The sequence below is a fragment of the Rhinichthys klamathensis genome, unplaced genomic scaffold (genome assembly GCF_029890125.1).
Source record: "Rhinichthys klamathensis goyatoka isolate OS25496 unplaced genomic scaffold, OSU_Roscu_1.1 h1tg000035l_1, whole genome shotgun sequence".
Classification (NCBI taxonomy): domain Eukaryota; kingdom Metazoa; phylum Chordata; class Actinopteri; order Cypriniformes; family Leuciscidae; genus Rhinichthys; species Rhinichthys klamathensis.
The window spans coordinates 5,361,146-5,487,674 of NW_026606583.1; the positions used below are offsets into that span (position 1 = coordinate 5,361,146).

A 126,529-nucleotide genomic window follows, 5' to 3' on the forward strand; every position below is an offset into this window, starting at 1 on the left:
GAGAAACAACCTCACCTGAAAATGGTTGCTTCTGCAGAAAGCACCCTAGGCACCACTTCTGTAGACAGTACCATATTGGAAACGTGTACAGCTGCAATGACAGTACAAAAAGTTGGGTTACAAGGCCAGCTACTGCAGAAACAACACATTCAGTTAATTCAACAGAAATTAATTTAGAAACATCAACACCTATCAAGACAACTGCTGGAGAAACAACCTCACCTGAAAATGGTTCCTTCTGCAGAAAGTACCCTAGGCACCACTTCTGTAGACAGTACCATATTGGAAACGTGTACAGCTGCAATGACAGTACAAAAAGTTGGGTTACAAGGCCAGCTACTGCAGAAACAACACATTCAGTTAATTCAACAGAAATTAATTTAGAAACATCAACACCTATCAAGACAACTGCTGGAGAAACAACCTCACCTGAAAATGGTTCCTTCTGCAGAAAGTACCCTAGGCACCACTTCTGTAGACAGTACCATATTGGAAACGTGTACAGCTGCAATGACAGTACAAAAAGTTGGGTTACAAGGCCAGCTACTGCAGAAACAACACATTCAGTTAAGTCAACAGAAATTCCTCTGGAAACATGGACACCTATAAAGACAACTACTGGAGCAACAACCTTACCTAAAACCAGTGATTCTGCAGAAAATGCCTTGGCTACCACTTCTGTAGATTTTACTACTCTGGTCACCACTTTTGCTTAGACACCAATGGTAGATCAACAGGAATTGTTGGAAACATCCACACCAGTAATAAACTAGAAGTAGTTTCAGGTGAAGTTGTTATTCTCCGTTAAATTTTTAAACCACAATGTCTCTAAAAACTTCTACTTCATGAGAAGTTACTTCCTTAGGCACAACAGCAGAAAAAAGACCCACAGTTAGTTCAACAGGAGTTGTATTGGAAACATCCACACCTGTTGTGACAGCTTCTGGAGGATCAAACTCCCTTGAAACTACACCTGGCTTAATATCCGCTGTTGAATCCAATCCACAGTTCAATAGGAATTCTATTTTCAACTACTGCCTTACCATTCATTTCTGCAACTACAATCACTCTGAAAACTACAACTGCCCTATGAACCACTTTTTCTGGAACAATGTCAGTTAGTTCAACAGGAATTTTGGAAACATCTACAGCTGTAATGATCATAAGAAGAGTAGGGTTACAAGGCCCGCTACAGCAGCTAAAACATTTCCACAAAACCATCAACCACAGCTTCAGCTGTATATACAACTGCTTCCACAACTGCAGTTGTAAGTTTTACATTGAATTTTTACAAATGCCCTCTTCCCTGTAATGACTGCAGGAGATAAAACATCTCCCTTGCTAATTTTTAAGCAGAGTTTGTGTAGTTGCAGTACTGTTACTTAGGAAACTAGCACTATTGTTTTTTTTGTTAACGCTTCCTTTTACAGTACAGTACAGTACAATACTTGTGTACTTAGTGTACTTACCTAGAAAGTACTGGCTAATATAAGGTAAGTACATGGGTTAGGGGTAGGTTCAGGGTTAGTACCTAGTTATTACCCTGTAATTGTAATTACTATAATAAGTACATAGTAAGTACATGGGTAACAGGACTGTAAAAGGAAGCGATACTGTTTTTTTTTAGCTTCAACTGAAATACAACGAATTAACTAACTCAGACAATATTTATAGTTAAATCAATAAAACTGGTTCAAGATTTCTCTACAGCAGTCTTTACTTCGACTTGACAATTTTAATGCAAAGTTTTCATCTATTTTATTGCATCTGTCCATTTTTAAATATATAATTTTTGTTCCTTCAGGTGAATAATGTTTGCTGTTTACCTTGTGGCCATCATGGATTGCAGATTTAAAAATGTATGCTGTAATGAACTATGCGATTATTTTCAGGTAAGTCTTTTGGAGAGACAACTGTACAGATTTAATTTGATTTCAGTAGTAGCCAATGTAAACAATTTACTGCTGACTAAAGGCCCCGATAATACTCACAGCGAAGTTCTTTTTCGCTCTTCGCTTAAGGGTAAAATGAAGTTCGGAACGTGACCAACAATATGCTGTTAGTGAACATCCGACACCATCCTTTAGGCGAATATGTAAATATATGCTGCGTGCTTTCCTCTCAATAACAAAATAAACACAACAATACTGAGAAAACAGCAAGCATTTTTTAATAAAGCATAATAAAAAGCATAACAATTGTTTACTAAAGTGCCTAATTGCAGAATTTGTGCAGTCACATGTTTGTTTATATAGATTTAGCACTTTATAAAATAGATTGCTAGAAATCAAGCAGCTTTACTGTTTTAAACATGAAAAACAGTACACCATTTTCTACTGTAAAGCAGCTCTCCAGTGTGTTCATGTTTTCAATTGTGGACGTCTGACCTCGACGGCATGAGCAAGAAGGTGGAGCCTCCGCACACACCTACCTATTACATAATCGACACAGACCAACGAGTACAAAGATGTTTACCAGCTGTAGCAAATTTTTCTGTGAAGTTCGCTTTCGCAAGCTGTTTTGCAAGTTAGTTTTGGCCTGATTTTGTTTTCAAATGAAAACTTTGTTTTTGCAGTTTTTCTATGCGGGTTGCACTTACTAAACGATTTTCCTGCTCTCCTTAAAGGGATGCCTTCCCCAAAAAATTATTTTACCTGCCTCATATGGTTCCAAACCCTTAGGACTTTTGTTAATCTTCAGAATACAAATTAAGATTTTTAATAATCTCATAATTTTTTGTCCATCCTTTAATCAACATTTGCATTCTTCAAAGATTATATTGACTTTTAAAGACATAAGTAATCCATTTGAACCAATCTGCTTAATCCTCTTCAGTATTGTGAAGGGACAATTGCTCTAAGCGGTCTGATTTATTCACATATCAATGTAAATGTGATGCACCGAGCACATCAAATATGGCAAACTGAAACGCACGTAAGTTTGATTGGGTAGGCTTTCAGTGCATGGAAAAATTAAATTTGTTCATTTTCTTTTCTTAAGACAAATTTGCTCACTCATGTTGTCCCAAAATGTGTTCTGGGTCAACTAACCCTTTGAGTTCATGTTGTGAAGTATATTAAGCAACATAACCTTTAACTAATAATGTTCATGTTTTGCAGCTGTATCTGAGGAACAAGCACAGCATTGATAATGCCACTTCTAACAAGACAGACAAGCAGATAAAGGACAAGGTCTTGTGGTATTCCCTAAAGACTGCTACTCCAAATACAGATATTACCAGTTATTCTGGTAGTTTATAAAATAGAAGTGTCAATGTTAACAAAAACATTTAGCCATTTGTTAACTTTTTATATTTTTTGCAATTGTTCTTGGAAAATGTGTTTTATATTTTGTGTAAAATGTCACTATTAAATTAATAAAATATTTTCACTGTTCTCAACTTAAATTTGTTTTGATTTAGGTATGTTTAGGTCCACATGTTTCTGTTATACTGGAAAATAAGCATTTCATAAGTTTTAAAGGCTTTATTGGCAAAAACACTCAACATATGCAAATAGTAAATATTTTCAGTATTGACCCTTCATAAACTGCTTTTCACTCTGGCATGCTGGATATCAGCTTCTGGGCCAAATCCTGAATGAATGTGATCAATTCTTGCCTTAGTGCAGTGGTCTCAAACTCGCGGGCCATTTGCGGCCTGCGGGGTGATATTTTGTGGCCCCCTACTTGACATCAAAGTTTAATCTTAGTGCGGCCCGTCGTTGCGTGTGCCGCGTTTTTTTTTTTTTATATATACCTTATGGGCTACCATAGATAGTCTCGTGACAGCTTACGGTGGGTTTGTTGTCAATAGTTGTCATAGACAACCGCGAAGTACAAACATACTGCGCCTGGAAAAAACGAGCGCGTCGCTTCAATTATGAGAGCGCTTGCCGCGCGCCTACATTTGAAATAACGAACTTGAGCGCGCAAAATATTTGAGCGCGATATGTGAACGGCCCCTAGGCGAGCTACCACCAATCAGGCCACGAGCTACTGGTAGCTCGCGAGCGACGTGTTGGAGACCCCTGCTCTAAAACAATGTGAGAATAATCATTTTGAGCTTGTAATATGTGTCCAACAGGTTGATAAAAGGTTTGCTTTGATTTGTGCAGTCAGTAATTTGAGACACTATACATGTGTAGAAAGAATTCAATAAGACGGGCAGATGCGCTCCGTATCTCTCTGTTCAACATTCAAATCCTTCCGCGACCCCGCTCTGCCAGAAAGCTGGCGTCATTTGCTGGCGGAAAGCCTGAAATTACCGTAATAAGCCGTATATTGTCGAATGCATCCATTTGAAATGTTTTGATAGTGGAAAAGGCTAAACAGTTACGGTAACAGGAATACTGCTTGCTGTTGTGTGTCGATGGACAAAATACTGCTTACATATCTTTGTATAAATTAGATCTAAGACGACAAAGCACAGTTTTGCATTAAAATTGTAAAGTTTTTGAGCAGATACTGTTAAGTAAAATCCCCATTTAAAGATAAACTTTATTCAAAGCTATTCATTTAGATTGTATACCAAATGTAACAATTTAGTCTCATCTAATTATGGTCTTATGTGTGGCATTGGTGATTCGTTGTGTCATTGGTGTTACTGTATTTTCTGTCATGTTAATGTCACATGTGACATGATGATAATTTTACATCCATTTAATTCTGATGCTCTCAAAGTTAAGATTTAAAGTAATGCATCATCAGTGCAGATTAACTAACATCATTCAGGCGTACTTTTAACAAACCTGATCAAAATAAATAAAACATAATCTCCTTTTTTGTTGCACCTTATATTATTTTCTGTGACTCTGACTACATGTGCTGAAAAAAATAGAAATAATATTTCATAAAACCTTTAATATTATCAAAGAAGTAAGGTATCACTAGTGTCAGAATGGTATGCCCGCATGCATACTTTAAATAAATGCACAAAAATATAAAAAATCATTAAGATGTCATTTATGTGTATTCATAAAGCCAGAGGGTGTTCTAATGTGTAAGTTTAAATGTTAGAAAAATAAACCTGCTCTTCAAAAGGAGTCATTGATGTGTCAAGAAAAACAGGATGGGGACAACTCCCCAGGAAATAAGGACAATTTATCTTATCATCACAATCAATGGATAAGAGTAGGCTATATAATATGTAACTTTGCGACCATTTTGTTTTGACTTTTTCCTGAAGACGCCGGTATAAACATCTAATTATATTGACCTTACAGCCTGGTCCGTGTGAAGTGTCAAAATGGCCCCATTTTGGGGTCTCCCCGCCAGACAGGAATGCTTCAGATCAGAAGATTTTATGGTTGGAGACAGTTGTGGTCTTTGATTGTAAAACACCATGTGGCCGCACTATCTTTTAATTGCTTGATGTTTTCTGAAACAAACTCCTAATGCTATTACCTAGCATAAGATAGCAGCTACACAGAGAGGAAGGGGCGGACCATTGCCCCGGACATGATGGAAGCGATCTTCATTTTCAATTTAGCAAACGGAGAGCAAACACCTCAGAAATTCAAGGATCTGTGATTTTAGCCAGAGCCAAAAAGACCTCCTAATTTCACCAATGGTAGGTACACTTCAACATAGGTTTAAAACTAGTTTTAAATACTTAATAAAATGTCATCTTATTTCGTATAAACACTGTTTTATATGTTTATTTATCTGTGTAAGGCAGTATATTGTTGTGCATTAGATTAAAATGCTTATACTTTATAATTTAATATCTTATTTCAAATAATATGACCTCTTATTCACTATATTATATGTTTTATTTATCTGTGTAAGGTCGTATTTTGTGTGTATTAGATTCAAGTTTGTACACTTGGTAATTTAACAGTTTGTTTAAAATAATGTTTCACTAATTTATATGTTTTATTTATCTATGTAAGTCAGTATATTGCAGACAACAGACAACATAGTGGTCAGTGAAGTGAAGATGCAAGAGAATATTGGAACCTAGGAACCTGTATTAGATTAAAATGTGCATACTTGGTAATTTAACAACTTATTTAATATAATATCAACTATTATTCGCTATTTTATGTTTTATTTATCTATGTAAGGCAGTATTTCGTGGTGTATTAGAATAAAATACGTAATAATTTAGAATCTTATTTCATATAATATCAACTATTATTCACTATTTTATTTATCGGTGTATAAGAAAGTATATTGTGCGTATTATATTAAAATGATTATATACCTGATAATTAGCATCTTATTTCAAATAGTACAAACTATTTTCACTATTTTATGTTTTATTTAACTTATAACTTATAACCATATATTGTGGATAATTTAACCTCTTATTATATATTATATAACCATAATAATGTGAACTATAATTCATTACTATTATATAACTAATATTATATAACTATTATTCATCATCACTATTATTTATGTGTAAGCCAGTATTTTGTGTATTAGATTAAAATACTTGATAATTTAACTTTATTTCATATAATATCAGCTATTATTCACTATTTTATTTATTGGTGTAAAACAGCATATTGTGATGTATTATATTGTGTTGTATTAGATTAAAATACATGATAATTTAACATCTTATTTCACATAATATCCCCTATTATTCAAAATTGTATATGTTTTATTAAACTGCGTAAGACCCTATACCACTGATGTATAGATTAAAATGCTTATAGTCAATTCGACATATTGTTTCAAATAATGAACTGTTATTCACTGGTTTATTTAAGACAGTATATTGGGGTGTATTTGATTAAAATGCTTATAGTCAATTCAACATCTTACTTCATTTAATAACTAATTCATGTGTTTTATTCGAGCACAGTGCTTTTCATTTCTTAAAACTGTTTGGGATATTTCATCTGCTCAGAAAGACTTAAGAATCCGCAACAATATTCAGACGCATAAAGGATACCTAATTAAGTTCAGCACATGTTAAAACTTACTTTAAATGTGTAATAAAATTAATCACTATTTATGTGCTTTATTCAAGCACAATGCTATTTCTTTAAACTCATTTTTGTGACATTTCATCTGATCAGAAAGGTTTAAGAGTCTGTGACTAACCAGATAGACGCATAAATACCTCCTCATTAATTTCCAGAGTTGTTTTAAAACTTTGCTTTAAAATATATAATGAAGTTTTATTTTATAAGCTTTTATTTGTCATCAATGCTATTTCTTTAAACTCATTTTGTTTCATTCTCCTCAGCAGGCAATATGGATGATGCAGTGCCGGCTGAAAATCCGTGTCAGACCTCTTCATGTTCATAATTTCGGCGTTCTGCGAACATTATCCTGATATAATAAAAACTTTCCCTGAAAACATTCCTCTCAGTCACACCAAGCAAATTGCCCCGTCATAAACACACACACACACACACACCCCATTCCTCTCAGTCACACCAACCAAATTGCCCCGTCATGAACACACACACACACACATAAACACACAGCCATAAACTCCGGAAACACATGGTCGGGGTCAAAAGTTCACATACCATCTGGTGGTCGTAAAACCCCCATCCCTGCTACACATCCTGTCATAAATATTTCATAATCATAATCATAAATCATAACCTGTCATAAAAATCATATTTAGGGCCATAAATCATTTTTGACAGAAGCTCCCTCATAAAGACTACTGACAATTTACGAGCGCGAATCTCCCATGTCCGACTGCAGTGAATTCGCTACGTGTATAATATGACGACCGTTGACGTTCGTACTTTAGTGTGTGGGCAAATAGTTCCGAAGAAAACTTCCGGTGATCTGACCGCGAGAGCGGGAGACAGCGAGAGCAAGAGACAACAGCGACCGAGTTCCATTACCAGAGAGATACGTTTTCAACCCGACCAAATTTTTAAATGCATATCATTTTCAGTGTATTTCACCTGTGCGTTTCTATGCTTTATATTACTGCATTTATTTTGTGCAAGTGAGATAAGTAAAGCACATCTGTTTCATATATCATGTATCTGTCTGGTGTTTTAAATGCAGTAGCCTACAGTATTCCACAGTAAAACGCTCAAGTTGGGTGCTCAACAAAATAATTTAAATAAAAAAGGGAAAAAAGGTCGGCACACCTTGGCTCCAAAAGTTAAACGCACCCCTGCCTTTCTACTCACACAGGGCTGGACTGGCCATAATATTATAACTATTATTATATAGTAGTGTACTGTAGACAGACACTATATCACAACTAAAAGTTTTTCTTTGTTCAATTTGCACACTGAATATAGGTTGGAGCTCTTTATTTTGAACTCTCAAAGTGCACCAGATTGATGAATTTAACATTAAAAAAGCACAAAATTTTCTTACGGGGGTGCATGCCCCCGAACCCCCCTAGAGGGACAGAGGTGCACTCACCACAGATTTCCCAAAATCCTGTGGGAAAAAAAACCCTATTGCTATACCAATGCAGCTTATAGCTTGTTTTAGCATTCATCACTGTGGAGTAGGCCTATAGTTAAACTTAGTAGTTATTTCATCTGTTAACTCTTACTCACTCCTATTCACTTATGTTATGACATTAGTGGGTTTTTTAGGAGTTGGTATACATATTCAAGGGAGTGCAAAGTTCGGTTGTGTTTATGATCATATGTAGTGGGCCAGTCTGAGCCAAAATGCCCGGGCCGATTTTTTTGTCCCAGTCCAGCCCTGTACTCACAGGTGACCCCAAACCCCCCCACAAAAAAAGATACATGATTTCCATTACACGAGAGTAGATGTTAAAACTTCATGCTGATTTGTACTCGGCTTTCGCCAAGATAAGCAAAACTAAGACGTAGCTTTACAGTAAACTATGCTTCTCCATCCATTTACGCTTCTTTCCATAAGGTGGTGTGACTCCCCTTCTGTCCGGCGTTAACGGCAGCAGTGTACTTGGCGCGTCAGCTGCAACTACAGGACCAGCACGACAACCGTCTGGATTGAGCCGAGTAGGGGACATCTCTAGGGTCTTCAAGTGGGCACCTTCCGTCCTCAGTGTTTCGTCGACTAGCCCACGACACCTCAAGAGGGCTCGACAGTGACTCTGGCGTCCCAGAGTCACCCCCCTCCGTCCCCCACTCAACTCAGCCCAGCTTACTGACCTCTACATCCCTCCTGCTGCTGAGACCTAACCACAATCTCACAATCTCTCCGCAACCCGACCATACGCGCCAACCCGTTTGATTAAGGCTGTCGAGCCCCACTGGTGGGTTAATATGCCGTTTCAGTGGACAACGGTTCCGTATGGCATACCACCTACCGCAAAACACAATATCTGCCCAACCGACTCTTCAAGTTTTCAAGAATTCTACGAAACCGTAGCGTGGCGGCCTGTACACAGCCAGCTAGAATCTTTCCGTCTCAACCACAGCCAGTTGCTGCTCCTTTCTGCTGCTTCAGATAAGTTCTTTTCTGTGCGACGCAACTCTTGGCCGCTGAATCCGATGTCTCTGAGGAACCGGGTTGTAGAGTGTGCCACAAAACCTCGACAACCCACTTCCACTGGATAAACCTGGACTCTCCATCCTCGCTGTTCTGCTTCAGTGGCCAGATGAGCATACCGCAGTTTCTTCCTCTCATATGCCTCATCTACCGCATCCTCCCATGGCACTGTTAACTCTATCAGTTGAACAATGCGTGCTGATCCAGACCACAAAACAATATCTGGTCGTAGGTTAGTGGTGGCAATCTCAGGTGGAAAAATAAGCCGTTGGTCAAGATCAGCCAGCATCTTCCAGTCCCTAGCAGCTTCCAGTTGTCCTGGGCGAGAATTGGTGTTAACACCTTTTCTTGGTGGTTGCTCGCCTGGGCGTAGGAATAGTGTCTTCTGCGTGTAATGTTTTGCTAGAACAGGTGGCAACTTATTGGTCACGTTACGCTTGCCTTCTAATGCTAAAGCCAAACATCGCAGTACTTGGTCATGGCGCCAAGTAAACCGACCTTGGCTAAGAGCCACCTTACATCCTGTCAAAATGTGCCTTAATGTGGCAGGTGATGAACACAAAGGACAAGAGGGATCCTCTCCTACCCAGAGGTTTAGGTTCTGCGGTGATGGGAGAACATCATATGTTGACCTAATAAGGAAACTGATCCTACTCTCTTCCATTGACCAAAGGTCTTGCCAGCCCATCTTACGTTGTTCCACACTCTCCCATCTCATCCACTCTCCCTGCTTGGCCTGGGAAATGGCCTTTATACACCTCATCCTCTCCTCCTGCTTACGCACCTCGTTGACTACCAGCTTCCTCCTTTGAGCTGGGCCTGCCTTGTGCCATTTAGGAGGAGCTAAACTGAGCCCAAAACCCCCTCTTCCATGCTGTACCTGTCCCACGATATCCCCAATTTGAAGGGCAGCCTTTGCCTCTACTACAGATTTCTTTGCTGACCACTTTCTACCAGTTTTTAACACAGGGGCTGCCTCCCTTACACATTTGTCAAATAATAATACAAATAATGCCCTTTTGTAGTGTGTATACATACGATTTCTCATCAAACTGTGTTAACTGTGATTAAATTCAGTATATATACGTCTGCCATGTTGCCACCCCTCAAAAATTCCTGCCCCCCTCTTGCCACCCCATAAATATTTTTCTAGATCCGCCCCTGCATGTACAGAAAGGAATGTTCAAATTCAGAGGAACAGTTCAGAAGAAACGTTAATAATAAATATTGAGAAGATTGGATCAGTTGTGCTCCTTTTTTGTAATACTTGAATACTATTTTTTTGTGGAATACTTGATGCGGCCCAGGCTGACCCCGACTCTACCTCCAGCGGCCCCCAATTAAGTTGAGTTTGAGACCCCTGCCTTAGTGCTTGGAGTTGATCACAATTTGTGAACTTCAGCTTGCCCACTCACCTTTTGAGGATTGACCACAGATTCTCTATTGGATTAAAGTGGTCATCAGATGCCTATTTTACACAAGTTGGTATGATTCTTTAGGGTCTTCATGTAAAGTTTGTAACATACTTTGGTTAAAATTCCTCAATGGTTGAACACCCTTTTTACCTCCTCAAAAACAGCTCTGTTCACAGCAACCTGTTTCAGTGCATGTCTCTTTAAAATGAGCAACTGCTCACCTCATACCTCTCTTCCGTGGGCCGTGTTGACATAAGACGCGTAAAGAGCTGCCTTGGCGAACAGTATATCAAATGGTTGAGGGCGGAAATATGCTAATACGGGACAGTCCGTATTATATTAAAATTATACACTCATAGGTTTTAGATGGGTTTTTATTTTTTGAGGGGGGCAAATTAAGCTTTTTGCGATCATTTTAAATGCAACTGATCACTGCACAATAATCTTGAAACGGTGTGAATCAACACCACCACAACTAAAGCAAAAAACTTTGTGAAATAAATAATTTTGGCCAAGGCTGTATACCGGGCTATATGGGACTGGCTGATAATGAACTGGCAGATAAAGCTGCTAAGGAAGCCTGTAAACCGAGAATGACGGAATGTCAAATACCAACATCTGGTGTTAAACCCATACTTAGTTTGTTTCCATAATTATATGAAGTGAATCCAGCTATAAATAAAAGACCTAACCATTGTTTTCATTTTAAAAATAGAAATGAAAAGATTCTATATACGAGATGTCAAATTGGGCACATGACTTACCCATGTATATTTATTATAAGGGGAAGAATTGCCTTTGTGATTTTAAGTCTTCCCTGACTAAACCACATTTTAGTGGAATGTCCTACGTTAAATGATATATTTGGCAATGTTATGCAGAAGCATATTAATGGGTTGTTTTTTTTAAAGGCTTTTTCCTGGAAAAATATAATTTATCAAATTGAAAGATTTTTTTTACTTACTTGCCATTAAAAGAAGGTTTACGCCATCTTCCGACAAAAGTGACTTGAACACACCTTTTGACCGTGTTGTTGGTGGAAAGATTATTTGATTGGTGTCCATTCAAAGTCTATATAGTAAATGCATTGTTATAGGCAACTGTAAAACATATGAATAGCTTCAGACTACTCATGTTAACCAACATTGCCCAAGGCTATGAGCCACATGCGCCAAATTAATGGATGTGCGGACGTATCACAGCAGTTCTTAATTGAAATGTCCTGTGAATGGTGCTAAGAGGTTATGCTGCCTTCACATGCTATTGCATCTGAAGTTGTGATTATGAGCTTGTCGCGTTCCAAGTGCTTTGTTCTCGGAAAGAAGAGGAATCAAGGAGGACACCTTATTCCTCATTTCTTAAAGGTGCAAAACGCAGGTTTCTGAGTTTTTGCAGAACTACGCCCCCTCAGGCGACAAGCGAAACTGCAACCAGAGTTGTGCACGCTCATGGGCCACACGCACGCATGCACGAGCTGTTCATAACTAAAGGAGCATCTGCCGCACAGATCTTTGGTGTACAGCCAAAATGTCTTCAGATGTAATAGTTATAAATCTGCAAATCATTTCAAATATATGGAAGGAAAGACATTTGAGTAAATTTACTCTTGTGTGAGTGAGGGGAAAACGGGGGTAGTAGAAAACTTTGTTTATGTGTTTACTTTATGATTGTATTGTTATGAAAACACATTCATGAACAATATAATTGATTACTTCGCAAAAGCTCAAAATAATAATCATACCATATACGGTTGGTCAACAACGTTCACTCAAATGTGTCAAGGTAATAAACAATCAAATGTCACCATGACGTTTTCATAAAAGCCAAACAGGCTAATCTGCCGAAGACTTGCGGGGTTCAGCCTGTTTTATTGATCTGCTAAGTAGAATATTCCAATAACAATACATCCTTTTTCTGTTATAATTTACTCAATTTCTGTCTAATTATCGGTCATATTTTTCAGCATGTTATATCACACTCAAGAATCTTGAACTGTTTTGCTAATCACTAAACTACATGTAGCGCTGATTTATTTAGTAGATATTTTGACAGGGACAATACACACTGACAAACATTAATGTGAAATGTGTCAATACTTTATTTAGTAAATAGTTAGTCTGCTAAACAGTATGAGTAAAGTACAAATATTTACCCCTTTACCATTGTATTTCCCTTTCTGCAATGTTCAGAATAAAACATGTATTTTATCACAATACCAAAACATACAATGTACAAAATATATTAACAATATGTTCAATGTCATCAGAATACAAATGAGAAAAGAACAATGAGCTGGAAACTAAAATAAATAAATAAAAAGATAAAGAAGAAAAACATGAAGGAAAGATATTTATCTATACATCAGTTACACTGTACAAATTGTTTATTACATTTTCATAAAGAAAAGTTTCGTAAGAAATGTTAGGTTATGTAGGGTCCAAAATTTTAAAGTTGAGACACACAGAGATATATAACGCATATTTTAAAAGCTTTTTTGTAAACTACAAATAAAAATGTATTTGCATCCGGTATGATAACAGCATTATAGTTCTGTCGTAAGACCAGCTGATGGACACCGTGCTGCGTTGTCATGGGAACATCCCAGGTGAAAATAATGAGGAATTCGCCTTTGGCTAAGCCCCGCCCCCCCCTTAGTTACTGTTGCTACCTCCGACAAACAAACTTCATCTGGGCTCTGGTATCAACATTGCTTATGCTGTGACGGCTCTTCCTGCTGAAATTTTATCAAACTTTTATAAAGCAGCAAATAAAGTGTCCGTGGTGTCCGATTTCCGGTGTGGTCTGTGTTATTTGCAGCACGTTTTCTGTATTTGGTTGTGTTGTGAACTTTTGCAGTGCGTTTCTGTATTTGGAGCACACGTGTGTTGTGAAACTGATGAAGAAGGTTTTTTTTTTATTTGCAGGTGTTTTTTTTTCTATTTGCACGCGTGTTTTTCTATTTGCATGCGTTTTTTTCTATTTGCACGCGTTTTTTTCTATTTGCATGTGTTTGCTTCAGTTGCAGCGCGTTGAGCTGTCGCGGCCACCGTATGGAATGGACTACAAGCCGGTCTCTTTGAATCCATCTTCTACCTTTGACGCACGAGTTGTCTTCGCCGATGCGGAGAATGGCGGCGCCGGCGAATACACAAACCTGCGAGACATAGCCTGGTGAGCTTGAACGCGCATGATGTCACACCCAGTCTCAAATTCGAGCCCGAATCCCTCTTATATATTTTACTGTACAGGATTATAGAGGCAATCTCAGTGCGCAGAGAAGGGCTCATTCAGCCCATCGGGCAGTTCTTTAAGCATGTATAGGATAAAAAAACAGGTATTTTTAACATGAAAAGTTGCGCAATGCACCTTTAAGGAAATCTTATTAAAGTCAAAATGTAAAGATTTAATTTTGAATAAAATGTAGCATCCCATTCATTGACAACCATATAAACATTCACTGCACTATCTAGATAGTCAGCTTGCTGACAATTCTAATTTCGGTCAAATACAGGCAATTTTTGCTGTGTATAAAATGTACTATACACTCACCTAAATTATTAGGAACACCTGTTCAATTTCTTATTAATGCAATTAACCAATCACATGGCAGTTGCTCAATGCATTTAGGGGTGTGGTCCTGGTCAAGACAATCTCCTGAACTCCAAACTGAATGTCAGAATGGGAAAGAAAGGTGATTTAAAGGGGTTATATAATGCCATTTTTGTACAAGCTAATATGATTCTTTAGGGTCTAAATTAAAAGTATGTAATATACTTTAATTAAAAATTCTCATTAGTATTGTAAGAAAACAGTTATTTTACCTGGTCAAAAACAGCTCTGTTTTCCAGCACTCCGTTTCAGTGCATATGCCTTTAAATGATCATGAGCTGTGCTCACTCCGCCCCTCTGTTCTGTGCGTACACCGTTTGTAACACAATAACACAATAATCATAACGCGTTGTTCAGTATAAACGTGGGATTATGAATTATATTGAGAACGTCGTACATAGAAAACATGCCGTAATGTACCCTGAGTGTAAACCTTAGACGCATTCATCGTGAAGCGTGCAAGCGATTTGCAAAGATATAAATATTAATATAAACTAAAGGTTAATAAAACGTTACACTCACTTCAGTTGTTCTAGAGGTTCAGCAGAAACACGAATAGTTGGTACCGATCCTTTTTTCATGAGCAGCTTCTTAGCAAAACCAGCTTTATACTGACCCTCGTTTATAAAGCAGTCTGCTGAGAAATGATTCGCGCAATCATGAGAGCATTGACGTTGCTTGTGGGGAATATTCCCTTCGAAAACAAAACTCAGCCACTGTGTCTTCAGCGGTTCGGATTTAGGAACATTAAAATGATGCTGTGTTCGTTATTACACCCAAGAACAGAACACCACAATCGCTTAGACGCCATTCTGCTCATAGACAGTGCTCCAGCGTATCAACAATGACCGCGCCGGTCCGCGCGGACTATGATTGACTGCTCGCTCACGAGTGAGGGCGGGTCTGTGTTGAAACGCGGCTGTCAATCAACAATCGCGGGAGGGGCGTCCGACCGTGTGACGTCACACGGTCGAACGGCTCGATTTGAGACAGGGGAAAACATATAAGGAGATTAAAACAAAAACACTGGATGGATTTTTATCATTATATGATGGTTATGTCCCGGCACTGCCAACACACATTTCAGTACAATCAACTTGAAAAAGTGCATGTACCATTATATGACCCCTTTAAAGGGTTAGTTCACCCAAAAATGAAAATTCTGTCAGTAATTACTCACCCTCATGTTGTTCCAACCCCGTAAGACCTTCGTTCATCTTCGGAACACGAATTAAGATATTTTTGATGAAATCTGACAGCTGGATCACTCCTCCATACTAGTCCATAGGCTTCTTCAGGGATTGAACTTGCCGGCCTCGAAAAGTTATTAAAGACATCGTTAAAATAGTCCAAGTGACTACAGTGGCTCAATCTTAAGTTTATCAAGCGACGAGAATACTTTTTGTGCGCAAAAACAAACAAAAATAACGACTTTATTTCAACTATTCATTTCCTTCTCTTTGGGCCTCTACTCAGTTAACGTAGTGTGATTGCGTAGAGCTACGTCACACGTAGGCTCACTATTGGCCGACGCTGGTCATGTGCGTGATGCGTGTGACGTACAACAACAGAAGCTTACGCTATTACACTAGTGAACTGACTCGAGGCCCAAGGAGATGGACATGAATAGTTGAAATAAAGTCGTTATTTTTGTTTGTTTTTGCGCACAAAAAGTATTCTCGTCGCTTGATAAACTTAAGATTGAGCCACTGTAGTCACTTGGACTATTTTAACAATGTCTTTAATAACTTTTCGAGGCCGGCAAGTTCAATCCCTGAAGAAGCCTATGGAGGAGTGATCCAGCTCTCAGATTTCATCAAAAATATATTAATTCGTGTTCCGAAGATGAACGAAGGTCTTACAGGGTTGGAACAACATGAGGGTGAGTAATTACTGACAGAATTTTCATTTTTGGGTGAACTAACCCTTTAAGCAATTTTGAGCGTGGCATGGTTGTTGGTGCCAGACGGGCCGGTCTGAGTATTTCACAATCTGCTCAGTTACTGGGATTTTCACGCACAACCATTTCTAGGGTTTACAAAGAATGGTGTGAAAAGGGAAAAACATCCAGTATGCGGCAGTCCTGTGGGCGAAAATGCCTTGTTGATGCTAGAGGTCAGAGGAGAATGGGCCGACTGATTCAAGCTGATAGAAGAGCAACTTTGACTGAAATAACCACTCGTTACAACCGAGGTATGCAGCAAAGCATTTGTGAAGCCACAACACGCACAACCTTGAGGCAGATGGGCTACAACAGCAGAAGACCCCACCGGGTACCACTCATCTCCACTACAAATAGGAAAAAGAGGCTACAATTAGCAAGAGCTCACCAAAATTGGACAGTTGAAGACTGGAAAAATGTTGCCTGGTCTGATGAGTCTCGATTTCTGTTGAGACATTCAAATGGTAGAGTCAGAATTTGGCATAAACAGAATGAGAACATGGATCCATCTAGGGCTGGGCGATAAAACGATAACGATAATTATCGCGATATTATTTTTCTCGATAAAACGATATCAAGAGTTCGATAAATGTTCGATAATGTGTATGCGCCAAAAGCGGAACGAAACTCATTTGAACCGCGCGTGCCTCACGGACTGTTTATCCGCTCGGCTCAAAGTCCAAACGGCAGAGCGCGCGAGCTCACTAGACTAGCAGACGCGTTTACTCTGATCGTCTCGCTCACTAGATCCAGTGAGAAGCGCTTGAATTCAGCGAAGAACACAAAAGTCTCAGTGATTTAAACCAGTTTAAAGGCAGATGAAACAGCTCTGACAAACAGGAGAAACACTGTGTCCAACGATACAGTCAGAATCTGATTTGAAATCCATTTACCATGGATTTACTGTAACGTTGGCCTAGTAATATTAACTGCACCATGAAATGTGGGATATACATATTGAATTGTATGATATTATTAATGTAGAGAATGTATTAAATGACTAATGGAATATAATTACAGTATTTAATAATGTATTTAGGCTACCGTTTTTTACAAATACCATAGAAACCATAAAGTAAAATGTTGCCATGCTAGTGAGCTGTTATAGGCTATGCCTGGTTTTATCTGTGGTTATCATGATCTAAATGCATGATATTGGATGACCAATGGTTAATTTTAATAAAACTCAAAACAGTCAGAATAATACATTTTACCAAATAAAAATGGGGTCGTTACATTTTTTTAACAGATGTTACTGTTTTTGTTAATGAACATAAATTTAACATAGTAGTATTAGCTTGAGTTAGGATGCAGATTTACTATCAACTCACTGTTAAATATGCGCTTCGAGACAAAAAATTTAATATTAATATTGCAGCCTGCACTGCAAACTGTGCTGAAGATACGTGCCTTGAAACAAGATACAAGACTTGAAACAATATCCCCCATTAGCACATGCAGAAACTAAGAAATATATTTTTCTATTCAGATATTTATTTTGTTAAGGAACAATGACAAATGTTTGAATGTTCTAACGTTACCTCAGATTTGTGAGTAGTTTAAAACCACAATTAACACTCTGGTTTCTACAACTTTCACTTAGGAGCAAAAATCTGTCTTTAAACTTGAAAGAAATAAAGATTTGACATTTATCGTGATAATTATCGAGATCGACTGATATAAAAAAATTATCGTGATATTTTTTTTTGCCCATATCGCCCAGCCCTAGATCCATCATGCCTTGTTACCACTGTGCAGGCTGGTGGTGGTGGTGTAATGGTGTGGGGGATGTTTTCTTGGCTCACTTTAGGCCCCTTAGTGCCAATTGGGCATCGTTTAAATGCCACGGCCTACCTGAGCATTGTTTCTGACCGTATCCATCCCTTTATGGCTAGCCATGTACCCATCCTCTGATGGCTACTTCCAGCAGGATAATGCACCATGTCACAAAGCTCGAATCATTTCAAATTGGTTTCTTGAACATGACAATGAGTTCACTGTACTAAAATGGACCCCACAGTCACCAGATCTCAACCCAATAGAGCATCTTTGGGATGTGGTGGAACGGGAGCTTCGTGCCCTGGATGTGCATCCCACAAATCTCCATCAACTGCAGGATGCTATCCTATCAATATGAGCCAACATTTCTAAAGAATGCTTTCACCTTGTTGAATCAATGCCACGTAGAATTAAGGCAGTTCTGAAGGCAAAAGGGGGTCACAGTATTAGTATGGTGTTCCTAATAATCCTTTAGGTGAGTGTAGATCAGTGGTTGTAACACTGTCCCAATTCAAAGGCTGCATCCTTCGAAGGATTCAAACTTTAAAGGCCACACCTTTAAAGTCCGCAAAGGTCAGACTGAGCGTTGTTAAATGGGACAGACCTGCCTACGGAGGACTGTTCTTGTCAGCTTGCAACTGTGACAGCTGCCTTTGATGAGTGACAGTAATGTTTAAGACTTTTTTGAAAGTTATATTAAAGTATCTGAAAACAAAACAGGGTTCACAAACTGTCTAAATATGTTCACCATGGTCCATTTCTGTATATAATAGAGAGTATAAACTATATAATCGCATCTTAGTAAGATATTGAACTGCTTTAAAGATTTTTTTTATTTATTTTTACATTTGTATCATAATGAAAAACATAATGATAGTGATCATAATGATAGTGATAATGATACTATCAGTAGATATTTGAGTAAGTTGAAACCCAATCCTTACATTTAAAAGTGTAATATGGCAATTTATCTCAAGAATATCCTGTGGTCACTGGCGATCCAGACTGATTGTAGGGGAGAGTGGGGTAAGATGAGCCATTTTTTACTTATGTGAAGTTAAGAGAAAATTGTGAAAGTATCTAAAGTAATTTCAGGATGTTTCCTATCATTTTAAATGCATCAGAATACAAAATGTTCTAAAAAATATAGCTTCTTATAAAAAAGTGTTCCTGTGGCTCAATTTGCCCCAGGTTAGGGGTAAGTTGATCCAAGTCAGTGGTTAAGTTGCACCATCCGGGTGTAAACTGATCATAATTCAGTCTGAATCAAACCCTGGTGAAATTGTAAAGATAATTTACCTCTTTTAAAAACTACTTCAATAATCAAATTTCCTTTGACAAAGTCATATTTATTTTTCTTAAACTATTAAACAACATAAAACCAACCAAATGAAGTTGAGATTTCAATAGCTTTAATTGTTTACATTTCTGAAACAATATATTGAACACCAAAGTTGTAACCTTTCCAAAAACAGACTAAACAAAGTTTGTTGAGTAAAATAAAAACTGAATTAGAATGCATGAATAAATGTCACTGAAACTAATAAACATTTTAGTCAAAAGGCTCTTAGCATGGTAGTTTTTCTGTAATGTCAAACATGTTAGGCCATTAGGGACTACAGATGGAAAGATGTATATGATTAAGCATCTTCTGGTTAGAAGGATTTGGTGTATTTGTACATAGTTCTTATCAAATAAACTAAAAAAAGGAAACAATTACCAATTCAGGCTAATATTTAGCTAAATGATTTGAATGGTTTTATACATTGCTAAATCACCAATATGGATCATAAATATTTTAGACCTGGACAAATTAGCTTTGATGAAACAGCCATTACATGTGTTACACAAAATTTTTACTTTTTAAGTAAATGGGGGTGCCTTCCACTCCACCATGTGCTTCTCCTTTTTAAAGTCTGGCAGAAATGATAGGTGGTTCCAAAATATATGCTCACATGACAATACAACTACAGTGGCTCATCTTACCCCACTCTCTCTTCTATCCTTCATTTCACAGGAAACGAAGGACGGATTTGGAGGCCGCATTTTAAGGAGCCTTTGAATTGGGACTGCGCCGACGCAATCGGCTTTCGAGTGCGCCCTTCGAAGGATGCAGCCTCTGAATTGGGACGCAGCAACTGTCAGTTTAACAAGTCAGAAAAGATCTATGTGATGTCATCAATAGCATGCACTCCCATCACATTTTTGAGCTCACAGGAGAAATGGCATGTGACTTTCAGCAGCATTGTATATTTTATGACCAAAAAACTGATTTTCAGTTTTAAAAGTACACATTTTTGTCAAGATTATTTTTTTGCCAATTATTGTATTATACAATTGGCTTGCATAACCTAAAATAGGCTTGCTGTTTCTCTCAAACCCACATGCTAAAACAGTAGTTAGCTGTGTAATGGCTGTTTGTGGGGATAGTTGTAACAGTTCCCTAATATGTAATAAGTTACCTATAAGTTCTGCCTCATTTGAGCACATACATGTTTTTGAATTTATGTGCATCCTGCCATTTCCATTTAGATATCATAAATAATCCATGTGATATCATAAAATTTAAATTAAAATAGATGGATAGCAACATAGCTATGTCTGAATGTTGTGATGTGTCAATAAAGTTACTCAGTTTAATTTCCATCTGAGCTTTATTAACATTAAAGTTTTTGACTGTACACACAAGCACAAAATGTGACTACTCTTTTTTTTTAAATTCAACTTTCAGAAAAGCAAACAATGACATTTAACATCAAACAGATAGATATTGGGGGAAACTTATAACAGATCTTACATTGTGAGTAAAACATTAAATTATACAAATGACTTTTTTCAGTTTGAGAGATGTTTTTAATACACTTCTTATTTTAAATAGTTGTATTCAATGAGTCATCAAATATTTTAAGATTAAAATGTGTCTACTCAGAAACACTGGCAGACTTGCTTCAATCCTTCGAACACTGCAACTTAACTCTTAGCAAGCACTTGGTCGCCACCTAATGGATAAGAGACACATTACCTCTAACAATATTAAAGTGAACAAAAACAACTGTCGTGAGTGTGTTTGTGTGTATTCATGTCACATTTGTGATATAAAACAGTTTAAAGTCCTAAAAGAAATACAATATGTTTGTTTTTTGTCATTTTAAATATTTCACTTTATTCAAAAGTGATTATTCTTTGTTCTTCAATAAAGTTCTTTCATAAATTAGATGGTGTCATAGGCGTCATTTACGGGGGGACGGGTGGGACATGTCCCCACCACATTTTGCCAGGGTCGATTTTGTCCCCACCACTTTTGAAACATCTCGGATGTACCAATACAAGTAAAACATCTCCAGTTAACTAGCAGAGCATTCGTTTCGTTCGTTAGTTAAATAAGAGGCGATCTAGCGCTGAAATGTGTTGCTTTTTTAATCAAGTGATCATGTGCTCGTTGCCTCTGCGATCAGAGCCGCGGATAGTGTTCTGTTGTGGCTCGCGCATGCGCCGCAATGTCTTCACTCGGACGCGCGCTTCAATCCGTTGCGGAGATTCTCTATTTGTTCCGGTGAAATCGCAAAACAAAATGCAAACAAAGTGTCCCTGCTTGATATACAACCACTGATAAACATTATCGGTTTTGATGAGGAAAAAAAAAAACTATACGAGTGGCGTGTGGATTAGAACTGAGAACCTCCGACAGGCTTGGAAAAAATTCTGCCACTCGACCATTGTAGTACATACATTAGGCTGATCTATGACACTAAACATATATTAGATCTCATTGTACGACCAATTAAACCCAAAGTACTATTTAACCCCCCCACCCATCACATTTTTGGTCGGACATCATCACATCTTTGTATACATTTTTATTTATTTACAGTAAGCTACAGGACATCGTCTTTCAAAACATGACCTGCGCGAAAGAGAAAAAAAAATGAATGTGTCATTGTACCCAGCACTTTTGAAAATGCACTTTCGAATGGGTCTCTGTCCCCAGCACATTTCAAACCAAACTGACGCCCATGGATGGTGTGGATATTAGGCTACTTCAACAAATCACCTCTCATTGTGACATCTATCCCCAGCTAGTGTTACAACTCACCCAGGTTGTAACAATGGAACTCTTTGTATCTATCATTAACTCACATAATCTGTGATTGTACCCTGATAGCACATAGCCTCCATCACAGAGACGTCTATTTGATAGATTTGCGTGTTTACATCTGGAAGACGTATTTTTTAGAGTGTTTGCTCATCTTCGCAGATGAGCAAACACTCTAAAAAATACGTTTGAGATCAGATGTCTATTTGACATCTGGCAGGAAATGTCCTATAGATGTAATCGCTTACATCTATAGGACATTTCCTGCCAGATGTCAAATAGACGTTTAGAAAATGAAGATGTTTATGATTTAGAATGTATGTAAAACTGACATCTTAAAGACGTCTATCAGATGTCAATAAACAGCAGATGCATTCCAGATAAAGTGATCTTTAACAGACATCTTGCAGACGTACCAATTGTCAAGACATGTCCAAGTGAGTTAGACAAATGTGGCTACCGTATTTCAAAGTTTGAGGGATCTATAGCACAACCAACCCAGATAGCAAGGTGACATTGATTCAATGTTGAAATTCCATCAGAATCATCATTTTGGTTGAGGTTGAAAATGATTGATTTTATGACCATCTTGATGAATTTTTCATCGTTAAAATAACATTATTTCAGGGTGCAAACCGGATGAAAAATCAATGTTAAATTTCAACATTGATTCAATGATCTTTTGATTAGGCTAAAGCATTAACATTGATTCAATGTTGATTTAGTGTTGGTCTGCTATCTGGGAACCACATTATTACTGCATTAGGCTATGTAACGCAAAGTTGAGGGGTGATTCCGTGAAATCGGTGCTTTTTGCGTCCCTAACAAATAATCAGTTCTAAAGTTGGTTTAACAACAAATAAATGTGTAATTTAAAAAACGTAATATTACTACAGATCATAATGCATCAATATAAGACCAAGTAAAAGCCAATAAAATATAATTTTAAATAATTAAAATCACATATTATATGCTATAGGTAAGGTCATTCCACGAAATCGGTGCCTTTTCAACTTTAAATTTTTTTAAAATATAATTGTTTTAAACTGATTTTTTTCAGTACCCATTAAATTAAGACATCTTAACATGACAGGAAATTGTGTTGGGCCATCTCATGCTATGACATTTATTATTTTATGACTGTTTATTTATTTCATGTGTTGATATTTTCCTCAGTCCTGTTACCGACTGAAGATGCTGTTGGCCAGAGAGAGAGAGAAACAATATGTGGTGTCGGAGGAAAAGATGCACGAGAGACGAGAGATGGCGTATTTTCCCCGGGTTTAATAAAATTACGTCACACTCGTCCGCATACATGGGATTGAGTGAGAAAATGAACATTCAATTCTGGTCGGAAATAAAAGAAAGAGTACAAAAGTCGGTAGAGCGGTTAGGCTATCTCTTCTCCTCACCTGTCAAATCTATTGACACTCTGTGCACATGCGCAGTTACATCAAATAAGCATAAAAGCACAAAGTGACCGTTACAAAAAGTGTTAACCTCCCCTAAATGCACTGAATCTTAGGTGTCCCACATTACACTAATCCACTCTCTATAATAAACCTATTATTATAATTATCGATCTTTATTTAAAATAAATGGCGAGTAGCTAAATTTGTTTTTATTCGTACATTTAAAGTGTCCAAATAGGCTGGTCCCATCCACATACATCAGCACATTATCCTATAGTAAACAGATGCACACAACTTAAACGCTCGCGTCTTTGATTTTCCTCGAATGAAGAAGTTTTCATATTAGACTTGTGAAAGATTCGGAAGAAAAGCAGTTGGTTCTCTGATGTCTCTCGAGCGCCTCGTCTCTTGGTCAGGCTGATACAGGAACAGCAGCTCTCGAGCTCTAGTCTTGCGCTCAGTGAGCGACTGCAGCTGGAGAGACAATAACAGCGACCCGTGCACAGGTAAGCAGAACCTGCCAAAGCTGACATTTGTGATTTTAAATGCGATTTATTTGTGTATGTCTACTGGTTTTCATGCACTGTATTCGAAGGAGGTTTGAATCAAACAGACAGCATGCGTGTCCTTGTCGCAATTTTTAAATCGTCGTTGGTCAAGTCATGTTGTTAAATCGGGCCTGTGCAGCTTACGTATTAATAAACTAATGCTCTGAATATAGAATATGCTCAAATATTATGAGAAAATGGCCGGTCTCATAAGAAAAATACGTTAAGTGACTAACAAGATTATTCAGACTGAACCGAACGTACGTGTAACGGTATTTATGGGACTTTTCACCAAATGCCAATATGTTAACGTGCTCATGTTCAAGACTAGACCTTTAGACGTGTAAAACCTCCCCCCCCCCCCCCCCCCCCCCTTGCACGTTACCTTTATTTTCATATTATCAGTTGAACGCAAATCGCTAGAGCTATTACGCACAATGTGTCATTTTTATTCTTCCCAAATATTTACGGACTGCTACAAAGAATGCGAATAATGCGAATAATTCCAAATAAAATAAATACTGTATTGTTTCTTCCGCTCCAAAAACGCAATGCTTATGCCTATGCAAGTTCAAGCACATTGTAAAACGATTTTTGTTGAAGGATGCTTTGTTGGAACGCACCACCTCCCTCCATCTCTACAGAACAGAGATGCGGCCATGATTCCAGCTCTTCATGTCGTCTGGTCTGACTGTGTTCATGTGTCTGAATTCAGCCATCACAGTGTATCTGTGTCTGATATCACGCTTGAGTTCTGTCGAATTTATAGGCGACTCGCTTTTATTTCATTTCATGGTTACGCATCGTCGCTGTGGGTGCTGATCCTATTCTAATAATGCTATGCAATGCCTTTAGTCAACGACAGAACGTTGTCTATTCATGGATGCATGGGTTAATTTAGGAACCAGCATTATTCTGCATGTTCAATGCGCGCTTCGCACATTTTGTTAGCGGTACCCATGTATATAATCACTGTGTTAAACTGCATCCCTTGTGGACTGTAATCCGATTTAAAATGGGGGTTGAGTTTAGGGTTTTAAGGTGCCTCGCCTTTTCCCCTCATTACAGTTTTATATTGATTACATGAATGTACCGCCATTGCCAGTGTCCGATTACTGTTTGACGTTTTTAATTGTCATGACTGAATCTCAATAATTATTTCATAATAGAATCAGTCGAGCCACTCTCATGGTTTAGAGACCCTGCAAAGAATCCTAGATAGGGTGTATCCACAGGCATTATGCACCTTTGTTGTATGAAAAAGAGCAGCTTTTAAATTGACTAATTAGGGGGTAGCCTATTTCTGATGGGGAATTTCTGCAGGAGCCATTACAGAATATGTAGAATCATAAAACATTGCAGCCGCTGAATCAAATATATCAAAATCACATATAATTAGACAGATCTGTTATCTTTCTTCTGGGGGAAGAACAAAAAGCATTACATTGATTAATGTTTTGTGCCATTTGTGTAAACATGTCGTTGCAAAAAATGATAGAAGATAATTGTTTAGCTCCAGCTTTATAGACATTTGCCATGTGAGCTTATTATTTTTAATGGTCACTAAGCCCCATGGAAACATCTGAGCAAACTGTTGTGGTTTAGTGATATGGACAGGCTTACAAAGAGCATAAAATCTCTGACATAATGCCATATGAAGTCTCTCAGACCAGTATGAGTGCTTAATTGGCATGGCACTGACAGAGGGGTTTAGCTTGCTGCAACATCAGTCTCCTCAGAGGAGTTGGCATGGGAGGGTGTGATTGGGATCTCTGCCACAGACCAAGTGATTTGTGTAATTTGAGGTGAATTTGCAGCTGCGGAGACTTAGGCCATTACCTCTCTGACAGAAGCGTGATGAGCAGAATTCCAAAATTCCACGTCTACATGCATCCACATGGTCCTTTGCCCCGAGAACTTATGCATGACTGTTCTGGAATGCTGTTAGTCATGATCTGAAACACATGTAAAGTGGGGTACAAAAGTTTGAGACCATTAATAAAAATGTTTCTTTATTTTGGCAATTTAATAAAATCACTATAAATGATGTGATCGAAAGTATATTGATGAGTTGAAGAATTAATAGAGGTTTTAGAATTCAGTATTTGGGTTGTTTGTTTGCTTTAATGACATATGCTGCACTCGAACAAGTTTATGCAAAACCTGATGATCCATATTATACAGCATGTCATGAGCATCTTGTGAGCTACATTGAAAGTTTTACATATGAATATTTCTTATTCATTTTAAATTACTTGGCTTTTGTGTGGTAACTGTATTATAAGAGGAGTAATTGACTTTAATTGGTCCGTTGAATACTCTGTGTATTATTTTCTAATTCAACGGCCCAGGGGCCATTGTCAATTATTCCTTACATATAAAAATGTTCAATGTTAGCATATAAATATTTATTTTTTTGGGCAAAATGAATATATGTTTACCTGATTGGTATGTGCTGCAATAATAATAGGCAAATAATATATTTAACAAAGTGCATAATTTTCTGAAATTAATATTTGTCTTTCCACCACAGTACAGTGGAACCACCCTGCTCATAAATGGAGTGACTCATCATAAGAGTCATTTCTCATGCTAGCGGGATAATGGACGTTGCTTATGTCATCACATCAGTCAGAATACATTTTCTGGCATCAGATTTACAGTCTGTATTCTTGTCATCTAATCCAATATTGGGTTCTACATACTAGACTTCCAGGGTCTTATGTAATCTTGATTTGGTTGATTTCATAAATGAGTCATTTTGTGATACGCCTGTTATGACTGTGTTTGAATTAGAACATAACTGGCCCTGCCCGAAAGGAGGCGGGGATTGAAAGCAGTGAGAGAATATGAGAGAGGAGTAACTGTGCTTCATAGCGATGCTGAGCAAATTTAGGTCATGGATACAAGGGTAGTCAACCATGATGAGAGCATCACATACTTTCAGCTATCCTAAAGCACAAACTCAGTGCGAGCCAGTGGAGAGCAGCGATTTTCGGTTTGGTCCCAGATAAACAAGCAGTAACCCCTAAGGAGATAGTCTGACTTTTCCTGGTGCCATCCATGGATTTATTGCTAATTCCAACCAAGCAGTTTTTGACATGGTCAGATCTACTGATTACAGATTTGCCTGCTTACATAACAAATAATACCTGCTGAGTTGGTAGGCTATACAGATTTTTTTGTTATGTAGATTGTCAGCCTACAGGACTTCAGTGAATGGCCACAACCACCATCTGTAGCTCTAAATATAAAAGAATAGCAGAGTCTTCAACACAACTATAATGATAACGGCACAGAGAAATGATATCGTTGGAATCACTTTCAGAACGATTTCTTCCAGCTGATGAAAGATAAAAACATTAAAACATTGACAGCCAATCAGAATCCATCCAGCTTTAAAGAGCTCAAACATTCATAAACTGCAGCGAGTGCTTAGAATATACAGGGCTGCATTTCTCAAAAGCATCATGAGCCAAGTTGAGTGTAGAGTCCATTGGTGGCAAATGGCAATGGTTCTACGATCTACTTTGGCTTAAAGCAACACCAAGTAACTTTTCCTCTGCGGTCGCCCAGGTAATTATTTAGCCTACCGCAGCCTACTGTTGCACGCACGCTCGTTGTTTATCCAGCACCGGCTTTGGAATGAACAATGTCCACAGACAAGGTAGAGCATGTTGCATGATTTCATGAAAGTATAATGAATTGCGACATCAGAAACGAAGAAAAACAAAATAATGACTATTGTAACGCTTGACGTAAAGCAAGCCAAATTTGTAGTTTTCGTATGTCTCATTAGAACTACAGAAATGCGACCTGATCTGGCAATCTTGCATAGCGTGGTTATAGCAGATATAGGACCGCAAAGAGAAATCCAGAAGTGCCTTTCACCCTGTTACGACTTAATGAACCACTGAAACGATTTTGGAAACATTAAGGTAAAAAAATCTTACTTAGTGTTGCTTTAAGCCCAGAACGATATAGTCCGCTTGTGTGGACGCTAATATTGTTATCATTCTTGGTGTGAATTGGCCTTAATAGCACTTGTCAGTGTCAAAATAATTGAGATGGCCAATCAAATCAAAGAAGTTGTGCTTTACTGTTTACACATACTGAGTGCTTCAGTTTTTAACTGTGAAAGAGTGCATGGTAAGATGTAAGTAGTTAACATTTAATATTTGACAATTGTTTTACGATAGAAATCTTATTGAATGTGGCAGGACAAGAAATATTTTGCTGTTTTGCATTTTGAACACATTAGGCATATGAATAAGATTGAACGTGTGCATAATATTCTAAAATCAAAATATGAATTAAAATTGATTCATTTACAGAAAATTCTTATTCTTGTTCTTTAACTGTTATTCTTTCTTTTTCTTTATCCCCTCAAATCCATTTAAATCCCATAGTTATTAAATTCCTTAGATAAAAGGACAATTACAACATGTTTGTGTCCTTGCCTCAGTGTGTATGTTTTTGCAATCTGCAAGAATAGAAGCATAGTTTTTACATGACATTTTTGTTGTTGTCTTTACATTACAATTTGTAATGTTTTCTAGATTTCTTGGTGTTAGAAGCGAAATTTTAAGCACGGCTATTGAAATGTCCCACAAAACTACAAACACGACACTGGCAAGAACAGAACAGCATAAAAACAATCCAGAAGTTTGTTGACATCCTTTCAGTGTAACAGTGGGAGCTTTGTTTCATAAGACGTCTTGACACTCCATTGGAAGAATCAAATGCTCCCACGTCTATTTGAACGATCAGTCTCACGGGATTGAATCTATTTGTAGCATACAGTCTAGTTTGCAGTCTGAATCATCTCAGTACACTAGTTTAAACTTCAGCTTCAGTGTCATGCTTATCATTTGTGTATTGGAGAAAGCAGCAATGCATTATCAAAATAAGTAAATCAATTTTGTTGATTTTATGTCAGACCAGGCCTATATGATTAACATACTAACTAGGGATGCGCGTTATATCGGCCCCCATATCGGTATCGGCCGATACATGTTCCTTTTTTTTAATGTTATAGTTATCGGCTCGATAAAAAAATTTGCCCGATATATTAAAGCCGATAAATAGTGGATTATTTTCCTCAGCTGAGACCCTTCAGATGCGCACTGTTCACTATGATGGTTTTGAATGGCTTGAAATATGATTGAAATCACTTCAAAAAGGAAAATACAGTAAAGTGCAACATGTGCAGCGCAAGTCTGTCATATAGGCTACACACAATTATAATGAGAACATCATTATAATTGTGTGCTTGGGACATGCACTCGTGGCTTTTAATGGTGAGACTTTTGTTTTTGCAATCAGCCTCGCTTTCATACCTGTCATGGCGCTGCTCTGAATAAGGTCTATAAAGAAGGAAAGACCTCTGCGATCTGATCTTGTGTCCAGGCAAATACCCGTGTTAACCCTCACCTCGCCTTTGAATGCAGGAATCCAAACTGAATGTCTTTGTTCAGTTACTGACACTTTTGATGGTTTTATATGTGTACCCTGTGGTGAATGTCTTTGCATAGTATCCCAGGTGCTGTGTAAACATCTATGTTGATCTTGTGCGTTCTGTAGTCGCACCCACCCTTGCAATACCGCTTTTAGGTCGGTTTGCAGAACGGCCATGAGCATGCCAAGTTCATCATTCTCATTCTTTGAACACACACACACACACACACACACACACACACACACACACACACACACACACACACACACACACACACACACACACACACACACACACACACACACACACACACACTCATTAGAGAGCCAACTTTGCATGTTTTTTTATGCTTTAACACTCACAACAAGGCACCGCTACACAAAAACCAACAGATGTTAGTGCCTGGTTAGACGGGCTCTTCAACTGCCCTTGGAGGCATGTGGCGTTATGGTGCACATACATTTTTCACTAAGTGGAGTCAGGACATGTTTAAAAGATCTTTCAGCTCATACTGTGGAAAGGTCATTGGATATGTACAACCCCATTGAAATTCAAGGATTCAAATTTTATTTGGAAAGTTATAAATAATAAACAGATTCAGATCCTGCACTCTTTAGGTCACTAATCAAAGTAAATTTGTACAAAGAAGTTTGCATGATCAATGTGACAGATGGTCTTGGGATGACATGATCATGATTTTTTTCTGTAATTAATGTGAAACCGTGACATACTAAATACATTCACATTCTGAAAAAAAAAAAAGAAAAAATTTTTTTTACTACAAGTGTGATGATCATAATTTAATTTGTAATTGAAAATAATATACTGTATATGAATTAGAAAAGTGCAAAGGACTGCTTTTTTTGTTATACTGCAGAATTCATTTGTTCCATTTGATGATATATATTATGTAAACGGTAATAAATGTTGAGCAGTCATCACATTCCCAGTGTACAAAAAGCTTTGAGGAAAGGTAAGAGAGAGCAAAGTTCCTGAATCCTTGTGCAAACACTGTGTTCCAGACGGTTTGTGTGCCAGATGCGCATAAAACAGGTGAGATTTTTCCCACTGCCCAATGCAGTGCCATGGAGATTCCAGACAGGATTTTGTTGTGAACTGTGGATTTTAGTAGAGTAAGCATGGCAGGAAAACTCATAAGATCAAAGAGAAGTGCAATTTGTTGATATAACAGGGAAAGTATTCAATAAATGCTAATGGGATACACCAACAGCTGTGTGTTGTACAGTCACACTGCTTGCTATGGCGGTAATGGTGCTGTTAATGCTCTACAGCAGTCTTAAGGTACGTTTACACAACAACGATCTACAACTACGTTGTCAATGCAATCCCCATTTGACAACGATCAGCGAAAACGACTAAAAACGCTGCATGATCATGCCAGGCCAGCAGTTTGGCGATGTCACGTTGTAAAGAAACACGACTGAACACGTAATACGCAAATTTGCATCTTTGTTGTTTACATGGAGACGACGATAACGGTATCATTTTCATAAACTTGCACTTAGAAACTCGATTTCAAAAGCTTATGGTTTCAGGCCGCCAAAACTGTTGTCGTGTAAATGAAGGGCCAAAACGCAGAAAAGGTTTTCAGTTTTTAGTTAAAAGCGGTGGCGTGTAAACAACCCCTTAGGCGCATTTCTTGATTTCTCTTTTCTCTACTATAATATGCTCCTCATCACTCCAGTAAATGTGTTTGCTATCACTGTTCAACATTTTTAACTCTCTTTCTCAAATGATAAAACGAAGCAATGCATGAAAGTTTTTTCTGCGACTTTACAAGAAACATAAACATGTAAAGGAGTCGAAGCCGATGGCCTCGTGGGCAGTGCTCTGACATGTAGTGTGGTCGTGCTGTAAATGTAAAAGTGAAGTTTTTAAGCAGTGGTCGCAGACTTTGGAACCTACTGTATATAGTCTCATTTATAATATATAGTATATAGTCTCTTTTAAATGTACATAGGGAGCATGAAGAATCATTTTCACACAAGAGATCCATACATTTTTGAGTCCATCCGTCTGTAAAGTCTCCTCCAGCACATCAAGACTTTCAGTGAGTTTAAGTTCTGGACTCAGAGGAGCCAATACATGCCATTCATGCTCCTTCCCAGCCATTCTTTCACAGTTTGAGCCTGATGAATCTTGACATTGTCATCTTGGAATATAGCCAAGGTTGTTTAAATCCAAACAGTGACTTTTTTGTTGTTGTTTTTGGCCGGGCAGTGTATATAATTATATTATGTTGAAAAGTCATTACCTTCCCATTATTGCACTAAAAAATAAAAATGCTGTTTGTAAGTGCTACAAGCGTACACTTCAGAATGAGCTGTCAGGATGTCTGCTGGGCTGGGCACTGTGTAATGCTTTGGTTGAATTGTACATCAGGACGGCTGTTAAATTTTCAACATGTATAATCTTCTTTGGGCTGGGTAGCTAACTGAATATGCATCACTAATCAGTGGGACTTTCAGTATTAGTGACTATAGTATTACAAAATAATTAACACCTTTAACACCTCAATGCTTTGGAGCCGGATTGTCTCGTGTAGAAACAACATTTGCCTTCAGTGGCAAAAAGGGCTGTTTTCTATCATTTCACATTGCGATTGTTAATTACATCGTGTCATTATGTAAGGCGTGATTTTTTTACCTGGCAAATGAGAACTTTTGCAAGTGCACTATGTTATGTTGTGTGTTACAATGGTTTAAATAAAGTGGCTTCAGAAAGGCTTGCAGGAGGTGCATGGGGACACATTGGCTTGACTGCACTATTTTAAGCCACATGGCAGTAACCTTAAGCTAGTCCTGCGTGTTTGGCAGTATAAATATCCAGGTTTGCACCGGCACTCTGGCTCTGTTTACATTGAGCTCGTGACAGCCCTGTGTGAAGCCAATCCTGACGATTGGTTATTGATTCAACCCTCGTTGTCCTTGGAAAAGTTAGTGGAGGACGCCACTACTGTTGACTCATTGAACTGAGAGTTGTTTTGGAGGTTTTCTGCTAATGGATTGTGGATTTGAAGCATTTTTTTTTTCTTCTGTCAGCACTGAAACCCCATTTTTGCCGCAAGGAATCAGAGCAAAACAATCAGTAACTGGCAAAAGCATTTTTAACTGCTTTTCTCGTGTACAACCACTAACTTATTATTATTTTTTTCCCTTTCTGCTTTTTATACCCTTCTTACTCTATCCTTTCTCCCTTACCTTTCTCCCCCACCCTCCCTCTCCACCCAGTATCCGCATTTGGACTTGCTATGGACCAGCAGCACGATTTCTTGAGCTCCTCGCCCAATAGCCACACAGCTCACTACAACTCTGGCGATACTATGGCAACCTCCCTTTCTGGAATGACCATCAATGATCATCACCATGGCAACCAGTTCCATAAGGAGAATGGAATTGCAGTGGGGCTTGTGAGACCAGGGGATTGTCCAATGAAAGGTGAGTTTGCTTCTGTGGGAAAACAGGTTCATTGTGTCAAAGCCAGTCAAAATAAATACATACCGATTACCTTATTAGTCAGAACTATTAAACAAGCTCTGCAGTGTGAACAGGGTGTGTATGTTATCATGACACATTCAAATATAGTTAAAGGACAAGTTTAATTGTTCTTGAAGGACGTACTGGTGTGGAATATGATCTACAGTCTAAAAAGAAATTCAGGGGACCTGGTTATGTTGACATAATATTCAATTTTATATTACATCAATGTTATATTGTGTGTAATTTAAAGCTGCAGTCTGTAACTTTTTTGTGTTCAAAATTAAAAAATAAATTTATAATGAGTGAATCCATCATGAATCCATTTTCCAAACCGTGTTTTATCATTATGGTACACCTATAATAAGTGTTTATATTGGGACTATTTTAGACTGGTTCGGGTCGTACCGCTGTGGAGTAACCCAGTACCTGTGTGACTCGTCATAGACAGAGCTCCGGCTACAATGTTCTTCCTCAAGAGACATGCAGTTCGGTTTATTAACCGCTAGAGCGCCAAAAGTTACAGCTTTTAACTGACATTTCTGTGTTCTTTTTCTAAAGGAAATATTAACTTAATGAAACTGTCTTGATAACGTTGAGAATTGGACATTTCTAGTTCCCAGCATACTTTGCATAGGAATTGAGAAGAAGAATTAATGTTGAAGTTGAGTGTTATTTATTTTATGTGTTTTTTTAGTAAAAAGAAAGACCTGTTAGTGTTTACTGCTGTTATGTTTGACATTTAAAAGAGTTAATGTTATATTAAAGCTACACTGGCCTTATGAGCAATGGCTGCACTAATGCCTGTGACAAGTAATATTTAACATATACATTTGCTGTTATTCTGATTTGAAATAGATAAGAATAATTGGTTTGAGGACCACCACTCGATTGTGCTGAAATTAGTTGGAACGTCTTAGTTTTTTACGTAACCAGCTTCAAAAAATGGTTTATGCTGCAAATTTCTCTAACTCAATGTACAGTAGTCAACATTTGAAGTGGATCAAAACCTTTCATCAAAGAATTCAAACATAAATTTTGAACAATACCGGTCTTGTCTTAGGACTTCAAATGTTGACTACTGTAGTTGTTGTTTGAACATAATTTTATTAGACGTTATCATAACTCAAAAAGATTGATCCACACTGTTGTTGTTGTTGTTGTTTTGTTGAGCCTAAATATTTGTTTTTAGACTGTATAAAAGACACTTTCTTTCCTCCACAGCCAATAAGGATGAAGATATAATTACTGTCATTCATAAATAATATCTCTTAATATGTAGTGCACACTATTAAATATTACATGGGCAAATGTTATGACAGACATAATCAAATATTTCTTGGCTGCCAGGGAAAGATATAATCAGGCAGTATGGTTCTGTAGAATACACCAGAGAAAGATTTGCACGTTCCTACTAAATAATGAGATTATATTAATGATTTCATTAGCACATGAATTCACCGTGATACTGCATGCATGCTGATGTGTTATCCCACCGAATATCAATTAGCATGACCGCTAACATGTTTCCTCCTGTCATGAGCAAATAAACGTATCAAATGAGGGAGATTTAACGATCAAAGGCATTGCAGGGCGTATGATCTTAACACATATTTTAGTGTTGTTTCAGATTATGAATGTGGCCGCATTGGCTGCAACTCTTTGATACAGCCTTGTGTATTAATTCCTTTACATAAACCACAAGGCTATGCTTGACTGGGCCCTCAATCCAGGCTTTGCAGCTGCGTCGCACTGTAATCCATGCATGTGGGTCACGCTCTTCTCAGGATGCTCGCTGGTACTAATTCAACGCCTTCACACAACCTGCTTTCTTCTGCATGTGTGTGTGCTTTTGTGTTTTTGTTTACAGACCATTGAGGCTTTTTGAAAAGCACACAGTAATGAAATTGGTTCTCAGTTGGGTTACAGAAAATGTAAGGAGACAGTGTATAAATGAAGGCATGTAAAGAAACAATCGATGGATGTTAAGCAAGTTTGAAATCCCCTCATTCACTGTTCTACCAAAAGTATGAACAGTTGTCAGTAACTGAATTAAACCAATGAAACTTCGCCCAGCTGGCGTTCTTCAATGTGATTGCCACAGTCGTTCTAGCGTATAGTGTAATCTGAACTAGTCGACTAGATTCTACATTCATAAAGCTATAGTGTCATGAGGTACTCGCTCTCACGTCGTTCCAAACCCATAAGACTTTCGTTTTATTTTGAAACAAATAGATATTTTTAATGAAATCTGAGAATTTCTGTCGCCCCATTGAAAGTCTATTCACCCCAAACTCTGGCGGTTCGTGAAGAGATCATAAAATAAATATCAATCTCAATATGAACATTTTGAAGCGTAGAATAGACTTTTTATTGGAGGGACAGAAATCGTTCAAATAAATGATGCTGCCTGGGAAAATCCGGCTTTTCTCTCTCTTTTTTTATAAACGTAGTTGCTTGTTTAAAGCCACTGCCAATCATTGAACTCCAAGCATGTGTAAGGAGGGGAAGGACAAACACAGTCGTTGTATTGACTGACAGACTTTTGTAAAGGTGCCAGCTTGCAGCAGAGTCTTCTGTTGTATTGAATGTATTCACAAACCCTAAATGGGACCATAACACTCTCTCTTTTTTTCCTCTGCGACCCCCTGCATTCTTTAGTGCGTAGTTTATATTTCCCTAGTTTACAGCCTTCACTAGTGCACACTTTCTCCCCGTTTGCTCCTTCTGTAATGGCCCACTCAAGGAGGAAACATTACTCAGAGAATCTTCCACAAATAAATGGCACATACTGCAATGGCACAGCAGAGAGTGAGTATGTTATATAGATAGTAAAGCTAGTACATTAGTGACTGTAGAAGCACAGTATTAAACATTAGCCACTTTCACACATGTAAAATGTGGCCACACAGCAGCACAATACGGTTGTCGGTATATCTGAGTCCTTAATACGGTCACGTTCACACACAGTTTGATTATTTAAAGTGATAAGACTTCTCAGTTTTATGAATGGCGCCATCTTTGTTATTACTTTGGTCACTGTTGTTATGCTTACTGGTAAGAGAATACGGGATTGACTCTCGTTGCATGGTCATGCAGACAGTATTCGAGACGCTACTGTAATTTACTGTGTGAACGGGACATTTTGAGACTCGCACCTGTAAGTAAATGCGGTTGTCAATCACACAAACTGACTGAGGCTGTAAAACACACTCGTAAAACTGAATTGACGTTTCTGCTTAATACATCATATCTACTGTACACACAAGCAAAAACGTTTTACTGTTTAGATACCATTTAGCACCAAAATATATTGATAAACTCTGCGATGTCAATCATCAGAAATGATCTTTAAATGCTGAGCCATTTTCATCTGCCTGGAAGAGAAGTGCTTCAGTTTCACTATTTGCTTACATTTTTGGACTTCCGAGTAACAGGCGTTAGGGGCAGAGCAACACACTTTTGCATTTGAGAGCACAAGGTGCCGCACAATAGTATCCTCTGTAGAGCCACAGCACTGATGAATGGAAAAGAAGAGAGAGTCTCGAGACGCATAAACACGCTGCTCATGTGCGAGATGCTGACAAAAACAGCGAGACTCAGTGGAATGGTCAAAGATGTCCATCTAGTGCATGTTCACATACCAAACTGCACAAATGTTATGTTCTGTTTATTGCACTAGCTCTTTAAGAAATGGTACAAGAGCAAAAGAGAGCGCACTGCACAATGTCTCTTTATTGACTTGCACAAACATTACAACAACAGCGGATCACAAAAACTCATTTGAACCTTAACCTTAATCTAAACAGTGTGGATTAACCACGGATCATTATACGTGCTTATAATGATAATCTAATGTTTTGTTCACACATAGCATGAAAATGGTTATTTACAAATAAATAACATAACTTCGGTAGCACTTTATTTTACAGTCCTGTTCCGCATGTACATACTATGTACTTATTATAGTAATATAATAGTTACCAAATAGTATAATATAATATAAAAGTAATAAAAGTTACAAAAACTGGGCAATAACTTGGTACCTTTTATTCCTAAGTAGGTAAGTACACTGTAAGTACATATACTGTAAAATACAGTGTTACACATTTATTTAAAATAAATGCATGGTTAATAATAGGAAAATTGTCATGTTTCCGAATGTCATGAATGCTCAAACCAATGTTTTCACCAGTCTTGTCCCATATGGTGTATGCATTTTATATACTGGGAAAAAAAGCAATAATAGTATGATTACAAGAACAAAAACGCAATGGATTCAAACAGTAAAGTTCAGTAAAGCTGAGTGTTGAGGAAGGGCATGTGCCTCAGTGTCTAATGCACTCTCCATCTCTCTTCAAAGATTTAGCATTTATACTGTTTGAGTGCCAAAGTTTTTAAAAACGATGTAAAATATTGACTAAATTCCTTTTAGATCTTTTGCACAATGTTCGTTTCTTGTTAGTTCAATGAAGCAGTTACTTTCCAACACTGCAGATTGTTGCTTTTATGGTTTGCCAGTACATTCAGCTGCCATCTGTTTCTGTCCTTATATTTAATTTGACAGTAAAATTAGTGTGTCTTTTAAACTTTACACGTGTCCTTACAACATACATTGTTGAATTCATTCTCTTAGCTAAGTTCAGGGATCCAGTTGCTATGTTAAGGTTGCGCTGAGGTCACAGTACAGTGTGATTCAGGATGTGTGATGTTTGACTTTAATTTCTTACCTTTGAAGAACTGAATTATTCTTTGCTATATATAGTATATATATATATGTTAAACATGTCTATAAATATAGATTGTCCCAAACAACTCTAATGTTATTTGTGTTTTTTAACCGAAATTCTCTCACAGAGGAGTTTTCAGAAGAAAAGGTGGATGTTGAGCTCAGTAAGGCTGAAGGAACCTCCTCTTCTGAGGAGAAGCAATGTGGTATGCATGGCTGCACTTCTAATAAAGATGCTTTGAAATGTTTGTCCCCCTTTTCTCTTTCAGTTTGCCCTTTTTTATTTATTTACTTTTATTGATGTAATGAAATGCCTCTTACTAACTTTACCTTGTTAAATATACAGAAGCTGCTCAATTTATGTACATAATAAAGAGTATAAATTATCTATAAAATCGCATCTTGGTAAGATATGTCAACATTTGAACCGCTTTAATATGTTTGCTTTTTTTAAACACCTGTATCTTTAGATATTCCAGTAAGCTAAAAACCAAATCTTTTATTTAAAGGTATAGCGGAGGATCTTTCCGAATTTTAGAGAAGACCCACCCTCTCCAATTTTTTTTAAAAATGCACATGCGCAACACTATTTGCTCCCGAGAGGGAACGCCTATTAAACGTGTGCACGAGAGAGCATGATAGCTTACATTAACTTTTACTAGCAGTGATTTTAAATGGATTTCTCCAAATAGCATGACAAACTTTACCTGTCTAGTAGAATCTTCGCGACTGCGGCATCAGTGGGAAGCCCAACCTGTGCTTTTAGCGCACGCCAGCGCGTGAAATATTCACCCAAAATCACTCTGGTCTTGTTTCTCTATCCTGCGGCCTTTCTCTTCTTATCATACACGTCGTATACATTTTTTCTCTTTCAACCCTCAGCCATTTTCAAAGGAATGGCTGAAACCGTAACTCATCACACATAATACACCTGAAAGTGTGCATGCGCAGAAAGCGAAAACTACATAGGGACGAGCACGTACGACCGCCTTACGTAAACATATCACCAGAATGATTGACACTTAGGTGGACCAATAGTATAGACTACCCACCCGGAAAAAGAAAATCCTCCGCTATACCTTTAAATATAAAAAAAAAACTCACCAGCGCGCAATGAATCTTGGGATTGGCTGCGAAGGATCCACTCGTTCTCTCCTTTACGGCCTAGGGAAAGAAGAATGCGCTTGTAGGTCGTATTTGAAGGAGCCTTTGAACTGGGACAGCTTTTGTTGCGCCGCTGTGATGCATTCGGCCTTTTAAGGATGCAGCCTCTGATTTGGAACACAGTAAAAATGTTAAAACTGTCTTTTCTCCTTTATAATTTATGTTGTGTGTCATAGTTCATGTTAATCAACCAGTTATTTGCTTTCAGCAGAGCACTTCAGAACTCAATTAAAGTCTCACTGTAGCTGAGCTGTGGAGCTAAACCTTTCATTTCTGGCTTGCGTTTGTGATGTTAACAGCTGCTTCACTTTCACATGAAAACCTGGACTTCCTTTGGTAGCTTGGTGTGTAAAGCTGTTGAAATGATGTTTTATAGAGGGCCCGCAGGATTCAAGAGCAGAAGAGAATGAAGATCAGCCCCTGCCTGTTGTGGAAGTGGCGAGCGGTATGGAACTTCTGCTCCAAACACTGCTGGCTCTTTTGATTGAAATGCTTTGCCCGAATGCCCTTTTGTGCCTTCTTTTTTGTGGATGCTTTTATGCCTTGCAACCTAATGTTTCTAATTTTCTAGTGTTTTGTCATATTTTAAGCCTGCTGGTTTGCATTTGGCTTCTGTTTAAATTTGGCATACTGGTAACAGGACCTCTCGCCTTTTCTTGCTTTGAAAATGCTTTTTATGTTGCGTTTACAATGGGGTGATTTTAAAAGTGTAAGATAATATGTATGTCAGTGAGGACACGTATATTAATTTTGATACCACTGCAGGGGCATGCTGAGAGGTTCCAGGCTTTTAAATCAAAATAAACTCAAGGGAGACTCCAGTCCTGTTTTCAGTTTATTTCCCATGTGATTAGTCACAGAGACCTCCGCTCAGCTGTCTTTGACACGCTAGGTGTGATGTTTTGCCAAGTCTGGAATTAATGCCTTGTGCCAAATAGGATTTTAGCTAAAGCTCTTTTTTTCACTGGTCACAATGCTTTAAATTGCAAGTATTTGTTGCTTTTGTGTATAATTTGTATAATTTGATGGTGTGCTTTCATGCTAGGTAATAGTGTTTGCCTTGCCATCCATCGGATGAGACGTTAAACCGGGTTGAACGTAGTTGACTCTGTGGTCATTAAGGCCCTGTTTACACCTGGTATTAAGATGCGTTTCGGTCGATCGGATCACAAGTGGACGACGCTAAATGCATGTGTAAACAGGGTATAAAAAGTTTTGAGCTTGTCCACTTTCAACCACTTCCAGAGGTAGTTAAGATTGCTTTTGTAGTGTAGATGCTCATGTGATCAAATGTGTTCGAACAGCCACAAAAGACCATCTACCGACCTAATGCGTAAACATTATGGGAAGCGCTCTAGCCAGACGGGACTTAAACTTTGTCGGCTGGAGACCCAAGTTTGGTTTGAAGATGAAAAACGTACTACCAAGCACAATGTTCTCTCACCATTCCTGATTTCTAACACACACTCACAGCGTTCGGCTGGTCTTGCGGCTGTCAGTGCAGAAACAAAAGCTGATGCTCTCCGTATTTTTTTCCGTCGTCCTCGGGCACGTTCATATGTAAATTACAGAGCTTATTTGACCATTAGATCAAAAGATCTGATAAAAACCATACATGTACCCACCCATAGACCTTCCCCTCGAAGACATCAGGATAGAAGTGGTTGAAAGTAAACAAAAGAGACGGATTAAAACACCAGATGTAAACGGGTATGTGTCTCCCTCGTCTACTTGTGGTCCGATTGACCAAAACGCATCATAATACCAGGTGAAAACAATGCCTAAAAATCCCATGGCACTTCTCGTAAACGAGGAGGGGTGTAACCCCGGTGTCCTGGCCACATTCTCTCCATTGGCCCTTATCAGTCCACATTCACTGAATTGGCTCGATCACTCTCTCTCCTCTCCACCTATAGCTGGTGTGTGGTGAGCAGTGGTCCAGGTGGATGCTGCACACTGGTGGTGGTTGTGGAGAAACCCCTGATATGATTGTAAAGCGCTTTGGGTGTAAAGTAGTACATAGGAAATGTGCTATATAAATACCTCATTCATTCATTCATTCATCCCTGCAGCTGAAATTGCCAGATATTATGCGGTACAGTTCTCTAATTTTTGTCTTTTATGTTTTTCTCTCTGTTTCCCGCATATCCTGACCATTATTAAGCTGGAGGAACGGCGCCCACAGGTAAAACACTATTTTTACTTTATTCTCAGATTGTACCACATTAGTGTCATGCTTTGTAGAATAGCCATTATGCTACAATAATTATGATCTAGTAGATTTCTTTCTTTTTTTAAAATCTTAAATCTTACAGTTTGTTTTTTCTGTCATGTTTTGGTAGTACACCACCTCACTGATCATTATCTTGTACTGGTTATTTGTTTTTTGTGAATACACAGATGTGTCCATTTTATTTTATTTTAATAATCAGGAGCAACTAGGTACTTCTAAAGAGCTGTCACAAATGTGCAAACACTGTCACTGTTTATCAAGTAACATTTGCTAAACCAATTGCAGAAGGCTGGAGTGTTCGGGAAGCCTAATTCGTTTATATCGATTTTTTGTGCTACCCTTGTGTAAAGAAAATGCATTTGAATGTACACTTGTAGTGTACCTAAATCTAATAATTTATAATTAAAAAATTAATCTATAATTTAAAAAAATCAACTTGCAAATATTCTAATAAGGAATAAAATGTGCATTTTGTAATAATGTCAATTTAAAAGTGTTACTTTAAAGTACATTTATGTTTTAATCATCTTTTGTTGTGCTTTAAACATTTGACTGTCTTGATTCACATGATATTTGATATTACGTTTAAAGTTATTTTATTTTAAATGTTCTAAATTGCAACTGAATCATTACATATGTGTAATAATAACACATATATTTAAATGCATGACACACAATTTTCAATAGAAATAACTTTAAAGTATATTTTAGTCTACCATAAATGCTTGTCAGTACATTCGGCAGTGCACTTTAACCATATTTCAAAGATAACAGAAGTAATTATGAAATCACATATAAAGATTGACTCGCTTAAGTCAAAAAAGCACTCTTAAGCTAATTGCTTTTATTATAAATTTAAACTATAATACATTTTCATTTAATTACAAATAAATTTGTAAATGTATACACACTTAGTTCTGGTTTCACAGACAGGGGTTAGATTAAGCCAGGATTAGGCCTTAGATTAGGACATTTAAGTAATTTTTTTAAACGTGCCTTAGAAAAAAACATTACTATGTGCATCTTGAGACAAAACATTGGCACTGACAAATTCATTCAGATATGTCAGTGCAAGCTGCTTTCAGTTAAACCAGCTCAAACATGGACTTTAGTCTGGGACTAGGTTTAAGCCTTGTCTGTGAAACCGGGGAATTCTAATATATGCATTGACAATAAAAAAGGAAATTGAAGTATTTTACTTTTCAAAGTATGCTCAAGTGTACTTTCACAAGGGTAGTGGCCCAGAAATGACATGCTTCACCTCTGTCCAGTTTTATAAAAAAAAAAAAAACCTTTTTGCAAGCAATCATGCTCTTCAATTGTACCTATCGGCTCATATTTCTGTGTTCAGTGTGAAGTCCGGTTTCATCACCACTGTTTGTTTTGTATGTTAGCAAAGGCCAGCAAACCAGTTTGATGTTTGCTCGTTATCTTTCCTCTACGGGTTTTTATTCCCTCCTTAACATGTGACAGTTTTCTTGGAACACCTTGTGTTTTTAGAGAAGGAAAAGTAATGGAGAAGTTGTCATAAAAGTAACATCTGACCAGTCTGTGTCCATGGTGAATGGGCCATGCATTATTATTAGTGCAAGTATAAGGCAAAGGCGGCTTTGTTTCCAGCTTTAGCCGCAGGGTTTTCATCTGATGGTTATGATCAACACTCGGACTGGAGCTGTGTTGACCACCAGAGAATACAAGAGCAGGACGAAGACCTCCTCAGAAGCAGCTGGGCTGAACAAGCAGTCCATTCCCATCATCGGCGGACATCTGTCAGTCCAGACCGCACCAGGAGCCTTTCTCTGGAGAACGAGCCACCTGCGACTTTCCTGGTTCGCAGTTCCGCCCTGGAGGACCTGACATCCGTCGGGGAGAGGATCATAGAAGCCAGGGCTGCTTACAGTGAGACCCTTCAGGAAGAGGAAGAACTGTCCTTTTACGACAATGAGAGCCACGCTGAAGAAAAAGAGCTTCCAGCATGGGCCAGCAGGGCTCGGACAACTCTCGCTGAATCTGTTTATGCACCTTCTGAAACCAAAGAACATAGTTTTACAAGCACTTTACCTCATGAACACATGGACACAATGGGCGCAGTGGAGGAGAAAGTTGATGCTACGTTATCAGGGGTTAGAGCTGCTGCTGAAGATGCAGAGACTCATCCTCCTACTAGCACAAGTGGCTCTCCAAAAGGTGTCCACGGCTCCCCGGCAAGAAAATCCCTGGTGCCGGTGGCTCAGTTTAAAGGTCTGTGCTGTTAAGCTCACAGAATCCCAGTGCAGTGTCTCTTCCTTGGTTTGCCTCCACCTATGTTTTACAGAGCCGCTTAGCTATGCACCACTTTCTGTCTATAACGAACATCCTACAAAATAAGCGGCGCGCTGAGGAGAACGGTCTGTTGTCCTGCAATTGTTTGCTACACGTCGTCCTTTTTTGGGCACTCAGCCTCACTCTGTCATTCTTTTGTTTCCTCTGGTGGTCTTGCAGCCTGTTTTGCGCTGATTGATGAAATCCATGTTTGCTGGCCGTGTTTCAGTCTGGCATGTCTGTGTGCATGAGTGTGTTTGCATGAGTTCACAACACCATCATCTGGTGCAGCACTGCTTTAACAGATCCCCTCACTTTTATTTACAGCCTTACCTTTCTCAAATGTTTCTTTAGAACATAAATTATACAAAGTCTCGTTGAAATTCTCAATTGAAAAACATTAGCAATACATTTAGCAAACTGCAGTCAGTTTAACGAAGGCATTTCCACACTGTTAGCATAGTTGCAACCTAGTTAGCTGCCTAACTCTTGAAAATAAAGAGGTTTTCACAGCAAATTTAATAATCTAAAGGGCCCTTTTCCACTGTCAAGAAACTTTTGGGCAATGTAAAGATTTTAAAGGTTCTGCATGGAACCATAGATGCCAATTAAGAACCTTTTTTTAAGAGTGTACTGGGGCAGCGTTTAAGAAAGCATATGTGCATTCTTATCTTATTTATGCCTTAAGATTCTAAAGTAGCATCACAAAAATCCTTTACGAACAAGGCAATCTCAGAATACATTACGATGAACTCGGTGATAAATCCAAGACGGCAGGCCAGCTGAGAGAAATGTTGACAATAAACCGAAACTATTCAGTACTTAAAAGAATTCATAAAAATATTTAGCGTCATTTGAATCGTCAAACTCTAGCTTCAAAATCCATTGTGTGTCAAGTCTCCAGTGTTTCAAATTAGTCTCTTGTGAGGTTTAAAGGGGTCATATAATGCCATTTTTGTACAAGCTAGTATGATTCTTTAGGGTCTAAATTAAAAGTTTGTAATATACTTTAATTACAAATTCTCATAAGTATTGTAAGAAAACACTTATTTTACTTGGTCAAAAACAGCTCTGTTTTCAGCACGCCGTTTCAGTGCATATGACTTTAAATGATCATGAACTTTGCTCACCCCGCCTCTCTGTTCTGTGCGTACACCGTTTGTAACACAATAACACAATAACCATAACGCGTTGTTCAGTATAAACGTGGGATTATGAATTATATTTAGAAAATAATACATAGAAAACATGCCGTAATGTTTCCTAAGTGTAAACCTTAGACACATTCATTGTGAAGCGTGCAGCTAGCGATTTGCAAAGATTAATATAAATATTAATATAAACTAAAGTTTAATAAAACGTTACACTCACTTCAGTTGTTCTAGAGGTTCAGCAGGAACACGAATATCTGGTACCGATCCTTTTTTCATGAGCAGCTTCTTAGCAAAACCAGCTTTATACTGACCCTCGTTTATAAAGCAGTCTGCTGAGAAATGATTCGCGCAATCATGAGAGCATTGACGTTGCTCGTGGGGAATATTCCCTTCGAAAAAAAAACTCAGCCACTGTGTCTTCAGCGGTTCGGATTTAGGAACATCAAAATGACTGCTGTGTTCGTTATTACACCCAAGAACAGAACACCACAATCGCTTAGACGCCATTCTGCTCATAGACAGTGCTCCAGCGTATCAACAATGACCGCGCCGGTCCGCGCAGACTATGATTGACAGCTCACTCACGAGCGAGGGCGGGTCTGTGTTGAAACGTTGCTGTCAATCAACAATCGTGGGAGGGGCTTCCGAGCGTGTGACGTCACACGGTCGAACGGCTCGATTTGAGACAGGGGAAAACATATAAGGAGATTAAAACAAAAACACTGGATGGATTTTTATCATTTTATGATGGTTGTGTACAGGCACTGCCAACACACATTTCAGTACAATCAACTTGTAAAAGTGCAGGTACCATTATATGACCCCTTTAATAATGGTTAGAATTGCTTAGACACTGAGGCAGGTCACTAGGTTTAACAACACATGTAGAAAGTTTATTCAAATTGATATGTTGATTGTATTCACATTGGTGCATTTTTTTGGTTCTTTACAGCTCAGTCCAAGACCAATGGTGATGCTGAGAAGAGGGTGAGTGCTAATAGCTATTTTGCATTGTTCTTTTGTTCTCCTCCACTTTCATTTTCTTGCCTTTTATTTTGCTTATTTGTACACCATGGAGTTTTCATCCACTACTGTTTTGCTCTCTATATAAAGACCAAAGTCAGACCCTCCTCCCATAAAACACCTTCCTCCCTCCCAAAAAAGTCCTTGGCCTCCTCTAGTAGATCTCCCTCAGTACCTGCCACCAGTGCTGGGCTCAAAGAATCCAGGCCAAGAGTGAGTACAGCTGCCGATGTCCTGCCGCTTCTGTGGAGAATGGTCTAAGCTTGCGCCTCTGTTTTACTGGCAGTCTGCCCACTGTCTGGTGTAATTAACAGTATCTGCATCTCTCCTCTTGCTAACTGACAAGCATCTCATTCGCACAAATATTCTGTCGTTGGTGTTCATTTTCATTAGCACTGACATCTGGAAAGGCAACTGAAAATTGTCAGCATTGTTTTAGACTTAAACTTAAACAGCTGCAGCAAAGTTGTTGTGCTTCCTGTGGATGGGTTCATAATAATTGAAAGTGCTTTCAAACTCGTATGTTTGAGCAGGCAAACATGTCATAAGGCCTATTTATGAGTGCCTCTTCAACTTTGAGTGGGTTTGGCTCTCTGGACTCTGAGTAGTTCCTTTTATTTGTCTACTAACATTGTCTACTAAGAATGGGCATACATGCATCACTGGATAATTTTAGTTATTTTTGTCATTTTCTGAACCATCATTTAATGTCATTTCCAACACATCTTTATGTGGTTACATTTGAAACATTTTTGGAATAAAAATAGCAAACTGGATATAGCATTTGTATCCACAATTAAAAAAAATATTGGATTTGCGAACAAAATAATATTACCAAAGTGTAATTAAAAATGAGTCATAAAAAAAAATGAAGAAAACAATGAATCTGTTATTTTTAATTATATAAAAGCTGGACATAAAAGGGTCATAGCAGAGACACAAATAGACATTTGCAGTTGTTTTGTTATCCATAATATCATGGAATATAATTATTAATGTGTTTCTCTTTCTTACTTTCTTTCTTTTTTTCTTTTCTGTATATCTCTAGGCTCCTAGTAGCAGTAGACCTCATGCTGCTGGTACAAAGATTCCTGCCATGACTGCAGTTGCCAAAAATGGAAAAGGTAAGTAAGATTACTTATACAAAGGAGTTTTTAGATATAAATGTTTCATATACAGCAGTGGCCAAACGTGATGTCCAGAGGGGATATTTGCACAATATTCGCTTTTAATGACACTTTTAAAATATGAGAAATATGTGATATTGGAAAGAAGAATACCCTAAACTTGATTAAGGTTTCAAAATGACAAAATTATTTGGCAAGAAAGGCAAACTTCAGCATAAATATGGGTTTTATTGTATTATGCAAAAAAAGGCATAGAAAAACAAAAGCTCAGGAAATAAAGCATACGTTGACTACAATGTAATCAGTTATAAATATTTTGTTGGTTGTCCCTTGTTTTTGATTACAGCATAGACTCACTATTACTTTGCACATGTGTCATGTGTACCTTATCACAAAGAAGACCTGCGTGACTTATCACAATTCAGGTTATAATTTCACAAAGGGTTTCAGTGGCTTTAAAGTCAGGGGACTGAGGAGGCCACTTGAAGACTTCAAAATGCTCATTGCGTGCAACTTTGTCTCATACGCTATGTGTTTGGGATGTTTATCATATTGGAAAATACACATTTGATCTCAAAACAGATCCTCCATACTTGGCTACATTATGTTCAGCAAGTATCGGTCCATTTTCAAAGTGCCAGCAACTTTGTAGATCCTTTCAACACCTGCTGCAGAGATGCGTCCCCAATGCCATTATGTTTCCCCCACCATGCTTAAAGTCCCCGTGAACCGGAAGTTGCAAACGACTTTTCTCCAGTGTTGTGACGTATTTCAGAGAGAAACGGGATACTAAATGAGGCAAAATAGTGGGCGTGGCTTTTTTTTCCAACTAGCACCTAATTGGATCTAGAAAAGTAGGTGTTGTCATTCAGCCTGTCTACTGTCAGTTGGAGGGGCGAGGTTACGGATGTTAAGCAGACACCCAAACGGTCAAACCTACGTCATCAGGGAAGGTCCTCCTATGCGGGGAGGGGAAATTTTCAGATTTTGATTAAAGATTACGAAGCCAAAAGAATTTTTTGTGTGGATTGACTTGCATGGATGAATTGTTCACCACAAAACGATCAATTTAGGCAAACAAAGTAAGTATGGTCAATTTTGAATTCATGGGGACTTTAATGACATCACGCATGCATTTGGTATTAAACACACTCCAGTCATCTCCTACGAACATAAAGCACCTGACACCATCCAATGCTAGGTTGTCAAGGTTTGACTTGTCGGACTGCAGAACATGCTCCAATCTTCCTTTTGTTCTTTGGCAAATGCGAGGTGTTTTCTGCAGAATTGTTTTTTTGCAAACTGATAAATATTTTCTTTACTGCTGCACAACCTCTCAATCCAGCCTCTTATAGCTAGGTTGCTAGTCTCATCCAGATTTTTATCCTCCTGCAAAAATGCTCACTAGTCTTCCTTGACCAGCCACAGCATGTTACATTCTGCATGGCAATGGCCTCAATCTGCTTTGAAATAATTGTGTGGACATTGTGACAATTCACATCCTAAACATCAGCAATATCCAAAAGCGACTGACCAAGCGATTGATTATTCAACAATATTCTCCTTGGTTGCAGAGGAAAGCTTCTTCCATTTGGCCTTTTACACTAAAACCGACAAAACAACATCTAATAATATAGCTAATACTTGCCGCACGGGGATTTATTGAATTGTAGGCTGGGAGTAATGAGACTACTTTGCCAAAAATGACTTCCGTACAACTCGGTATGTTTCATTGCGTCATGACAAAAGATACAATTGAAATGTGGAATGCATACATTAGTTTTACACTACTACAGGCTCAACTTCACAACATGCGTACTAAATATTCAATAAATATTTAGTTGAATAAAGTGCGAAGAAGCCATTTTCTCTCGGTCGGATATCACTTTTGGCCACTACTGTATATTGTTCTTCATTATGAAATAATTGTCATCATTATCATAGACTCTCCAAAGACCCCGGAGACCAGTGGGCACAACAGCCCTGGCACTTCCAAATCCCCTGCCAGTAAAGCTGCGGGTGGCAAACCTCCAAGCACAGGAAATGAAATCAAGAAGGTCGCAGTGATTCGCTCGACCCCTAAATCCCCGAAGAACCGTTCTCCTACATCGCTGTCCGCCGCTGCCCCCCTCCCTGATCTGAAGAACGTGCGGCCAAAAGTCGGTTCCACCGACAACCTGAAGCACCAGCCTGGAGGCGGCCGGGTAATTCATCTTGATTTGATTCACTTCAATGTTCGGTTTGCAGTTGGGTTTGAGATCAGATTTAAATCAGATGTTTCGGTTTTTATATATATATATATATATTTGCACTGTGGAAAAATTTCCGCCAACTTCAACTTAAAAAGTTAAGGCAGCAACTGGTCATTTCACCTGAAGTTTTTAATAATCAAAATCAAATTGGCTGTACAAGTCATTTCTACTTGCATTATATTAAACTGTTGAATTATGCATAATTTTTAAAAATGAAGTTGAAATTGTTTATTATGATGAGTAATGAGTTAAAGTAATGGAAAAACATATTGCCATGACTTATTGATCATATAGTTTTTCTACAGTGTGGTCAAAGAATAAGGGCCCTATTTTAACGATCTGAAACGCAAGTGTCAAAGCGCAAAGCGCAAGTAACTTTGTGGGCGGATCCCGGCGCTGTTGCTATTTTCCCGGCGGGATAAATGCCTCTTGCGCCAGGCGCAAATCTAAAAGGGGTTGTCTGAAGTAGCTTCATTATTCATAGGTGTGGTTTGGGCGTAACGGGAAACAAACCAATAAGAGCGTCATATCACATTCCCTTTAAGAGCATGATGAACGAGGTGCGCTTGTTCCATGGCGCAAAACTATTATAACGGCGCATTTACCAGGCGCGCTTCAGAATCGGTTCACAGCCAAGGAGATCGATGTTCTCGTCAGGGCCGTAAAAGAAAGAGAAGTGACATTGGGGACGGGACAAACCCACCCAAATTAGCTTCGGTTAAACATGCATATAATAATCGGGGTAAATGTGTAAGCTTTATGCCTATTTTTCAAATTGTCATGGACACAACAATGATTTCCCTCGTGTTTTAATATTTTTCCTTATAATAATATATCATTTGCAAAAAGTAAAATGCATCTGTGTAGATGAGAGAATCATCTACAGTGTATGCGCATTGTTCACACTCTGTATTATGGCCAAGCATGCGCGCTTAAAATAGCATCTGAATGTACGCCCAATGCGCCACTGACTTTAGACTAGTTTTTTTCTGGTCAGTGGCGCAATTGTTTTCTGGAACTGCAAAATACCACCAGGGAATGTTTGCGCCGGAACACGCCTCCTTTTTGCGCCGACCCGCCCAGGGAGCGCAAGTTCATTTCCTAGTTTACCGGCGTGCGTCTGTGGAGGGAAAAGCCGCTTTGCGCGGGTGCAAAATAGGAATGATACATGCGTCAGTGTACAAAGTCATTTGCGCCGGGTGCAAGATAGGGCCCTAAGTGTGTATGGGAAAGACAATTAACATCGCCATATTCAATAACGTGCTAAAACTATTCCAAGAGTTGTCATGATTAAAATTGTTTTATCAGTAGTTGCAAAATCGCTGATATATTACACGATGTTATGTCTTTTCATATTGTTTCGATCTCATCAGCTAATGAAAATTCACCTGTTTATTACTCAAACATCTCTCTCTTCCCTACAACAATAGTTTTGAAGTCAACTCTTCCAATGTTCTGTCTTTCACAGGTACAAATTCTGGATCAGAAGGTGGATTTCAGTAATGTGCAGGCAAAGTGTGGCTCCAAAGCCAACCTCAAGCATATGCCAGGAGGTGGCAATGTGAGTAACTACGGAAAGATTCGAACACACAGGTTTTATTCCTTCATTTATGATCACCAAACAGTATTTGTCAGTGGCTATCCCATCATTATCAGTAAATTATGGAAGCTTGTTCCCACCACTGAATAAAAAATAAAAAATAGCGATTTTTTTTATCTCACAATTCTGACATTTAGCAAATTGAGAGTTTATACAAATCTGCCAGCAAAAAAAATCTGAATGCATGGCACGTGGCATATAAACTCGCAATTCAGATTTGTTTAGATATTATGTCTCGCAAATTCTGAGAAAAAAGTCAGTCAAAGTTTAAAAAAAGTCCGTCACAATTATCTTCATTTTTTATTCCGTGGCAGAAACAAGCATTTTGAAATTGTTTTTTAATTTTGATATTTTTCATATTCATTTTGCTTAAAGTTTTAGTAATGTTGTTGTGTTTTCTAAGATTTTTTTAAGTGTCTATAGTGTTTTATACATTTTTATTTCAGTTTTAGTTATTTTAGTACATCAATTTAAACATTGCATTACAGCTAGTTGCCAAAACAACATTTTATCATATTTCATTTCAGTTAATGTTTATTTTATTTTAAGTTCCGAAAATGTTTTAATGGTTATAGTTTTAGTCAGGGGCGTAATTTGTGGGGGGGATGGGGGGGATATAACCCCCCCAATATTTAAATCTATGCATTACAACTAGGGATGGCCCGATACCATTTTTTTTCAAACCGATACGAGTACGAGTATTTACATTTGTGTACTTGCCGATACCGAGTACCGATACCGATATTTCTACCGCAAAAGTAATAGGCTCCCAGAAAAGAAGACGACTATTTTAGAACACAGGTTAGAAGACTGTTTTTATTTTCTTCTCTGCTTGTTTTAACAAGTCTAAAAATAAATAAAAATTAGTAAAATAATAAATGTATTAACACACAAACCACTGTTAATTTAACATAAAAGCAAGCAGGCTACTGCGTGCATGGTCTGGCATGACTGAATGCGCGCAAAGTGGGCTCCCTTAATAAATCCTAAAAGCTGACAGTTCATCGCGATCTCACACATCTCTGTTATTATCAATGAAGCTGACTGCACAATCAATCTTTCACAATATCCACACTTTGTTTGTTATAATTAGAGGATTTGCCAGCATACAGAATTCAGCACTGAACAAAAAAGTCCGTTTTGAGCGGTGAGGGGAGTCTATCTTAAATGCTTCTGATTGGCCATTGCGTTCCAGAAATCAACACATATGTCTGTGATTGGCTACATCGCTCAACGCTGTAACCATGTTATGAATAGAAACTCTGTCCTGTAAATCGTTTCTATTTTGTTGTAGTTGTTCTTGTTGCTTTTCTGCAAGAGATGAATAAAAATCTTTTAGTTTTTATGTTTTATTCATAGATATTTCTAGTTTGCGGGAGTCCCGCGAATCGTTTTATTCCCCCGTAACCCGCACACACAGAGTGAGTGCATTACCGCCTGCGCGCGCGCTCGGCCATCAGATCTATGATGCGTCTTCAGATGTTTAATTAGATTGCTGGTGTTAAACGATGTACTTTCTTTCCCTCCTCTCGACACCTTAGCTGAACATAACTCACACCTTGCTGTTGTCATCATCCCTTATCTTGAAATGAGCCCAAACCGCCGACATTATACTTTCCTATGCGTCAGTTCACCTCGACAAAGCACTCGCGGCGGCCAGTTTCGTTTTGCAAAATGTACGTGGTATCGGTGCGTGGTATCGGCGAATTTTTATGAGTACGAGTACGAGTATATTAGGACAGTATCGGCCCGATCCCCGATGCCAGTATCGGTATCGGGCCATCCCTAATTACAACCCCCCTATTATTTATACCATGATCACAATATCAGGAGGCATACCCAAACTTCAACCCCCCCCAATGTTCAAACCAAATCTACGCCCTTGGTTTTAGTTTTCAGTTAATTATAATAACCATGGTAAGAATTGACTAATATATTATCTTTAAGTCTTGTAATGGTTACATTTTCCAAGAATGGTAACTATCCAGTTGTCCGAACAAACTAAAATGCATGCCGCTCCAAATAATATGTCTTTATGCTTCATGAGAATCGGGGAATATTTAGCATTTGATGTTCTCGTTCATGAAAACTTCCAAACGTTTGCTTTTAAACAGGTACAAATTCTTGATCAGAAGTTGGACTTTTGTAATGTCCCTTCTAAGTGTGGCTCCAAAGACAATATCAAACACACACCTGGAGGTGGCAATGTGAGTTACTATGAGATAAACCATTATCCAGACCTGGTTCACTCCTAAATTTACCATCCGCCATTTATTCCTTACCAAAAAACTATAACAACCTGCTCCTTTTCCAACTGATGGAAAGAAGTCAAGACTAATCAAACTCCCAACCATCCCTTACTGACTCAAGATGTTCCTGAAATGTTCCTCATGAAGTTAGAAACCCTGTATGACTTCAGATCTCTGCACTCTTTCAGGTAAAAATTCTTGATCAGAAGGTGGACTTCAGTAATGTCACTGAAAAAGAGGGTTTACTACTGTTGAGTTGATTGTTAAAAACTACAAGACAGTCAAAAGAAAGAGGGAGACAAAGCCATTATAGTGAAGTCATGTTTTATCTTTACCATTCATTCACAAACTCATGGCTCTTCCTCTCTTGCAGTTCTTTCTAACTCTAAGATAATTAGCAACATAACTCCTGCTATTCCCCAAATGTATAATTTTCCAGGTAGAAATACAGGATCAGAAGTTAGACTTCAGTAATGTCCAGTCAAAGTGTGGTTCCAAAGACAATATCAAACATGTACCTGGAGGTGGCAATGTGAGTAACTATGGGTTGAACTCAACACCCTTTAGTCTGGGTTCTTCCTGAAGTTATTTTCATTTGTGGAAACCTTGGGATTAACAATTTGGACACCCCGTCACAAACTCATGCTCTAAAAAGCCTTTCCTAATGACGAACTGTTAGTTTCCTCTGGTTGCTTTCTGGGTTCCTCTCTGGTCCTGAGCTAAAAAGACGGGTAACTCCTTGTCTTCCCCAAACTGTTCACTCTTTCAGGTGCAAATTCTCGATCAGAAGTTGGACTTAAGTTGCGTGCAGCCTAGGTGTGGTTCCAAAGATAATATCAAACATGTACCCGGAGGTGGAAAAGTGAGTAAACAGGGGACCGTTTTTTGTTTTCTTAACCAAAAATCATACTAAAGAGACTAATACTAGGGATGCACTGATATTGCAATTCTGGCCGATACTAATAACCTGATTATAATATCCGATAACCGATAAATGTTAAAACGGTATGTTAAAAAAAGTGAATCTCAAGTGAAGTCTCAACATCATAATGCACAATATAAAAGATGGATATTTATTTTGAGAGAGTGCAACTTGTAGTGAGCATTAATTAAAGCCCATTTTAAATTCTGTCATTAATTACTCACCCTCATGCCGTTCCAAACCCGTAAGACTTTCGTTCATCTTCGGAACTCAAATAAAGATCTTTTTGATGAAATCTAAGACATTTCTGTCCCTCCGCTGACAGCTACACAACTGCCACTTTCAAGCCCCAGAAAGCAGACGTTGTGGTGTGAACATGTGTTCATATTTTGTAAATAAAGTGGTAAATTATGTTTGTTTTTTTGCTCGCGTCACTTCAAAAAATTGAGGTTAACCACTGGAGTCACATGGATTACTTTAATGATGTCTCTGAGGCTTGAAAGTGGTGGTTGTGTAGACTTGTCAATGGAGGAACAGAAAGCTCTCAGATTTCACTAAAAATATATTCATTTGTGTTCCGAAGATGAACATGTTCATGTTCACACAACAACTTGAAAGTCTTACGGGTTTGGATCGACATGAGGGTGAGTAATTAATGACAGAATTTTCATTTTTGGGTAAAATAAACGAAACTACTTTTGGGATAATCTAAATGTAAAAATATGGGAAATGAGCATTCATAATTAAATAGTCATAGTACCGATCTCTTGTGTTTCCCTATTTTAAATGAATGCATGGTAAACTGCTTGGTTTCTTAGCTATGACTGTATGACCACTCACCCTCTAAAACTCATAAACAGGAATGTTTGCATGCACTAATTTTTGTAAATCAGAATGAATCCAATCTGATTTCAGAGTCTGTAATCTTTATTTTATACAAACCCTAAATGTTGCAATCCGATTCATATATTTGATTACAAGTGCATTACATTTATTCCAAACAAAGCGTTCAGAACCAGAGAAAGCCACCGCAATGTCAATGGAGTTGCCTTGATGACATATCCAAAAAAGCTGACATTTATGTTAGAAGAGCTTTTTTTTTTTCACATATTTAGTAAATATTCAGTCTCATTCCACTGAACAGTTTGTAGGACATGAGACGTAAGTAAACGTACTTATGATCGCGAGACAAAAACGCACATTCGTGTGACGTAAAACATATTTAAATGTGCGCAAGGTATTTTTTTAATCCGATTGAGAAAATAGTCGGATTTAATAGTTTACATGCTTTCTTTTTCTTCATTTAAGCGTAACTCAGAAGAACATACATGCCGTTTTGTGGCATTGACATTCCGAGCAATTACATTTCCTGCAAGACATGTTAAAAACAGAAACCTCCCTTACTTCAATAAAGTTAAGCATGTAATAAACAATTCTCCATATAATTAGAAGACTTTGATTTTTGACTTTTAGGAAAACCTCTTTCCTTACAAAAACAGATGACCACCACTGAAATCCTAACCCTTAATGCCAACCGGCTTGTCATTACGGGCAGTCATTACACTTATTAAAGTACCAGCGAGGGATCCCTAGAGATCCTTATGTACTCGAGAGGAGTGCTGTTGAAGGCACAGAGGGGTCTTGTTGTAGCGCTCTGGTCAGCAGAGCTTGTCTTTGTGGTGAGCAGTTGGCTCGAGCTAAAAGTTGACCTCACTCTGAAGACACTGAGGCCTTTTTATACAGAAAAAAAAACCCCAACAGCTGTGGCTATGAGGTCATTGCTTCTATTTTTGGAGCAGGAATTGGTACACAATTGTACCGTTCTCATGTTGTGTCTTCAATCCATAGTCTAAAATGAAGAGCATTGAAGAACATATCTTTTTAGAACCGGTGACCAACTAGATAACTAATGTTGTGGTTCATCATACTTTGAGGTTAGATTACATCGCTATAAATACAAATTGGTTTTTAAAATTCTCAGAGATGACTAAACCACCAAGAGGGTGTTGCATTGAAGGGACTGAAAAGTTTACTGACACTTGTCTGCCATTTTCTCTTTCTTATGTAAATGGAAGTGTGTTTGGATAGTTTTTAACGAATTTAGAATTGTATATAATTGCCTGGAAAAACATTAAAACCCTTGTTTTTGTTTTGTTTTGAAAAGGTCCAAATCCTCCACAAAAAGATTGACCTGAGCAATGTGCAGTCAAAGTGCGGATCGAAAGACAACCTACGTCACAAACCAGGTAACCGTAGACATCCACTTTGGATTTTAAATGCCACCGACAATCGAAGCTCAAGCTTTGGACTCAGTTTTCTCAGCATTTTGAATGCATGTACATACAGTAATTGGCCATTGAATATAAGTCATGAGGAATTTCACCTGCCTTTTCAAGGTGGAGGAAACATTGAGATCAGGTCTGAGAAGCTTGATTTCAAGGCTCAGTCAAAGATTGGATCTCTGGACAACATTAAACACGTGGCTGGAGGAGGCAGCAGGAGGGTAAGACGACATGTCCTCCACTGATGGGAAACGATACTCAAACTGTTCATTCTCCACCTGTGCTGTAGAACCTACACACCCTAAAGTTAAATATATAAATCCTTATCATTTTACAACCATGTCTGTGTAAACCTGTCTCAGGTGCTCTCTGGGTTTGAATCATTTAGTTCTTTAGATGGCTAGGCTTAACAAAATCCCCTGAACTAATTTAACTCCTTTAAATTCTCGTCTCATTGCCCTTTGTTTTGATTCCGTGAGCTTCAGGATTTAAAGAGGAGAGAATGTTTTGCTTTTACTCGTCTCTGCATATTAAACTGTCTGTGTTAAAATAAAACTGATCAAATTGTATACATATAAAAATGTATTTGAAGAGAAAACATGACATACTTCATCTTTAATTTATTTACATTTGTGTTACCATCGTTTTCCTTTTTGTTGAACCCATATCATTTTGTGTTTCTTTCTGTTTTGGTTGACCATGGTGTTCATTTCACCTGTCATTGGCCACCCTGGGGTCCGTCTCTAGAGAGAGAAGGGGAGAGGGGCAGATACGCCCCAAGATGAGGGCTTCCTCACCCCAGACCCCTCTGATACCCCCACCCTCTCATCTGCCAGTATGTCCCCAGAGCCCATCCTCCTCAGCAACCCCCAGATAAAGATTGAGGACTCCAGTAAGTATTCAAAGAGAGGCACGTGCCCGAAATAGACAGAGATATCCACATTAAATTAACCATCACTGTACTCTCATATATTTTTATAATATAATATTTGGAGAGTGCTCAAATATGGGGACACATTACTATTAATAGGGATAGGTCACCCTAAAATTAAGTTTACTCACCCTGGCGTTGTTCTAATGCCGTTTTTTCTTTTTCAGACCACAAAAAGAGAATTTATTTTAAATGTCCTGCTCGCACTCCTCTAATGGCAGTGAATGGTGAACAGCATCAAGATTTTTTTTTAAATCTGCAAAAGTAGGCTATCCAATGTGACACATGTCATATATTCAAAGTGTTCTGGGAGTATACTAGCCTGGTTAAAACCAGACCATTCTCAGTTGTAACTGAGTTATGGTCTGGCAAAGCGTCATAGACAAATCATTTCCAGAGGGGCGTCACCAACGGACGTCGCGGATAGACCTAAACCCAATCAGAGCGATGAAGGAGATGACGTATGCAGAGCGGCGGAGAAACTCCGAGTGTTGTTCTTTGCTCGGTTTTTAACAAAAAGGAAACGTTCAAATCGCTTAAAACAGACGCGATAGCTGATTCGAACTAGTGATGTTCGACGGCGGCATGGAAACTTTTAAATTCACAAAAAGTTCTTTATGATGGTTCTTCAGATTAATAAAATTCACACTTTTAGGAACTTTTCACTGAAAGGTTCTTTATGGAACAAAAAATGGTTCTTCTATGTTATCACTGCAAAAAAAAAAAAAAACCTTTTGGAAGCTTTATTTTAAGAGTGTTGGCTGTTGGTCTTCTGTGTTTGACTGCGTGTTCATGAGACTCCGAAGCACACTAGTTAGGAGAAATCAAGATTAAAAACAATGCCTAGAAATCCCAAAGTATGTGTGTTCTTTCTTCACTGAGTTAAATATCTCCGGACTGGAACTCCATTTGTCTGATGACAGTCCGAATGACAGTTGACAGTGAACGCAATAACTGTTTGTTGCGAATGAACACAACGGATATATTCACTTCAGAGAAGAAAGTACATGGATTGTATTTCATGTTGCAGTTTTTGTGTTTTTTTCTGGGCGAGTCTGAGTGAACTGAGGCGCTAAGAGTCTTAAGAACACACAGTCGAGCACAGAAGACCAACGGTCAGGAATCACATAACATTTCAGAAAAACTTGTGAGGCAATTTTTTTTACTAATGTACTGTTTAAATATAATATAATTTCTAGTTTGCATAAATTTCCAGAATTGAAATCTGAACATTGGATAAAGCCAGGTTTATAAAACATGTTTTTTTAATTTTGTTGATATATTAGAGTTAAAGGTTTTTACAAAGGGGACTTTGCATGTCTCTTTTTTTAACACTGAAAATACTGTCAACAGTCAAAAAAAAAAAATCACTATGTTTTATGAATAAATTGTTATTAACAGACCCTTCAGAATATATAGGAGTAAAACTGGAAAGATTTGTGTATATAAGTGCTGCTGATGAGAAGTTTTGTCTGTAGTGTCTTAAAACAATCAAATGATCACTTGATAAATCCATTTGCAGATAAGAAACCACTTAGTGAATTAATGTGCAAATTGGTAGATGGATCAGTAATCAACAAAGATAAAATATTTCATACAAATGAATTAAAAATTGCTTATTGCTTATAAGCAATTTTTGCTATTGCTTATAATAAGCTTCCACAAGTATCTTGTGAAATGCATCTTGGGTGCCATCTCCTGGCACAGAGTGATGGGAAATCAACTGTACAAATGAGCAACTGACCAACAAATGATAACTCTATTTTAAGAAGATTAAAAAAATGTTTAGTTTAAATTATGTTTATATTTATATAGAAACTCATTTCAAAAAGTTTTTATTGACTTATTTTCTCATGCTTTTTTATGCTGATTTATCCCTTTTAACACCATCTTTTTTTATTGTTTGACAAACAAACATTTTTTATTTTTTGACAAATTGATTATTTATACATTGATCATTCGAATATGTTATTATTTAGCATTTTGAGGGTACACAACAACTATTTCTGATTTTATAACATCCAAGTCCTGCCCTGCAGCTTAATGGCCACTAGAGAGCAACAGTGATGTCAAATGATGGAATGGCCCTCAGAATACAGGATTTAGATTAGCGGTAGTATTTGCTTTCTAGGAGTTTTCAGTACAGAATGATCCTGGATGCCTATGCATGGGTTCATGGGTGTTTTCACTCGAGAATTGTGTGTTAATCTCCATCCAAGAATCCCAGGTCCCCTCTGAACCAATATCCAGTTCACCTCAGGCATTTCAGTCGCTCTCGTTAGTTTTCATGTATTTCCTTTCCCCAGATTGAGTCGCACAAACTGTTGTTCCGTGAGCAGGCCAAAGCGCGAACCGACCACGGCGCAGAAATCGTGTCTCTAGACGAGTCTCCACACGGCCTGAGCACCGTCTCCTCTTCTGGCAGCCTCAACATGGCAGACCCGCCGCAGCTTTCCACCCTCGCCGACCAGGTGTCTGCATCGCTGGCCAAGCAGGGCTTGTGATTGGACCATACCACCACCCAGCCACGCCCCCAAAGCCCACCCCAGAAATCAGAACACACACTTTCACCTGCCTGGTGGTATTCTAACCTCTCTCTGAAAGTCATTTTGTGGCCCAGAAAACAATGCCAAGTAACGTTTGGCAATCACTGTTCGATTTTGTAATACTTCAGATTTGTTATAGGCCAATGAAGCTGTTTTAACTGTGAATTGTGTATGAATTTGCCTGTTCACTCATCCTTTGCTTTACGGCAGGGAATTTAACAATTGGGAATTTCTTGCAGTAGCCCTCCCTTGACTATATTTAGCAGCACAAAATTACGTTCATGTATTTGAATGCCGTTTGTTGACCATTTTATATTTTCTCTAGGCATGCCTGGTTTTTGGTTAGTACTGGATTTAGGACAGACAGGGTTCAGACAGAACCCATTTTTCACTTTCAGAGAGGATTGTTCTCATTTTTGAATCAGGATAAAATTAGATAGAGATTATGAATAAGTCGCTTAGCAGTGCTTAAAATAAAAATTAGAGCATTGAATCTTGACTTTGAGATTGAAAGAAGCTTAAAGCCCCACAGTCCATTTCTGAAATGATTTGCACGGCTTACGTGAAGAACATCAGGTGCAGAACAGAAGCTGGAAGCTTTTTCGTTGTGCTGTTGGTCAGAGATTACACTTCCTGCAGTGAACCGTGTGATTCATAAAGAAACTTTCTTACAGTATTATTCTGCGGATATGAGATGTTTATGATATGAACATACTTTTTTGTGTGCCTACTGGCAGTCTTAAATTATTGATTTGAATTATGTCAGTGCTTCTTTGAAAATGCCTCTCCTACTGGGTTTTTTTTCGGAACTAACATAACATTTAACTTGCATTTATATTTTTAACATATGCATAAAACAAAATATCTTCAAATTGTAGCTACGTGTTTACAGCTGTTTTGGACATTTTTATTGGTAACGCTTTACAGTAAGATTCAAGGTTTTAGCATGTATTATTAATGCATCATGAAATAAAAATGAACAATACTTCTACAGCATTTATTAATATAGGTAAATGTTCATTTCTACATATACTAAATTGCTGTAAAAATTTGTTCTTTGTTGTTCGAGTCATAATGCATTAACTGATGTTATTGCAGAGTGTTAATTAATGGCAGGTTGCAGGTGAGAAATCTGGACATTATTTGAAATCTCTCGTGGAAAAACACAACCTATGCATCTGTAATTTTTTCCCATAATACTGCCAACAGGTCCTCTCTTTTCCTGCCATGACATCCAGCTCTAGCGGAGATGTCATTTTTTAGATGAATTGCCAAACTGTATTGCAAATTTGCCCACTACACTGATAACATCTTCACGAAAAACCATCACCTGAGCACAAGCATGCCGTTAAACAATGCTCCGTCTCACCTCCTCGTGAACACATCCTCCACTTCCACTTTAGAGCTGTAAAATGTTAAGTCAAGGTATTCTATTCTACTGAATGATGATGTAATGACCTTAACCAGTCACATGGCTTAAATTCTCTCTGCACTGCACTATCGCAGAATGTTTTAATGAGCTTTGAAGCACTCCACACTATCTTTGCTCCTTGCATGCATTTCATGTAAGCAGCCTGAGATACGGCGTTGCCTCTCACACGCCTACTTTTGCGTATATCCCGTAATCGCTGATGTGCTTATTAGGAATCTATGTAGATAGTAGTGGAAAAGAGCACTGCTCAGACGGCGACCCCTGTTTCTTTGTGTTGGAGAAGGAGCTGTGTAACTACCATTAGATATTTAATGTATGTTTATTGTATGTTTATGACTGTATGTTTATGAGGACTTGAAGAAAAAAAAGAAAAAGAAAAAAATATGCAGAGAAGTTCAGAGACCATGCCTGCAACACTTTAACCTGCATGCTGAGTTTTTACATGGATTGGCGACACGTTTCTGAACGTTTTCTAACTAGGGTGTTTTTTTTTGGAAAGGTCGGCAGAGCTTGGATATGGGATAAGGTGTTTTGTTCCGCTTGTGATGTTGTGTTGAGGGGGGAAGTGAGTGTGTAGAAGACAGAAGAGGGAAAGAAAGTCTGTCCTTTGGTTTAAATGTCTCACTCTATAGCATCACGCCTGCGACATGGTTTTGGGCGCAGTTTTGCCATCCTGTTGTCATTGACTCCATTTTTGCGGTTGTAAATTTTAGCTTGGGAATTGTGGTTGTCAATATTGTTTGTGTGTTTTATTAATAACTGGTTTACAAATATTCTTGTTGATGTACATGTGAATTTGGAAATAAAGGATATTAAGCAAATGTCTACTTTTTTATTATGCTTTTTATTATTACTCAAAATACTTATATTAATACATATTCGTGGTGTCGCTGTGTTCATCAGAGCACATTGTTGGAAAAAATTAGGCAAAAAAAAAAAGTCAAATAGACATTATGTTTTGGGGTGGGGGGGTTCTTGTAAAACATGATTATATATATAATATATATATAAAGCATATTTAATTTTGCAAAGGTGTCAGTTCATTTTAGACTTTCTCTCAGAGTATAAATGGATCTGTTTACATGAAAAGCATTTTATATTTTAGAAACATTATATTTGGGGTTAGAAAACTAGTTTTAGGCTACTGTTGCTTAAAATCTTGTCAGTTATCAATTTTCAGTAAATGAAGCAGATTAATAACTCAAATAACAATAAAAAAAAGAATGGTTAGTAAGAAAATAGTAAGTAAATTTAATTTATAAAGCACATTTACACACAGCATAAAACTGACCAAAGTGCTGTACAGTGAATAACTAAAAAATAAAACAAAAACACATGCCTTTTAAACAAACAATACAACTTTGACCTGAATCCTAAAAAGAACTGGGAACCAGTGCAAGGAGGCCAGAATGGGGGTGATGTGCTCACGCCTCCTGGTGCCAGTTAAAAGACGCGCAGCTGCGTTTTGGACCAACTGCAAACGTCTAAGTGAGGATTGGGGGAGGCCAAGTTAGAGGGAATTGCAATAATCCAGCCGTGCTGTAATAAAGGCATGGATCATTTTCTCAAGGTCGTTGTGAGATAGGAATGATTTCAAGCTGGAGATCATTCTGAGCTGGTAAAAACTATTTGCGACAACAGAGCTAATCTGTTTATCAAGGCAGAGTTCGGAGTCGAGGATGACACCCAGGTTTCTTGCATAGGGTTTGACAGAAGGGGTGAGGTGACCTAGATTTTGCACTACAGTGCATCTTGCCTTGGGAGGACCAAAAATTATGACTTCTGTCTTGTTACCATTTAACTGGAGAAAGTTGTTAGCCATCCACATTTTGATGTCTTCGAGACAGACCAGGAGAGATTGTATGGAGTCCCTAGATTTTAGAGGCAAGTACAGCTGTGAGTCATCCGCATAGAGGTGAAAAGAGATGTTATGAGATGTTATGTATTCCAGGTTACCACTGGAATACATTGCAGTGAACTTGACCATGTCCCTGTCGGAAAGTCTTCTCAAAAGGGTTTCAGGACAGTAGTCCTCCATAATTATTTGCAAACATTCAGGTCTGCCTCCATACTCCTTTGCAACCCCTTCATGATCAAATCAACTCCTGAGGGAAACAATCATGTCCTGCCTCATTTCCTCATAACTGAATAATATGCCATTTCTTTTACACAGACATGAATGTTGCCACGTCACGTTGCAACAGCATCAAAGTGACCGTTGTCGTAAGTAGCGCAAGTGCATTGAAACGATAGTTCACCCAAAAATACAAATTCTGTCATTAATTACTCACCCTCATGTCGTTCCAAACCTGTAAGACTTTCGTTCAACTTTGGAACACAAATGAAGATCTTTTTGATGAAATCTAAGAGCTTTCTGTCCCTCCGCACTTCAAGCAGATTCGGTTGAGCTTTCCCAGACAGCAACATAGTGTCGGCCCAGATCCGGCCCACATCTGCTACGCGTGGATTCCACATGTAGGCCTACCAGATGTGGCCCGGATCTGGGCCGACACTATGCTACTGTCTGGGTCTGTTCGCTGATCAATGTTTATATGTGAATAAAAGACTAAATTCAATCTGTTCATCATATACAGCGATCGTGTCTCCTTAGAAAATATAGACTACGCTCAATTCATATGGATTAGTTTTACAATCTCTTTATGAATGTTTTGAAGTGTCAAAGTGGTAGTTGCCTCTACTGCCAAGCTCTCAGATTTCATCAAAAAGATCTTCATTTGTGTTCCGAAGATGAACGAAAGTCTTACAGGTTTGGAACGACATGAGGGAGAGTAATTAATAACAGAATGTTCATTTATGGGTGAACTATCCCTTTAATTACATCATAGAACAGGGCATCAGTTTATTGTCAGGGACTCGTCGTGAGCATCAAAGTCCCTTTAAGACATTTCACTCAGCGGCCATCTTTGAAACGCCATTTCAGTCAAGCAAGTGCAGCTCCTTTCTCTTTGAATGGGGAGACATCAGATTCTCTTAAGCTGTTCACTTACGATTAAATTTCATATTTGAGATCACAAATGAAATCTGACAATTGTCTCACAAATTTAGTTTATGTTAAAATAGCATTAAAAAGCTGTTAAAAGCCAATGTGGAGGTGCAGTCCAGATCATTGACTGTTTCTATAGCAACCGGAGCTTCTAACAAGCTGCAGTGACGTGATGATTGTATCTTTTTTATTTATGGCTTATTCCGCCATATTGCATGTTGCACTTTCTCCTATTCATTCATAGTAATATGAGTGCACCGTCTTTCTATATATAAAGTCTTTGGCCGCATCCAGTGTGGACCGAATGAAATCCAGCATTTAGCTTATCCTGATAAGCACTCATTGTCACAGTTCGAAACACGACAGCTTTCTTCTTCCATGAGGGGGTTTGGCATCACGGCATCTTTGTTGCCAGGCAGACCGTTAAAGAATGTGACACAAGTCTCCAGGAAATCCTGTAGAATTCACCCAATTAGATGACGACTTCGAAACTCCTGAAGTGATTCCAATTTTGTGTGCCAAATGCAGATCAGATGTTCAGCCAGCGGTCTGTGGGCATGACGTCTGAGGCCCTGTCCCAAATGGCACACTTCATATGCGCTTTTTTGGTCTTGTGGACTTATATACAATGGCCACCGCGTGTCCATGTGTTAAGTCCATGAGACCGTAGGCTGTCCCATTTGTTATTTTAGGTTTCAGAAGGGTGCTTGCAAGCGTCCTCGATGCGGAATGGATCTGGTGCGATCAAAAGCAGTGTTGCATCACGAAAGTGTGGACTTGTAGGAAGACCGCGAGTGTTTAGGGACAGTGGGCCTGAGGCCGAGACAATAGCCGCGTTTCCACTGTCGGCCCAGGGCCGGGCCAGAGCTAACAGCGAGCCGAGCCGAGCCAGTGGCCTTGGGCCTTAAGCGTTTCCACTGCCGGGCCAGTAGCCCCGCAGCGCTGCCCTAAACCCCGCCCCTAACACGCCTTTCTGAACCAAACGTCATACAACCCAACCCATTTCAGCGGGTGTTATGAATTTATTTATTTTTTAAGTTAGGAAGATAGCATGTATATTAACTCACCGGCCGTGGCTGCAATAGTGTCCAGATTGTCTCGCAAGTCGCCACTAACAGAGGGACGGTGACCCAGCACACCGTCCATCAAGTCGAACCATGGAAAGTTCCTTCTCTGGGCACCGCTTTGTCCATTGTGCGTTTTAATCGCCTTGTACAATACTGTGCCCGCAACTTTAAAAAAAAAATTTCGAACTTGAAGCGTCGCTGAATCGATGTATTTTATAACGTCCTCGTTTCTTCACACGCCGTAAAATTGACATTGTACCCTTTCTTCTGCCCAAATGCTGAGAAGAGCTTTGCTATCTTCGACAGACCAGTACAGGCGATTCTCCATTTCGAGCAGCGATTATTTTGCGCGATATAAAAAAAGTGAAATGTGCATCTTGCCGCAGACCATAACACCGATGAACTCTGCCTTCTACCTTGAGCACGCCTCTAGCCCGAGCTGGCCCGCGGTATTCGACGGGCCAGAAATCCTGGCTGTTGGTCCCGAGGAAGCCCCGGAAGTGACAGTGGAAACGCGACTGGCACGCACTAGCACGGCTCGGCAGTGGATATGCGGCTAATAATGGATTCTACTGGCTTTTGTCGTCTCGGACTGATCGCGTCCAGTGCAGACACAGTGTCAGAATCATTTCAGGGTAAATGCTGATTCATGTTGACAGCGTTACATCAAACAATGAGACGTACAATCTGAATGGAGTTTGATTTGATTTAATGGTACTATTTACAAAAGGGTGTTTTCTTTTTCTTTTTTCTGCAAATGATTTAACTTCTGAAACAGCCCAAATTACAATGAAAACTGTCTCAAATAGCTATGAAGAGAAAGACACATCAAAGAAATAAAAAAAGACATTGTGATTGTATGAAAAAGAAAGAGACAGGGCCACGACAATAATGTCCAGTTGCATAGCAAGTAGATTCTCGAAGGGGCGACAGTGCTGAGTAAGAACACTAATATGGGGTCACAGAAACATTGACTAAGTGAAGGAAAAACAGACACCTTGCTAACACAAGATTCCGTAAAACTCCATAACCTGAGAAGGGCAGGTCTGTGTGAAACATCTGGCTCCTTTACGAAGGAATACAAAGTACAATCTCAACAGATGATGTAGAAAGATCCAGGAACATTTAAAGATCTAAACTAATGTGCACTCAAGGCTTTGTTTTGCAGAGCTTGCAATTTTTCCATTACATTGTGATACATGATGTCATGAACATTAGCATGCTCCAAATGCTGGTGGGAAATTGTTCAAAAGAAAGAGAAAAGGGGGAGGGTCGAGAAAGAGAACAAGATATTGACGCCCTGTGAAGTGCTTTTTAACTGAGGAGAATATCTCTGCTTGGTGCACGACCATCAACTGAGAATAATGCGGCAAGTATTTTTGTCAGGTTTTGGTTTTTCACTTCACAAAACAAGAATACATTTATAACAAGTCAGCAGAGAGGCACCCTTTGGTCAAGCCCTCTTTAAGTCTGCTACACAGTGCACTACATAGTGTTCACCTGACAGGTTAGAATACCACACTAAGTCCCAATGATATATTTAGCTGACTATGAAAACATTTATGGAAACAACTTTCATACATCTCATTTACATTTTTCTTTCATTTTTCAGGTTTAGCTTTACTATGTTCGGTAATATTCACTAAAAACTGTGAAAATAATTGGCTGATGTTTGAATATCAAACAACAGAAGTCCCGACAGAATCTTTTTTTTTTTTTTTTTGGGATTAGTATGAGTTTTTTCTCAATTAATGCCATAGGAGGTGTGGTTTTAAGGTTGTTCCCGTTAGTGGGTGGGATTTAATGAGTTCGTCGTCACGGCGATGAAGCGTCACTCTCTGACTCCGCCCTGCAGTGGGCGTCGGCTCTGATGACAGTGGGAAAGCTCGGTTGATCCTTGTCCATCTCAGGCTCCACGACTGGGTCCTCAGGCAAAGGAAAACTCCTGAGTTCCCAGGGCTGGACCGTCTGCCAGGAAAACACAGTGTTAAGAACAGCATATGAAATCGAATCAATGGACAAATCTATCTTCAGCGCTTCTCAACAAGGGCCGCACAGTTTTTCAGCACCCTTGGTTCTGCAAGTGTTTTCCCCATAGGCATTTAAAAAAAAAAAAAGTCAGAGTCATAAGTCTTGAATCAAAACTAATTAGCAAAAACATAAAATATAAAGGGCACTACATACCCTACTGTTCAAAAGTTTGAGGTCAGTAACACATTTTTTAAAAATAAATTAATACTTTTAAGCAGCAAGGACACATTACATTATAAATATCTTTACTGTCACTTTTGATCAATGTTACAAAAGTTTTCTATTTCAAATAAATGCTGTTCTTTTAAACGTTAAGAATCCTGAAAGGATCACGGTTTCCTGCTAAAATATGAGAAGCACAGCTGTTTTCAACATTGATAATAATCAGAAACGATTCTTGAGAATCAAATGATCATATTAGAATGATTTCTGAAGGATCATGTGACACTGAAGACTGGAGTAATGATGCTGAAAATTCAGCTTTGATCACAGGAATAAACTACATTTTAAAATACATTTGAAAAATTGTAATCATGTTTTGTTGAGACAAACTCCAGAAAGATTTGGATTTATTTTTTATTTTATTTATTTTATTTCAATAGAATGATTCAGATTAATTTCAGGCTGTTCTTTGGAAAGCAGAATGTACACTAAAATAATATTTCCCACTTTCTATGGAGGAAATGAATCTGCTGAGCACAGTTAAAGTGAACCGCCTGAGGACGTGTGTATGTTACCTTCTCTTCAAAGGTGCAGTCTGAAGTGGAGCCGCACGTGTCTTCGCTGTACAGCAGTCTGTGTGTGTCTCTGGTGTACGGTGTGTGTGCGTCCCGCGAGCAAGGCGTGTCGGGGCTGGGTGGGCTCAGGGGGGACGGCACGGGCCCGTAGTCCTGCAGCAGGTGGAAGTGACTTGCGTCTGGGGAAGAGGGCTGGGAAGGGTTCGTTCCGACTATCGATGGTGTCGTTCGCCCGTCCAGGGATTTATAGGACCTGAGGAACGATATGGTTAACTCAAAAATCAGGAAAACCTTTCTTTGGTAAGATCAAGTAGGACAAGCACCTGCTGCATCTCCTCTTGGCGGGTGCGAGAGCCGTCCATCGCCAGCGAGAACGTTCCTGGTCCTCACACAGCTGATGGTGTTTCGAGAACATGGCATCTGAAAGGTCCTCCACCTACACGGAGGAATCATTAGGTGACATCACTAATAAGGATCGACAATAGCTTGACTTGGAAATGCTTGAAAGATGTTTTACCGGAATGTTATCGTCTTCCTCTGCCAGTGGTTGGGCTAAGGTGTCCACTTCTCTCCATCTGAGTAGACATTTTTTCATACATTATATAATGTATCACAGATATTATAATGTGGATTACATCGTGAGCGACTTCGAGACACACCTGGGTGTGAGAATTTCTTTGTACTGAAGTTTCTCCACTCTGGTGGTGGCGGCCACTGACATGGGAATGACGATGTTGTTGATATCAAACGGACTCTCGCCTCTTCTCCTCCGTATGGGCTGTAGAAAAGAACAAAAATGCAAGTAATAAATGAAAAATGATCACAGCTACTCTGTACCTTAAATCCACACTGGAAATTGGTGGCAACACTGGCTCGGCCTGTTGTTTCACAGTTGAAAAGGAAACGGATGAGACAGAAAAACAACGATTTACTAGAGTATACGCTAAACATTCACATCAAAACTGAAGTGTACAACAATACTGCTCACTAACAATGTATCCGCAGAATTAAATTTGACACTTTTAAAGACTTTTAAAATAAAATTATTATTTTATGTGCATCCAGTACAAACCCATACAATCTCATTCAATTAATAGTTAAATAGTTATACATACATACACTACCATTCAAAAGTTTGGGGTCAGTGAGAATTTTATTTTTATTTTTTGGAGGAAAGAAATCAATACTTTTATTTATCAAGGAATAATTAATTTGATCGAAAGTGACAGTAAAGACATTTATAATGTTACAAAAGTCTTTTGAACTTCCTATTCATCAAAGAATCCAAAAAAAAAAAAAAACTGTACAACTGACAGACCAACAACTGTTTCAACATTGATAATAATAATAAATGTTTCTTGAGCATCAAATCCTCATATTATACTGATTTGTGAAGGATCATTTGACACTGAAGACACTGACACTGGTGATGCTGAAAATTCAGCTTTGATCACAGGAATAAATTACACTGCTATATATTCACACAGAAAACAGCTGATTTACACTGGAATAATATTTAATACTATAACTGATTTTTGTTGTATTTTTAATCAAATAAGCGCAGCCATGGTTAGCAGAAGAGAATTCTTTTAAAAGTATTTAAAATCGTACCGACCCCAAACTTTTGAACGGTAGTGTTTGCACTGAAATTATACATTACATACCAATTAGAGGTCAACCAATATTGTATTTTACTGATATGATGATAATCTGTTTAATAAAAGGCAATAGAAAGATTGATGTGCTGATACTAGTAAAAATCTATTAATGACCTTAGTCATTTCTTCCTGTGACATTGCGGCCCAGAAAGAGCCCCAAGAGTTTATGTTGAATGAAATGCCAGATGCTGTATATTGTGTAACCAAAATATCAATAATATCCAGAAAAAAAAGTTATGATGCATAATTCAGGGCAGTGAATTTAATTATATACACAAGCCTGAAATACACTGGGAATCTTATTTTGACATATTTATGCTTTAATACTTCCAGCTGCTCATTCGAAAAGATTAGTGAGATAAAATGTGCACTCTACGCATTACATTATAAACATCAGAATGTGCAAAAGTGGCACATTTTGACTTTGAATGCGTTTAAGGTTCACATTTAAACCATCGCTATTGCATTTTTCTGTCCCTAAATTTAAGCTCTCTTACATCATAATTAAGACTTTTTGATAAAACTGAATTTAAGACTTTTTTAAAAAAGTTTTAAGGACCACAAGCTGGGTTTCGCATTCCGAAGTCGCCCAAAGTTTCAACTGTGCCCCGCTCCAGAGTGCTATCGGCTGTAAATAATGAACGTACCACACTGTTTCCCAGAGGAGTGCTGCTCTCAACGGGGAGGGAGAGCTGTCTGGTCAAGGGACTGGTGTTGGAGGAGTGAAGGCTGGACAGAGACGGACATGGACTGCCTGCATCCATCATGACTTTTGGTGCTATATGAGAGAAGAAAATATATACACACATATAAGACACTGATGTGTGCTTATTGAACATTTCATTTCAAAACTGTAATTGTTTTAGTTTTTTTAGTATCTTTAATTTCATTTTGATGCCATTTTTTCCCCCAAGCCCCCATTAATTCCCGTTAATGTGTACACCCCATTCAACTGAAATGAGATTTTATGCATGCCTCATTTTATGCAGCTGCTGGTGGTTGTGTATGGCTGAAGTATTGCAAAAAGTATTAATTAGAATGGACTATTTAAAGGGGTCCTATGTTTTTTCAACTTTCTTTAGTGTGTAATGATGCTGTTTGAGCATGAAAAAGGTCTGCAAAGTTACAAAGCACAAAGTCACTTCAAAGGGAGTCAGTGTATCGGAAAGGACTGTTTCTAAACTTCCTGAAACGCCTCTATTGTAGCCTTCAGTTTTCCGGGAACAAACATGTCACAATATTCCTCATTTAAATAATTCCCGGCCAAGGCATAAACAAAAATTTGATTTGCGTTAGTAGTGTGTTGTGATATTGGTAAGGGGTGTGACATTTCACACGCTCGCAGCGGTTGACCAATCACAACACTAGTCTAGCCAACCAATCAGAGCACATTGAGCTTTTCGGAAGAAGGGGCTTCATAGAGAAAGGAACTAAACAGAGCGTTACTGACAGACTGGGAAAAGAGGAGCTGCAACAATGTCAAATATGTGGGGGAAAAAAGTGTTTTTTGAACATTCAAGCATGAAAACCTATTTTAGTAGAGCCCAAAAACAAAATGAAGACTTTAAAAAAGGGCATAATAGCACCACTTTAGGACATATTTGGAGTCATTTTTGTATGGAAGGCAGTGCACTCACAGTCTGCTCTGTCCAGTGAGTGCTCTCTGACTCTCTTCCTGCTGTGACTCCGGACCAGCACACGGTCCGCCCTGCAGGGTGTGAGTGTGTCTGGTTTTGGGACACATGAGATGTTGTCCACCTGCTGCCTGTGCAGTTTCTCCAACCTGCTCTTGTGACGGGCCAATCCTGACAGAGAGAAAGAATTAAAAGTGAATTACTTAGGCCACTTTGTCGCAGACTGTGAGAATCAACATGTTTGTGTACTTACGGACTGCGGCCGCATGCGAATTTGACAGTCTGAATTTGTGTTTAGAGAGGAAGGATGATGATGATGATGATGGTGGTGGTGGTGTGATGGAGAGCTTGTGTTTGAGAGAGATCTTCTTCGGCGGTTTGATCCTGTCAAAGGGACGAGTCTGCCAATGAGACCTCAACACCTTCTGCAACTGTAAGCTAAGAGCCACGTCTGAGAGACCAACCAGAGGAAGAAGAAGAAAGAGTTAAGACAGAATTGTTACAATTAATGATATTTATCACATCTAGGGCCCTGTTCACACCTGGTATTAAGATGCGTTTTGGTCGATCGGATCACAAAAGAAAATCAGGACAGAAGTGGTTGAAAGTGGACAAAAGAGATGGATTAAAACACCAGGTGTACATGGGTATGTGTCTGCCTTGTCTACTTGTGATCTGATCGACCAAAACACATCTTAATACCAGGAGTAAACAAGGCCTGGGACTGCAACTAATTAATAAAATTGATAATCTGTGGATCGTGAATTTCTGACAAAGAGAACACATTAAAGTGCATACAAATCTCAATTTTTCAGGCTTGGTAAATTTTTTTAAAGGGTTTTTTGTAAAAAAAATTGGTTTTGTGGTCCAGAGTCACAAATGATGAGTCACATGGGTCAATTTTTTAAAATTGAGATTTATACATCATCTGAAAGCTGAATAAATAAGCTATTGTTGGCCATTGCCACAAATATAACGGTGCTACTTGTGACTGGTTTTGTGATCCAGGGTCACATTTTATATAGTAAAATGTTTATAAACTATTTTATTTCACTACACACAAATATGTGTAATCTATATATAGTGATATTAAATCATTTAAAATGGTTTTATTAATATATGTATGCATGTGTGTGTGTGTGTGTGTGCGTATCTACATCTCACCCGATTGCATGGACAGAACGGGATGGATGCTGTGATCTTGATGTGCAACTCTCTCCAGCAGAGGGCACCCATAAGGTAAGTCTGGTTTGGAGAGAAGACGAGCAATCCCACACATGACACACGAACCGTTGACATCACATCCTAGTGGAGGTGAAAACGACGCTCTCTGAACCTGATAAAAGGAGGAAACTCATTTCAGATACACTTTAAAACAGGGGTCTCAAACTCAACTTAACTGGGGGCCGCTGGAGGTAGAGTCTGGGTCAGGCTGGGCCGCATCAAGTATTCCACAAAAAATAGTATTCAAGTATTACAAAAAAGGAGCACAACTGATCCAATCTTCTCAATCTTTATTATTAACGTTTCTTCTGAACTGTTCCTCTGAATTTGAACATTCCTTTCTGTACATGATTGGTTCTTCATGAGCTGTCCTTCTGACAGTTGAAGTTCATTTTACAAACTTTCTTTGTCTATAACACATATTTCTAATATTTATATTTGCTTATGTCCTTTTTATTTTCTTTATACAACACATTAATGATATTGAATGTTTTTTTTGGAAGGCACATTTCCTTTTATTATATACTTAGAAAAACAATTATTGCTTTTGAAATACAAATATTTGCAGTCATGTCTGCCCGTCTTATTGAATTCTTTCTACACATGTATAGTGTCTCAGGCAAATTACTGACTGCACAAATCAAAGCAAACCTTCTTATCAACCTGTTAGACACATATTACAAGCTCAAAATGATTATTCTCACATTGTTTTAAAGCAGGGTCTCTCTCCAACACGTCGCTCGCGAGCTACCAGTAGCTCGCGGCCTGATTGGTGGTAGCTCGACAAGGGGCAGTTCACATATCGCGCTCACATATTTTGCGAGCTCAAGTTCGTTATTTCAAATGTAGGTGCGCGTGCGCGGCAAGCGCGCTCATAATTGAAGCGACGCGCTCATTTTTTCCAGGCGCGCAGTATGTTTGTACTTAGCGGTTGTCTATGGCAACTATTGACAACAAACCCACCGTATGGTAGCCCATTTAAAACGCGGCACACGCAACGACGGGCCGCACTAACATTACACTTTAATGTCAAGTAGGGGGCCACAAAATATCACCCCGCGGGCCGCAAATGGCCCGCGGGCCGCGAGTTTGAGACCCCTGCTTTAAAATAAGCAAAAAAGGTTCTCCTGGAATGTTAATACATTAATTTATACCAACAAGCTTCACACACACCTTGCCATTGAGATTGTGGAAAGTGTTTGGGTGGATTAAACGTCGTCTTCTGCAGGTCACCAGCGGGCGTGTTCGTGCCGATGTAGAGCTGCTGTCCAGACTTTCTGCAACGCTACTGAAATCAGAAAATCAGAAAATGTAAAAAGCAGTTTTTGCCAAGCTAATGGATATTATGACATTGTGATACAAGACACCACTGCGTTTCCCCTGTCTGGGTTTATTTTGCAGTAATGGCTGGTTAATAATGTTAATTTAAAGTTACATAATAATAGTGTGTGTGTATGTATGTATATATATATATATATATATATATATATATATATATATATATTAGGGGTGGAACGGTTCATGTATTCGTATCGAACCGAAACGGTACGGGCGTCACGGTTCGGTGCACGAATTTACACGGAGAATACACGGTATAAAAATAAATAAAACTCGCGTGCAAATTAATTAATGTAATGCGGAACTACTGTTAGATACGCGGGTTCTTTAGGGACATATAATCTGTACCATCGGCTTAGCTCTGAACGCGCGTTCACTTCAAACGTTTGCACGTCCTATTCGCTTTGGACTAGCGTCGAACTAGACGCGAATTTGAAGCTCTATTCGCGTTTGGTGTGACCGCATAATGAACAGGCTGCGATGTCAAGTGTGTGTGTGTGTGTGTGTGAGTGAGAGAGTGTGAGAGAGAGAGAGAGAGAGAGAGAGAGAGAGAGAGAGAGAGAGAGAGAGAGAGAGAGAGAGAGAGAGAGAGATCATTTTGTTTATACAGATCATTAAACCTGCAAAGTGTTTACTTATATTTGTGTACACTCGCAATAAAACACAACATTGTGCTTTTGTCACACTGTAAACTCTTGTCAAACTGTAACCTACAACTGTCACCCTACCAAAATCACATACACACTGTTTTAAAAGCAAAACATATTTATCCAACTCCATTTCAAAACAGTCTGTGTGTTCCATCTTTTGGACATTCGTCATATTGCATTGGTTTCCATTTCTTGTCCTCGGAGCACTAATCTTACACATTCAACATTGATTAAAAAAGAAAATCGAATGTGTTTTTAATGGTAGTATTATTTTATACAGAAATCAATTATTTATAATTCAGATGAGAATAATGTTACATTGTCAATTAATAATGTTAATTAAAATTAAGGAAAACAAATATATTTATCTGAAATATAGCAAAATAATTTAAAATTAATTCAGGTACAATTACCAAACATATCGCAAGGTCTTTTTGTCTTTTTATTAATTTAATTAATAAACTAATTATATAAAACTATTGTCAGTGCACTACAAATAAACTGGTTCTATGCCTTTATTAATAAAACTTATTTAAAAAATACAATGCCTTCTGCATTTTTGCTTTGCTTTTCCCTCCATTGTACCGAAATCGTATCGAACCGTGATGTCTGAACCGAGGTATGAACCGAACCGTGACTTCTGTGTACCGTTCCACCCCTAATATATATATATATATATATATATATATATATATGGTGCTGCTGTAATGTGTTTGCACTTATTGTGTAGATTAGATTATTGTATACAATGATTCATTTAAATGTTAGTACATAGTAGTTAAATACAGTTATAATAATGTGTTAGCATATGGTAACAACTAAAAAGTATATTCAAATATTTACTCCAACACAATATGAAATATTAGCATTTTGTCCAAACCTAAAAGAGATGTCGTTTTCAGATGCGTCTGTCAAACGAGACTGGGATTCTGTGAAATTCTGGGATGTTGGGGAGGTCAGGACATTCTTATTAGTCTCCATTATATTTATGGTTCTCTGGCAGGAAGGGGCGGAGTCTCCCAGCTCCACAGGACCCTGCAGAGAGCATGTGAAAAATAAAAACTACAGCTAAATTAACAGTTATTTCCATTAAACTGGATACATTTTTTTTTTTCTTATAACACAAACACTTTCTATCTCTCACACAACACACACACAGCAGATATCAAGCATCTGCTAACCTTGCTGGCGCGCAGTTGGCGGTAGATGTCGACCTGCTGTCGGATGCGGTACTCCAGGTCTGATATCTGAGCCTGCAGCCATGTCCAGTGACTGATGATGGTGGCTCTTTCCCTGGCAAACCGGCCTTCTGCTCGTCTCCATCTGAGAGAGAAAAGTGAACAATCCGGTTAAACACGTTTTTTAAGTTAGACATTTAGTTGTTTAGCTAACTAGGAGAGTCGTTCGTTCTCATGGTCTGTTTACTTCAGTGAGTAGAAACTGGCTGTGACGACTCAGATAAAACAAACAGGAAACCATTTAAATTATTCTCAGTAACTTTTCCAGCCCTGATGGTCCAGATTATAGACAAAATCAATCATTTTGACTGTAATAATGATGCATAACACATAGAGGGCACTGTTAAACACATTCAGCACAGACACCCACTTACAGATGCCACAATACTGTTCATCCCTTTTTCAATACAGCCATAGTCTTTATCACAGCCACGCAAAACAACACTTGCCAGCTTGAATTTCAACCACTTCCTTTGCAACCAAGAGATGGCAGAAAATGGAAATAACGTAAGACAAAGGGTAGACGATACGACCAAAATATATCACAATACAAGTATTCTTTTCACAATAACCATATATATATTATATATCATGATAGTTATTTTTATTGGAAATAAGGTTATGATGCCAAAATTTCAGATGACACTGAAATGCCACAATTATAGATTCTACACAAAGCTAGCCCAACTAATGTAAGTTCAAGCTTACCAAAGACAAGTAAACAGTCAGAAATATAACCAAAACAAAGAATCTAATTACAAGCAATACGACAAATAAACACAATAAAATAAAGATACAAATGAAATAGAGTGGTCTATCTAACATTAGTAATCTAGTAATAGTGCAGGATTAAATACTACAGAAATTGAATAATCAAATGTTAAATAGCCTACATGGTATGAATTGAATACACAATGATTCTTACTAAAGTTATTCAGTCAAGAGCAGAGTGATTTTATATGTTTCTTTTGTTGTTTGGTTAACATTAAAGAGACAGCAACAGGTATACGAGGCTTCTAACACACAGATCCAATATACTGGTACACATCTGATTTGATCCCAATTGTTTATGACTGTTCACGTGAATACTCGCCAAAACAGGCATTTTCCTAAACAGTGAAATACTCAAAGATAAGCACAATAAACAGCGAAAAAGAAAAATTGATTACTTATAGTGTGTGAAAAAACGTCTGTCAGATCGGCATGCAAGTACCAAATTGAATTCTGTTTGAATTGATCTTATTGTGCTTGAATGGTCTAAACTGGCAAGGCTTTAAAAAATGCATAGAAAATGATCAACTCTCATGGTGACGAAACAATGCAGAGTCATGTGAGCGTAACCGCAATACGATTAATAATCCAAAATTTCGACTGCCCCCAACCATTTTTATTTTTTACCATTTTTGTGTGCATCTACCTGTTTATATAACATTATTACAACCCATGATTTGCCATTGCTAGTTTAATTGGAGGGTTTAATAGCTTAGGGGGAGGACAAGCTTTTCATTGGGGAAAAATCTGTGTAGTGCGAGATTTTAGTCAACATTTGAAAGAGAACGTTCTCGAGCAAGTGTTTGGCTAGTATTGTGACTACAAACATGACACTGGCAGTCCATGCTGGTCTATCAGGGTTTCATGACACTCCTGTAGTGTGATCGGTACACTCCTACACAAAAGAACACCACCATCTCATGGTAAATGTCCCTCTCAGCACATTCCCACTGTTTAATGCCCCGGTATACACAGAGCATTGCCTCATACGGTCATATTTGCCCACGTGGAATCCGGCAACTCACTGTAAGAAAGATAAATGGAGTGGAAATTGACATGTGCACTGTTGAGCCCTATGAACCACCAGCACACATGGCATAATCAAAAATATTACTCTGTTCTGAACTTCTGACCCGAGGTCGAATGTTTTTGTAGAATGACTATATAATGACTGTAGAATTTTTCTCCTCACACAATACACCAATTTAAACTCAAACCAACATTTAACATTTAACAATCAAATTAACATGTAAACATGTAAAAAATAAAATAAATAAAAAAAGTCAGATGATCACATAACATTTATTTTGTGTTAATGATCAACTATAGCCCCTTTCACACAGAGATTCCGGAAAATACACGGATAAAGTGACCCGGGATTTGACCCGGGTTCGTTTGATTTTGCTTCATTCTCACTGCCAGTGATTTGCCGGAATCAGAGAGCGCGTTCACACACAACCCGTGTATGTTCCGGAAAGACGCGTGACGTTGGATGTGACGGGTCTCTACTTCAGTCCAGTTTGCAGACATTGTTTCGTTCTTTCTTGTATCGATGACGAACACAAACTTTCTTCTAGAGTAACTGAGTCGCACGATAACTATGTCATTGCAAAGGCTCGTGAACCCTCACTACGACACACCCCTTATACGGCATTGGTTCTGGCTTTTGTTCACACAGCGCGCGTTCTGGGTCTGAACACGGCAATGTTACTAGGTCCCCAACCCGGCATCGATCCCGGCATCAGTCCCGGGTCGTGTTTGCGTTCACACAGAAGGCACTCTGGCAATTTGCCGGGTCCGAAGCGCTGTGTGAAAGGGGCTTAAATGTACATTATCACTTCCATGTAGCAAAATTTCAAAAGCCAGGCCTACATTGAGTCCTGCTCTGAATAAAGTGGCTGAATTATTCATGCTAATTGACTGCAGCCCATTTAAGAGGTGCCACACTAAACCTTCTTCGGAAAACATGATTCAACCTACAATACATCCAGAATGTAAAAATACACTACTCCACTTTACTGCAACCCTACAAATCTCTTTTGTTTCAACTAATGCCGGGTTCAGACTACACGATGTGAGCCTGATTTTGGCACGATGCGTTTGACGTAGGGTGTCGTGGTGATTCGTAAACAACAATGGCCATTGGGACACAAGAATCAATTGTTTAATCTCCCATAGTGTGTCATAGTGGACAGAAAGACTTAGCTAGCATGTTTAATTTTTTTCGTCCTCCACAAGGGGTTCCGTCACATGTGTTTTGATAAATAGGCGCACAGAAGCTTTCAAACATGGTGGTATAAGAAAAGAGAGCCGATGGTAGTGGTGCTGCTAGGTAGAATTATGCAATGAAGGAAATGTTCATGGAGATATGGCAACAATACTCCTGCATTTATGATTTAGGTTCTCTCGTCTCGAGGGACGACCACGACAGAGTGAAAAAAGATAAATGATGACGAACGATAGCGGAGGCACTACAGCAACCCGGTGAGCGCCGGGATTAGCATTAAGCTAACACGCAGCTTCAGTAGCCATTGTTAGCTTCGACGACATCACGCGCGCCATTAAAGACAGCAAATGATGACTGGTCGGGAAGCAATGTGTAGTCTGACGTTTCTTGTCCACGACACAAGAATTTATTTGACTATTTTAACAGACAAAAACATTGTGTAGTCTGAACCTGGCATAAGAGGTCAAGCAGAGACGGATCAATCTCCTATTGGTCATACATCTTCCCAAATACAAATCTGCTGTCAATGTTCACAAAACTTGAACTTTGGAATGCAGTGAAATTCGCTTTCCTGTCTCCTGCATTTACATGCATATGAATGGAAGTCAAAGGAATGAAAAGTGTAGTGTGATTGCCCCTTTACCCGTGATTATTCACTATATAACAATTGCTTGATTGTTGTCATTCGTCGATCTACTCTTCCATACGTGGACGTGTGCGTTTGGACGACGGGGAGGGCAACAACAAAGGAGTCGTCCTCCCTCGCTGTGCCTGCTGTGAAGTGAATCATCTCGTAATTGTGTTTCATAAATCACATTGGGCTGATGGAGGGAGTACAAAGACAGAGTCGTTTAGCATGAATGTTCTCCTGCCTTTGTTCTTGGATTTCAGACTGTGAGACAAAGAGACTGGATGAACCAAAACACAGATAAATACCAGCTGGCTTATCAAACTGTATTATATGGAGGCCTGCCTGTTATTCTTCACTCATACAGATCCAGGGTCACACTGTATTTTAGGTTAAAGCGAGAATGAAAGCAGTTATAACAGGGAGGGATGAATCTCTGCTCTGTAACTAGTGAGTCTAGTGAGCTTTTCTGCTTTCTACTGCTATAGGCAGTTGCCTTTTAAGGAGTTTGTTAACTGAAATAAAACCTGAATAAAAGACTTGCAAGTGAATTTTAAAATTGCATCTTGCAAAGCGAACACAAAACCTGGGCTAAAATCGTCCATTTTAAACTGCACAGAACTATATTAACGAATACATTTCCATTGATAATCAAGTATAGTTTTGCTTTGTCTGTATTTTTATTGAGCTCTGTGCAGCAATGCATTCTGGAATGTGATTTTATAAAGAAATCTAAAGCTTAAAGAATACAGAATCAGTTTTGACATGAATGCTTAGCGTGCGCGATAGAGCTGCACGATTAATAATTAAAAAGATCACAATCTCGATTCAAACACCCACGCAATTTTTTTCCTAAATGTCAATGATTCAGCTATTTCGATTAAACCTTTAAAAATCACAGCTGAACATTAAAATCTGTTCACGCTGTCGCTGCGCTGACCCAGAGGAAGCAGTTCTCATTGATATGAAACATCTTCAGTCTTTTCAACCACACAGTATCATTTCTGTCTTCATATCATCAGAGTTACTGGGATAAACGTTTATAGTTCAGATATAAGCACTAATATCTATGGTAGTGATCAAAATAGAATAAATCACCTTTAGAAACCAACTCAACACTTTAAATTTGGATTGTATCAATTACACCATTACACCAGTAGCTGGTGACAAGCGATTGTAAAAAAATAAATACAATTATTTGTCATTGAATTATTCAAGAGATTAGTTCGCCGATTCATCCAGTAATGAAAAAGTGAAGTCTTCAGGAGGGAGTCATTGAATCATTCATTCAAAACTGATTTAAAAAAAAGAATTAATTCAAATTAATTAAAAAAATTGTAATAGACTGTTTTGTTTAGTAGTCCATTCCGCATCAAGAGAATCGTGATCTCTATTTTAAACAAAGTGCTAGTACTCATACTGAATGTGTACCTGAACACAGGCCCTCGACACATACACACTAAACAATGTCTAAACTATTTATATTATAATGTTACGTTATGAGCAAAACAAATTTATTTGTACTAGTTTAAACAAGACTTGCAAGACTATCTTTTTAAGAGCTCCTTGCAGTTTTCTGTCAAAAGAGATAGATGGTTTAACATTTGAAAATGAAGGAATTAAGACAGAAATAAATATTGTAATTTTACAGTTGTAATGTAAATTAAAATTATTACAATTATTTTCCAGTAAAATATGATAAAAGTGATAATTATTATTTTGTAATTTGATTTAGTAATGTTTAGCTATATTATTATTTAGTATAGTAAAGATTATAACAATAATATTTAAAATTATTATTACTAATATTATATAGCCATTTTGAAAATCACAAATAGAGCAACCTTACCCAAATAAAAAAAAGCACAACAAACCAGGAATATTTAAAATTTAAAATGCAATCAAATTTTTTTAGGGAAAAAATATTTAGATAAGCGTAGGTTTATAGAACGAGGGGTAAATATAAAAATCTGAAAGAATTTAAGCATCGGGGTCGAAAGCACAGCTGTAATATTTGAGTAATGACGCAAAAACATGCACAAGGACGAAAGCAAGAATGGAACAGATGGATGGAGAGAAAGAAAGAGGGGATAAAAAGAAAAGAATGTGAGGTGGTTAGGCTTGGCAGAGAAATGCAGAGGAATTATGGGGGGGAAATGGTGAAAAGGGGTGGAGGAATGCAAGTGGAAAAAGAGAGCGTCTGAAAAAGTGAGAGAGGAAAAGGTTACGTAACACGAGTGGGCTCGGCTCAGACAGCGGGAACGGGAGGAGAACATAAGAGACAATAGTGAAGGAGGAAGGATACTACAATGAGAGAGATAACGACATGACAGAAAGAACAGAAAAAAAGGAAAATCATAAAAGTCCTGACAAAATGACGTGTTTACGATGGGTTACATTTCCAAACATCATACCCCCAAAAAATATATCAGCTCCTGTCAAATAATGAAAGACTGAACTATTTTCATAAATACCAATAAACATGACAGCCACACAGTTTATCTGGATCGTAACACAAACAAATACACTGATACTCGTCTTCATCAGAATAAAAAAAGGCACTTCTTGTCTTTTTCTCACATTTATGTGTGAATCTCATGACAAGAATATGCAGGGTTATATTTCACAACCCCTCAATTTCTTTACACCATAAATGAAATCATGCAATACAATTTCTGTATGAAAATGTTGTTCCAAACATGTTTGATGTTCTTTCTTCTGCATATGAGTGCTGACAAACAACAATGACTTCCATTGTATGGACAAAAAAAAACAAAAAAAACCCCAGACATTTTTCAAAATAATTTTGTTCCACAGAAGAAACAAAAAAAGTCATTCTGGTTTGGAACGACATGAGGGTGAGTAAATGATGACAATTTTCATTTTTGGGTGAACTACCCCTTTAAACCATCATGACCACAAACTTTATGTAAAATATGCAAAAAAGTTCTTTCTTTCTTTTTGATTTTGAAGTGAAACATGACCTGGGGCATGTCTTTGTGAGATTCAGCCACACTATTATCATCATAAGCCAATAAACATTCCTCCATCTGTCAACATTCTCAAAGGAAAATAGACTAGTTTTTTTTTCACTTTTTCAGTAAATGGAAGATTAAAAAAAACATCTCTGTAGAGCACTAAACAGCATTCACTTCAGCTCTTGGTGGATTAAAGTGGTCTTTAATTGCAGTAATAGTAAATCTTCCATTTGCATAGCAGCTGTGCTCCATTAAAAGCTTCCAATAATAAGTGTGGGTGTTCGGGATCAATGTCCTCTGATGTACAAAGTTTAAATTAATCTTGATTTAACTGCAGTCAGAGGTCAACAAGCAGCAGTTCCTCATACTCCAATTTCCCAAGCGTCACACTGTGATGTCATAAGCATGTGCCCAGACAGATGCAGTGCCTAGTCAGAGAGCATTGCTTGCAAATGATGAAACGGCACTGAAAATCAGCAACCATGAAAACAAACACTTATTTAGAGCAGGATCATCATGCAAACACACACCAGGAACAGATTCAGGCATATGTGATCATGCTGTTCAGTGAAACTGGGGCATGTTTCAGTGAGTTCAAATTTAACATCCAAAATCTGCACTCACGGATGCCTGATTATTTAGGTCAAAGGTGTAAAGCCAACTCAGCAAGCTGCTAAACGGCTCCTTTTAAAACAGCTTCCATTAATAAATCAACCTAAAAACCTAACATCGGTTTCAATCCGCTTCCTACTCTGTCTCCCTAAATATTTAATCAGATCAAATATGATCAAAATGAATCTGAATGCTCATTGGATCTGCAAAGCAACAGGATTTGAGCACCGATATTTGAAAATATATATATATATATTTCCCAATTTTCCAACACAACTGGTCTGAATGTGTATGAAATGTGTGTGCTTCTGTTAGGCAGAGCTCACAATGCCTAAACTGTTATTCTGTGCTCTTGTCTGTATATGCATAAGACAACAGGAAGTATGAACAAAAATTACACATGAAAGTGAAACAGCTAAAAAAACTGTTTTTTTTATTCATCACCTGTGGTTTACTTTGATTTCAAGATTAACCAAAACATCAGAGTTCTCCGTTTCACCCCCTCTATTTTCACCTACGATGAACCAGACTCTCCCTCAGGGGCCAAGCAGGAAATGTAACCTTGCTAAAGTTTTCAAATAAGTCCACAGCCGAGGAGGACAGCCCAAATGACTTCAGACTAGACTCCCATTATGACAACAAGATCTATGATCTCACTGTACAAACAAGGTCGGTCGGAGTGGAAATTAACAGTGACTCTCTACAAGGTTCAGGGCATGAACACACAGGCCTACAGTCACAAACATGCCCCCACGCTCCCTTGGGACTCCCGTGAACAGCCCACATGTAACGTGCCTGCTTTGTGATAGCAATGTAGTTGCAATGGTCTGATGAGACAATTCAAAAGGTGCGTCGTAATTCACTTACTTGTGAACTGTTTCTGCCAGTTAGCAGAATAAATAGTGTGACTAGACTAGTGTGTTCAGACTGAAAACTCCAACAAGAAAAAAATGCACATCAAACTGAAAAAATAACATGTGGAATGCACTTAATCGCAGCTGTTCTTATGTAGCGCATTTATAAAATGAATACACTAGACACTAGAGAACACATTTGGGTCATTTGGGACACAACTAACAGCCTTGTTCCAAAGGAAATTCAAGAAAGACGTGTCGTGGATCAGTGAAAAATCCAGGAATGCAAAAGAATGTTACAAATTCATTAAATACCTAAAAAATTGATTAAATAGTTCAATGATCGAAACAAAATCAGTTTCAAAACCAGATAATGTACGCCGGACGCAACAAGGGGGCTCACTTGGTTTTAGAACAGAGCCTTTTACTAGGATTTTTTCTTCAGTGTTGTGACATCTGAGTGCAACGTATTACAGAAAAGAAAAAATGGCATGGACTTGGTTGTTGATTGGATTTTGAGATGTGTGGGCGAGACTCTAAAGTTTCTAAATCTCATGCTGACTTTAAAAGTAGGCTCTTTCCGAAAACAAACATTTGACTTACAGTTTAATATGACACTGGTCCACATCCACCCTGACAAGCTCCTCCTCCTCGACGTCGCTCTCTCCTCCTGAACTGCTCTCTGTGGCGTCCGAGTCGAACTGAGTCTCCGTCGCGTGCAAATGTGTGGTGCCGCTGAGATGCAGTCGCTCCAGTTCCGAGGCCACCCTGCCACCCTTCAAAAACCGACTCAAATTATGTGCGTGCGTGTCCACAGAAGCACGAGGCCCTCTCCACGCCCCTGGCTCCGCCCTACGGCTGGCTGTCGGGGTCAGAGTGCGGTCCAGAAAACCAGAGAGTTGCTGTTTGAAATGCCGCTCCACCTGTTTGGCCTGCACCACCTGCAGACGCTTGCGCAGACGCAGCAGCCGGCTTTCGATGTCCGTTTGCCTGTGTTGGCTCTGTTGAACCCGATCCCTGAGCAGAGCCTCCAGGTTGGGTGTTGGTTGGGTTGAGTCGTCACGGACTGGGGAAGAGCTAAGGGACGAGGGACAGTTGTCAAAGCCAACAATATTGCTACTGTTTGCTTCGACAACCAATCCACCAACGGGACTCTCCGGTTCTGCTTTAACCTCAGACAAAGCAGTGAGCTCCCTATGTGATGACACACCTTGAATGCTTGGTGTCAAATTCTGTTGTGGCTTCACATCACCGTTCTGTCCGCTGGCTGTGAAGGTACCGACGGACTTTGAGGACACCGATAGCAGCGCTTCCCCGTTGGTGGAAGGCTGGTTGCTGTCTCCGTTCACTGTGGCCACACTGCCTTTCTCAGCCACGGCAGCACTAGGTACGGCCACTTTCTTAGAGAGTCCGTTCACAGGCACCATGGTACTCCCGGCTCCGCCACCGTTGACTAGGCTCTTCAGTTGTCCTCCAGTCAGCTCGAGGGCGTGACGCTTTCGCAGCAAGAAGTCGCTGCCAGCAGCAGCGCTAGGGAATATGGAGCCGCTCAGCAGGCCGTGGCTCTTCAGCACCGACTGCTTGAGGACACCTTGCAGCTTCAGTGACTCCTTGACTTTGATGGACGAGGGCAATGATGTGACATCAGAGCACAAGTAAGGTGCCAGTTTGCCCAGAGATGGGGCTTTCGACAGGGGATCCTGCTCCTGACCCTTGACGTTGTGGTAATGGGTGAAGTTCTGTCCGTCGTCGGCGTTGACGTGACACTTGCCGTTGCTGTGGGCGCCGGCCGAGTCCGAGACAGAGTCGGAGATGAGGATGTTGCTGGCGTTGCTGTTATTCTCTGTGCTGCCGGGGGACAGGGTGGACGAGGGAGAGGCGAGTTTGAAGCGGATGTGGCGGGCTTCGGCTGGGGCGTCAGTCAGAGCGGGCGCCATCGCAGCCATGCAGCCTGCACCTCCAAACCTTCACTCCAGCCCGCCTGGCTGCAAAGGAAGAACAACACATTTAGGAGGCTGCTAACATGCAGAGAATGTTTAAACATAAATCACAAGAGTTTTTGATAACACTTTACTTAAAGCCTTTATAATGCATTAATAGTGCCTTATAATGAACCTTATAATGCATTGTATGGTCTCATGAATAACTGCAAACACGGATATTATACATTATAATACTGAACACACCTTTAGAAAGTAGGAGTTAAAAACATAAACAATTTCAGATGTAACAAGAATCTGCAAATATTATAATGCATTTTACATTACAGTTACATTTGGAAAGATATAATATACATTATAATGTATTGTACATAATGAATAATACCTTCATAATGGATGCATTATACATAAAGTCATTCATCTTTAATAATAACCTGCTGGAGACACAAGCTATTTAAATAAGTCCATTTATTTTATAATACTTCATCGGAAAATACTCAGACAAGCAGTTTGCAACTCATTGCACTTCTGTAATCTGCATATTTATGACTAAAAACAGAATATTCAATGAGTGGTGCTTGAATCTCCATTTATCCACATGAATTGTGTGACATTATTACTACAAATTCTTATCCAGAAGGTTTTCTTATAAGGCGCAGAGCTTCAAGGCCTCATTTTGTGCCTGAAATTGTGGAGGCTTTCATGAGTAATATACCTGAAACCTAGACGATATTCTTTCTTCGAAATTCAAGCCAGCAGGCCTCCAATGAGATTTTTTCCACCATTCCTAACCTAACTATTCATTAACATTTAATAATAACCTGCTGGAGAGACAAGCTATTTAGTCCACTTAATGTGTAATACTTAAAACAATCGCCAGAAAATAGTTTCCAACCCAATGCAGTTCTTTTATCTGCCTCGTTATGTTTGAAATAGTATATTTAATGGATATGACCTCCCCCCAAAAAATGAATTGTATAAGGAGTTTTCCTATCTTAAAGGTTTTCTTACAACCGGACTTATTTTTAAGTTTTAGATTTGACTGAGAGACTGAGGCCTCTGTCCAATAGTCTCCCAAAAAGATTAGTTTTTGAAATAGGGAAATCGTTTTTGAGGGAAACACCTCAGAACAACATGCACTGTTGAACCATTCACACACACAAAAAACAGGAAAGTACATTAAAAAATGAACTGGGTCAATTGTGATGCCATATTGGCTTTGAACTAAAACACCAGATCAATTAAGATAAATACAGGCCAGAAGATAACTAGAGATAACAGAGTGAATGAACACAAACAGGACTGTTTTATCAGAACTTCTTGAACATTAATTTATTTGCCCTGATGCTCTTCACCTTAATAAACTCACGGACCTCAACAGAGAGGGGACCATTATCATAGTCATTAGTATGGAAAGACCTACTCTATTCAGGCTTATGTAAGAGCAAGCCTCCTCATTGTCCCCTCCTCCTCAGCAGACCATCTGTGTCAACGGAATTAGGGATATGCCTTTAGGCCTCAACAGATAAGAGACTATCTCTCCATGAGTACATGTAGAAGGTTCTGCTCATGAATTACTGCCTTACAAATACCATAACTCAACATTAGCATCATAACATGTTACTGCTAATAAAGCATGTCAATGTTGCTTCATAATTAAACCAATAGCCTTTACATTATTAAAGGAAGTATACTGACATGACAGAAGAGGCTGAAGGATTCATTTGAAGGCAGCAGTCTCACATGAGAAGTACACTCAATAAGGTTTTTTAAGTTAAGCTAGCTTTTATTCGATCTACCAGTGGTGATAAATGATATTTGTTTAAACAAATTACCAACTGCTGCAGATTTATACAAAAGCTGTTTATTTCCACGTGTCTCTCTCACGTGTCTATGCTTTGTAAGCACAAGCCAAAAATAAAACCGCTTAATAATATTATTAATAAAGCTAATATTTTCAGTATCTCGTTCAATTCCATGACATGAAAAGGACCGGTGGTCATGTGATGTCAACATGGTGGTGCCCATGAGGGGGCGACCCCGCGCTATGTAGAATAAAACAGCTTTTTCTAGAACACTGAATGTTTTAATAATATTTCTCAAAAGTGAACTTAAGTCATTTTTAATTAGCAACAAATTACCGAGTGCACATTTAATCTATAAACATTCAAACAAAACGCCGTACCGTGTGTATTATCCGACAGTTATGGCGTTTGAAGATCCTAACTAGGTTAATATGTCACTGTAGTAAACATGACAAATCCGGTTAAGGTTTAACAAAGGAAGGGGCGAAGCGAGCGTACCTTAAAGAACCCACGATCGAGTCTGTGTTCGCGCGAGTAATTTCAAATAAATTCAGATAAATGCGGGAATTTCGCATGACTGCGATAACAAGCGAGCTCCACCAGAAAATAATACAGGAAATACAAGAATAATAAACACTTAAGATCGCCATAAATAAGGAATGTGTATTAAATTAATGTTAAATTCGTTTGTAAAAGCTCACACACGAATGCATGTCTAGCTTCTTACAACCAAAACGCACAAGTCTAATTTTCCCCACACCACTTCCGTGCATAAATTAAATTGCATTTCAGCTCAGACTCGACGTAGATGCTCATGAAATACATTGTAAAAGGGCTAAAGTTGATTTTAAGGCATTCCTGAATATCTCTCAAGCACCGTACAGTAAGCAGGAGCATTAATATGCTCTCAAACGGCCTTGATTACGTTATGCAAGTCATTTTAACCACCAATTTGAACGAGAGCCGGCTTTAAACATAAGTTTAGTAGAAAAATGAGGCCGCGTGTTGTAGTAGCATCAAAAGGGGAGGATATATGCGTCCCTTACAATTAAAATGGGAAATAAATAATACAAAAGAACACGTGTGAGTTTATTGCATGACAAAGTAGCTACTAGAGAGTAATCCGTTTTAAAGGAACAAGAAGCGACTATACAAGCTTTCAATGCCCCATAAATAAAACTGTAACATATTATTCTTGCAAATACAACAGCTCATGGTATAAAAGGAGTTAAACAGGAAGCTAAGATATGTGTGCAGGATTAGGTTTATGTAACATAAGTGTTGCTGCTTGAGATCGTCCACTAACAAAGAAAAAGGAGGAACCTACCACGTGACGGGCGCGCGATCCGAGGGAATTTCGGCAACTATTCCACCGACCTTTGGCTTTAATAGCACAATAATGTCACCAAAGCACAAAATAAGCCGTTTGGTCAGGCAACCCCACCGCCTGTGCCATATCCGTGTCCGCTTCGTGAAAAACAACCCGGTTTCAGGACCCCTTTTCGTTATCGGCTCCGGAATCACGAAATGGGCGATACTAGACAACACCTTGCTGCTGCTGTCCCCTTCAGTGGATTATGGATAGCAAATATATATATTTTGTTGTATATTATGCATCGATTGTTTGCTCAGATACGAATTCTTTTCATATACGCCTTTATTTACAGATTTGAGGTGTCATAGACCACCGGTTTCGAGATCATTTTCTCATCGTTGGAGGGAGAAACGCACGAAAGATGGCGCCTCGTTCGTCTCCCTTGGATTTGAGCCTGACAAATACAGATGCAGAGCGTGTACGAGAGAGCCTGTAGGCGGGAGACATTCTCACGCCCGCCGCTAGAGTGACCGCAGACCCGCAGCTCCGCGACTGGCCACTAGAGGGGGACCGAGAATCGACTGAGAATGTTGTGTGTTTAGGAAAACATGTGGTATATATATATATATATATATATATATATATATATATATTTTTTTTTTTTTTTTTGTATGTGGTGTATATTTGTTGTGAAAAACAGTGCAAAGACATTGAGTATAAATACAATACTCAAAAACTATAGTACCGGTCAAAAGTTTGGAAACAATACTACTTTTCATGTTTTTGAAAGAAGTCTCTTATGCTCATCAAGCCTATATTTATTTGATTAAAAATTCTGGGGAAAAAACAGCAATATTTTGAAATATTATTAAAATGTAAAATTATGGTTTTCTATTTGAATATACTTTAAAATATAATTTATTTCTGCAATGCAAAGCTGAATTTTCATCAGCCATTACTCCAGTCTTCAGTGTCACATGATCCCACATTTTAGAATGATTTTCTGAAGGATCATGTGACACTGAAGACTGCAAATACTGAAAATTCAGCTTTGCATCAGATAAATAAATAATATTTTAAAATAGCCCATAATCAAATATAAAAACATTATTTTAAATTGTAAAAATATTTCACAATATTACTGTTTTTTTTCCTGTATTTTTGATCAAATAAATTCAGGCTTGATGAGCATAAGAGACTTCTTTCAAAAACATTAAAAGTAATGTTTCCAAACTTTTGACTTGTGCTGTAGATGGTTAGCTTAATAACAAATATAGCCTATTTAATACATGTCTACATTAATAATATAATACATATTATAATATAAATGCATTACTAAGTAATTTAGTTATGTAATTTAATTACTTTTCCCTTGGAAAAAAAAGGTAAGGGATTACTCTTAATTTTTCTGGAATTTAATTACAGTTTGATGTAATTGCATGAAATACTAATATAGAACAATTCTATATAAAACAATAGTGGATTTAACATTAAAATCAAACCTCTGTATTGTTTTTAATGTAAACTAAATACTTTGGTCAGTTCAAGAATCATTTTATATCATTTATTTGAAAGAATTATGCTCTTGAAGAGCAGTTTCATGTCTATCCTTGTTTAACTGGTCAAGGTTAATATCCACGGGCTTTAGAAAGTATAATTAATAAGTAGGCTAATGCGATACTTTTTAGAGAGAACTACTAATCTAATTACACTGTTGATGATGTAATTAGTAGGCATAGCAATTAATCACTTATTTTGAGTAACTTAACACGTAACTTAACACGTTTATTATATTATGTTCTATTTTATTATATTATATATTATATTATATATTAGGCTATATTATATTATATTATATTATCTTCCAATGTCCAGTCGGATAATGTTTTAATGTCTTTTTTGTTCATATAGGCACTGACAGCAGTTTATAGGGCTACTAATGGTAAAATCCATTAGATTAGATTTATGCGGCCAGTAAAAAACAAAAAACAAAAAAAAACGTCGCTCATAACGTCAGCAGGTAGGATATTACGTCAGATAAACGTGTCGCCAGAACTACAAAATAACGGCATGACATGGACTTTGATCAACATTAAACTGTTGTTTTTGACCATATGAAATTAATTTGTTATTATTAATGTATTTTTTCTCAAAAGTCGGAGCATTTGTTGGTTGTATCTGAGGTTTAGCCTATTTCAGTTTGTGACTGTCCCTGCAGTGGCCACTGTAGAGCGCTGCGCCATCTAGTGTTTGATTGAGGGATAGCGCGCTGCAGTATTTGCTGAGTGTGCTGTTCCTCTTTCCTGCTATACAGTAGCTATTTCACTATTATACGTCTTTTATATATATTTGGTAATATTAAAAATGTAAATCATATTTGAGAATCTCTCTGGGCACTATACAGTAACTTCTAACAGGAAAAACTGCAATTTAATTCAGACATCATATACTCACCCTCCTGTTTAACAATACACAAAATGTAAGTCTAGCCGGTTTATATGGAAAAAAAGGTTACACATAAAAAATACGACTCTTCTAAAAAGTTAAATATGCCATGTTGCCTGTAAATAAATAATTTTTTTTAACAAATTTAAATCTCCTCATTCACACACTCAGGCAGAAACTGTAGATATTTTGTAATATTGATGCTAAAGTCATACCAGAAAACACCATGCCATATAGATATAACATGACATATATGTAGCCTACCATTAAAGAAGGTACATTCTCCTTTTTTTTTCTTTCTTTTTTTTTTTTTTTGGACATTCTGCTGACAGACTTGCTCTCTAACCCAGTAAACATAAGCTCATTCCATTGAGGTCAACTTCGCCCAGGTCACCTTTACCATATCTCAGCCCTCTCTGACACTTTTTGCAGATTGTTTCTCCTCCCTCTCTTCCTCCTTCCCACCCACAGTCTGGGAAGTAATCCTATATATATGGGTTGTTCACCCTGTACTTTCTTAACGGTTTTCCTCACCTCTCTGACTTTTGTCACACAAACAAACAAAGAAAAATGCCAGAAGAAGTTCCTGCTCAGTGCAAGGTTACCAAAGATGAGCTGGACAAATGGTGAGTCATATTTCAGTAATGATATATCAAAACCAAATACATTAGAGCAAAATTGAATTGTGAATCTGTATCTGGTGCTTTTTGATGAGCCCGTTGCATGCTTTATAGCCCAGTATGTTTGTTTGTAACAAGTTTTTATCATGCATTACAAAACCTCTGTCTGTATATAGGTTATCTGTAGTGGTTTGTGAATGAGACGTGTTGGATACTGAACGACAGGAGAGAAGATTGAGCACATGTGCAGGGGGGGAGCAGGTTTTGGAAGTGATGATGGAGGTGGAAAATTATCCATGTTAGCCATCATGTTGCTAAGTTAAAGCATGTGGCTGCAAACATTTGATGTCAACCGAGTTTAGGAAATGCATATTACAATAGGTTCTGAATATAAAGCTCATGTAATTTTCCTCGCATTGCACCAATCACGCACAAATGATCAACCTCCATCTGTAATTGTTAACAAAGCAAAGTGCTCTATTTCTAGGTCAAAAGGTCAGAGGTCAATGCACTCACACAATGGCACAATATTGTGAACTTTACGGTGAGTTGCACAAGTTGTTCCATTCTCAATGTACTTTATGACTATCTCTTAACTGATTTAGTCAAGAGCACTCATCATTTGCAGCGCATCACTTCTGTTTTGGCCACTTACACATGAAATATAGCATTTGTAAGAAACAGAGTATTGCATTATGTATCAAATTCATTAAATAATCATTCAATGCAAATCCAGTATTTGAGATACAAAAGGAATACAATTAACCATCTGGTCCACAATTTGGCGGTAATAAATGACAGAATTTTTTTATTTTGTTTAAATTAAATGAATGTTTTTTATTTTATATTTTGTATTTTTAGGGGCTTTTGTGGTACTAAATTATATTTCTAGATCAGTTATGATCCATTTATTACCTGTTAATCACCGTTCAAGGGTTTTTGCAGAATGTCAGATAGGCCTATATGCATAAACACATGCAGGCCAAAATATAAATATGTCTCATATTTGTATGCAAAAACTTTCAGAGCGAAATGCTGTCTCCGTTTGACGCCAAATTTAGCATGAACTTTAAGTAATGTATATCTCTGATGTGGTTTTAAATAGACTCACACATGGAACGGCGAGGGAGTGCTCACAGCTCACCTTACATCTCCTTTATTGCAATGTCTGCGTTATTTATGAGGTTAAAGGGTGCTGTCACGTGCAGAACCCGGCTAAGAATGATGTCTTATCTTTTTTTTATTCAGTTTTTGCACATAGCATAGGGTAGTTGATGCATAACATGTCCATTAGACTTTTCAAATGACATCATGATATAAATCTATATGGGAAAGTATACATTTTAGATTTTAAAACATACTTGTATGTTGCATTTATTATGAATGGTTCATCCATGCACATCATCTTTTTTTTTTTATTCATGTGTCCTGTAATCTTTAATCAAAATAACCTCCCTCCCTCTTGCAGCAAAATCTCTTCTCTGATGAAGTGAGGGTTGGACAACCTGTCACGTTGGCTTTATAATTAATTATGAATAAATGTGAAAGATATAATTCAACATAAGTTAAGTGATAAGTGTTAACTTTTAGTTGGCTTTCAGCATGTCACACTGCAGGACGTGTCAGATTTCCCAAATAATTTAGTGCCCATTGATGCTATTTTAAAGGTTCCTAATGTTGTTTTGGAGTCGCCTATAATGTTTACATGCATCCAATGTCAAAAAACACATTAATGTTCCCATACACATCACCTAGTTTGTCAGAGAGTCTGAAAACAGTTATTCACAGATTCAGTCTTTTTAAACCCCTCCTTTCTACGAGTCTACTCTGCTCTGATTGGCCAGACGGCCCAATCTGTTGTGATTGGTCTACAGCTAATAGTGTGTCAGAAACAAAACAACTACCTGAGTGACAGTTCGGAGGCTTCCTCATCTCTTGATACACACAGTGATATGAACATGAACGATGGTGTCGGTTTTTTCCTTATCAATTTCAGCGCAAGTCCTTTTGAAGTGCATGCAAAGTGGATTGGGAGTGCTTAAAATAGCGTCTTCTAGACACCACAAAACAAACTCTTCCAGTCTCAGCTACAACGACAGTGTTTGAGAGCGGGTCGAAGTAGATGTTGTTCACAGGCAACCAATGAAGACCATCGGCTGGCATTATGCAAATTTGTTACATTGTTGTAGGTTTGTAACAGGAAGTGAGACTGGAATTACTGACGACTCATTTCGGCAGTTTAGACAATAACTTTATTTGTCGTGCACTTTGATCTTTAAAACATTGCAGACATTTTACATTCACAAAAAGCTATATTACACACCGCATGAAAGCTAAAATTCGACAAAGCATAATAGGGGTGCTTTAAAACTAACAACCCATATCTTAAAAAGGCAACTCTGAAGACTCTTTCATGTGATGAAGTAGCGGTGCATGACCAGATTAAACACACTATATATATTTGCAGTGTTCAGGGAAAAGGAGCAGAAGGTTGTAAAGAGCTGCTGGAAGCCTTTGAGGCGTGTGTGAAGGGAGCCACGGCGGCCTCGTGAGGGGGACATCATTTTACATGTAAGTATTTATTATGGTTTAGTTTAACTTGTATACTCTTTGAAATTTATCTGCAGTACTTGATCATTTTATTCGTATCACACAGAGTATTTCATTACAATAGTATTGTGAAATGATAATGTCTTCTGCCTGGACAAATGAATTGATTTGTCCATTCTGATTTTCTTCTGCTATTTTTAACTAAGGTCCTTCCTTTCTGGGTCCTCCAGTGTCCTTGCATTCCCTCACATTGTACTGGACTAAACCATTATAAGGACAGTGAAAGGGGTGCAAGTCCTGGAAAGCAATGGAACTGTTTATTTTGATCCTGAGAAGTCTTTCTCGGTGTCCCTCATGTCGTCCATGTTATTTGTAACTGTGAAAGAAAGAAGTACCCAGTTTTTATTTTGTTCAAATTTACACTGTGAAAAAGCATAATGCATTTCATCTGATTTTGAATAAATTACTATAATTGTTTATTTATTTTACCATTATTCTCACACACTCAGAGGTATACAACAGTGATAAAATAACTGACACTAAATGTCTGAACTGTATGCAGTGATTGATTTACCTTGAACTGCAGTGGTCTGCTTACTTGATAACTCATGCCAAGTACACTGCAGTGCTGCTCATTCAGTGTAAGTGCCACTGACTGTCAGCACTATCTATTGAAGAAATTCTAAAGGTGCTGACAAAACAAATTATGCTGTTGCCATGTAGTTTTTATGGTATACTGCAAGCTAGGACCTATGTAAAATTAGAAAAAGATTCACACAAAAAAAAAATGTAATTTGTATAACTGACACATCATGATTGTGACAGCACAATTACATAAAATAAAAATAATAAACTCAACAGAGCCTGTGTGACCTTGTTTAACTCTTAACAGGTGAAGTATAATACAATTTTGATATTGCCTGATTTGTTATTTTTATCTTGAATATTGACCAGAAGATGCATACACTTATAGAAAAGGTAAATTTCAAAACCTTTTTAAAAACAAAAAAAGTATTTTCATGTAAAAAAAAAATTATTTCCATGACCTATACCATATTTTTGGAGATGTTCTAAGAACAAAAACATGTTTTAAGAACGTTAAAAAAGGCCTATTTTTAAAACGGTTTTAAATTTTTTAAAAAGGTTCTATTTTCATTATCATTTTGCAAACGCTACGGAAACATTACTTTTAAAAGTTTCCTTTAGGGAATGTTCTTTTTTCGTTTTGTTTTCTAGTTTGTTCTATTTTCATTTTCATTTTGCAAACGCCACGGGAACATTACTTTTAAACGTTTTCTGAACGTTCTGATACAAGTAGGCTAGTTAAATATTAGTCAAACGTTCAACTAAAACGTTTCAGAAAAAAATGATGTGTAAATGTTTTTGTGCTAACATTTTGAGAACATTATTAAAGGGATAATTCAACCAAAAATGACCTTTGTTCATTTTCGGAGTATTGGCCTGCTCCTGCCCCAGCATCACCGTGTTGGTCACGTGAACAGCGTCAGAGACGCACATGGAAGTGCAGAAATGGTTGAATACATTTGTTAGGATTTTTTTGCACAAAAAAGAATTCTCTTTGTAATATTAAGATTAAACCACTGAAGTCACATGGACTATTTTAACGATGTCTTTACTACCTTTCTGGACCTTGAAAGTGGTAATAACGTTACAGTCAGAAAGCTCTCGGATTTCAGCAAAAATATCTTAATTTGTGTTCCGGAAATGAACGAAGGTCTTACGGGTTTATTAGACGACAATATGGTGAGTAGGGTAATTAATGACAAGATTTTCATTTTTGGGCGAACCTTTACAGACCAGACAACTTTGAACTAACATTCTATTAACGTCACTTAAAGAATGTTTTTTAATAACATTTGAGAGAGAACCTTGACAGAACGCGAGCCAAAAGTCCCGAGAACATTCCAGGAACAATGATACCACAGCGTTCTTTGGAGTCCTATAAAGGCTATTTGATCAATTTGGTTTGTTTGTTCTGTTGTTAAACTAACCTTTCACAGCACTATATTGTTGCCCTTTTGTTGACTTGATTGCTTATCTCCTCTTTTGTAAGTCGCGCGCTTTGGATAAAACCGTATATGCTAAAAAAAATAGAGAAAAAGAAAAGGCCTATGTAGCCTACACAGTGCAACATATAAAATGAAGCCTACAGTCTTAAAAATAAAGGTTCCAAAAGCGGATTTTTTGGTTCCTCAACGCCTGTCTGTTAACAGTTCTTAAAATATATATATTTTTAGAATATTTTAAAAATCCAAAGACCCTTACTTTAAGAGAGTAATTGATACCATGACTGTACCGCTGTGGTACATTTTTTTCTGTAATGTCCAGATCTGTAGCGAGAGGTGCAGTGGGGGAGTGTGTTGAGAGGGAGGGTTGATGATGATGAGGAGGAGGAGGAGGGTGTGGGACCCGGATGCTGATGCGAGGAGCCAGAACGGAGAAAATAACGCTTTACAACGCAAATACCGTCAAGACACACAAGATATCAGCGATCAGTGCGCAACGTATACATTTGCATCAAAAACATCAAATCCCTTCCCCAAAAGTGTCTAGCGGGCGCGAGCGTGCGCGGGACCGGCGCAGAAGAGAAGGATGAGGATGCTGCGGTCTGAGCTCAACATCAGCAGCACAGAAGAAACAGATCGGGTAGATCCGCTACAGTGATGCGAGAGCAAGCTGGATCTCCTCACAGTGACATACACGATCGGACTTGAGTTTTGGGCTATGCTGCTAAATATGAATCGGGATTATATTTACCTGTTTGTCTAACAGTAAATGGTAAGATTCTGGTTCCTTTACCTGTGATTCAGGCCTAGCATAAGTGTACTGAAGGCTTGAGTCCACTTATATTGTATATATACAGTAGTATACACTAGTAAGGAGGACTTTCTAAATGGTGTTTGTTATGAGGCGATGGCCAGCTGGTAGATACATCTAGAAACACCGATCATAAGTCTACTAACAGCAGCTTATCAATACTGCACCTGGCTCTCTGTCATGGCATGCGCTGTGAATTAGAAGTCTGAGAAGGGTGACTTTGATTGGCAAAGCTACGAATTAGGCTGCTTTTATGGACCTAACTCTTATCTTTACATTGACATCTGTATCTTTCCACTCTGTTACATACATGACTCACAGACGGTACAAGTCTGAAAGATTTCAGAATAATTAACAGGCCCGTGTGACTGTTGCCGAGACAGATTTTAGGGAATCCCAAGCTCAGCATGGATATATTTCCGGGTTGTTGCAGACCCCTGCAAGACTATTGTAGAAAAACTCAGCTCAGAAACAGTACGCTGTGATAATATTGCATGCAGTAGCAAGTTTAACAGGAGCCAGGCCGCCACTATGTCAAAGGAACTGTCAGTGACCCAGACAGCTCAGTATGTGGGGCCGTATCGACTCGAAAAGACTCTCGGGAAGGGCCAGACAGGTAAGGAGACGTCGTTTTCGTCTGTAATTTCTGTTGTTTTCAAAGCAGTCATCGCTGATGAATTGTCTGGTGAATGTCAATAGGTCTGGTGAAGCTTGGGATTCACTGCATCACTAGTCAAAAAGTAGCCATCAAAATAGTCAACCGAGAAAAGCTCTCAGAATCTGTGTTGATGAAGGTAAGGAAACAGTAATATTGTACTTTTTATTGCTGTAGTTTTCACAGTGTCACACATGTCACTACTACTAATAATTCATTTCAATTTAAATTCATATTCAATTTAAATGATAATATTCTACCTGTTAAAAGTATTATGTTTTACCATGGTGCAGTGATGGTATCAGATACTATGGTATACTGCATGATTATCATATTCCAGTGCTATTTTAGTATCGTTGAGATACCATTATAGGTTTTATTAATAATTAGAATTCGTTTTTCATTTTTACATTTGGCAAATTTATTTTTATTTTAGTTCAAGTTTTAGTAATTTAGTTGTTTTTGCCATTTTATTAGCTGTTTTAAAATATGTTTCAAATTTTAGTTATTTCAGATTTTTATTTCAAGTTACGTTTCAAGTAAAAACGTTTTTTTTTATGGTTTTAGTTTTGGTTAATTATATTTACGCATGTACGTCATGTACTATGGTATTAACATGCCTTTCCAAGGCCAAAAATCATAGTATTACCATGGTACATGTATCAAAACATAGGGACACCCTGGTACTTTTTGGTATGTTTTTGCTAATGAAAAGCTACTTTATTGTGCTTCAGAATTTGCTATTTATAAAGAATTTATGTTTTCATTCAACCAGGTGGAGAGAGAAATTGCTATATTAAAACTGATCGAACATCCACACGTGTTGAAACTTCATGATGTTTATGAGAATAACAAATACCTGTGAGTTAGAACCCTTTCACATGAATTCTTATAGGCTTCACTCAGAACACATGGTTCTTTCTGCTTGTCATTTGTCCCTTCTTAAAACCTGTCCTCCACATTCATGCAGGTATTTGGTATTGGAGCATGTTTCTGGTGGAGAGCTGTTTGACTATTTGGTGAAGAAGGGCCGACTGACGCCTAAAGAGGCACGGAAGTTCTTCAGACAAATCATATCTGCTTTGGACTTCTGTCACAGTCACTCCATATGGTAAGACACAAATGGGCATACTCACACATACACAAATAATATAAATAAGAACGATAAATAAAATACAACAGTGCCCTGGGGTGAAGCCATTTCATTTTTTTTTCTCCTAATATTTTGTTAGCTCGTGAACATATTTTTCCGTTTTGTTGAAGGTATGTGCAAAATGGTCTCACATTGACTGCATCACAAATGATGAGATTTGTTTGTTTACTCACATTGTATTTCCAAAATCATACTGTATTAAAAGCAAAGATAATACAGGAAAATACACCATTTACTGGTGGTTATTTTGAATAGGTTTTCAATCGTATTTGAATATGGTGACAAAAGTACTTGCATATGGCCTTTTGCCCCAAGCTGTTTTGAACCAAAACCTTCTTTTTCATTTCCTTTGTCATAAATTATCCTGCTCCTTCAATATTCAATAAAATAGATATAATTTAGGTTATTATAATGCTAAATGCAAATTAATAAAAACTAAAAGGAAAGTGCCCCTATTATGCTTTTTCGAATATACCTTTCATGCAGTGAAGCTGTTTGTGAATGTAAAATCTCTGTAACGTTTTAACGATCAAAGTGCACGACAAATAAAGTTATTAGTCTCCAAAAAGAAAGAATCGATTCTAAACTGCCGGAACGAGTCGTCAGTAATTCCAGTCTCACTTCCTGTTACAAACCTACGTAACAATGAAACAAATTTGCATAATGCCAGCCTGTGATCTTCATTGGCTGCCTGCGAACAACTTCTATTTTGATCCTCAAACACCGTCGTTGTAGCTGAGACTAGTGATGTTAAGTCTGACACCGACGCTCCGAAGCTTGCTTCAAACTCGAACGGTCCTTGCAATGAACCACTGCTTCGGAGCTTGTATCATTACGTCATTAGTCACGTGAAAATGACGTCTGAAGCAAACACACTGCTTCACTCCTGTAGTGAACCACCTGACTGCTTTGACAGCCCAATCCAGTGTTGACAGGTTCGAAACCTGGCGGCTGTATTTCTTATAAAAGTGAAGCCAAACCATGGCAACACCGTGGGTTGTTGTAGTCGGTGTTTGGATTGGTGTTATTGTTGAGGAGAGTGGATTGAGTTTATGGTTTACTGGGCTGCCCACAAAGCAATATATCCTCATTTATACCAGCTTTCTAAACTGTTTTTGTGTACTCCTGCATCATCTGTTCCATGCGAGAGGATATTCTCTAAAGCTGGTGAAATTGTTTAAAAAAAAAGAAATCGCCTTTCACCAAAGACTGTGGAGAAAATAATATTTCTGAATAAAAACCATACCATTTAATGAACACTTTGTATAAGCCTTCTGTATGATGTAGCCTACCTAAAGCACACCTTCTGACACATTTTATTATTATTATTAATTTGAGAACATATGAACATTGTTACATAAAATATGCATCAAAGACAGAAACTTCAAAAACTCTCTGCTACATTATACAAGCACAACCAGTTACACAAGCACATCCTTTTCAACATACAAAAATAACAGTCCCACCAGTTAACAAGTTATAGAGTTCTGCTTCCCACAGCTAAACAAGATAAAGCTTTCACACATGATAGGCTACTGCCCTGCTAAAAAAAACTATAGACACCATTACAGAAATTCTATTGGATTTAATGGTTTTCATGGGAATTTTATTGGTTATAATGGAAATTATAGTGGTGTCTGTGGGTCTCTACTGATTATGTGTTGGGTTCTATTGGTGGGGGCATTAAATCCTAATGGAATATGTGCCAAACACACTACAAAAAGAATTCTGTAGTGGTTTAAATGGTAAAAGCCAGTTTAATAGAAACCATTAGAATTTCTGTGATGGTTTCCAACTTTTTTTAAGCTGGTCTGATCTTCTGTCCTTGTCTAAAGAAATAATTACACACACACACATCATGCTTAATGTTTTATTATCAAGGTGAACACATGAAATTCATCAGTATCTGTAAAATTCACCTACATAAATGAGTTTCACAGCTGTTTCAGCTTTGATCGCCTCGGTAAACACGTCATAAACGGGGCGTTAACATAAGCCTACTGGCATTTTATGGTTGTCAGCTTTGTTGCATTACATTTACTTCACCAGGAGATGGTGCTGCAATTTCTATCTGAATGAAGCTTCGAGTAATGAACCATTTTCGACACAATTGTATCGGAAAGCAATAATGCTTCGAAACGCTTCATTTGGCCATAACTAGCTGAGACTGGAAGAGTTTGGTTCATGTTGCAGTTCAGGTTTTCGGTGCGGCGAATCCGCATTGCATGCATTTCAAAAGGAAGAGGACTCGCACTATAATCTATGTGGAAAAACCGACACCATCATTATTTTTTGTATCACTGTGTATCAAAAGCTGTTTGGTAATGGACGTTTCGTTTCTGACATGCACCGTAAGCTGTCGACCAATCACAACAGACTGGGCCGTCTGACCAATCAGAGCAGAGTAGGCTCTCGGAAAGGAGGGGTTTAGAGAGACTGAATCTTTGAATGAACCGTTTTCAGACTCTTTGAGAAATGAGGTGATGTGCAATATATAATATGAGACAAAGTGTTTTCTGACATTGGATGCATGTAAACCTATTGTAGGATACTCCAAAACAACATTAGGAACCTTTAAAATAGCATAATTGGGGCACTATAAAGTGAAACATATAAAAATATAAAGAACATATAAAAATAAAATCAAAAAGTGGTTTGATAATGTATATCGACAAAGGTTATTTTTCAACATGTTTTTAGTCACTCATTTCCATATGTGGTGGTTGTAGCTCTAGTCTCAAAGTTGAGCAGATACATGTGTACGCCTCTATAAAGACAAGGGTGAGTGAAGTATTAATGTTTCGGAATATTTTGTACCCTGAGCTGTATTTTTCTGTGGAGGGTTGTTGGTGTGTGACGTGTTCAGAGCCGCTTGTCCTCTGTGCTCTTGTAGTCATAGAGACCTAAAGCCAGAAAACCTTCTGCTGGATGAGAGGAACAATATCAGGATTGCAGACTTTGGCATGGCCTCACTACAGGTGGGAGACAGTCTGCTAGAGACAAGCTGTGGGTGAGTATTTTCTGTATGTGCGTGTGGTTTGTAATACTGTTGCTTGCTTTATTGCACATTGCAATAGTAGCTATATGGTTTATGACATGACAAAATTGTATGTCCAGCCTTGTTAAAGTACACGATGAAAATAATTGTTAGCAAATGCCTCTTGGTTTAATGTTTTGTCATCTAATGCAATGACATTCATACATTTAAAATTTTAAAAGTGCAGTAAAACCACCCTCTAAAACTCACTTGTATATCAAAAGAGACTACAAAAAGACAAAATATGATCATGTTGATCCACATCGAAAGATGGTAGTACATCGTCGAACACATTGTGGTAGCGGTAAAGTACACGAAAAGCATTATAATGATTGCCAAAGAACGAATGCACCTTTAAAATATCATCAAATTAAGTGTTGAATAGGGTTACTGTAAACACACTTGTTCACTTAGCTTAGGCATATTTTTTTTTTGCAGTAGGATAGAACTCGATAAATGAATTTGTTCAATAGGCTAATATAAAGTAGTTTTATATAGCCCAATCTAGCAACTAGAGAAGTAGGTTAGATTTATTCATGACAAACTTTGAAGTTGGCTTGACAAAGGCGTGTTCAATTAAAAGTTGTAAATATTTTTTTAAAGTTTGATGTTTAAATAGATAGCCTACAGAAAAACAGCCAGTTAGCGAGCTAGGCATGATAGCATTAATTATAATATGTAAAGCATTAACATAGCATGCTACTAGTTATTATTAACATGTTTAAGCACGTAATTTAGCATCTTTAACGTGTTTCTAGAAGTTGTTAGCATGTTTCTAGTATGTTTTAGCTCGTTTTTAGAATCTGCTAAAATAATCTGTTCATGCTTTAACTTGTAGTTAGCATTTTTGTAGCATGTTGCTAGCATGATTTAACATTTTGCTAGCAGGTTTGAACACATAACATGTTTTAACATGTTGCTAGAATGTTTTAGCTCATAGCTAGCATGGTGTTACTATATATTTAGCATGTTGCTAGCATTTTTAGCATGTTGCTAACATTTGTAACACCTTGCAAGCATGTTGCTTAGATTAGCCTGTTGTGTTAAATTAGTAGATTTAAAACATTGCTTGCGTGTTTCTAGCATGTTTAATCACACTAAGTCAGAACAGCCTGAAAGTCTGTGCAGAGTTGTAGTTTGAAAGGCAGGGTTGCCAGATCTGAGTAACAAAACTAGCCCAATGGCCAATCAAAAATATCCCAAAAGTTGCCTAATGACCATATCCCAAATCAAATCTCAAAATGTTGCCATTTTTATACTTAGTGATCATAAACACAGCTCAAAAAGTCTCCCTACCAGAGGCCCTCCTTAAGAAAACTTAACACTTTACACTGGTTGAATATAATCCAATACAAGCATTTCAGTCAAATACAATTTATGCAATATGTCAAACCTTTAAACCACGGGGGGAAATCAACATGTGAAAACCGTGAACTTGGCAACCCTGGATCTAGGCTGCATTAATTTTAGAAATTTGGGGCCAGATTTACTAACAGCGTGCGCCAGCACAAACCCTCTTTTGGCATTGAAAAACTACTGTCAGGATTTACTAAAGATAAGACACGCAGTGAAATATTAGCACTGACAAGGCATGAGCAGGGTTATTTTTTACGGCTGACCTTATTGTATATACATTTGTAGGAGTTTCCCTTTCAGACACAAAATTTATAGGAGGAGAGTATTTAAATGAATCATGCAAGGTGATTTATTAAGGTTTGTGCTTGTCAATTTACTGGTATTTGCACCATTATTTACCACCGGATGCTAATTTGCGCTGCTCTTGGTAGATTGCGTCGGTCATTATGAAAATGATTCGGCTGCGTCTGTGTTCTTCAATTTCCACATCGTCAGTAGATCACGCGCAGAATTTTCCACTCCTATTTTTGGAATTGCGCTCTCCCGCTAATTTTCCCTGTTTATTAAATCTGGTCCTTTGGACTCGGAGGAAGATGCAGCATTTTATCAAGTCACCATTACTATTCCTTACTCCTTAACTATATTTCAATTCCATTTAAATAAATGCCGCAGAGTTTTTTTGTTTTTTTTGTAAATGAAAATATTTTTTTAAATCTATACCTTCTCACACCCTTCCATACTCTGTTTTTCCCAAACTATTTGCAGATCTCCTCATTATGCATGTCCAGAAGTTATCAGGGTAGGTCCATAGATCCAAAAAGTAACATAGATGTTTTAAAGCATCATTCTGCCTGAAGGTGTACCATTGACCTTACCACCCTCTTTGGCTTCTACTGTAGGGTGAGAAATATGATGGTCGACGGGCTGATGTATGGAGCTGTGGAGTCATTCTCTTCGCTCTGCTAGTGGTGAGGAGGAAATCACTTAAGTTTTAAGGAGAGCTTCTCAGAGGGCATTTTCCTCACTTATCACCTATTACTCATTTTTAGCTCAAAGGTTGTTAAGCAAATAAATGCAACACTACTTGCATGTCACTACCATCTGTGTTTATGTATGTGTGTGTTCCTGTCTGCCGTCCACAGGGCGCTCTGCCCTTCGACCACGATAACCTGCGGCAGCTGCTGGAGAAGGTGAAGAGTGGAGTTTTCCACATGCCCCATTTCATCCCACCCGACTGCCAGGCTCTGCTGCGGGGCATGATCGAGGTCGACCCTGAGAAAAGATTCACGGTGAGGGCGTACTGTGGACTCTGAATAAGCATACTTGTTGTTACACTTGGATGTTTACTTCAATGTAGTGTTGTAGTACTCAAGACTCAAGAAGGTCTTGGTCTTGTCTCGGTCTCGAGTCTCGGCTCGCATGTGATTTGCGGATTAACGGCTAAATTTAACCTTCATAGAGGGAAAGTTTATAATTTGGACGTGTTTCATCTTGCCAATTTACACATTCAAACATTTTTAAAGGTAGGGTATGGGATTTGCAAAACGGCCGGCAGATTTTGAAAATACACAACTCAAAAGGTCCTACCTTCTTTCCTCCAACGCTGGCCCTGACTCCACCCATTCGAAGAACATGGATGCGCAATCATGCACTTACTCTCTCTCTGTACCGGGGCGACTTGAACTTACTGTGACTGGGTCACGAGCTTTGAGTATGTGCACGAAGGGGACACGCGCGCGAGGAGGATGGGGGGTGGGGGGTATGGTACGACCGTTTGATTGACGCACGTACTGTCCAATGATTCTAGGTGGTCTTGGAAATGATTGGCTGGAGTTTTTCGAGTCCTGCCCGTTCCACAGATGATTAAATTGCTTAAAGGATTAGTTCACTTAAAAAAAAAAAAACTTTTGCTGATAATTTACTCACCCCCATGTCATCCAAGATGTCCATGTCTTTCTTTCTTCAGTCGAAAAGAAATTAAGGTTTTTGATGAAAACATTCCAGGATTTTTCTCCATATAATGCACTTTACTGGCTACCAAACGGTTCAAGGTCCAAATGACAGTTTCAGTGCAAACTGCAAACTGTTCAAATGGTTTTAAATGACACCAGACGATGAATAAGGGTCTTATCAAGCGAAACGATCGGTCATTTAAAAAATAAATAACAAAGTTTAAGTTTTATAAGCTCACATGCTCGCCTCGCTCTGTTCTGTGTGACTCTCCTGTTCGACCTCGTTCATCAAAATGAACAAATCTTTTTCCGAGTCAATTCGTTCATTTCGGTCGTTAAATGAATCAAATGACTCGTAAAAAGATTTGTTCATTTTGATGAACGAGTTCGAACAGGAGAGTTACACAGAACAGAGCGAGGCGAGCATGTGAGCTTATAAAACTTAAACTTTGTTATTTATTTTTTAAATGACAGATCGTTTCGCTTGATAAGACCCTTATTCATCGTCTGGAATCGTTTAAAGCCCTTTGAACAGTTTGCAGTTTGCACTGAAACTGTCTTTTGGACCTTGAACCGTTTGGTGCCCAGTAAAGTGCATTATATGGAGAAAAATCCTGGAATGTTTTCATCAAAAACCTTAATTTCTTTTCGACTGAAGAAAGAAAGACATGGACATCTTGGATGACATGGGGGTGAGTAAATTATCAGCAAAAGTTTTTTTTAAAGTGAACTACTCCTTTAATTTCAGTGCTTCTAACTCAGTGGCTGTAAGTGGGTTAGGAATAGGATTTCAAGTGATTTTGAAAAAATGGTCAAAAAAGAAAATCACATACCCCACCTTTAATTGAAGAGAAGAAGAGTCGAAAATCGGGACTCGCGCGTTTTCTGTGCTCACAGCCACACACACGCAGAGAGAGAGAGAGAGAGAGAGAGACGTGCGTTTCAGATAAAGCATTCGAACACTGAATTGATTCCTCTTTCGCGTTTCGGACACATAAACACAAAATTATGTCTAAATGCCCATCTCGGCAAGTATTCTCTCATTTATGTCATAAGTGAACAGTTATACAGTGAACAGTTACCGGATGTTTTTTTAGTCTGTGCAGTCGTTCTTAAAGTGACAGCACACACCTAATATTCCTACTGTTGTCTGTGTCATTAATATAAATAAAACAACAAAATACAGCTTCAACAAAGATGAAACTATATTTAATTTCTACAGTGAACATATATTTTACATTTAGGCTTAATTATTCATTTCTGTACCTGAATACTACTGTTAGATTTTGTAACTTTGTTATTTAGTATTCATCCCTGCTTGTAATTTGTGTATTTGTTTTTTTGGTGTGTTTTTATTTTATTACTGACTGTTCACTTGTTTTAAATAATGTGTGAACTTTTAGGCTAGTAGTTAGGCCAGTAGTTTTTAATGTTGTAGCTATCGAAGAACTTCAAGTGAGCTTTAAGTAATAAATGAAAAGCAAAGTCACCCCCCCCCCCCTCCCCTCCATATATATATAAATTTTTTTGTTCTGATCCGAAAAATGATCCGATCCGTGGCTCAAAAACCGTAAATGATCCGAACCGTGAATTTTGTGATCCATTCCACCACTACTACTGACTAGCCAATAAAAGTGCACCATGAAATGGCGTATTGATCAACGCGACATGGCACTCTACTTACCTCAAGCTCCATTTGCTTTTCCCTAGCCATGACCGTGTCTATATTCTCCTCTTTCACTTCCTCCTTTTTTTTTCAGTGCACATAAAAACCACAATTGCAAAGTGCGATTAATCTTGCTCTATGTGTTTACCACTGGCACATGCTGATGACGTTTTATTCTTCTATACTAACTTGCGTCGTAGCCTATAATTTAATGGGTGTCATGATTGCACAGTCTACATACATGCCGTAACCAAATTTATTAGATCCATGTCGTACAAGGTGATTTTATAGTATTGCCGAAATCGCACAGTCTGTAGCCGGCATGAGAGGGCTGGGGATTTTATCTCAAGACCGATCAAGACAACAACTGCGAGGGTATTACTAAATTGGCGGTGCATTGCCTGATCATTAATGTGATTGGATGTAAAACTTCCTTCTTCAAATGCAATCAATAACTTATTTCTAATTTGATTTCTTTTTGTTACTGTTGTGCCTGGTCAGAAATGAATGGAGGATTGTGTCAAAATGTCACCAAAATTAATACAAATGGCCACAAAATTCAAGATATGATTGTGAAAAAGTACTCGTATGAGATCTTGATTTTTATGAATAACATTTAATAATAAATGTGATATTTATTTTATAGAAATGTTCAATTCAATTATTTATGCAGTTGTAATTGTACCAATTCAGACACCTCTGCAGTGCAACGATGAGCTTTGTTGTTTTGGTATCAACACACACTGCTCTTGGTCTTGACTTGGTCTCGGTTTAAGTGGTCTTCACTACAACACTACTCGAGTTATAGCGCCATCTGCCTGTCAGCAGATTACACTATTTACACCATCTGTTGTCCTTCCCCTGCAGCTAGAGGCCATCCAGACACATGCCTGGTATCAGTGAGTATTGATTATTTATATTATTGATTATTTATACTCTTACTATCACTGTAGTTAAGATGTAGTGAAAGCATATTATTTGTGTGTTTATGGCTGTATTTTATGAATAGATCTCTATTTCTATTAAAATGATTTCAGCCTGTGTCTTTCACAACTGGCAATATCGCAGATGATTTGTGCAGGCAGCTCACGTTGGTTTGTGTGTGTGTGTGATCAAGAGCTGGACGCAATGAGCCGTGTCCGGAGCAGCCGCCCCCGAGGCGTGTGTGTATGGGCCGGATCATGTCTCTGACAGAGCTGGACCCGGATGTGCTGGACAGCATGTATTCTCTGGGCTGTTTCAGGGACCGGGTTAAACTGGCCCAAGACCTGCAGTGTGAAGAGTGAGTGCAAGTACCATGCACATTTTCGCCAGAAAACTACTTAATGTTTAACATTTTCATTATTTATCTCGCTCCTTTCCTCAGAGATAACCAAGAGAAGATGATCTATTATCTCCTGTTAGACCGTAAAGAGCGCTATCCCAGCTATGAGGACGAGGATCTTCCTCCAAGAAATGAAATCGGTTTGTGTCTTTTCCCCTCGATTGTTCATTTACACAGTTAAACGAAGGGTTTTTGACAGTTTAACTAATGGTTTAACAGTTACAGGTACTCATGTGAAACCATGCGGCCATTTACATTTATACATTTGGCAGATGCTTTTATCCAAAGCAAATTACTGTATTTTCCGGAATACATCTGAAATCTGTTGCGACTTATTTTCCGAAGTGACTTAAAGTGCCCCTATTATGCTACTTTCAAGGCTCCTAATTTTGTTTTGGATGTCTCCTACAGGGGTTTTACATGAATCAAAGGTAAAAAAAAAACCCCTAATTTTCTCATAATATACATTGCACCACATCCACCTTAAGTGGATTCGCAGTGCTGAAAACAGCGTCTTCTCGACATGTAGACAGCACAAACCAAACCTTCCAGTCTCAGCTACAACTACAGTGTTTACGAGTGTCAAAGTAGACGTTGTTCACGGACAGCCAATGAAGACCATAGGCTGGGATTTTTTACTTTGTCACGTAGGTTTGTAACAGGAAGTGAGAGTGGAATTACTTACGACTCGTTTCAGCAGTTCAGAATCTATTCTTTCCTTTAAAAGCCAGTTGCACTTGTGCCATGGCGGATTCGCTATTTACATGACGTAATTTGCAAATGGAAAAACTGAACGCGTCTCCAGAGAGCAAATGGATCTGCTCGTGCGCGAGGTTAAAGGGATACTCCACTTTTTTTGGAAATAGGCTCATTTTACAACTCCCCCTGAGTTAAACTGTTGAGTTTACCGTTTTTGAATCCATTCAGCCGATCTCCGGTTCTGGCGGTACCACTTTTAGCATAGCTTAGCATACATCATTGAAGTGGACAAGACCATTAGCATTTCTCAAAAAAAAATGACCAAAGAGTTTCGATATTTTTCCTATTTAAAACTTGACTCTTCTGTAGTTACATCGTGCACTAAGACCGACGGAAAATGTAAAGTTGCGATTTTCTAGGCTGATATGGCTAGGAACTATACTCTCATTCCTGCGTAATAATCAAGAAACTTTACTGCAGTACCATGAGTGCAGCAGGCGTAATGATATGACGCAGCGCCTGAAAATAGTTCCGTTGTGTTGACGGAAGGTGGCCTATTTTCAGGTGCTGCGTCATATCATTACGCCTGCTGCACTCATGGTACGGCAGTAAAGTTTCTTGATTATTACGATGTACGATGTAACTACAGAAGAGTCAAGTTTTAAATAGGAAAAATATCGAAACTCTTTGGTCATTTTTTTCGAGAAATGCTAATGGTCTTGTCCACTTCAATGATGTATGCTAAGCTATGCTAAAAGTGGTACCGCCAGAACCGGAGATCGGCTGAATGGATTCAAAAACGGTACAACTCAACAGTTTAACTCTGGGGGAGTTGTAAAATGAGCCTATTTCCAAAAAAAGTGGAGTATCCCTTTAAAGCGTGCGAGCGGACCGTCTACAGGACAAGCCGGATTCCACCACATCTTTATGTACACAATATTAATCTTTTACATTGTAATCCTTTTATTTTTAATATTTGGCTGGTTTGTGTGCTGCTGTGTGTGTAATAAGCAGAGTGTACATGTGTTGTGGACCCGCCTATAGGTGCACATTACTAACACACTCTTTAAATTAAAAATATATATATTGCGCCATTGACTTTAGACCAGGTTTTGGTTGGTCAATGGCGCAGTCTATTTCAGTTGCCTCAAAATAGCAACGCGGCAACAATGCGCCTGAACAAGCCTCGTTTTCAGACCAGCAGTCCATGGGCGCACAAAGCGGCGCAAATGCATTTGCTATTTAAAGCAGCACTCAGTAAGAATTCCGTTTTTGTCAAACAGCGACCCCTAGAGTCGCTGTGGAGCACTTGTACTGTCGTGAATAGCACTCACGCAGAGATGGCTCGCACTCACGGCCGGATCCCCTCCCCCTGTACACCGGTACCTGTTCAGTAGGATGGACGCTGTAACGAGTGGAAATAAGGTATGGCCCCTTTAAGAGCTGCGCACGCCCAACACCACATGTATACGGCGCCGGGTTATTTCTGTTTGATGCTCATTTTATCAGAATTTTATCAGATCTGTTTTTTTGCTGTAAAGCAATTCGTTACCTCGCGAGACCTGATATCACACGATACTTCCTAACACTCAGGCCGGCGGCTCAAAAGTTGCAAGGGTGGTTTTGCGGCTCACAGGCACCAGGGGGGTGCGAGACGACCACCATTCAACACGAAATCAGTAATATAAACATTACAATGACTCCAAAGCTGTTCGGTTAAGGTAAAAAAGTTACTTAGTTCACCTTTAAACAACGTGGCGCAGGACGTGAAAATGATAACTGCGTCAGGCTGAAACTAGCAAAAAACACTTGCGCCACGCTTGCCGCTGCATTGCGCCGGGCGTATGATAGGGCCCAATAACTTTATTTTTCATGCACTTTTATCTTTAAAACTTTGCAGACATTTTACATTCACAAACAGTTACATTACACACCGCATGAAAGCTAATATTCGAAAAAGCATAACAGGGGCGCTTTAAATAACGCAATTAACATCAAGAACGCAAAGTGCACACGACTTAACTTGACATCGCAGCCTATGCATCATCAAACTTAAATGCAGTCAGCCAAACATAAAAAGTTAAAGAGCTCAATTTATCTTTATTTAACATGTACATTTTTCATTCTTCTTCTGTATACTGTTACATTTGAAGGATTTTTTGTGGAGTGAGCGGAACGAAAAACGTTTACAGTGTTTATAATGTTTGTAAACGTTTCGTTTAATTTACAAGTATTTTACAATATTTCTGAATGTAATGATAAAATGTGACTTATGTTTGTTTTTTTTGTTTTCAACAATGCAATTGGATCCGGTGCGCCTTTTCCGGAAATTACAGTGCATTGCATTCATGGTATACATTTTATCAGTTTTCCTGGTAGTTGAACCCACAGCCTTGGCATTGCTAGCGCCATACTCTGCTGTTTGAGCTACAGGCAAACTGCGAACGTTTTGTCTTTCTACATAGACCCTCCACGGAAGCGTGTAGACTCACCCATGCTAACCCGTCACGGCCGCTGCCGGCCCGAACGGAAGAGTCTGGAGGTGCTGAGTGTGACGGAGCAGGGCTCTCCAACACCCCCACGCAGAGCGCTGGACACCTCCACGCACAGCCAAAGGTACACACACACACACACTCATATACATGCTTTAATGCACATATGGAGCTTTGTAAATATTGATTTAGCTCTATTGACTCTTGACCACAGATCTCGATCTGTTAGTGGAGCATCAACTGGCCTTTCTTCTAGTCCTCTGAGTAGTCCCAGGGTAAGTGCCTGTTTGCCAACCTTTTTCTATTTAAGGGATTGTTCACCAAACATGACAATTCGATCATAATTTAGTCACTCACCCTTATATTGTTATTATGAATACAAACAGATTTACTCAGCAGCAGTGTTGACAAAAATATAATTTTCCCGATACATTGATTGATACTGAAATATTTGCAATGGTTTCGATACTCATTTTCTGCAGACAGTCTCTCTTCTAGTATAAGTATAAGTATATAGTTTGTTGCACTGTGTGTTTAAGAGCAAAGCACAGCACTGTATTCTTACATGCTAGCAGGTTATGATGCAATGTTTTTTAAGCGTCTCAGAGCGACTCGATTCACTATAAATGCAGCAAACTCTACATGCGTTTGGGAACGCAACATGTGCCGGTTATGCTTTTCTCAATCGCATAATCTCCAACATTTTTTGTGGACAGATGATTGCAGCATTTCACTAGATTTGTAATGAGATGCGTTTGTAAACCTGTTGTCACAAAAATGTTTCCCTAAAGTTTTTTGCCCAAATAAAAGCCTGAGTGTTCAACACTTGCAAGTGAAGATATCAAGACAAGTATTTTAATTTTACTTCTGCAGTGTAAAGTAAAATAATTAATGTACTTTTTATGAAATATAATTTTTTTTATTTTACAGTGCAGTTGTATTACAATAGTAATATGTTTAATAATAATAATAATAATAATAATATATAATTGTTTTTATCATGTAATCCCATTCAGAGCTATCAGGCCTGAGTGATCTCAAACAGCCAGCTTCAGTTGATAAGAAAATACTTTGTTTGTGGCCAAAAGTAAATTAACTTAGTGTTCCAATTTTATGCCCTTAATGTTGTGGCTTTTTTTTGAAAATGGTATTGAATATTGATATTTTCCAAGGTATTGAATCGAAGTTAGAAATTGTTCAAAAAAAAAAAAAAAAAATACACATATGAGTCTACCGGTATATGAATTGTGTATTCGATTTTAAGTCTTCTAAAGTCCCATAATAGCCTCGTGTGAGCAACAGACTAATTTTGTAAGGCTTTACAATAAGGTTTTGTTTAACATTAGTTAACTACATTAGTTAACATGAACTAACAATGAAAAATACTTCTAAAGCATATATTAATGTTAATTTCAACATTTACTAATATATTACAATCAAAAGAGCTATCTATTAATATTATTTAATGGATCTGAGCTAACATTAACACTGAACAGTTGTATTAACTAATGTTAACAAAGATTAATATAAAACTGTTGTTTGTTGTTAGTCAATGCATTAAACAACTAATGGGACTTTATTTGAAAGTTTAGATTTATACATTCACTTTTTTTTTTACATTTTTGGATGACCTATGCCTTGAGTTAGTATTTTGTTTGTCATTTTTCCAAAAGGGCTTCTTATATCTTTATGACACAAGTTGAATATTTATCCATTTTATCATTCACATTTTCTGAACCGAGTTAATATGAACCGTGCACATCAGTCAGTCTTAGACACACACACACACACACACACACACGTCCCCATACACCATCACTGTGCACTAATCCGTATCACCTGCCATTGCTCATTTTCACTCCTGTTTCTCTCTCCATCTGCCACGGCCTTCACTCCTCCACCCGATTCTTCTCCTCCTCATCCCATCAGAGCCCTGTCTTTACCTTCAGCGAGCCAGAGGTAGTTGCCGCCGCCACCAAAGCGGGAAGCGGCAGCACCGTCACTCGTCCCAATCGATCGCATGAACCCAAAACGCAGACGCTTCCATCTAAAAATGCACCTGAACGCCCCCAACTCCAGTCCATGAAGTCCCTCCCCCTGCCCGCCTCCACTTCCCGCTCTCCCTCCCCTTCTCCCCTCTTGTCACCCATTCCCCGTTTCCTCTTCTTTCCTTCTCCATCTGCGGTGCTGAAGTCGGTGACTAAAAGCTTGTATCCCATGTCTCAGGTCACCCCTCAGGGCTCTCCCCTGCCAACCCCCCTGGGTACCCCTGTGCATCACCCCCACCCCCCCACCGCTACCCCACCCTCCTCCTCCTCTTCCTCTTCTTCCTCCCGAGCCGAGGGAGGAAATGTGGGCGTGGGCTCACTCTCCTTGACCCCACCCTCTAGTCCAGGGGGAGGCGGTGGCATGGCGGCCAGTAGCTCCGCCCACTGGAGGACACGCCTCAACTCACTGAAGAACAACCTGTTGGGGTCGCCGCGGTTCCACCGGCGCAAGCTGCAGGGTGGGTGCAGGCCGCTGTCTTTACGCTTTGAAGTATTTAATCAAGTAGAGTTGGGGTTTTCAAACTTTTTGGTGCCATGGACCCCTAATGACCCATTTCTGGTGATAAATCAAAAATATTATATCTGGAATATATTTACCTTCTACTAAGAAGACACTGTATCTTTTTTCTTCCTATTATTAGAGTACTTTTAGATGTATAAACTTAAAGAAAAATAAAGTTAATAATAAAAGTAATAATAAAATAATTGATTAATCTCATTATTTCTGATCTTGGATACCAGAATGAAACAGTAAAAGTTCAATAATATTTTTTATTTATTTACTTACCCAAATGTATTTCATTTTCTCTGAACTTTTCTGCAGACTCCCTTGCAGCCAGGGTTAATATCATTAACTAACATAATTTTCATTACTTTAAATCAAATAAACATTAACTGCAATAACAATTATATGTAAAAAAAAAAAAATAGTCGTGATTAATCGCATAACATAAAAGTTTGTAAATATATAATATATGCAAAGTATACACACACACATATATATTTACAAATTTTTTATGATATATGCGATTAATCGCGATTAATCGATTTGAGAGCACTAAGAAAAACGTAAATGTATTTTATTTCAGGTAATTATTTTTCAACATTTCTCATTTTCTTTTACTTTAATTTGAACTACTAAAATTACAACTAAATACAATTTTAAATAAATAAATAAAATTAACAATAATAATACTACTAAAAATGACAAACACACAAATTTAAAAAACAAAATGACTGAAACTTTAACAAAAACAATTAAAGTGAAAAAAAAGTAAATATAAAAATGAAATCTAATTCAAAATATTAACAAAATCTATAATATAATAGTATATCAAGGATACTAAAATAACACTGCTTGCGTCCCTCTGGTGGTGCCTGGATCTCAGTTTGAAAACCCCTGAAATATAAAACTGTCAAATAATCTAATTTAGTTAATGTCAGGTTGTATTATGTTTCATTCTTACTCTTACCTTTCCAATAGTGCCAACCACAGAGGACATGTCCAGTTTAACACCAGAATCCAGCCCAGAGTAAGAAACATGTCCCATCCCAGCACATGTATGAAGCCAAGAAGTCTGTCAAAGCATCTACTGTATATTGTCAAAGCGTTTACTGTATATTGCACATTTTATGTTACATTAATTTATTCCCCCAGGGCCACTTATAATGTTAGGTAAAGGTTTTTGTCCTCCAAAAACAGGAATAATTGAGCTATTAACTGTTTTTGCTACTGTTCCTTTAGGTAACACCCACTTTGCATATGAAAAAGAAACAGTTTCATTAAAGCATCTTTATAAAATTCAATTCCCATACATTCTAAATAAGAAGTATAGCAAAAGCTCAATGTCTAACAATCTAACATTCGACAGGGAATATTTTAGTGGCATCCTCCAGATGCTAAACATGAAACGTTTCAGATGTCAACACTCACATTTTGAATAGACGTCACGGTGACTTGTATGTGCTATTGAGAGAAATATATTGACAATTGTAATCTATATTCTTCAGTGTGCTGCATTATTGTGACGAGTTTTACAGCTTTTCCACGTGTCTGTCTGTCTGTGTTTGTGTTCCGGAAGGCTGGCTAAAAGGTCCTGGTTTGGGAATTTCATCAGTTTGGAGAAAGAAGAGCAGATTTTTGTGGTCATCAGAGACAAACCTCTCAGTTCCATTAAAGCTGATATCGTCCATGCCTTCCTCTCTGTGAGTCTACCTGATTTGTGCAGGTTTTTGTCGATGGATTTAACATTTTAATCAAATGTATTACATGACATGAATCAGATTAATCTAAACTAATCACATACACACTACTGTTCAAAAGATTAGTGGTTGTTTAGTTTTTTAAAAGAAGTCTCTTATGCTCATCAAGGCTGCATTTATTTGATCAAAAATACAGTAAAAAAATAATTATTCTGAAATATTATTCAAATTTAAACTAACTATTTTCTATTGTAATATATTTAAAAATGTAATTTATTCATGTGATCGAAGCTGAATTTTCAGCATCATTACTCCAGTCTTCAGTGTCACATGATCATTCAGAAATCACTCTAACACGCTGATTTGCTGCTGCTTTTTTATTATCGGTGTTGAAAACAGCAGCTTAATTCATATTTAATGCCTCCTTGCTGAATAAAGTATTCATTTCTTTAAAATAAATTGAAATTACCCACTCCAAACTTTTAAACAGTATAGTGTATTAATATTTGATTAGGCCAATTCACACTGCATTATTGTGACAAAAAAAGACATTTTTTTAAGACATTTCTACAAGTTAAAAACAAATCAACAAACATCTATAAAATATTATATCCTTGTACAAAATTAACAAATATTTTACCAGTTTGTCACACTTTATCGCCCCTAATAGGTAACATAACAACACTGTTCAAATGAGAACAGTGATGATGTACACACCTAAACGCATCTGTTTTTTTCTTTCTCTCTTGCTTTTGTCTTCAGATTCCCTCCCTCAGTCACAGCGTAATCTCTCAGACGAGTTTCCGAGCAGAATATAAGACTTCTGGAGGTCCGTCTGTCTTCCAGAAGCCTGTCAAATTCCAGGTAGACATCTCCTTCTCTGAGGGGGAAAGAGAGCAGGAGCGGGAGAGAGAGAGGGATGGACAGAAGGATTTTGGAATATATAGTGTAACTTTTAGCCTCATATCAGGTAAGAACTGCTTTTTTATGAATGATTAATTGTAATGATTTATTTGCTCATTTCCAGTAAAGTATCAGAGCATTACATTTGTAGTACAGAAACAAAACATGAGATCAAATAGTGTTTAAATCACTCAAGTTTACAACGCCCGGCCGCGACACCAGCGGATAAAGTTTCAGAAGGAGGTAGCATCTGTTTTGCAGCCAGTATAAAAAAAATGTAAGCAAATATTAATATGCTGGTTACTGTTAAATGTAATTTTAATTTTTTACAGTGTATCATTGTAGCAGTATTCTTAAGCAGATATCCTAAATATATATATATAAATATATACTAAATAAAAAAAATGATTTTAATAAAAAGTATGATTATATAAATTATTGTATAAATGTTGTTATGGGAATGGAAATCCATTAGCAAGCAAATCGTTCCTATTAAAACAATTTTTATTTGTTTAGTGAGCACTGAGCAGTATTTTAAATATATATATTTAACTAATTTATATATTCATTAATTTAAATATTTAAAAATGTTCATGACACTTTGATTTTAATAAATAGTATGATTATCTAAATTATTATATACCAAGTTCTGTCATGAAACACTGGTTGAAACTCAAGCTGATTGGTTGATCTGCACCCAATGCGTTCGCTGCTCAACATTTAAACAGCTGGTGAGCGTCACTATAGCAGTTTGCAGCGCGCTTTCACAGTCCCTCTGATACCCTCCTCCTTCCCCAGCTCCACCTGTATAGATCTGCTATGGGTCATTTTATATCTGCTGTTTGTGCAGCAGCAACATGTCATGCTCACAGCAGCAATAACCTACAAAAACAGAAACATCAGCAGCAGCCTAAGCACATCTATTCCACCAAGACCAAGTATATTAACATTGTCATATCCACTACCATGCTAAAAATCTTTCGAAAGTTGACACTTACCTAAAGGATTATAGACCAATTTTCAGTTGGTAAACATGGTGACGTTTTTATGTGGGCGGAGCTTAGGTGGTGGCAGAACGATCCCTCTGGCCGCTTCACTAACGTAAAGTCTCCAAGTTTTGTTAGCTTGTTTTTAACAATGACTGGAGAAAATCCGATTTTATCTTAATGTGCAAGGTCACTCATTGTCCAGGACCGCGATTGTTATTTGCAAAAGTTAATTTTAACGGACGGAACCAGATTGGCTGACCCGTACACTCATTGAGGATCTGACAGGATTAACGTTAACGCTACCTCCGGTTGAGTGGCCTGACATCTACACCAACCTGATAGAGAAACGGAGGGCATATAAATCTTTAGATGCCTATAACTATGTGCTGAATGGTGATGTGCAAGACGTGTGTGTACGATCCGCAGTTCTGCCTAGCCAGCGCCATGAAGACGACAATGTAAAGAGTGACATTACGGTGCAATTTTAATGAGGTGAATATTTTCTAGAAATAAAAAATTGCAGATAAAGCATATTAATGTTTCATTGATTCTTGCACCCAACAACACAACAAGATGACATTTAATAATAATAAGAATAATTTAAGATCCTTATTTTGTAGCCGAATCTGTGCTGGTTTGTATTCACCGCCTCCAGTTTTCCCTTTGTTCTGCCACCAGCTAGCGCTGTGACGTAACTGTGACGTCGGCTGGAAATTGGTCTATTAGGAACACCATACTAATACTGTATTTGACCCAATTTCGCCTTCAGAACTGCCTTAATTCTACGTGGCATTGATTCAACAAGGTGCTGAAACCATTCTTTAGAAATGTTGGCCCATATTGATAGGATAGCATCTTGCAGTTGATGGAGATTTGTGGGATGCACATCCAGGGCACGAAGCTCCCGTTCCACCACATCCCAAAGATGCTCTATTGGGTTGAGATCTGGTGACTGTGGGGTCCATTTTAGTACAGTGAACTCATTGTCATGTTCAAGAAACCAATTTGAAATGATTCGAGCTTTGTGACATGGTGCATTATCCTGCTGGAAGTAGCCATCAGAGGATGGGTACATGGTGGCCATAAAGGGATGGACATGGTCAGAAACAATGCTCAGGTAGGCCGTGGCATTTATACGATGCCCAATTGGCACTAAGGGGCCTAAAGTGTGCCAAGAAAACATCCCCCACACCATTACACCACCACCACCAGCCTGCACAGTGGTAACAAGGCATGATGGATCCATGTTCTCATTCTGTTTACGCCAAATTCTGACTCTACCATCTGAATGTCTCAACAGAAATCGAGACTCATCAGACCAGGCAACATTTTTCCAGTCTTCAACTGTCCAATTTTGGTGAGCTCTTGCAAATTGTAGCCTGTTTTTAGTGGAGATGAGTGGTACCCGGTGGGGTCTTCTGCTGTTGTAGCCCATCCGCCTCAAGGTTGTGCGTGTTGTGGCTTCACAAATGCTTTGCTGCATACCTCGGTTGTAACGAGTGGTTATTTCAGTCAAAGTTGCTCTTCTATCAGCTTGAATCAGTCGGCCCATTCTCCTCTGACCTCTAGCATCAACAAGGCATTTTCGCCCACAGGACTGCCGCATACTGGATGTTTTCCCCTTTTTACACCATTCTTTGTAAACCCTAGAAATGGTTGTGCGTGAAAATCCCAGTAACTGAGCAGATTGTGAAATACTCAGACCGGCCCGTCTGGCACCAACAACCATGCCACGCTCAAAATTGCTTAAATCACCTTTCTTTCCCATTCGGACATTCAGTTTGGAGTTCAGGAGATTGTCTTGAACAGGACCACACCCCTAAATGCATTGAAGCAACTGCCATGTGATTGGTTGATTAGATAATTGCATTAATGAGAAATTGAACAGGTGTTCCTAATAATCCTTTAGGTGGGTGTACATTATAATATAAGGAAGTGTTACAAGTGTAAAAAAAAATGGTGCCTTTAACATGGAAATCGTTTTCATTTATAACACTAATTTACATTCGACTAAACAACACTCAAACCCATAAAGGGGATTTTGCCGCCTCATTTCAGAGGTCTACTACACACCACTGATGTTATATGATGTGTGTGAATTTATATTTGTAGGTCCAAGTCGCAGATTTAGAAGAGTTGTTGAAACGATTCAAGCCCAGTTGCTCGGCGCTCATGATCAGTCCATGACGCAAACTCTTTCAGGTAAGAACGAACGCATATCATGAATTGTTCCAGCCTGTTTCCACTCCTCCGTAGCTTTCTTTTGCCTCATGCCAGATGAGAAGAACGGTCGCCCTCCCAGAACACCAACACGACAAAACTCCCGGCGGTCCGAGGGCGGAGGCGATCGGTGTGAATGGGTGGAGCGCGGCGAGAGTGGGGTTTTACTCCAGCGCAGGGGTTCGGGGAAAGAAAGAACCCGCCTACTTTCCTCCAGTGGAACACAATCACAGCCCTAAAGGAGAAATATTGTGAATAATCAGCAACCCATCAAGATATTAGCCATGATATGAGACAAAACTACTCAAACTTTCCTTTTCCCCTTCTCACTTCAGAACAGCATGATGGTAAAATGTGTTTTTAAAGGAGCTTTTTGAAAGCCTAATGAAACCAAATACTGATACACAAACAGTAGACGGCCTCTTTGTGCAAGAACACGGGATGCAGTGAAGCAAAGAATCATCTCCACTGAACAAGAACACTACACACACTTCTGAGATCCGAGGAACACCTCTGAAAATGATTTAATTGGTCATCCTGGACAATGCTTTGATTTATGCTGTATTTTCTCTCATGTGATTTGGATGTAATGTGCAAAACTTGAGTCTTAAGAGTTTATAATGACATTCGTGGAAGGTTCCGGTTGTGGGTAGCACACCATCTGTTCCTTACAGTCCTGCTATCTGTTTCAGCAATCGAGTAATTATAGCTAGCAACAGAGATCTTAGTCCAATTAGTCTGAATTTGTATCCTCCAAATCATGTTTTTAACACACACACAAAAAATTTTAGAGATCCAGATCCAAAAGCTATCAGCACCAAGAGTCTGCTCAGTCATATGCAATAAAAATCAATAAGCTACAAAAGATTCAGTTTAACAAAGCTGCACACACTGAATCTTTTAAAACATGATTACCTCTATGAGCGGACAGACTCATGATGATTTTATGACCGTAAATAGTACCATAGCTCACCAGCCCTTCGTCATTATCTATAGACAACTTCATTTTCACTCTCCACAGAAATGCTGCATGCTAAATAACATCACCCCCCACAGCAAGCATCACCCCTAATGACTGAATGTGATTGTAGAACAATTCTGCGTGCGTTTACACATCGAAATCTGGCCTCCATTCACCCTTTTGGCAGCTCAAAAATGCGAGACCATCTGACTAATGGACGATTCCCATGACTGTTGTCTCCAACAAGAGTTCAGATGTAACGTTTCCCTTTTAAATGCCAAAGGGAACGGGAATCTCTCCAAAATACGAAAAGGATTTTCATTCCAATTCTCTGTTGCTGCAAGACTTTTGGTTGAAGCCAACCAAGTGAATGTTGTTGACTATTTTACTTATGAATTTTGATTTATGTGTTGAAATGTTTGGGGTATTAAAAATACATATTTTGGGAGAATACAATAACGATTCCAAAAGACAGTGAGACCATTAAAAAACATTTTTGGTTCCCTAAAGAACCTTACGATGAACCGTTTTTTAAAGTGCCCCTATTATGCTTTTTTAAATACAATTAATCTAGAATAAAGTTATTCTTATTCTATCCTAAAAAAAATCGATTCTGAACTGCTGAAATGAGTCGTCAGTAATTCCAGTCTCACTTCCTGTTACAAACATACATAACAATATAACTATTATAAATTTGCATAATGCCAGCCTATGGTCTTCATTGGCTGCCCTCGAACAATGTCTACTTTGACCCGCTTTCAAACACTGTCGTTGTAGCTGAGACCGCAAGAGTTTGGTTCATGTTGTCGACATGTCGAGTAGTTCCGGTTTTCGGTGCGGCGAATCCACTTTGCATGTACTACAAAAGGACAAGGACTTGCGCTATAATCCGACACCATCATTACTATTCATATCACTGTGTATCAAGAGCTCAGGCAGATCTGGAGCTGAAATTCAGATATGGTAATGGGCGTTTTGTTTCTGACACGCACTGTTAGCTGTAGACCAATCACAACAGACTGGGCCGTCTGACCAATCAGAGCAGAGTATCTCTCGGAAAGGAGGGGTTTAGAGAGACTGAATCTTCAAACTAACCGTTTTCAAACTCTTTGAGAAATGAGGTGATGTGCAATATATATTATGAGAAAAGTTTTGTTTTTTCAGACATTGGATGCATGTACGCATATTGTAGAAGACCTCCTGAACAAAATTAGGAACTTTTAAAATAGCATAATAGGGGCACTATAAAAGAACCTTTTTTTTTTTCTTAGTGTAAAGAACCTTTTAATAATGTGAAGACATTTTTTCCACTGTAAACAACCTTTTGTGCAATGGAAAGGTTTGGATGTTAAAGGTTCTTTATAGAACCATAGATGCTGATTAAGAGCCTTTATTTTTAAGAGTGTATGGCAAAGGTCAAGAAAAACAAAAAAGCAAACATACACATTATGAATTTAAAACTATAAATTATTGGGTTTAAATACTGTGTAAAAAAAAAAGGTGTAATTTCTGTGTCACTATCATCACCGAACGGAATTGCAAAAATATTTTCAAACAGATTTCCGGACCCTCCCCCTCATCTGTCATTCAGACCGATAGCCCCACCCCAAATTCACACTATTGGTTGACTCAAATTTGCTTTTGTTTTTTCATGCAAAATAATTTTCAATTTCCCTCTAAAATACACACTTCAGATTTAAGGAGAAAACCGAATCGCAGAAAGGACCTGATTTGAATCTCCTTTGCACAGTATTACCGTAATGACAGGAAAAGAAAGACTTCCTCTGGACATTATCTGATGTGGAAGAGATGCTGTACCTTACTAAGAGGAAAATGAATAATGAATGGTATCCGAAACAAAATAAGCCATTGTCCAGGCCACGGACCTTGCTCACACCATCTCACGAAATATGTACATTCACATCAATTTGTCTCTAATTATGATTATGAAACAGTATAAAACATCAAATTGATCTCTTTGTACAGCACTGCTTTGTCATCGTGCTTCCGTGCAGCGGTTATGCAACTGATCCAGCATAATATATCTGAAAGAGGGACCTCTATGACACTCTCTGTATAAATGGATTTTCTGCTCAACAACTGTCATGAATCCTGTAAATGGGATTCTGCAGAGTTTTGTGTGTCTGTCTGTATGTCAGTTCACTAATGTTTTCCATTTTTTACTTTTAGTTATTTATTATATGGACATCGGTTGGAACTAAACTGCTCATTATATCATGTGACATATGTACCATCATATCATATTTATAATATACATATAGTTTATAATATTATTTAAATGTATATTTATAATATACATATATAGGCCGTCGCTAGTGGGGCGAAAGGTGGTGACGATTTTAGGGCCCGCCAGCTTTTACAGGAATAACAACAAGACTAAATGACTTGGGAACATGTTAAATCTGGCCAGGTTTCGTTAACTCTTCAATTTCTGTGGTTATGTATGTATGCGTGCAATGTCTTTCCAACCCCTCAACAGAATTTTAAAATATATCAGTGAATATATGTTGACATCTCATTGACTATGAGTGAATGAATTATAGTGTTGCATCTGGAAGGTTGTGCACAGTGTCTGTTCACAATGCACACAGGTTAACCATATGAGTGCTCTGCATGTCAGACCACGTTGTTCTTTGTATATTTGCTTTGAAAGTAAATGTGTGTGTATGGATGTACAGTTGGAATGCATAGTGCATATGTGTGTGTGTGTGTGTGTGTGTGTGTGCGTGCGTGTGTGTGTGTGTGTGGGAGAGAGGGAATTATAATGGATACAGGATGGTCTACGTAATCAGTTTGATAGGCATCAATAAAAATAACCAACAAAGTCACATCTTTGTGTTGTTACTCATCTCATCTGCTTACAATGAAAATCGACTAAAACCATAAAAAAACGAATCAAATTAAAATACATTTTAATTGAAATAATTAAAAATGTAAAAAAAAATTCCTTAAACTTATTTTATTTCAGCTATTATATGGTCATACTCGTAATAATATATATTATTTTAACATTTCTAATTTAGTTTAGGTTGATGTACTAGAATAACTAAAACAAATAATAATTAAGAAAAACTATATATATTAAAAAAACATACAAGTGACAGAAAAAACAGCACAGAATTATTAAAAATTACAAAAATTAAACTGAAAACAGAAAATATAAACATAAATACTAATTCAAAACATTAATAAAAATATAATAATAATAATAATAAATAATAATAACACGGGTATATGGATCAGCTTCCTCCCATCCTTAATTATACGAGAATATAAGTATAAGAATAGAATATAAATAAATGTGTCATTCCTTGTGAAAGTTATTATAGAACCCAGTCCGGATGCCTTGCCCACAGATTGTTCTGGGATGATTTCACAATTAATTGACAATATTATGATGTATTAATAATAAAAATGTAAATACTGTGTCTGTAAACTGTACCATGTGCTACCCTTCATTTTTCAGTTAAACTAAGAAGTGAAACAATCTGTTGTTGAGGAGGAAGTAGAAGTGTTGATATAAAACAAGGCCTACACAAATACAATTAATTTTGTGATTTTAGAACTGTATGTTATTCACTGTTGCTTGAGGGATCAAGTTAAATAGAAAAAAGAAGAAAAAAACGTTATACCTCTAAAATTACATTTATTTGCATACTAAATTGGCCTTCAATAGGGCTTAATTCTTAGTCACCAAAATATCGTTTTTTTGTGTGTGTGCTGAAGTGGAACTGATTTGGCATTTCATTCACGCAGAACCTTTGTAATTCTATTTCCTTCAGACATCCATATCTATATTTTTATTACTCAAAGCTCTAATGGAAATTTGACCAGTGAGCCATTTACACTGGTATCACGTATTTCATATGCATCTTAATGAGATAAACTTCCATGAAATGCCCAGGAGGGGATTAGAGGGCTTTCTTTCAGCTCTCACCACTGGATGTCAGTCAGGTAATCCTGCGGTGGGAATTAGAGCGCCTCCCAGCGGTGACGATGAGATTTGCATTCCTCACATGTTTAAATTGAACAAGTTCATCTTTACAAAGCAACAATAACCTACTTGTCACTTGTCAGATAGATTTGCTGTGCCTCTGTATGTTTACCAAATAAACAGAAGCGTATAGATTAACTTTGGAGTTTGGACACAATTTTAAATAACTCCAACCCAGTACCTCTACATAGGCTACAAGTATTGAATTTCTGGCAATGTTGGTTCTGTATTTTATTCTCAAAAATATCCTCAGCTAAAACACATTGTTGGAGATTACTAGGCCTATACGGATAAAAATCCATCCATTAATGGGTACTTTCCAACACAATCCAGCAAAACAGGATATGCTGATAGTATAGAGGCCTGTTCCCTCAACATCAAGGCTGTGTGTCAAAATCTAATAAGCTGCCTAACTAGACAGCAGCGTTGCTTTTTGTGTGTGCAGTATTTTGGGCACCACAGGATGATGATGCCTCAAAATGATGCTGACACAGGAACACCTATGATGGCCAAAAGTGTCAGTATCCAGCTCACAAGATTTGAGTTTAAGGTCAGTTGGACTTAATCCAATTCCAGATTGTAATCGTATGATAGTGTGAGCTCCATGTGAACATATACACGTTTTAAACAAATACAGATCAAATTTGTTTATAGCTGTGCACATTGCATATACCGCAATCTATCTCTATAGAATTATTAGTTGTGCCAATTATTCAAGTTTAATGCTATTTTCCCTGTTCAACTTATTAGTTATGAAAGGACAACCAGAATTAGGCTGATAAACAGTTTAAAGTCACCATGAAATCGAAATTGACAAATCTTTTTAAAAATGGAATATTGCCGTTTTTATTATAAGGGATTTCTCCGTGCACATCTTTTTTTTTTAATCCATGTGTCTCATAATCTTTGAACAAAATAACCTCCCCCCTCTACTGCAGTGACATCTCTTCCCTGATGATGTTTACTCGCGCGAGGGCGGGGGAACCTGTCACTCACATGAGATCCACCAATAGCAAACCACAGGGAGGGGAAGTTATTTTGATTAAAGAATAGACCTTATGCACCAGAGAAACGAGGGCGCTGCCATCTTTAGAATATTGTCTTTGAACTTCCGTTTTTGCGGTCGCTCTGTATATTTCTATGGCATCGCTGTCCAGGAGTAATTAGCTGGTGAAGTTGATTTACTTTGATTTACTTATTTACTTACTTGATTTACTTGTAGAGTTAACGAAAGTTATCATGATAAGCATTGTAAAGCATATGTCTTAACAAATGGACCTTGGGAATTTTTTTAACGAGCCGTTCATTCATAACTACGCAAGATCGCTGTAAAAAAAATACAGACCGGAAGTCAAAAGACAATGAGCTCAGCGCGGAAAAGGGGCGTGGCTACATAAGGTCTATATAAGGGCTACGGAGCCCCTAAAGGGAAATATGAGATGGAGGAAAAATTATTTGAGAGAGGCTTTTGCGTTCTCTCACAATTGGTTTTCGTACGCAAAGTTTCACGTGCCGCAAAGGTTTTGCGAGTGAACATAACGTTTTTCAACGGAACGCAAAGGTTTTGCG

General features: G+C 38.2%; 3 protein-coding genes and 1 long non-coding RNA gene across 21 annotated transcripts; 3 read left to right on the top strand and 1 right to left on the bottom strand.

The window, feature by feature from the left end:
• Window positions 1-24,073: 24,073 nt before the first annotated feature.
• mapta (microtubule-associated protein tau a) lies at window positions 24,074-60,216 on the top strand. Of its 12 annotated transcripts, XM_056245991.1 has the most exons (16): window positions 24,074-24,182; window positions 32,934-33,140; window positions 38,037-38,114; window positions 39,449-39,517; window positions 41,237-41,257; window positions 45,713-45,747; window positions 46,832-46,907; window positions 48,855-49,114; window positions 50,631-50,723; window positions 53,200-53,223; window positions 53,475-53,543; window positions 53,781-53,873; window positions 56,098-56,179; window positions 56,330-56,436; window positions 56,963-57,107; window positions 59,453-59,544. In XM_056245991.1, the coding sequence occupies exons 2-16, from the start codon at window positions 32,954-32,956 to the stop codon at window positions 59,455-59,457; spliced, it is 1,344 nt and encodes a 447-aa protein (XP_056101966.1). In that variant the 5' UTR covers window positions 24,074-24,182; window positions 32,934-32,953; the 3' UTR covers window positions 59,458-59,544. The 12 variants fall into 12 exon arrangements, with proteins under 12 accessions (XP_056101966.1, XP_056101965.1, XP_056101968.1 ...); XM_056245990.1 differs by lacking the exon at window positions 56,963-57,107 and having other exon boundaries at window positions 59,453-60,216; XM_056245993.1 differs by lacking the exons at window positions 53,781-53,873; window positions 56,963-57,107 and having other exon boundaries at window positions 59,453-60,216.
• Window positions 60,217-65,887: 5,671 nt separating this feature from the next.
• kansl1a (KAT8 regulatory NSL complex subunit 1a) lies at window positions 65,888-85,753 on the bottom strand. Its single transcript, XM_056246002.1, has 13 exons — window positions 84,379-85,753; window positions 75,649-75,790; window positions 75,348-75,502; window positions 73,653-73,767; window positions 72,420-72,591; window positions 71,509-71,706; window positions 71,259-71,426; window positions 70,269-70,399; window positions 68,623-68,741; window positions 68,481-68,538; window positions 68,287-68,399; window positions 67,964-68,216; window positions 65,888-67,163 (listed from the first exon to the last, which is right to left on the bottom strand). The coding sequence occupies exons 1-13, from the start codon at window positions 85,719-85,721 to the stop codon at window positions 67,011-67,013; spliced, it is 3,120 nt and encodes a 1,039-aa protein (XP_056101977.1). The 5' UTR covers window positions 85,722-85,753; the 3' UTR covers window positions 65,888-67,010.
• A 6,061-nt stretch (window positions 85,754-91,814) lies between these two features.
• LOC130080439 (uncharacterized) lies at window positions 91,815-94,927 on the top strand. The gene is made up of 3 exons (XR_008806674.1): window positions 91,815-91,906; window positions 94,368-94,471; window positions 94,657-94,927. It is a non-coding gene; the product is annotated as an uncharacterized LOC130080439 (long non-coding RNA).
• A 2,426-nt stretch (window positions 94,928-97,353) lies between these two features.
• On the top strand, window positions 97,354-120,756 carry brsk1a (BR serine/threonine kinase 1a). Of its 7 annotated transcripts, none has more exons than XM_056246003.1 (20): window positions 97,354-97,904; window positions 97,988-98,082; window positions 98,719-98,804; window positions 98,914-99,054; window positions 101,990-102,106; window positions 104,255-104,288; window positions 104,389-104,457; window positions 104,632-104,778; window positions 107,975-108,006; window positions 108,225-108,389; window positions 108,474-108,571; window positions 111,467-111,481; window positions 111,596-111,746; window positions 111,837-111,897; window positions 113,552-114,128; window positions 115,154-115,202; window positions 115,752-115,875; window positions 116,635-116,842; window positions 119,877-119,966; window positions 120,021-120,756. In XM_056246003.1, the coding sequence occupies exons 1-20, from the start codon at window positions 97,820-97,822 to the stop codon at window positions 120,221-120,223; spliced, it is 2,547 nt and encodes an 848-aa protein (XP_056101978.1). In that variant the 5' UTR covers window positions 97,354-97,819; the 3' UTR covers window positions 120,224-120,756. The 7 variants fall into 7 exon arrangements, with proteins under 7 accessions (XP_056101978.1, XP_056101980.1, XP_056101983.1 ...); XM_056246005.1 differs by having other exon boundaries at window positions 120,042-120,756; XM_056246008.1 differs by having other exon boundaries at window positions 113,849-114,128.
• The last annotated feature ends 5,773 nt before the right edge of the window (window positions 120,757-126,529 follow it).

Excerpts from the sequence above, each read along its gene's own strand:
- mapta (XM_056245990.1), top strand. The coding sequence starts at position 32,954 with ATGGACCAGCAGCACGATTTCTTGAGCTCCTCGCCCAATAGCCACACA. Across the intron at positions 33,141-38,036 it reads AGGGGATTGTCCAATGAAAG|AGGAGTTTTCAGAAGAAAAG; the intron begins GTGAGTTTGCTT and ends ATTCTCTCACAG. Across the intron at positions 56,437-59,452 it reads CTGGAGGAGGCAGCAGGAGG|ATTGAGTCGCACAAACTGTT; the intron begins GTAAGACGACAT and ends TCCTTTCCCCAG.
- kansl1a (XM_056246002.1), bottom strand. The coding sequence starts at position 85,721 with ATGGCTGCGATGGCGCCCGCTCTGACTGACGCCCCAGCCGAAGCCCGC. Across the intron at positions 75,791-84,378 it reads GACCAGTGTCATATTAAACT|ATGGAGACGAGCAGAAGGCC; the intron begins GTAAGTCAAATG and ends TTTCTCTCTCAG. Across the intron at positions 68,539-68,622 it reads AAAGAAATTCTCACACCCAG|ATGGAGAGAAGTGGACACCT; the intron begins GTGTGTCTCGAA and ends ATGTCTACTCAG.
- brsk1a (XM_056246003.1), top strand. The coding sequence starts at position 97,820 with ATGTCAAAGGAACTGTCAGTGACCCAGACAGCTCAGTATGTGGGGCCG. Across the intron at positions 99,055-101,989 it reads TGTCACAGTCACTCCATATG|TCATAGAGACCTAAAGCCAG; the intron begins GTAAGACACAAA and ends GTGCTCTTGTAG. Across the intron at positions 111,747-111,836 it reads ACCTCCACGCACAGCCAAAG|ATCTCGATCTGTTAGTGGAG; the intron begins GTACACACACAC and ends TCTTGACCACAG.